The 113,495-nt window shown below is 36.1% G+C and overlaps 9 protein-coding genes across 25 annotated transcripts; 5 read left to right on the forward strand and 4 right to left on the reverse strand.

Annotated features, from left to right (window-relative positions):
* The first annotated feature begins 256 nt into the window (after window positions 1-256).
* On the forward strand, window positions 257-28,889 carry LOC126751544 (protein unc-80 homolog). Of its 16 annotated transcripts, XM_050461894.1 has the most exons (37): window positions 257-309; window positions 1,428-1,702; window positions 3,149-3,175; window positions 6,370-6,390; window positions 8,193-8,519; window positions 8,582-8,792; window positions 8,862-8,953; window positions 9,029-9,166; window positions 9,225-9,535; window positions 9,597-9,790; window positions 9,863-10,035; window positions 10,411-10,523; window positions 12,803-12,916; window positions 14,825-14,842; window positions 16,994-17,135; window positions 17,267-17,705; window positions 17,765-17,962; window positions 19,343-19,685; window positions 19,746-19,851; window positions 19,904-20,521; window positions 20,576-20,800; window positions 20,865-21,276; window positions 21,335-21,433; window positions 21,497-21,634; window positions 21,697-22,004; window positions 22,060-22,244; window positions 22,303-22,665; window positions 22,744-22,954; window positions 23,019-23,351; window positions 23,417-23,936; window positions 24,660-24,964; window positions 25,028-25,453; window positions 25,590-25,808; window positions 25,866-27,323; window positions 27,399-27,567; window positions 27,625-28,286; window positions 28,343-28,889. In XM_050461894.1, exons 2-37 carry the CDS (start codon window positions 1,520-1,522, stop codon window positions 28,565-28,567), a joined length of 10,026 nt encoding a protein of 3,341 aa, XP_050317851.1. In that variant the 5' UTR covers window positions 257-309; window positions 1,428-1,519; the 3' UTR covers window positions 28,568-28,889. The 16 variants fall into 16 exon arrangements, with proteins under 16 accessions (XP_050317851.1, XP_050317855.1, XP_050317853.1 ...); XM_050461898.1 differs by having other exon boundaries at window positions 283-1,702; window positions 21,335-21,424; XM_050461896.1 differs by having other exon boundaries at window positions 283-1,702; window positions 19,746-19,848.
* Window positions 28,759-30,337, reverse strand: LOC126751546 (vacuolar protein sorting-associated protein 72 homolog). Its single transcript, XM_050461911.1, has 5 exons — window positions 30,098-30,337; window positions 29,903-30,035; window positions 29,562-29,847; window positions 29,176-29,449; window positions 28,759-29,112 (listed from the first exon to the last, which is right to left on the reverse strand). The coding sequence occupies exons 1-5, from the start codon at window positions 30,229-30,231 to the stop codon at window positions 28,905-28,907; spliced, it is 1,035 nt and encodes a 344-aa protein (XP_050317868.1). The 5' UTR covers window positions 30,232-30,337; the 3' UTR covers window positions 28,759-28,904.
* Window positions 30,338-30,749: 412 nt separating this feature from the next.
* LOC126759763 (uncharacterized) lies at window positions 30,750-32,096 on the forward strand. The gene is made up of 2 exons (XM_050474869.1): window positions 30,750-31,170; window positions 31,310-32,096. The coding sequence occupies exons 1-2, from the start codon at window positions 31,150-31,152 to the stop codon at window positions 31,763-31,765; spliced, it is 477 nt and encodes a 158-aa protein (XP_050330826.1). The 5' UTR covers window positions 30,750-31,149; the 3' UTR covers window positions 31,766-32,096.
* A 38-nt stretch (window positions 32,097-32,134) lies between these two features.
* On the reverse strand, window positions 32,135-33,843 carry LOC126759749 (E3 ubiquitin-protein ligase RING1). Of its 2 annotated transcripts, none has more exons than XM_050474858.1 (3): window positions 32,706-33,843; window positions 32,475-32,647; window positions 32,135-32,402 (listed from the first exon to the last, which is right to left on the reverse strand). In XM_050474858.1, the coding sequence occupies exons 1-3, from the start codon at window positions 33,727-33,729 to the stop codon at window positions 32,358-32,360; spliced, it is 1,242 nt and encodes a 413-aa protein (XP_050330815.1). In that variant the 5' UTR covers window positions 33,730-33,843; the 3' UTR covers window positions 32,135-32,357. The 2 variants fall into 2 exon arrangements, with proteins under 2 accessions (XP_050330815.1, XP_050330807.1); XM_050474850.1 differs by having other exon boundaries at window positions 32,466-32,647.
* A 542-nt stretch (window positions 33,844-34,385) lies between these two features.
* LOC126766044 (aminopeptidase N) lies at window positions 34,386-71,602 on the forward strand. The gene is made up of 9 exons (XM_050483748.1): window positions 34,386-34,983; window positions 64,815-65,761; window positions 67,591-67,746; window positions 67,809-68,102; window positions 68,165-68,587; window positions 68,646-69,324; window positions 70,167-70,381; window positions 70,449-70,757; window positions 70,821-71,602. The coding sequence occupies exons 2-9, from the start codon at window positions 64,992-64,994 to the stop codon at window positions 71,080-71,082; spliced, it is 3,108 nt and encodes a 1,035-aa protein (XP_050339705.1). The 5' UTR covers window positions 34,386-34,983; window positions 64,815-64,991; the 3' UTR covers window positions 71,083-71,602.
* Window positions 71,603-72,318: 716 nt separating this feature from the next.
* On the forward strand, window positions 72,319-74,233 carry LOC126766092 (eukaryotic translation initiation factor 2D). The gene has a single exon (XM_050483850.1). It carries the CDS (start codon window positions 72,363-72,365, stop codon window positions 74,142-74,144), a length of 1,782 nt encoding a protein of 593 aa, XP_050339807.1. The 5' UTR covers window positions 72,319-72,362; the 3' UTR covers window positions 74,145-74,233.
* A 66-nt stretch (window positions 74,234-74,299) lies between these two features.
* On the reverse strand, window positions 74,300-75,418 carry LOC126766116 (phosphoglycerate mutase 2). Its single transcript, XM_050483957.1, has 2 exons — window positions 74,712-75,418; window positions 74,300-74,651 (listed from the first exon to the last, which is right to left on the reverse strand). The coding sequence occupies exons 1-2, from the start codon at window positions 75,310-75,312 to the stop codon at window positions 74,485-74,487; spliced, it is 768 nt and encodes a 255-aa protein (XP_050339914.1). The 5' UTR covers window positions 75,313-75,418; the 3' UTR covers window positions 74,300-74,484.
* A 183-nt stretch (window positions 75,419-75,601) lies between these two features.
* Window positions 75,602-78,492, reverse strand: LOC126766109 (phosphoglycerate mutase 2-like). The gene is given in 4 exon segments (XM_050483934.1): window positions 75,602-75,879; window positions 75,944-76,603; window positions 76,606-76,739; window positions 78,151-78,492. Coding segments are annotated over 3 exon segments (924 nt in total). The 5' UTR covers window positions 76,703-76,739; window positions 78,151-78,492; the 3' UTR covers window positions 75,602-75,712.
* On the forward strand, window positions 76,967-78,065 carry LOC126766112 (uncharacterized). The gene is made up of 3 exons (XM_050483948.1): window positions 76,967-77,184; window positions 77,238-77,535; window positions 77,597-78,065. Exons 1-3 carry the CDS (start codon window positions 77,075-77,077, stop codon window positions 78,014-78,016), a joined length of 828 nt encoding a protein of 275 aa, XP_050339905.1. The 5' UTR covers window positions 76,967-77,074; the 3' UTR covers window positions 78,017-78,065.
* Window positions 78,493-113,495: the final 35,003 nt, after the last annotated feature.

A 113,495-nucleotide genomic window follows, 5' to 3' on the forward strand; every position in this document is an offset into this window, starting at 1 on the left:
GCAAAATTTTAAGTTTTTAATTTGCATTGCTACCATAAAGAAAAATTAATTTAATTTAATCCTTCATAGGGCAAACCTTATACTTCAATAAGTAATAAATAAATAACATAAAAAGGAGCCAGCAAACTGCTTATCATTCAATGCAAAAACTTTCAGCCGCGCTTACCACGCATTTCACATGCGCATCCTGTATTTTCCTCACAAATGTCCTAAATTCGCGTAAACGCACTCGTCACTTGTCGTACTCTTCCTGATGGAAATAACAGTTAGTCGCATCCGAACCACCAAACTGTCAACATTCAAATCACGGTAAATACAACGGCAACTGTCTTTGTGCTGTGCAAAAACCAAAAAAAAAGTGCAAGTGAAAAATTAGCCCAGCAATTGAAGCATTTAGCGCTGCAATCAACTAGCATTTCGCTAGAAAATTTACACAATTCAAAGAGGCAATTAAGTTAACGCATTTAACGAAGTGCAAATTACAGAAGGCGTGCAAATGAAATAGCAAAAATTCAAGTGAACAAATTGTAGTGAAGCCAAACCCATTTTTCCACGCTGGCGTCTGCCAGCAAGTGCTGGCGTTTTATGTGCTTTGTGGGTGCGCCACGGCACAAGTTCAATTAAATCGACGACAAGCGATAACGGTTTTGTGCGCTACGCGGCTAGATAACGGTGATAAAGTGCGATTTATTTGGAATTTAGTGAAAATTACTTGTGATTATGTAATAAGTGAAAATTTTCACCGAAAAATATATGAGAAAAAATTTTCATCTCACCACAGCGACATCTAGGCAGGGATACTGAATTTTGTCTGTATACGCGGAGCAACCGCCGACGAGATGCGGAGTCTGCGTCCAACTTAAAAGTGGAGCAAACGCAGTGCAACAACAAAACGAACAGCTGATTAACATTAGCACACAGCTGGTCGACGAGTGGTTTTATCAATGAAAGGCAGGCATACATACCCAAATACATAAATGTATACAGTTAGCTTGCATTGGGGGTTGCAATTATAGCTGTCTAGCTGTAAACATAAACAAACACGAAGCGTTTATTGCAAGGGGGGCAAGGAGGCAAGAGTGCCGCCAGACGCTTGCAATTATGAGCGTTTTATTATGAATATTTCTGTGTTGAGTCGGCGCACGCGAACACCTGTTGCCAACCAGTGATTTACGAGCGCTATTCAAACGAAACCCCTCAACCCCAAAGCACAAAAAGCACTAGACTACCCTTTAGGGCATTTTCATTCTTGTGTATATGTGTACGCATGTGTATATGTGTGTGTAGAAGCAACAGTTGCTACAGACTTTGCCCCCTATTTCTAGACTGCTGTGGCGGTGGTGGCAGTAAGGAGACTGGATTTTGCTTCATTTGTCTGCAATTATTTTTAGTCAAGTGCTTTCAATGCATTTCTTGATCATTCACAGCTGCTTGTAATATGCCGCTGAGCGCCCCTAACGCTAGACAACCATAAAAGTCATTGTTGCCGCGAAACAGAGCGTAAAGTGATGCCCGCATAATGGTCACCAAAACGACAACAAACAACAATTTACATATGAATAACAATGAGGAGAATGATATCGATCAGGATGATGGCATGCAGGATCTGGGTTTGCCAGTATCACTGCAGATCTTCCTCTGGCGTCAGATTGCACCTTTCATAAGGCCGAAACTGGGCAAATTGCATGAGGCTAGTTGCATGGTGAGTTTAGCTACAACAAATATCTTTCATTACTAAATTACAAAAACAAAAACAACAAAAAAATTTTAAAATTAAATACGTGTTAAGTGTAAAAGAGGTATATCATATAAACGGTATATAAATGTGACAAAATGAGTGGCAACGCGAAAACATAATTTCACTAAATGTTTAACTAATGGCGCTAACGGTTTAAGCGGCAAAGCTACATAGTTAAAGCAAATGTATATAGAAAAAATAAATAATTATAAAGAAAACCAAAAACAAATATAACAAATAAAAAAATAAAACAAAATAATATAAAATAAAATGAATTAAAATAAAGTAAACTAAATTAAAGTAACTTAAATGAAATAAAATTAAATTAAATTAAAATTAAATTAAATTTAATTTAATTAACTTTAATTAAATTAATTGAATTCAAAACTTAAAATAAATTAAAAAAATTTAATTAAACTAATTAGAAAAATGCAATTAAATTAAACTAAATTAAATTTAATTTAATTAACTTAAATTAAATAAATTAAATTCAAAACTTAAAATAAATTAAAAAATTTTAATTAAACTAAATAAAAAAATTAAATTAAATTAAATTAAACTAAAATTCAATTAAATTAAAATAAAATTACATTAAATAAAATTGAATTAAAGAAATTAAATTAAAATTAAATTAAATTAAACTAAATTAAAATAAATTAAATTAAATTAATATTAAATTAAAATAAAATTAAATTATACTAAATTAAAACTAAATTAAATTAAAATTAAATTAACTTATATTAAATTAAATAAATTAAGTTCAAAACTTAAAATAAATTAAATTAAAGTTAAATTAAACTAAATTAAAGTTAAATTAAACTAAATTAAAATTAAATTAAATTAAACTAAATTAAATTAAATTAAATTTTAAGCTGTAAATAAACGCTATTTATGTTCAACACAACAACAGCAAAAATTTACCACATTCGGCAACAGTCTTTATTCAAAATTCTACGTGTCTTCAAATGATTCATGCAGTTTTCGCTTCAAATATACATACATACAGACATTCTTACACGCATACATAAATTTATGTATGTGTAATATATAAATATATATGTTTTTTCTGCAAATTGTTTCGTATTTTATATAACTTTCTCTCTTTCTACCACTTTACTGTATTCTTCACAATTCTATTAACATCAATTTGCTTACACATTATTAATACATACATATACATATATGAACATACAAACATATTCTTATTTCTTTGAATTGTATAAAATAAATGGTCTACTCGTTTTTTATTTCATTTTTATATTATTTGTTTTTGCTCTTCATTCTGTTCACGAATGACAAAAAAAAATAAATAATTGTATCAAACAAAAACAAAAACAACGCAATTGCAATTCTTTCATAATTGATTGTGATTACTTGTGATGTACGTACATATACTCGTGTTTGATGTAGTTTTGCCAACATGCACCAGGACATCATGTAAGTTAACATACAAACATGCAGTGTTTCAAGAGAAATGTTAATTGTTGAATGTGTGTACTTAGCCAAATCATATGTATACCTTTTCGCCCTTAAAAACCGGTTTTCAATGCCAACTTTAATAAGCATGACTTATTCTAAGTAGAAAGCGCGTCAGCTGTGTGGCATGCAATTTCATTTATAAATACACACCTACATATACACATACATACATATAAGGATAACTTTACATCACTTTGTTTGTTTCCATATTATTTTCCTAACCAAAATTTATAAATTAAAAGCTTCGAATATAAAATCGGATGTCTGTCCGTACATCTATGTATGCGAGCAATAATTTGAGTAAACATTTTGCTATTTTCTTGGAATTTGATACTCAGAGAAAGCAAGCATAATGGAGGAACTAACGCCCATAAAATTTCTTTCATATTGATCAAGTCAAATAAAGACATTGGAAGTGGCACCGCCAACTTTTACCAAAAAACTTCAAACAAATTTGAAAAAAATTGAAGAATTTTGTAATTTTTTTTGCTTACAATGCAAAAACATTGTTTCTATACAATATGTTTTCGAAGACAAATTTCGGTTTAAAAACCATTGTATACGCCAGAAAAGTTGAAATTTATATTAGCATACTTTTTAAACTGTCTGTCAAATATACGTATTATGAATTCAGCTAAATTAAGTTCGATTGAATGCCAAACATCATAAATACGACTGAACTTGACATTAGTTAAAGAATATTTATAATACTCCTTATCTTTTTTCTTCAATGTTATGCTTATTTTACGGTTAAAACTCTAGTAATATAACTAATATGTAATTATAATTATAATTATTGGAAAATACAGTATAGACAGTCAGCGGTTTCATAACTCCGCACAAATGAGAGCGTTGTGATAGTTTTACTGAAGAAAATACCTAAAAAAAACAAATCATATAATAAATATGATCAGAGAAACTACTTTGGTTATCAATTTTTGGATATTCCTAAACTATCCTCTTTGGAAAACCTTAATCTAGATTAATGTCACAAATTTTGGGAATATGGAAAGTTACAGACAAAACCAAGTCTTTAAAGAAGACTCTCTAAAAACTGTCACGTGGCCATATACACGTAGCAGTCTGAAACTAAAACAAGTAAGGAAGGCTAAGTTGGGGTGCAACCGAACATTTTATACTCTTGCAACTTGCAAAACTCAAAGACATGGAAATACCTTAAGATTTAAACCGTCAACCAGATGATCGGGAATCTAAGCAATTATATATACCTCAAATAAAAAATGTTGCTTGGGTTTCATTAAGGTACATCAAATGCAATTACCTATCATATGGACTAAAGTCGGATGTTCGTTAATCCTGATATCAGTTATATAGAGGCTAGGTAAAGTTTTCGCTCAATGTTATATATTTTACTCAACACATTTTTGATACACAGAGTTACTGTTGTCAGGAAATGACTTTCTATGAATTTCAATTGTATACTCCACACATTGACAGATATTTTCGGTTAAAAGTCAGATATAGATACTGGGGTCTACATATTCGGTACCTAGAAGCTTGAACAGTTGTGTTTGGATTTGAACAATTTTTGCCGATAAGGTATGTGATTGCACCAAAAAGTGGGCCGAGCCACGCCGATCGTCTAATTTTCACACTGGCTCCAATAAGGCCTTATCATACCATCTCGGTGGTAAAATTCAATGTCTCTGACGTATTTAGTAGTTGACTTAGACATATGCTTGAATAGCCAAGGGGCTATACCAGTGTGACGCATGAAAAATTAGGGGATTTTCGTGAATTTTTTTAAAAGAACGTACTAGATTGAATATTTCGACGTTCTATGGACGTAATAACGTATGTCTTTAGCTATACTATTTTTTTTTTACAAAAATATTGAAAATAAGGGAGTTATGTGCTGTCTGCGGAAATGCCGAAAAAAAAGTGCCTCCACTGCTGGCAAGATTCCGATCGAATGAGTAGCTGAACCAAAAAAAATTCAAAATGTTTATTAAACTCAAATATATTTTCTATGCAATGAACTGCGATCTTTGAAAAATATCAAAAACTAAGAAAATGGCGTAATTTTGAAAAAAAAAAACGTTTTTTTTACGAAAAAAGTGGTCGTTTTTTAATGCCAAATTGAAAATTTTCAATCAATCAAAAAGATTGTAGTCCATTGTCCAAATTTATTCAACTATACCCAGTTTTAATTTGAAGTCGATAGGTCAATTTCTCTTTGAGTTATGATGTCAGCAATTTTGAAAAATGTCGTTTCGAGAAAAACGCATTAAAGTTTCACTTACTTGTATGTACATATATACATATGTTTACACCTCTGACCGGTCGCTGTTTAGAACGCTGCCATTCAAAAACTATTCAAGATACGACCTTGCCGATTTCACAGGATATTTTTGAATATATTAACTATCGAAAAAGCAAAAAAAAATTTGTTGAAAGTGTCACACTGATATAGCCCCTTAATCTTTGAAAATATAAAAACAAAAACGTTTTTTTATTTCTAGAGCAGAATAGAAAAATTTAAAGATAAATTCCGGGAATTTATAGTTTTAAAATTTTTTCGTTAATTCTTGAAAAATAATAAATATATACATATATAATAATTAAATGACTGCAAGGTGTATAAGCAATATTATCAAATATTAGTTAAGTTCTTTAAATTCTTCTTTTATTCCTCTTCTGTACTGGCTTACGCAGTTATAGCCGAGTTAGTCCTTTAAACTATAAAACATTATTTATTATTTGTTATTAAATACATACATAGATATTTCAAATTGCTAATAATATACTATATATGTACACATATGTACTATATATATATTTTGTTGCTTATGTACATGTCAACTTATACTTAAATATTTACTTATACTTTGGTTGTAAAATTATATTGTGCTTCCTTATAATTCCCATCCATAATGATGCATTATATTTATATATACAACTTATTTTCTAAATATTCTATATTTTTATTGTTTTATTTTTTGTTTTTGTTATGCATGCACCACTGAAATCCTTAGTGTTTTGTGATTGTTTCCTAAATATCGACGCGTACTTCCTTGATTTGAATTAACGCGTTGCATTTTAGCCTTTCTCCACTTATCACAAATAAAACCTTTTTAATTTTTTAATAATAATAAATTACATTCTCCTTTTAACTGCAATTCGCGCACCAGGAATCGAAAGAAGCTTGCAAGGTAATAAATTTGTATACAGGAATTAGAAGCGCCCTTGTTTCTAAAAGATATTCGGTGGTAAAAAAATAACTTTTGAATAGTAGTCCGTAGAATTACATTTATAAACATTTTTACAACTTTACTACTATATACCAAAATTTGAAAAATCTCTGATTTTGAAAATTAACGATCGATATGCCATACGTTTTAAGAGCGGTAGGGAGACAAAAAATTCAATATCTTTGCAATGGTATGAATGAACAAAATTTTTTTTGCAGATTATTAAAGGTGAATATTTTTTGCGTTGTGTCACGATTTTTTCGATTTTTTTTAGCGCGAAGTACACTTTAAAAACTTCAATTGTTTAACAAAAAATTATGTAAAATATTATTATTTAAACAAATAGTTCGTGAATATAATATAGCACGACCATTTTTATTTGACTTCACACAATTTTATCGATTTATCTCTAGTATATGAGAAAAAAATTTTATCATGTCGCACCGGTATGTGTCTGATAAATGAACTGCTAATTTTCAAAATCGTGACGTGGTTTGAAGTAACAGTTTTTAATATACAGCCTCTCAGACAGATGTTTTTGAATAATATACATATATTCAAAACCAAACATCCTTTAAAGCATAATTTTATAAATAATGCTCAATAGTTATATTGTTATAGTCGACTACGACGAAAAGAGTTTCCAAAGCTGTATCCAAAATCATAAAAAGATTATTAATATTGGGTCGCTCCCTAAGTAATTATATTTGATAATAACAGCTGATTTTGTTGAATTTTTTCGCAGCCAACTTCACACTTATCGACTTTACCATTTTATATTTGAACAGCTGTTATAAACTGTAAGGCTTGTTTGTAAAAAAATGTCATAAATTTTTTGGAATAGTTTTTGTTTGGTGCCCTATTGAAGATGGAAGATCGAGAACAGCATTTTCGGCATATTTTTTTGTTTTCCTACCAAAAGGCTAAAAATATAGTTCAAGCGAAAATTATCTGATGGGTTGACCGAACGACAATGCCAGAATTGGTTTCAAAAAATTTCGTTCCATTCGATCTTGAGGATACACCACATCCGGAGCGGAAGGTATCATGAAGATGAAACGTCAAAGAAGCGTATTGTTATTGGCGACGAAAACCGAAAAAGTGCAAGAGACAAGGGTCTAAAAATTTTAAACGAGCTCAAACCCTTTCGAATGTCGATAGTCATCACAGAAAGGTTATATTGTCTGTTTAAAGAGTTTTCAAAAGGATCATTTATTTTAAGTTTTTGCCCGACAATACCACGATTAATTCTGAAGTGTATTGAAATCAGCTGTACAAATTGAGCGATACATTCCATCAGAAGAGGCCTGAATTGATCAATAGAAAATGTGTTGTGTTTCATCACGAGACCTCTTAAAAGTTTGGTCACTCACCTAAATCTTTTGGGTAGTGCTAACACACACACCATGTTCTGCAGAATCAACTTTTGCGCGAATTACTTACCATAGTAAACGACTCAATATAATACTTGAGCTTCGATGAATAAGAATAGAAAACTGAGCTTCTTATTTACAGATTCGCGATATTTGAATCTAATAAAGTTGTTATATTTAGAGAACATTGAACAATTAGGTCTTGAAACGTATACTATAACTATATAATCGAAAAACGGGAGATTTGATTTTCTTCCTGCTTTATGATATAATAAAGTTACTAAAGCAAACAAGGGCTCTTCTAACTTTGCCACAACCTCATTTAATGACTTTCCCAAATATTTATATAACAAAAACACTCTTCCCCCCATTCACTACGATAACCAACAGTCCTTCGAAAAAGTACTCGTACAAAATATACAATTCGGCTTGTCACCGCCGCTCACCAAAGCGCTGGGCGACATACCACGTTGGCGTCTACTGCAAGCAGCGTTGCCACACGTTATGCACTGTGTAGCCGCATTGCTGCACAATCGTGTCAAGGATATGCAGGCGATTGGTCCCGTAGAAACCAAATTGCTCTACACAATGCAATGGATATTGCTATATGCAGCCGAGGAATGTGCCGACGATGAGGGTGGTAATGAGGTTTTAGGCGATGAGACACCGAAACAAAAGTCGATGGAGCAGTATTTGTTTTCGGTGCCCACAATAACGGTATAACTACTCATATTTATTGTAAATTGCATAATTTTAGACGTTCATTTTTCAACATTCAGCTCTTCGTCTACTTGTTTGCGCCCATTATACATCACTTGAAAGAGTCTGATTTCCAGAATTTTCGGTTGGAAAACGGCATTAAGTTGTGGCAGGGTATGTGGGATAATCGTGCACCAGGAGCGCCATGTTTTACGGCACCTGTAAAGCCGAAAGCGCGTAATTTGCTGTGCGCACCGTCACCAAAGGGCTCCACAGATGTCTTTCCGGGACGTAAGTGTAAAATAGAAAAGGAAAGATATACAAGTATAATATAAAGACAATAACTTATAAACAAACTAGGTAAGCAATCATCTAATGTTGATGAAGCCACATCGCCGAAACCCGACTCGCCACAAAGTCAGCAGTCCGAGCATACGAGGCAAGACGAAGATGTAAGCTCTCGTCAAATATTTTTTATAATATACCTTCACTAATTGCAACCCCAACTAATATTGGACATTTCGTAGAATTCATGGGTTTCATCACCAAAAGAATTCGCTTTTCCCGAGACCATACCAGAAGAGGCGTCAAGCGTAGAGGATGAGCGAGTTGTAATATTTCGTTTACCCTCTGCACCGCATCTTATGGATAACTCGTTCTTCACGGTAAGTTTTGCTTCACAACAGTTTTTGGAGTTCTAAAGTTGTCGCATGTCTCTCACAGGCCGACGCGAGCTTGTTGCAGCAACAGCAATCGCAAAGTCGACGCGGCAGCCGACAGTCGGTACACTCACGGGACAAAGATAAACCAGCAACGAAATTCGAATTCGACCAGCAAGAGTTAATGCGTGGCGCTTCAGTTAAGGAGAAACGCAGTCCTTCGATGGAGAAGGAGACCGAGTCGGACAAATCAGACAGCGTGCACGTGGACGTATCGGCGGCCACCTTTCTAGATGTGGCCGTGCTGCGTTGTCTCTTCATTTCACACTGGCAGGAGGAGGGTATTTTCTGGAGCCTGCAGTACATGTATAATCGGTATGTTAATGAGCGTAACGCTTAAATTTCAAGGTAACTAAAACGTTTGTCTACAATGTAGTCTAAGTGAAATCGGCGAAGAGGCCTCTATTACGTTGAATCAACCACGTAAACGCTCTAATTCGCTACCCATACCACAAATCGAGATTTCATTATACCAAGGACCGGGCAGCAATAGTCGTGACAGCCCGAGCAGTTCGGTAGCCAAGGACTATATTGAGATACCAGAACCCTCCATAACAGCGTGCTTAGTTGGTACGTTGAAAAACAAATAATAACTGTACAATTGGCCAATCTATTGTCCGCTTGCGATTTCTTTTATTGCAGAAGAATCCAGCCCAACAGCGGAGCGGCGCGGCAGTGAGAAGAAGAAACGCGTCAAAATGGCGGATTTGCGCGCATTCGTCGAAACGAAAATGTTCTCGAAATCCGAGAAGAATCTTGAAAAAGTAGGCCTAGATACAAGCTCTGCTAATGGCAAGAGACCACTGCAACATGCAGTAAGATTGAACTTTGAAGTTTTTGGTTTTGCTGTTTTGCGTTTTGATTTCAATGTTTCAATGTTAAACGCCCTAGATTTATTTGTTTTTAACCAACAATATTATGGCACAATAATCTTTATTAAATAAGCTGCTTAAAAAATATGCGCACAATTTTTTTGTAATTAAAGATGCTTCCACTGCCTCTTAACTTAAGCTCTACCTACACCTTTTGAAAATTATTACCCAAATGTCTATTTTGCTTATATTATTGTTATATACCATTTACTTAATTACTCGTATATTGAAAGTTCAATTACTGTTGCTAAATACTCATATATAACTACACTCAATGAAATTGTTGTTTACCTAACTGAGTTTTGCGCTTACCGCTAGGAATATCATCGCAGTTTGGACACCGGTGAGAAAAAGCTCTCACGCTCGGCTTCTATGATCACTAGAGAACCGGCGAGTAATCTCATCAAAGGCAAATCGATGCCAAGTTTAAGGTAACCTTCCAGTCACATATGATATGTTGCTAACTCGAAACTCTATTTAAGCTTAAAAGCATTTATTTAAAATAATCAGTAGCTTTAAAACATTATTACCAGAGAAAATATAGTAGGAAACACAAGACATCATACACATTTGTTTATTACAACGCATTATGAATTACTAAATTTAAGCTTTGGTAATGAAGAGTTATCATTTTAATAATCGACTGTTACAGTTGGAAAAGCTTTAGCTGAGCTTTCGCTGGAATGTCGGAATGACGGCATTTATACTATTACTTAATTCTTAGGAACGTAAAGATTACTCTTCCAAATTAGTAACTATCGTTGGAATAAATTCAAAAGCAAATCTATTTGCTTATCAAACATTTTTTCTATATTTCAATTATAAACGGTGATCCATTTCTAGGTTTCGCGCTTTTTAAAAAAAAAACATCACATCAATTTCTAATTTAATGGCGAATGTTCATTATCATTCAAAAGAACATTTTTGGGCATATATTTTTTGAAGATTATCTCTTTGAAATGTTGGCCGCAGCTACGTCTCAGATGGTCCATCCGTTGAGTCCAATTTTCGATGACTCGTTCGAGCATTTCGACTAGTAACTGGCGAATGACACGCGTGATGTTTTGCTGCAAGGCCTGAATCGAAGCGGAGTTGTCTGCAAAGACTTTAAACACACGCTCCTGGCGGCTAATCGATCGGCCCAAAACTTGAAATTATCTGCTCACAGAAGTGTTCTCTTAATAAATCCATTGATTGATGGTATGTGTGGGAAGTAGCACCGTCTTGTTGAAACCAAATGTTGCCGATTTCGCGAGCTTCAATTTCAGGCATCAAATAGTCGGTTATCATAGCGCGATAACGGTCCCCATTGACGCTTACGTTCTCACCGGCATCATTTTTGAAGAACCCGTTGTTTTTTTCTGGATTAAGTTGTATATCTCGGATCTTTTCAGCTTGCTCTTCGTCCCAAATGTGGCAATTTGGCTTGTTTGCATAGCCATCGTCGGATCTTCTTAGAACTTTTCAAGAGACCATAAAGCGAAGCGATGTCGTTTGGGAAAGTCGACGGGTTCAGTTCTTACATAAGCTGTATTTTGTACGCTTTCAATGTAAGATCTCGCCGTAAAATGCGCCAAGTTGTTAATAATGAATTCTGGTTCTCAAGATGAGTAATGGTGTTACGAATAGTACACTCAATAGGCCGATTATTTACACCATAAGTTGAGCGAAACGTGCGAAACACAGTCTTTACAGGACGTGAAATTTCGTAATAAAGTTGAACGATTTGTAAACTTTGTTCAGGCGTAAATCTTTCCATGATGAAATGCCAAACAGTACTGAAAATAACATGACAACTCGGATCAACGTGCGATATGTCAAACAAAGGTCTGCAACTTTTTTTATATATCTTTAAAAAAATAGTTAACATTCTTTTAGTTTTCGATATTTTTCGATAAAATTATTTCTATGGTAGTCGATAGTTTTTCTATCATAGGTAGTATTCTATATTTAAGTTCGTTCATTGATTTTCGAAACATTTCTGTATGTATATGTATATAGTTTAATATCGCATTTTATGAAATACTCCTTCAATTTCTCGCTCGATCCTTTCAATCAAAACTCTCTTGTGAAGTTAAGACATAAAAAGCTTTCTAACTTCAGCAGCATTTGAAAAATTCGATAACATGCTAACATAGATTTCGTAATAAAATTAAATCTATTTTTTATATTCAATATATTAATTTCAAAGTTTGAATGCGAAAATTTTAAACTTCCATAAGCATCTTTAATTTTCAGTCAAAAGTGCTTTCAGAAAATATTTAAAATGTTAATCGATTTTTAAATTTAACGGAACTATAAATATATACATATATTATTTTATAGTTTAAATTTTTAATATTCAAAGCACTTTCTTCTTAGGTATTTTCAACCGAGTTCAATCATAATTTTCGGTACTTAGCAAGGCATTAACTTCCCGCACTGGTGAACTCAGACCAAACAAGCTTCAGAGTTTTTTTGAAGGTTTAACTATCTAGAAAAAAAAATGTATATCATCAAGATCAATCAAACAGTTTAGAACAGAAATACTGAAATTATTCATTGTTTAGTTATCACCTTCCTCAAAACCAGTACCCGTTAAATTTGCATTGCATCCCAAAAGCATTTTGCATATTTACAATTCATCTGCTAAACTATTTGCTTTTATTATTCAATTGTGATACTTTCGCACCTAATCGTTGATTACTTTCCTCTAATTGATTAATTGTAGCTATCAAGCGTCTGAAAAACACGTTCATATCTTATGTGAACGCCGTAAGTCAGAAGGCTCTGCGCTTCTAACACGGATGAAAAACACTTGCAATACCACAACTCTACAAAAACTGTTAGTGCTGATAGTTTCAAGTTGTTTTCGATTAAAATTTACGATTTTTTCAATTATTAACATTAGCACATTTTTTCCTAAACAAATAATTCATAGAATTTTACCCAGTTTTGTCCCGCAATCCTTACCAAAACAAAAGAATAGCGTTTCAACAATTTTACCCACTTATAAACACCCGTAGTTGAGCTTAATAAAACATTATATTCCTATAAATTTATTTTTCAAGACTTTTTGGAATTTAAAACTTTTATATAAAAATATTTTTTAATGAATTTTTAACATTATATTAAGCGAGTATTCACTTTTTTATACTTCGTACAAAAACACTTTTGTATTCACTTGTAAATATTTACAAACATAAATGAATATAGGTTATGTTCGTTTATATATCGTTAAGCTTAATGAAACTTTTTGAACAGCTTTTACACAACTCCAACACAAAAATATACAAGAAATAAGAAAAAATCCAAAATACTACTATGAGCAAAAAATAGTAAGATTTTGTTCAAAAATATAAAATTCTTAATTTATTCTGCCAAATATATGTCGTCCCCTCAAAGTAATCCCCTCTGGCCCCAATACACTTCTGCCAACGTTTTTTCAAATCCTCGAAACAGTAGTTAAGGTCAATTTCAAGAAAAGCCTTCAAAGCGCGTAGCGATTCACGTTTAAAGTCTTTAATTGACTCAAAACGGTTTCCCAGAAGCGGACATTTGAGCCAGAAGTCATAAGTCAGGCGAATACGATGGTTGCGGCACGATATTGATTGAAAATTTGGTGAAAAACTCCCGAAAAATCAAAGCAGTATGCGACGATGCATTATTGTGGTGTAAAATCCAAAAGTTGTCGGCTCATAATTACGGTCTCCTTTTACGAATAGCTTCGCGCAAATGACGCATAACACTGAAATACATAGTATTCCTTGTTGACAGTTTGGTCGATCGGAAGAAACTCTGAGTGCACCACACTTCGATAATCGAAGAAAACTGTCAATATAACCTTGATTTTGGCCTGTTTTGACGTGTTTTTTTCGGCTTCGGCTCACCTTTGCCACGATATTCGGCCGATTGAACGTCTATTTCCAAGTCGTAAGCTTAGCACAGTAATAATACGTTTCATGACATCCTGGTAGTCGGAAAATATTATTTCACAGTGTTTAACGCGACGCATTTTTTTGAAAGAATTGATTGATTTTGGAACCAATCATGCTTTCACTTTTCTTAGGCCCAAATGTTCTTTCAAAATGGTTTTTACTGATCCCTTCGATATTTTAACGATGCCAGTAAGATCTCTGACTGCCAGTTGTCGACTCTCAAGCACCGATTCCTTTATTTTATTGACGTCCTGATAATCAGTTAATCGTTATGGCCGTTCTGGACGTGGTTCGACGTCAAAGTGTTCTCGACACTCTTTGAGTAATTTTTACTAATCAAAAACACTTGCTCGCAAGAAACAATTATCGCCTCAGGCCTTTTCCAACATTCTGAACGTTTCGGCACCAGAAATTTTATTCCACACACAAAATTTAATGGAACTTCTTTGTTGAATAATTTCACTCATCGTAAAAATCGACGAATGCACTTTATATATTTCAGAAAGGCAAGCATATACTAAACACTAATGATTATTTTGATGTGAGATTTGGCACAGATGCCACTCACTGTCATACCAACCTAGAAAAATATTTCGTCGAATGGGTTTTCGAATAAAATTTAAATTGTAGAGTCTTACTATCTTTTGCGCTCAGTAGTATACCCGCAATCGACAAACCACAAGTGGCACTTTCTAAACACAAAACTCACCAAACAACAACAAATAAATACGTAGTTCTATGTAAATCCAAAACCGTTTTATTACTATTTCTTACTAAAACTTTGCACTCTTCTCTCAACCTTAAAATATCCAAAGCTGTCTTCTTGATAGCGGGTGAGTCCTCTCTAAACAGTGACGTTATTTTACATTATGTTTGGGTTTGCTTTTTAAAAGTTCCAAATAATATTACTATTTTCTGAAATTCACTGTAGATTTTTTCTGTAGAACGACATTTCATAAAGCACAAAATGTTCGGAACCTTTCGAATATGTTATACCCAACACTTGAATTAATTTCGAAAATATGCAACCCGAATAACTGTTGGAAAGCGTTACTTTAACTAGGATAAAATTACTGAGCTCCGGATTGGAAGTGAAAATCACATTTATATTAGAACGCTTCGTATAGATGTAATGTCATTATAAATATATCTATAGATCTTAGTTTAAATATTACTGACTTCCGGGTCGGATTACAACCTGGAAATGAGAATTATACTTGTTTTAGAACTATTCATATTGCTGTATATCATTTGTGTGTATGTCTATAAAGATCAGATCAAAAGATGTTTGTCAGAATTTTAGCTTCAATAACCTCTCTCGCTACCCCTAACCTTCATAATCATATCACCTAATGGATCAACCCGGTTCGGAAATATTTTGATATATATATAGGGGTTTGCGGATGGAATTCTTTTATAATAGCTTGCAACCCTTAGCAGGAAATGGCGAATGTATGTTATAAAACTCATTAGTCATTCGGAGTGCGCTTGAGCCTTAACATCCTTTCATTTGTTGGCTAACGGCAAGGTTGTGATCATAAATGAAAGAATCCCTGCATCTTGTGATTTCTAAAGTTCGACTGTAACTACAGTAATATTACAAAGATACCATTTCACATATCGCCTTCACCATAGCCAGTTACTTCACTTGACTTTAGGTCAGTTATAAAATCTTTTCCCCATTAGAGGCTCCTTCTGAGTTGTCAAAGTACCCTTTGTCGAATTATATTCAAGATGTCTATGCAAGATAAAATGATACGCCTTTTTAAATACGTCGAAAGCTTTCATAAGATGAAGTACTTTCAAATTCAGTGAGTGCTCATTAGATGATCCTATTCAAAGAAGACTGAATTCAATTGGATTTCGTAGAGGCTTCTGTGTACGATGTTTTAATACTAAATAAGTAATTTCCCACCATACATTATTACTGTTTCAGCACTATCTTACTACTACTAGACTTTACAACTCAATTGCCTACTCCGTACAAAAACTAGTTGATAAGAGTCATCCTAAGTTGAATTATCGTTTTCATATTCAAAGATATTCTTCACGAGACCCATTCGTCTGGCTGGTTTACCTAACCCGGGGTAGACTGAACTAAAGTCTCGACTTGTGAATTTAATGAGATCGCAGACATTATTCTATGTACATTTTTAGTCTGAACGAAGTGTTTTTTTTATTCCACATTCAGTACTATGAAGTCAAATAGAGTTTAAGAAATCGCATAAAAATTTTTCGTTCCATTCCTTTCCTTATTAAATGACTCATAGAAGTGCTTTCCGCTATTTTCGAGAGTTCAGCATTATTTTAAACCACGGTAAAAGTTTTTCGTGGAGACGGAATTCAAATGTAGCGGCGTAAAGACACAAAACATATGTTGTTGTAGCGGCAGAACTCTGCCGAGTTCCGGGTCCGTTCCGTTTACATAGACCCGACTGTCGTGGGAACGACTCAGAATATATAGTAGGGGTCGGTTATTCTTGACGTGATCTCTCTTTAGGCTCTAAAATATATATTCAATGTTGTTTATTTACTGTTAGAAGTAAAGTATAGAAGATTTTCTTACAAAATTGGCTACCATACTCCGATTAGTGTTGGGTATAAGAACAATGCTCTGTCATCTTTCTAAAACTCAATCAACTAACTCATTAAAAAAAATTCTCAGCACTTTAAGTGTTACTGTTTTTCATATATATTCACCGTTATTTTGCCAACATTCTAAAATAGCTTATATTAATTTTGTTGGCTTTTAGCAATCGTTTACCCTAATTTGCGCTTTAAATCACAGCTTTTTAGCCCGCAAAAAAACTGTAGACCATATTTTAGCCGTTAACCACCTGTTTGCTCACCTTCACTCATACATACCCATAGCCATATTTAGTTCCAAATTGAATGGGCTTTTATGCAGTTATCGCCGCCGCACTGCCGCACATCACGTCATCACAACTAATTGCGCCCATTTTGCATTTGTTCAAAATTACCAGATTTTACAGGTACGTAGAGCCACCGAAAGCGATGCGTCCCTCCCAGTCAACCGGACCACGTACGGCCTTCTATCCGCGCAATCCCATAATCACCGTCACGGAGCACACGCCCACACCGTCGCCAGATTATCTCAAACGCCAGGTGAGTTAACGCCGGAAATTCGTGTAAGAGTATGTTTTCCGCAAACCTAATTGGTTAGCATACATGTACTAAATAAAATATCTACGTTCCCATGCAATCAATCACTTTCAATTTTCTACACTTCCCCCAAGCAGGGCTCCATCGACTCACAGTTGGACGCACTGAGCAATGGTGGCAGCATTAGTGGTGTGGCGGGCGGCACCAGTGGCAGCGGTGGCGGTATTGCTGGCGCTGGTGTCACAACCGGTCGCTTCCGCGGTCAAATGCTACGTTCGCACACCGACTCGCACATCGATTATACTGGCGTAGAGTCGGAAGCGCCTGGCAGCTCGTTCTACATAACACGCGATGGTGGCATAGATTATGAAATTGTTTTGTTGGCGGTTTATAATATCTTCAAGCGTGACATGTCCATTTGTTCGCAGCGTGTACTGGAGGCGGGTCTTAATATTTGCGAATTGCTACTGGAAATGGGCGTGCTGAAGTTGGGCGAGCATGCGCACGAGATATCGATGGGCATTGTAAAGCGTGCGCTACTCATTTTGGGCTGCCACAATGGCTGCAATGATGGTGGGACCAAATATTTTATGAAATACCGCAACATATATATAATATTTTCGTTGTCACAGGGGCACGCGGTCCGCCGGCAGATTTCCTGCGCAGCCAGTGCCAAAAGATACTCTCGCGGATACTACGCCAAGCCAGCCAACGCACCAAGCGTTACCTGCAGCAGATGGTAAAAACGTCCGACTTGCAAGAATTGGTGGACTTTTTTCACGCGTTTGTGGCATTTTGCGTGGACCCGAGCTCATTGTTGTCGCCGCTGAGTGAGTTTTTCTTGATCTTACTAGCTCCTAAAATAGCTTTAGATGCATGTTTTAATTACTCTATATTTAATTACCTTAAGTAGTGGTCAGAAAAGAGCTGTCTTAGAAAATTATTCATATTTTTCGGACGAAATTAAAGCACTGAAATACTTCTATGGTTTTTCCGAATCGGAAGGAGTAAATCATTTTTTTACTGTACATCCCACACCTTTGATCTTTAGTCAGACTAAGCCCATTCCTCCGAAATATTCTTTGCTATATTTTATTTTTTCAAAATCTCAAATGCTCCGAACGAGGGTTCTTAACTTTAACCAAACTTTCATTATTTGCGGAAGACTTTCGATGTCATAAAGGTACGAATACGATGTTCTATTCTCCTTCACTTCACTGAGGAGTCTTGGGAAACTCTTTTCATATCAGAAATGTACTTAAAGAGACTACTCGTCGCTTTGGCTGAGAATTTTTAAGAATACGTATGATATCCGATGTCAAATTATTTCATTCGTCTCAGCCGGGCCTAGAAGTTTTTAGAGAAAACTTAAAGATTTTCTATTCGGTTCCAATTATTTGATGAGCTTTTTATGAAAGCTTTTGATAGCTAATGTAGGATCTGAAGAATTTTACATTCTGTCATTTTATTCGGTTCCGATGATTTGAGGAGCTTTTGAGGAAAACTTTTGAAATCTAATATTGGATCTGAAGAATGTTACATTCTGTCATTTTATTCGGTTCCGATGATATGAGGAGCTTTAAAGAAAAACTTTTGATAGCTGATGTAGGATCTGAAGAATTTTCCATTCTGTCATTTTATTCGGTTCCGATGAACTTTTACATTCTCCTCGGCTTAGATGAGTTTTAGCGAACCATTAGTCTCATTACTGTAAATGTACTGATGCGCTCGGAGATTTTCCGCAAACATCGAAAGATGCATTAGATATAAGAAACACAGCTCTTTCTTAACCACATTAATATATCTCAATAAGTGAAGTTTTTCTCAAATATACATTCCGCTTTTGGATGATCTAAAACTCAAATATTTAAAGATTTTATCAACACAACAACATTTCGTAGAAAAAAGTAAAGCAAAACAACACATACATACTCTTACTATAACATTTACTTATACCCTTCGTGCAAGCGTGCTCGATATCTCTCCCCCGACGAATTTGCATGGCCAGTAGAATGTTGAATGATGTTGTTGCTTTTTTCCTTAACGTTTTCTATGACTTCCTTTTTGTTGTGACTTTTTGTGGATAATGCCATCCAATCCCTTGTTGTTGTTGCTGTTTTTTGTTCATCACGCTCCCTCTGTGAGAAATATGTACACACACCAAATCTCTTCGTTGTATACTCGTATGTATGTATAAATGAATATAATAGCACATAAGCGCACGGGTGGATTTAAAAATGTTAACACCGATACGTCCCCATCAGGCGGCCAAGGTGGCTACTCGACCAATTTCAGTGGCGGCTTGAGTGGCGGTCCGGAATCACAAGTGATTGCAGCTGTCTTCAATCCGCTCGTGACACGTTTCGTAGAAGCAACTAAGGATCTCAAGTCCACGGAAAGCTCGCCACTCTACAGCGATATACGACAGTTGGTGACTTATGTGAAGGGTGCACATGGTGGACCATTCCGTTTGGTGGCGCTAAGTGGCATATTAGCTGTGACGCCGCGACCACATAAGAAGGGCCCAGTGGCACAAACAACACGTGTTATAAGGTAGTAAAGTGGCAGTGTTGACTTGGAAATTTTATTAAATATATAACATTTTCCTTACAGACACATACCGCAGGCGGAAGTGGCTCAGAGTATACCAAACGATGATAATCGCTCACAGCGTCGTCTCTTACTTAAGAAGCGCAGTACATCATCAGCTTGTGCTGTGGTAAGCTTTATGTGGATCTAAGAACATGACTCAATATTGTGTTCCCTTACAGAGCCTATTGGAAACGGAGCCGTGTGAGGAGCATTACAAGAGCAGTCAATCGCCATTGAGTAATTTCCGCCGTCGCACCACAGGTGTGCGACCCACGCTCACACCGCGTCACAGCGAGCGTGCATTGCTCTCTGACTCCACTTCGAGCTCGGAGCGCAATTCGCTTGGTCGCTTGAGTGGTTTGGTGCGTTGGTTTCGCAGCACACCGAAGGAGGCTTCATCTATCGATTTGGAAATTGGTTCACTTAATCCGGAAATTACTTCTACATTCATACGCCACGCCTCGTTGAAGATACAACGTGGGCGCACCAGTGACGGCATTGGACGCTCAATACAGCGCGCTAAGCGGCGTGTAGAACGGCGTTTAAATCGTTTTGGTGGTATCGTTAAGGGTAAGAAGAAGGCGGGCGGTATTGAGGAAACCGCCGACTATAGTCGACGTAGCTCTTCGGATATGTGTGATGGGCCGCGTGAGTCGGAAGTGGTAGTTTTGAAGGAGAGAAAATTAATTCCGCTAGAACCCGTACGTATGGGTATGCTGCGTTTATCGTTTTTGCTTGAGACCTGCGCGCCGGGTTCGTTTCCCGATCCACAGCTTATTGCCGCCGTTTTGGATTTGGTGAGTGTTTGAAACCATATAAAATTATTAATATTTAACCATTTGTCTCTTTAGCCACAAGCGCCGCTTGTTGCACGTGCCACCTTTCTGCTGGAATGTGCGCATTTCGTACATCAATGCAACAAAGGACAATGGCCGCCTTGGATGAAACACAATATTAGCGGCTACAGACCATCGGGCACCAACCTCAATCTGAATCAGACCAAACATCAGACCACAGCGACTAGCACGCGGCGTACACATATTTTACAGCGCACAGCGGGCAAAATGTTTCATCAGGTAAGGCGATATAAATTGAAAAAACCAGCACTACAAGAGAATCAAAAAATTTTCTTTGAAAAAGTGGGCCGAGATGCTCGGCGCACGTCTTGAGGAGATCATCTTCACAGAACGTTTACAATTCGAAGCGGTAAATGCAACGCTGACCGATCCAGAACGGCAGCGTGAATTGCTGCAACAGGACGAAGAAGAGGACTTCCTTGACGAGGCCTCTGTAAATCCGCATGGCAACGATTGTCCACACGCTTTAAAATTAATTGCGTGCGTGTTGCTCTTCGAAATCACTTCATTCCTGCGCGATACTTATGTAACGCTGCCAAAAGCGTCGAAGTTACTGCATCGTGAGAAACATGCTCCCTGGGAAAAGGTTTATCGCGAGGCCAACCGTCGTTGGTCGATGGCATTGAGCTCCATGGGTCACTCACAAACGTCAGCGCAGAGCTTACAATCCATAGCCGCCGGTAATGATGCGGCTGGTAAGTGCCACACATTCCAAATACATATTAATCCTTTCTTATTAATCTTACTTTTCAGGTGGTCAAACGGAGCGCAAGATATCTTTTGTACTGCACGAACCGGACAATGAGTCTGAAAATAGTAGCAACACCACACTCACAAAAGAAGGTGAAGAAGGTAGCAACGTTACGTAGTTCAAGCTTTGATATTACATTCACCTTTTATAATTGCTATTTTCAGCTCGACGCCCCGCTGCTTCGGCGGTCCGACCTTTCCTTTTGCGTCGTGGCACTGCGACTACCACCGGCGGCTCATTCAAGCGGAGGTCATTGAAATTGCGGCGTAACACGAAGGATGGCAAGGATTTGGAAACCGATTGTAAGTATTGGATCTCGAGAGTGATAAGCCTGACTACTGAAATTCTTCAAATTTTTTTTTAGTCAAACGCGTCGATTCCATACAGTCTCGTCGCAAAGTTTCATCGCTCTCTGATCGCAGCGACACTTCAGAACAGGGTATAGTCAGCGGAGAGGAATCTCCTGGCATACTGAGTGATGATCAACAACCCGAATCGCCAACAGACTCAAACGAGACCGATGACACGGCCAAAAATATGCCTTGGCTGAAGGCAGTCATAGACCTAATCACCAGCTACAACTACTATTGTTCGCATAAGGGCTATTGTCATCCCTATTGTTATAAGCGGCACATGCGCTCCTGCACGCGCTTGATGAAGGCAACACGCAAAGTAAATAAATACTCCAATACATACTTTTAATAAATATAATAAATTTTCAATTCAGATCTATGGCGAGGAGTTCGGTTTCACTTTCGATTTCGAACATCCAACTGTGGAACCGACTGCGCCCGTAAGCGCCACTAGTAAGTCCCATCAAGCACGACCGCGTTCTACACGCAAAGTATCCGAGCAGAGTTCAACACATACGTCTCCTTCGAAACGTAAGGACAGTATCTCACGCCGCGATCGGTAAATAGCAAAACAAAAGGATGAATGAAAATTTTGTAATTACTACATTTACTTGCAGCATAAGCGACGATCCCGACATAGAGATCGCCGAGAAGCTAGCTGACGCCTTCCATCAGGAGAAAGAGAAGAAGGAGCAAGATGAACCGGCCATACTGAAGTATCAACGCTTCTATATACGCACATTATTCCATTATCCGTTCGCAACCATGCTCAAGGGTGCTGTCATACTCACCGAGGAAATGGTTATTGAAGCAATGCCTGCCGCTTGGGAGCTCTTGCTCGATTCAAATCAAGATACTGCTTCAGCGAGCGCTGCTGTCTTTTTAATGGGTTCAGTGAAGGCGCAAAATTTCGCCTTTGACATAATGCAACGTGCTCTCAAGAGCAAGGATCCCGATGTGCGCATTGGCGCTGTACAACGGTAAACACTACTTTACCATGTGCTAAAGATATAAAGATATAGCTATAGAGATATTTATATCATCTGTTTGATTTATAGATATCTGGTGCTATGGAAGAGTCGTTTTCACGTTTGGCCGCGCATGGAGGAGAATGCACATGATCTTACTTTCAAAGTACCGCCGGGCGGCATTGAGTTCACGCTACCTTCACCAAAAATAGGCATCGAAAGCTTGCCAGTCGTCGATCCACCTTGGATGCCTGTCCAGCAAACCAAAGACATGGATGTCACACTCAACCAGGACCGACACGTAAGTAAAGAAATTTCTTTTCAGTCACATTATAACCTATCTATGGTGTGAATGTATTTGTTAGCGTTCGCTGGTCACGGCAACGAAGAGTCGCAAAATGCAACAGACGGAAGCTATACGCAACGCTTTGCGCCAACAACGCGACAAGCAACGCGCAGAGCGTCATAGCTTCCTCATCACAACCATACCGATCAGTCAGCAGGCTTCGCATGAACCCGGCATGGAACATGAGGATCACGAGGGTGAAGAGGATTTGGATGGCACGCGCATACATTTACATCATGCCCATTCACTATTTCCATCGGTTCTGTGCTCCTCGGTTATGCAGATTGTGGGTTGTTTGGATGATGCCGCCATTGGCACAGATGGCAACGCCGTTTATGAAATCGCCTATCAGGTTTGAGTGAAAATCTAACTTACTACGTGAATAGATAACGATTGCTTTCTCTTATGTCACATTAGGCCATTTGGGTTTGTCTCGTCGAAGAGTCCGCGCTCTTTTTGCGCTATGTATTTGAGCGTCTAACACGCGATCGTCAAGACCAAATGTTTAAATTGCTGCGACATTTAATACGTTTCGTGCCACGGTTGCCGCAACAGGCCGCCTTCGCTTTGTATAACTCCATCATTGGTTATATAATGTTCTATGTACGTTCATCGAATGAGCACAAGCAGGAGCTTGTCGGTTCGGCCCTCTCGGTACTTTGGATGGTGGTTCACAGCGTGCATGGCATTATGTTTAAGGATCTCAAGCAAATTCTACGCAAGGAGCAGTGTGATGCATCCATTTTACTCACGGCAAATGTACCGGCTGCTAAGAAAATTGTCGTGCATGGACCGACTGATGATGATTGCAATATACCATCCCAATTCCCAGTGCAGGAGGACACACTGTTCTGTCAATTGCTGAAGGAGGCTTTGGACTACTATCCCGTGGATGAGAAGAATTTAAATCATTACTGTCTGGTAGATTACAAAAGTAGTAAGTTCATGACTCGCTATTATTTCGGCTGGCTCTTCAGAACGTCATGAGTTGAGTTTCATTTCGGTGGTAGGCGGTTTTACGTAACCTTCAGGTCGCAGAGGTATCTAAATTGTGGAAAATGCTTAAATATTTTATCTTTGATATCCCATTTTCGGGCTAATTAGAGCCTCCGAAGTTATTTATGTATATCTCATACATCTAAATCCTTCCGGAGTTTGGAGTACAGAGTCAACTACAGCCGAGTCTTGTTGACTGACTACTCTAAAGAAGAAGGTTGCATCTAAAAAGAATCTTCCCGAAACCTTTCTGCGTTAAACTATTCAAGTTAGACCTTAGATTTTTTGTAATAAGTCATTGGGTTGTCTATACTCAACCTCGGAATCCAATGAGGAACAGTGAAGTATTATCCCTGTAAAGTTGGTTCGATTTGACTCACCTTTCCCCAACGACAAACATGTTAAACTAGGTAGGTTTCAGAAAGGCCTTTTTAGACTTCGATAGTTAAATCGTCTAAGAACCAATATTTTTAAGAATACTTCTATTACTATCGAGAACTTAGTGGAAGATATCCTTGTTATTACGATTAATACCAAGGGACTCCAGAACTCAATTTTCCTAAAATTGGATTATGATCTCTGAAGCATACAAGTAGAACCCAGAACTATTTCTTCTATGATTACCTTATTACCTCCACATACATTAAAAATCTTGACTTTACAGACAAAATTCTCAACCCCAACTGGTACATACGCGACTTGTACTTCTTCAAGCGTTCTCAATATCCCGAAGTTCGTTTGATACTCATGAAACCAGAGGATTCCTTCTTGGCATTGCAGAAGCAAGAGCTCACTAAGAAATTTGTCGAAATTGGTAAAGTGCATTTAACATGGGCCATTTTAAAGAACGTCGATATGGTGGTACAACGTGTCGTCTTTCTACACGAGGAGCTCATGAAGCTACCATCATTTCCACGCAAAGCGCTCGAAGTGGATCTGGACTTACATCAGGGTGGCGAATATGGCGAGGTATGCGCAATATATGGCATAATAATTAAGAAGAGTTGTTTCTAATGTTTTCCCGATATTAAGGTGCTGCTGGGTCTGGACGTGTTGCACAAATTCATGTGGGTGCGCTTGATAGCGCGCATGTTCGAAGCGATGGCCGGCAATTTCGCCTACTCTGCCGACATACAACTATTCTTGAATGTACTTTCCGGGGCAGCTATACTGCATGCGGAGGATTCCTGCATTATGCGTTACGTCATGGCCACCTACATCAATGCCGCTTTCAATTTTAAGAATATATTTTCGACGAATGGCTATTTTATGATCATGCCAACTTTGTTGCAAGTTTATTCGTTGCATCAGACTAATAAGTTGATCACCACTACCATCGAGTATGCGGTAAAACAGTTCTATTTGCTTAACCGGAAACCATTCATTTTGCAAATGTTCGGTTCGGTATCGGCAATACTCGACACAGACGAGGACGGTACCTACGGCGAGGCGCACAAGGTAAGCTTGCGAGTTCGAAACTCAAACCTCATGGTATTTGAATAGTACTACCGAACATGTAGACCTAAAAAAGTTCAACTTTTCCCCTCTAAAAATTGGATTGACCCAAACATGCACTCACTTTTTTCTTTCACAGGTACAATCAAGTTGCTTGTTTAATTTGCTGCTGAGTTTAGAGGATCCTTCACCTGATCCATTAAATATAGCTGAGCTGGTTAAGGAGCCCAAACCGTTGAAAGCCATTGACTTTTGCTATCACGATGAGGATGGTGATGTCACCGTACTGGATTGCATTACATTATGTGTCATGGTGGTTTCCTACTCGGCTGAGAGCACACGTGGCTATCAAATGCTGGTTTGAGATCTCTATTTTACTATAACTCTACATATTACAAATAAATCATCATTTCAGATCATTTTGGAGGCTATACTACCATGCTATTTACAACAAATACAGTCTCCCAGCTACATACCGCTACAGGGTAAATCGGAACGTGACATTATTCTACAGCTGGCCGTCGCCATACGAACTATGGTGCATAATTGTGAGGGTTTAGCAAAGAGCTATAATGGTCCGTATCGCAATAGCCCAGAGCACAAGGGTTCGTCGCAACGCAATTGCAGTCGCGGTCCACCCTGCTCACCCGGTCTGGACTTTGAGGAAGAGTCACACTCGAAATATGTAAATGATCCACGCACAAAGAACGTCGCCGACTCGGGTGAAGACTCCGAAATGATACGCACGGAGTATCGACGTCCACGTGACGTGCTGCTGTCAGTGGTTGGCGATTTCCTTAGCAAGTCCAGCACACGTTTGGTGGAATTGTCCAAAAAGTTGCCGAACGACAACAAAGCGACCGAAGTGCTGGACGCCAAGTGTCACATGCGTCTGGCGGAGATTGCGCATTCGCTGTTGAAAGTCTCACCTTACGACCCCGAATCGATGGCATGTCGTGGTCTACAGCGTTATATGCAAGCCATATTGCCGCGCGCCGAGTGGTCGAATGATGCACTGCGCAACTCATTGATCACGATACTGCGACGCGTGGACAAGGTATTTTTGAAAATCTCCAAGAAACCTTCGATTCGACGTAATACGGATTGGGAGGCGGCAGCCGGTTTGCTTAAGGGTATACATGAGACCATCGTGCGGCATCCGTATGTGTTGCATTGGCAGCAAATGAAGACGCTCATAAGCACGGTGCAAAATCTGATCGTAAACGAGGGTACGAGCGCTGGTGAGGGTGTATCAAGCGCAGGTGCTGCTCTTATGTCTCAGAATCCTCCAGCCTTCTTTTGTTCGACAGTGGTGCGTTTGGTAGCGCTACAAGTGGTCAGCCCCGTGGATTGTTTCTCGTTAGTGCAGATATGTGGTGGCAGCGAATTTGCTACGCAAGAGAAGGCCGAAGGTTTTCTAATGCATCTGATTATGCCACTGTGCTTGAAGGTGTGCTCCGGACGCGGCGTCTCCGATATTGGCGAACTAAAGATGACCGATGTCTCATTTCTGCTGACCGTTGTACTGAATGCAATGAGCCCGCCGGCCGGCCGCACTGGGCAAGCAGTTATACAAACCAATCGTGTGGGTGGCGATTTGCGTGCTGGTTCGTTGACATTTACTGGCAGTCGTGACGCCAAGCGACCGGCACGTATCTCCGGATCACTCTATCAGGCGGCCTTTTTAGCGTTACGTATTGTATGCATTTGCTTCGAGAATCGCTTGTCGAATGAGTGGCCGCGCATTGTGCGTGTAATGCGCGATCTGGGACGACGAAATGAAGCGGCGCCGGATTTGTGGAGTTTCCTCGAATTTGTAGTCACACACCGGACTCCCTTGTACATCGCATTGATGTCTTTCATTTTGCATAAAGTAAGTTCAGTTCTAAAAACTCTCATTGATATCTTGCCATTACTGCTACTAACTTCCCATGCTCTAAAAATATAGATTTCACAACCACCAATTGGCGATCACGAACGACATATGCAATTCTTAATAAGAGAACGCCTACGCGGCACACCACCTCCAGGCGGTATCAAGTCAAAGGGTGCACTTTTGCTGGAACTTGCCCGAGAGCTGAAAGATCTGAGAGATGAACTCGAGGAAAAGCGTTATGGTAAGCATATGTTTATGATACGAGTGATCACAACTTGAAGTGTCGCTTATTTTGCAGATCGCGAGTGCTCGGATCAAAAGAAAACAGATACACCCGCCGCAACTAGCGCTGGCGAGACGCATAGAGGGCAGCAACGTCCTTCACTGATATCCATATTTACCGGTACCACCACCGGTCAGGCCACACACTCACATGTCTCTGCCGTGCCGATTGACTCCCGCAGTGGCTCCGGTGGCATTTGTACACCCAGTGACACGCTCTCCCAACAAACACTACATCCGCCCAGAGAATCTTTGTCGAGCAGCTCCACAGGACGCGAACATCACACCAGCGAAAGTCAGAGCGGTGAGAATGCCGCCGGTTCTGCGCCAACACTGGTGGGCGCAACTGGCACCGTAACCACAGGCTCTAATCATGGCACCAGCTCTGCAACCATTGCTTCTGCGCTGCCACCAAATGTCGTTTCCCAACTCTCGCACTCGCAATCACTGCAACAGGCGCCATTTAAAGCACAACCACCCAAATTACGTTTCGTATCATCGGTGGAGTTCAGACATTCCTCTGGTGAAACTTCCACTACACCGCTATCGCCAGAGAGCCCAGCCGAAGATAGTTCCGGTGATCATACGCGTTCACGTTTGCAACGCTCAAAAGCGTCTAGTCGTAAAACGTTTAGGTTGCGGCGTAGCCGTCTAACGCCAATGGAACCGCCAAGTATTGTAAGTAAAGCTCTTTAGAGATATGTTTTTGTGAGTTTAACACCTTTAAACATTAGGTAACGCAAATATCACAGGAAGAGCACCCGAAGACAATTGGCGAGATATCGTGGGACTCAGTATCGCAAACTTCATCCACATCCGGTTATCGCGATAACAATAGCTTGCAGACCGGCTTGCTATCGCCCGATGGTTCGCTTGGTGGCATGACATTGGGTCGCTCACCATCGCAGCACTCTTTGCTAATGGTATTCGAGGGACACGATGAGGACACGCTTATTTAACAATCACAGTCCAGCCCGACGCAGACTGAGGAGTGATGCGTGCTTTCGAGCAGTTACACTGCTAAGCCATAAAATGTATTGTCTTCGATAGTAAATACGAAATTGTTGCAGTTCTTCGTCGGATGCGTTGAGATCATACTCACAATTATACACAATTTGTTAACAGTACTCTCAAGTACAATGCAAGCAAATATAATTTATATAAATTGAACTTTTTTAATAGATTTTAGTAGATAAAAATTGTATTAATGTATTGTAATGTTGACATAATAACCAAACTAAAATTATTGCCATTAAAATGTGCCAACTAAATGAAGTAAAACTGCTCCTTTTTCTATTACGTGCTCGGATTCAATTTGTTAGCAGCCGCTTTGGCGCGATTTTCTTTCACAATCTTGCGCCATTCCAACCATTTGGCCACATCGGGGTTATCTGCATTACCGCGCTCTTCCAGTTGCAAATAATAGGCTTCACGTAAAATCTTAAAAACTTGCATGCTGTAATACGGTTGTTGGGTGACGGGGTCAAAGTAGCGCGCTGGTAATCTATGTATAAAAATATTTTTTTTTAGTACAACAAAATATTTTGCAATTCTGAATTGTACGCACTTAGTGATCGGGCACAAATAACCGGAATTATTATTCAAACGTTTCGGTTTGAAAACGGACTGAAACACCTTGTCATTAAGATCGTTTTCGAGTGTTATAAAAGTGCGTTCACACTTCGCAGATGTATCTGCGACATCGCCAACGCCAGTTGCGAGCCTAGTAGGCTTACGCACTACGGGCATGGTCATGGAGTGATAGCGTATCATTGGACCAGTGTATACACGTTTTGTGGGGCGTGTCTTTTTCTTCTCTAGCTCCATTTTTTGAAACTTCTCTGTAATAATTAATGCGTTGTTTAATAAAATGCAATTTATATAAATTAAGAAATGAGAGATCTACTTCAAAGTTTAGTATTTGTATTTAACTTGGTTTTGCTTATATCTTACCCAGTGATTTTTTATTTTCCTCTTCAGTTATTTTTGCTTCTTCAAGCAATTCCTCCTGTGTAGGCATGTAATCGTCTACCCTTCTCACACGTCGCTTTTTCTTGCGTGCATCATCCATTTCCTTCAAACGTATTTTGGTTGCTTGTGTTTTAATAGCAGTTGAAGCGCGTATAGATTTTCGACCCGAATCTATAACAGTGAACTTAGGTCGCGGTCTTCTAACTATTTTTCCTGGTTTTCTTTTCGGCGTTGGAGCCACATCTTTTTTAACCGCTGGTTTGGGTTCCTAAAATTGAAAAGGACTAAAAGTTTGCACAAATAAAATCTTTTAATATATTTACTTTGTAAGCTTTTGTGTTAACACCGCCGCGTTTGCGCTTCTTCTCCGGGGCATCTTCTGTATCAGATACGGGTTCATCATTTTCATCAATACTAAAATCGGAGTCCACCACATCTTCCTCCTCTTCTTTTTGACTAAGAAGCAAATGTTTTATAAATATTAATTGTTAAATTAATATTAATTATATCAAACTAACACATATTCTTTGTCTTCCTCTTCATCCTGAAAGCCACCGTAGGATGTCTTATAGAATTCATCTTCCTCCTCCTCGTTCAAAAGTTTCGCTATTTTATTGCCGGCATTGGATCGGCGTGAACGAGTTGCAGCCATAGCAATCAATAGATTCTTTAATTATCTTAAATTTGCACTATTTTTTTTAACTTATTAAAGACAATCTACTATTTCCCAAAGTAGCCAAGAATTTTTGTTTACAAACAGCTGCTTTTGAGTAGCGTTGCCATAAATTAGTTTAAAGGGATGGATTAAAAATTTATCGATATCACTTATTTATCGGCTTTTGCAATGGAACAATCAATTATTGTTAACAAATAAAAAATTCTCCTTCGTTAGTTACTTTCTTATATTTTTTCTATATTTTATGAACGGAATAGTAAAAGAACGAAAAAATCTTAATATTAAATTTTAATACTTGTTGACCAAGCCCAGAGAACGTATAACATTTAATATTATTTTTTACGTTCTCTCCCAAGCCTCATTAAAGTCATCTGGTGGGTGGCAGCACCGTTGTTAGATTAAACAAATATCAAAGCCGGTAGGAAAATATTAATTTTTATTTTATTATTTATAGCCAAGAATTGAAATTATCTTGTATTATATATGAAATATACAAACAAAATCCATATTAGGACAAACTCAGTTTACCGCCGTCACCGTTTGTTATGATTTGTTGTTGTTATTTATATTTGAATGTCATATGTTTGCATTTGCAAATAAAAGCTAGAGTTGTCAAAATAAAAAGTTGATGATGTTCATCAATTGTAATTTGAAGCAAAGCACGTTGTAATTGTTTATTTCTGTAAATTGTGTTATTTAGCAATCAATTGCGAACTTTTAAAAATTGTTTTGAAAGAAAATTCAAATAATAAAATGTATATGGTTCACAATACAAGGTGCATAAACGTTTGAGGTGGTCAATAATTCTATATTTGCATTGGACAGCGCAGAGTGAGACACATTGGATTTTGCTAAAAGTTCCTTAAGAAGTATTACAATATATTCCATTTTAACATGGCAACTGGTACACAGAAGGTTAGTGCACAAATGCGTTTTAATATGTGCGTAAAAAGTACTATATCGGCCCTTTAAGCTCACGTCATCGCTATAAAAATATTGAGAAAAAATCAAAACAAATGGTTTAATCTATTGTTTTATAAATATTTTCCCATAGGCTGTACGGCTGCTGAAATGCTTTTGTGGTTGCTCGGAAATGACGGAGGATGAAGTCCGACGTATTTATCGCTTAAGTACACAAGATACTTTAAATGATCCCCGGGCCGCAAAGATTTTCCGCAAGTTCTTAGAACAGGATCGTTGTGGAGATAAAGGAGAAATCGAAAATTACTTGGACATTTATGAATTATGCAATAACTATTTAAAGGAGACTTGTCTAACATATGATCAATTAACTGCCCTCGTCGAAATGGAATTAAAGTACTATTTAGAGAAGAAATTAAATTTGTACATAATGATGCTGGAAGAAAAACAAAAGCCTGATATACACATACATGAAGTAGAACGTGATTTGAAGCGCATTCAAGCAGATTATCGTAGCGAAATCGAAGCCAGCGATGAGTATAAAAATTACAAACAAGCGATATTAAATAAATTGAAGCGATGGACTTGAAACACGGGGACGAGGCGGAAGCGAAAACAACGAAAGTTTTAGAAAATCTCAACTGCCTCAAACATTTGCTTTCTTACATCCTAACATTTGTAATTATTATAAAATATTTATTTGCCTCAAGTAGTGTACCAAAAACATCACGTTTTATAGTTGCGATTCCTATTAAATGTTGTTGATTGAAGACAAAACACAAATTTTTTGTTACAGTTAGATATTTTTAAAACGTGTCCATTATATAGCGCACTATATAGGTATTATGTGTATTGTATTTTTTGCCATATTCTGCCTTATTTGTGAAATGTTAAGCAGGTAATATGGTGTTCAATGTGCTTAATTTTACACTTAGATATTTAAAATAAAATAAATTAATTTTTTTTGCACACAACTCACGCCGGTTATATAATTTATTTAGTTTTACATCATACATTTAGTATTAAATTAGTAAACAAGGCTCATGCTTTAGGCACGCACTTGTTATATTTATTTCCAAAAATACACTCAATATGCTGAAATGAATAAAATCGGATATGATGCCGCTTTTTCCAAAAGCCTTTGTCCTAGCATAAGTGCAAGCTTTTGAATATGCAGCAACTTAGGATTTCTTCCATGAGTAGTACATCTCCATTGGTTTATTAACCTGAAATTTTATGCAAAAAATAAGTACTTTTGTTAAGATTTAGCGTTGCAATTTAATAACTACTTTCGATACCTTCCAGAACTTGTCATTTACTTGATGTAACGTCTGATTACCATTCAATATGACCAGTTGCTGGGGTTGCGGAGCTATGTAAATACAAAAATTCAGCATACGATAGGCTTCTGGAAGTTCTGCGCCCAAGTCCAGAGTCAGACGCATGGCTAAATACTGGCTCAAATGATCCACTGCAGAATTTAGATTTTTCAATTAAAGTACATTGAACAAATATTTTGTATTTCTTACCTGTAGCGTTGGCTGTGGTTTTTATATAGCGTATGCAGTTTTCTTTTAAAGCTTTCATTAGCTGATTATCACCAGCCATTTCAGTCGGATGTGGTTTAAATACCAATTCTATTTCATCATTTATGCCAAGCTCAGCGGTACCTTCACCCTCTGTATCAATATTGGAGTCGCCCTCGGTGCGACAATCCATCTGTGAATCAGATTCCGACTCCTCAGATCTTTCCGATGTCAGTACAGACATTGCTCGTTTCGGTTTCGAACTGCTCGAGTTCGACGGTACCGGTGATGGTGTACTACGCATAGACGGTGGATTAGAGCCACCGTCATCATGTTGCATTCGACTAGTGCTGGCACTACTGCCAGACGCTGATGCGGCTGCCGCCGAAGTGCTGGAATGTGTTGAAGGTGCAGCTGCTGTAGGTTGTGGTGCATTTCCACTTTCCCTGTTATCACTATCATTGCCATTTGTAGCACTTTCATTATTCGAGTTATTCGCATTGGCAGAATTATGATTTCCATTGCCATTACCGCCGCCATTACGGCCACCACAGCCTTTGGCACGAAAACGTTGTGGTCGATTTTGCGATTGCAATTTAATGCCTTCATTTATGGAGTTAACTAATGCTTGCTGAGATTGAGTTTGGTTAAATTTCGCCATGACCTTTTCTTGTATGGCTTCATACTCTTCACGACTGGGATAAATTTTCGATATTAGAAGATCGAAATTTGGGTCTGGCCGCAGTGAACGCTTTGAGACAAGTTTTTTGCGGCAAGTGGGACATTCTTTGTTGCCCGACCGCAAAGCGGTGATAATACAATCTGAACAGAAACGATGTAAACACTCCTTTGTTGTCATTGTCTTTTTTAGCATATCCAAACAAATAGGACACATCAATTCGCTGTGCAGACTTCTAGGAGAGACTGCAATCTCAGTGTTGTCAGTGATGATTTCCTGCGGATTGCGTTGCAGTTCGTACAAAGATAAATCCCATGTTTTATTCTGTGCTGGTTCCATTGATGTCATAACAATATCTACTTTAATACTTTCTAAACATTTATTTCAATGAAAAATTGTAAAAAATATTAAATGCTTTTCACTATTTTAACCAAACACAACAATGCAAAAGTAATTATGATTCGAAGTACGGCGAATAAGGTTGCCACTTTTTCTAACATGATTTCGAAATCTGAATTAATACAGCTGTACATAAATAGGATATTTTTAAATTTTTTCTAAAGTGTTTAAATAAATAAAAAACTTAATAAATATAAAACGTAGTTATTGGCATCATAGTAACAATTACATTTCAGCACTCTTTTCGACATTTTTTGTGGCAATATTTATAGATAAAAAGAAAGATAATAAAAAAAGTTAAAATTTCCAAAAAGGTTTATTTGATATTTAATAGATAAATTAAAATTTTATATTAAATTTTATATAATAAAAAAGAAATGCGATTATTTTATCGTTAAATGCAATTATTTATTTACTACATGTAAATTTTCCACTCTAACGGCAACTCTAACACTACTGTTCATTGCTATTGCACTGCCATGTCTACAGCAGCAACAATAGCTGCCGAAACAAGCAAAACAACAATGCCAGCGCTCCGTCGATAACGCTGTTCGCATTCGTTCCGGCCAAGCGAGATCAAAAGTGACGGTTATCGCAGCCACTCCGACTCAGTACACATTCTGTTGTTTACGTTTGCATACGTTGTTCGGACGCACAGCATCGTGGTAGTATTCTCGCGCGTAATCGCCTATTTGCCGGTGGCTAGTCACAAAGTGTTGTGTTTTGCTTATTTTATGTGGGCACTTGCACCCGCATGCAATTGCAGTATAAAATAAAATAAATTCGCTCATAGTGAAAATGTGCTAAAAATACGCACACATCATTTTACATTTCTTGTTTTACAACGCATTTCCAGTGTGTAAATTTGGAAGAGAATAAAAAAAATTCTGTTACACATCAAATACAAAATTGGCAACAATATAAAAGAAACTGAAAGTAAAATAAAATAAAAAAAACCGTTTTTCTATTACAACTCATTGTTGTTTTTTTGTGTAATTGCATAGCCTGATTGCACATGAAATATTATTTTTCATTTTATTTATTGAGCAACGGGTTTTAAGTATCACATGCAATTTGAGTTCGTATTTTGAACTAACGGGTTGCGTGCGCATACATATATGTACATATATTCGCCTATGTAAATACATACAAATTTACAAACAAACATTTGCGAAAGGTGCCGACGACAAGTTGGAATAAATTGTAAGTGGAAAAGTGTTTTGGTACATAGATTAATTGGCGTTATAGCGATAAATAAATATTGTGTTACCGGTTATTTTGAATAAAATATATTTCAAGCTTATTAGCGTCAGTTATATTTAACTATACATTTTTATGGCGATTGTGATTTAATGTGCAGGCGTTTAATTATTTACAACACAAATTGTTTTTATTATTTATTGCACATGTGCGTGTATAAATTTTTTTACATAAAGATAATTTACTTTGAGTGGAAATAATGTATGTAGAAAAGACTATAATTCTTAAAACTTTGCAATTTATTAACTTATTTTTACGTGTTAACTAGTGAAACGTACATTGGTTTGGTAATTATGAAAAAATAAATGAACTCAGTTGTATTGCAGTCTAAAAAAATATATTTGAATTAAACTAAATTGTACTGCAGTCTAAAAAAAAATATTTTAGAGCTCCTTCATTGTTTGAATTTACTAAATTATTAACAAAAAAATTAAAAAAAAAATTATAATTTGGTTGGAAAAATATTGAAATTAGTATTTTTTAATACTCTTTTTGATAATTTTTATTATAACGGAGAATTGTAATACTTGTATAAACAAAATTATTCATCAATAATCAAAAAGAAAAATATTGAATTATGTACATATGTATATTCAGAATTATTAACCAAAAAATTAAAAAAATACAGGATAGTTCGCATATTTGGAAATTTTCGTCGTATTCTTGTCTTTTTTGATCGCTTACAAAAAATAGTGATTTTTTACCACCGAGTTAGAACATACATACATATGTACATATATGTATGTATGTATGTATGCACACTAACTATAGTACATTCATTGTGAAAAATAAATACATTTCATGCTGGTTCCAGCATAACTTCAGAAAACAAATATTTTGTGTAATGCAATTGCCATTTAATTATCTCGGATACATCATACTTATAAAGAAATTCAAAAAATTGTTATTTTCATTTAAATATTCTATATGCATATGTACATAAGTATATACATACTTCTTTAACAATTCTGTTAGAGATTAAAATGTCTAAAAAATTTTCAAGAAGATCCAAGTGTAATTCTATGTTGCAATAGTATTGTGAACTTAAAATCACAGCTTGTCTTATTTGAAGATTTTTAAGAATAAATCATCGCTCTCAAGACAACAACATCCGTTTATGAACCAAGCTAAAGTTTGTTTAAAAAAATTAATTTCAATTTTTTTAAATGACATGAAATGTAAATTATGGCTGCGGTTTGAACTCGCACATGTTGTAGAGATAAGAAATTTTTAGAAAATAAACGTATTTATTTTCTTAAGTGCGTATTAACGTAATTTATAATTTTTTATAATTTTGTAAACAGTAGCAATACTTGACTTCACTTTATCAACGATTTATTTCATTTCTATACACTGAAATATCCTGTTCAATACATATTATATTCAATTTACCTTGCAGCGAAGTTTCTAACAGCCCGAAGCGTTGGAGGTCCTATTAAGGGAATATATAAAAGAACAGCGTGACGAACTGAGTCGATTTAACCATGTCCGTCTGTGTGTATATAAGTGAACTAATCCTGCAGTTTTTGAGATATCAGTCTGAAAATTTTCAAACGTTCCGACCGATATCGAATCACTATAGTGTATAAACTGAACGATAATAATCAAATTTTTGTATGGAAAATTCTTCTATTTCGCAATGTATGTTCCCAACATTCGGTATGGATTGTTTCCCAAGAGAATGGTACAATTTGTGAGCAAATTGCTTAGTTCGGAACTCCATAGCATATAGCTGCCACTCAAACCGGACGATAAAAATCCATTCGTTAAATTACTGATGGTGTATCATTCATAATATTTCTAGTTTTGCAGAAAAATGTAGTAAATTGTATTAATTTCATCTAAACTTTGCCTGCCAATTTCTACTTTTACTTTTTAATGACTTCTAGTTCGTTGGTAAGTAATTTACCTTATTATCTTAAAAAAGCTCTGTTGTCAAACCAAACTTAATTTTTGGGATTTTTGAAGTTTTAGATAAAATTCAGAGATATGAGAACGAGAGAACGAATCCAATAAACTTTACGAATATATCTATAAAATATCCATAGAGGATAATTTACGTTCAGAGTTCTAAATATTTTTAATTTTTTAATAGTACTAAGCTTTACATCTGTTATTTATAATACTTTCAATTCATAATTGCATTAAGTTGGCATTAAAGTGAGGATAAGTTCCGGCTCTATTGTATAATCCTATATCATATGGTCAAAGATTCTAAAACCATTATTTCGGCCCTCAAAAAGTCTTTTAAAATCCGAATAAGTACTTGTATTTATATACAGATCCGTGCAAACCAACAAATTTAAACATATTTAGGGAATTTTAAATTTAAGTCAATTAGTTTATAGTTTGTTGTTGCATTCTCTTAACAGTTTCAGTTTCACAATTTTCCTGCCCATCAATCTTTATGACAAACAAAAATTATCAAGTGCGTCATAAATTACATTTGAGAATGCAAAGAGGAGCGTTATTATTGTTTTTTCTTTTGTTATTTTTACTTAAACGAACTTGTTTCTGCCGGCTAATTTTAAAGAAATTTAAATTATCATGCGTCATATTTAAATTAAATGCGAGCATGTAAGAACCCCTAACGGTTATTACTTATTGAAAAGTGGAGGTAGGGTCTTATAACTGCGCTTTCCAGTATTGCGAAAGTCATAACCGGTCCATTATTTTTAGAATCCCATAACTGTACACAATATAAATTAGTAAATTACGAGTTGTCAAACTTGTATTAACATATATACAAGTATAACGGAGAGTTAAACAATATTTTGGGGCTAAAGTCCAAAAGTTGTAGGCTTTCTTAACTTTAGCTTTATAAGGTGTAAGAGAGTGTTCATTTATAGCGGTGAGACATCGGCAGTTCCGAAAAGTAAACAGCTGCTTGGGAAGAAAAAGCAAAATTTCAGAACGGTATCTCAAAAACTAAGGGACTAGATGAAGCATGGTATGTTTAGACGAACAGAACGATGGACATGGCTAAATCAACTTAGCTTGTCGCGCTAGTCGTTATAAAAGGGTCTCGACGTTTTCTTCTGGGTGTTAGAAATTTCGTGACAAACTTAATATACACTATTTAGGTTATAAAAATAAAAAGGGTGAATGCTAAAAGTGATATAAAAACACAGTCAAAAAGTTTACTCTATGTGAGTGCTGAAACTCTGGTACATATATTTAAAAAAAACTAGCTAATAGATCTATTACCAACTCATAAATATAGGGTGTTGTTTTTGGAGTTATAGAATTTTAGTGATGGATAACTTTGTCAGCTTTCAAAGTACATATATACATTTTTTTGACATTGATGCTCAAAGTAATTTGGTAAATTACTATACCCAAATTTAAGTTAAATCCTCTAGAAACTTTCCCAAAAAATCTTTGGTGCCAGAATGTTATTAAGCTATGAGCCTATTCATTTGCCATTTGGATCATGTGCGAGTATGCATGTACAGCATGACGTCGAACCTGTCCAACAATCTGGCGCTTGATGCACCAAAAATGAGCCGAAATGAAAATCAAAAATTCGGTGAACGCACTGAAGGCGGCTATCCCTGCCTAGGCTTAATAGATATTTGCATCAAAATACATGAAAATTAATTTTTTTTGTCGACACTTTGGGTCAAATTGGATAAAATTCCATTTGTCACAGTATGCTCTGTATTAATAAACCAAATACGAGTATTACCGAGGAACAAATACTAACATTATTGGCAAAATAAGGTAATAAGGCAAAATAGATTCGATCGATTATAACAATACGTACAAATTTTTTTTATTAATTAATTAAAAATTTTGAATTTTTTATTAATCTTTCTAAGCTATAATAGCCTCTCTAAAACAAAAAAAAATCTTACAAGAACTTGAATCCGATCGTTCAATTTATATGGCAGCTATATGCTATAGTGGTTCGATCTGATTTTAAATGTTCTCCGATGGCTGTTCAAAGTACAAAAAGTTCGATATTTCTAAAATCATACCCTTTATATAAATTTATAGAATAGTGCTAACATCCATGTGGTGTCATTAATTGATGCCAGATGTCCGGAAAGCCTAAAAAAAATGTGCTAAGAAATTTACCAAAAGCCGCAATTAATTATTGTTTTTATTGTTGTTTAGTTGAGTTTGAATATTTCGAACTTAATTGCTCAGAGGGTAATTATTTATTAGCACAATTAATTATTTGCAACAACATAAAACATCTCCAAGTGCTAACAATTAATAAAAAAGAACTTTTGTTATAAAAAGTGTGTAAATTCATACATACTTGTATGTACATACATATGTACATATGTTTAGGAAACAGTTATATAAAAATATGAATTTTGGCGCCCGAGTGCCTTAAGCGCATGACCATCAAGCTATTGGCCGTAGGTTCGACATCCCTCTGAGGTAAAATTTAATTTGATATGAAAAAGTTACTTAAGAATGGCTTAAGACCATTAAACTAGCTTCACAAAAAAGCGGCTATTACAAATTGGAGGCAAAGTTGGGTCAGTAATATCCGTACATATCTGGCTGGGAGGGTAAAACCTGGCAAGGTTTAAGGAAATGATCAACATCCCCTGATACAAATTCCGCCTCCTTGCCGCTCACTATGCAGGGCACTGAAAGCTCAGGAAGCACTTGTCCATGGAAGAGGAAATCCCAGAATACCTAATTGTGAATTGCCTAGCAATTTGCAGAATTTTTCAGGATGCTGGACCTTGGTGGCCATATATGATATAGGGGAAGGCACAATAGACCATAGGTCGCAGTGCAAAACCTCAAATTTACTATCTATCTATCTAAAAGATAATTTCGAAGCAAATGAGCTCCAGTGATAGACCCAATTTCACTTAGTTCTTTTTATACGCTGAACAGAAAATATTCAGTATCAATATACTTGTATGTAAATGATCAGCGCGATTTGGTCTTTTCCGCTAACTTTTGCAAACTGATCTATCCAACTCAAGTCTTACATGGAAACTTACATGGAACCCTTTTATATTTAACGAGATATCTTCCCGCATAGAATATTATCCAAGGCAGCGCTACAATCTTCGAAGAAATTGTTCAGATCGGACCACTATAGCATACAGCTGCCATAAAACTGATCGATCAAAATCTAGGAGAAGATTTTTTATACCCTTTTATGCCATTGCGAGTGCAGCTATAAAGGGTATTGCTGCCGAAGCTAACGTTTTTTTTCGTTTTAATTTATATCTCGTATGTTATATTATATGTTAGTATGGACGAGTATCGACTAAGTGTTAGACATAGAATTACTCTTACTTGTCGAAATGCGCGAATCGACTTTTTAGCGCTTTAAACTGGCAATAAATAACGAATTTTACGATTTCCCAGCTGCTGGCAGACATTCGATTTGTTTAATATATACTAATTGTAAATACAATTACTAATTATATGCAGCTTTCGTTGCTTGATTGTTTGGAGAGCACACAATGTATTTGACCAGTCAACAAAAGCGAAGAAAGAAAGCTTTAACCGAATCTCGGATGTGTATATACATATGTATATACATGTATATATGTATACGAGTACATATGTATATATGTATATATATTCGGTTATAGAAAACGTTAATTGCATGCACTATGTGAGCGTCAAATAAGCAGTTAGCGTTAAAACTGTTAATTTACAGCACCTTTTCTGTCGCTTGTTTACAGTTTGGTGAATAAATTACAAAAAAAAATTGCACTTTGATCATTATAACGAAACAATGGAGCTTCCTAATTAAAGCGGCTGCCTTCATTACCTAAAGTACTTTCTGTCCTAAGACTTTTTCATTCTCCCACATTGTAATTCGAAAGGTTATTAATTAAAGAAATGCGCTAGGTCTCTAGCTGAGATCACTTTTAGAAGACGATCAGGTTTTTGAGAACATTCAAATGTTGTAACCGGACTGCTAAGAGTTGTAGAATTGCAAAGATAATAATGATAAGCACATATTAACGGGTTGACAGTAGACTATGACCTTCATGTACCATAAGTTCTAGTAAAAAGAAGATCATTACATATTTACTAGCCAGCTTTAGTTATCTATACTACGCATTGTATAGCTATTTAGCCTTAGAAAGATAAAGCTTGTTACCAAGAAGACTTCTCAGACAGTTTTCTGATTGCTTGACTTAGTATTACTAGAGCATGCATCAAAAATGCACACGAACAAACACATCATACGTCAAACAGCGACAATATTCATGATTCACGCTCTGAAAGACCAATTGTTAGAAGTGTTAATAAAATAATGGAAATCGTCTAGACCGACCGTCTATGTTTCAAATGCCCATGAGCTAAAAATTAGATACGAAGGTAGCTCGATGTATAGGTGTCACACGAGTTAAGTTGCCTCATGAACCGAGTTTTCATCTGCGAATTGCTGTTGAATCACAACAAAATCTATCCATTCCGTTAGCAGACGGATACTGGTGATGAAATGTGGGTTATTTACTACAATGTCAAAAGAAAACGGTTGCGGTTGTATTGCGGTGAACCAGCGCAACCGATGGCCAAGCCAGGATTTACCCTCAAGAAAGTTTTTTTATGCTAAATAAAGCCAAAACTTAATTCGGGCTGTTGAAAATTTGACTGTCTAAAAGAAGCAATCACCCAGCGACGACCAGCTTTGACCAATAAGACCTCTCCAAAACGTACAACGTCACGCCGCACACCTCGATAGTAACGCGCCAGGAGCTCGGGAGCTTGGTTGAGAGATTGTTATAGCGGATTTTTCAATAGGGACGCTACAATAGTAGACCGACAGGGACAGCAAACGACGCCATATTTTTTCCTGCTCTTTTGACATTTCTCTTTAGTAAGGATTGCCATTTCATCATAGAAAGATATACGATCCAACAACGAGTCGAAATTATTAACATTTACACCAAAATTCGAAGTCAATTGACTCAACTTTAAGAACGCTACGTCCAATTTATGGTCATCATAATCGTCCTGGTCATCATAATAATTTATGGTCATCATAATCGTCCTGTCACATCAACAATTAAGCGTCTAGTGAAAAATTGGAATCCACAAAAACAGCACAAAATGTTCCCGTATCACTAAGGCAAAGAAGTGCCCGTAGTGTCGAGAATATGACTGCCGCTAGCGCATCAATTGAGGAAGACCCAAATCAGTCTCTCATACATCGAAAAGGTTTTGGCCAACATCCTTACAAGATCAAATTGATGCAAGAACTGAAGCCACCAGAATCGCCGTATGTTCGTGAATTGGGCTGAGCAACAACTTGAAAATTATCCGAATTTTCATCGAAAAATTATCTTCCGCGATGAGGCTAATTTCTGGCTGAATGGCTTCGTCTTCCCCTTATTGGTCAGGCAGCAATCTACACGTACTCCATGAGTCACCATTGCATCTAGAAGAAATTACGGTTTGGTGCGCGGCCGGCAGCTACCGCTCCATGATAACCGAATATTTTTGGCCCAATTCTGATGATGTGGATTTGAACAATATGTGTTTCCAACATGACGATGCAAAAAGCAACACAACGATTTTCGAAAATCGATTTATTGAAAACCAAGTTTGGTGAACGTATTATCTCATGAAATGGCCCAGCCAATTGGCCGCCTCGGTCGTACGATTTTACGCCATTAGACTGCTTCCTGTGGAGCTACGTCAATTCCATAGTCTATGTATACCAATAAGCCAGCGACGATTGATGAACTTCTTACGTATATCGAACGTGAAATTGCATCAGTATCGGCCGATTTATGCGTTGAAAATTGGGTTCAACGTTTGGACTTGTGCAAGCGTGCTCACTGCGTAAATCCGACTATTATAACCACGCTAGAAGAAACCTGCCACTTAATAGATTTCATTTTACTGGACCTAATATATATAGCATTATTATTTAATCAAAATTTCAAAAAATTAGCTCACTGGGTAATTAAACTATGTAATTTATGCGAATCTTAATAAATTAACATTTCCAAAAATACCTTTTTAGCACCAATTGCGGTTTAATAAACAATTAAGTAAACAAATCGAAAAAATTGAGATAGAATATTCAAATTGTACAAACAAAACAACAAGAAGTTAAGAAAAAACATTGCTTGATAACTTACTGAACGATTTGGTAATTTACATCTAATATAGGTAAATGATTGTATATATGTACATACAAAATATTATATATTCTATCTATAATATACATAGATTTCCATTTAGTACGCGTTAAGCTCTCAGTCAACACTCCAACCTACCCAAATACCCACCTTCAGTTGTGTGTAAGCAGATTTGTATGTGAGTTGTTCCGATTTGCAAGCATGGCTTCTCTGCGGGTCCACCAAAGTAAATGAAACAAAACGCCCCAAACTACACCGAAAACTCAATTAGAACATATGTGTGAATTAAAATGACAAATTTATGAACAGCGGTGCTCTGTATCTAACCGTCGGCCGCCAACGCGGTGCATTGCGCCAAGGCAAGAAACTCGTCGGAGAAGAAGAAAAAATATATAAATTAAATACAAAAAAAATTAAATGAAATAAAATCAAAACATTACAGGCGTGGCGGTGTCAACGAATTCGTGGAAGAAAATATCCGCATACAAGTGGCGCACATACATCTCTACACAGCGCTCTAGCTACCATATTATGACTGGATATACTGTGCGGTGTTTTGACTTGTCAGTGCTGTGCCAAATAATATTTTGACAATGCAAATTCGCATAATATTTTGTCGTATTTAAATATTTTCGTACTTCACGAGTCGGTTGCTCATTGGTGTCGGTGTTCTTCAGTAGTTAGCAGTTTCCATTTTAACTGGTTTAACCCCTAGCTATATGCAATACTTTTTTGCTTTACTCGTACAACTGATATTTATAGGTGGCATAAAACTTGTCAGATCCTTAAGGGGTTACATATGTAGATTTCCTCGGATAAAAAACAGCATGTTTTCAACAATTTTCTTTTTTCATATAAAACATTAAATATTTTATTAGAATTTTTTATTGTTACAAGCATACACTATTAATAAGGAAATTCTGAAATTTGTGGAAAAAAATATTTTTTCGGCCTTTGCGATGCCACTTCCCGACCCGTGACCCGTCGGAAAAAAGATGCGACTTCGTTGGCAGGTTAACTCCCTACATGATCATCTAAAGTGAAAAATACACGTGTTTTAAAACCTTAACTTAGAACTTGGACGAAGGAAAAAACTGAAAATTTTATTTTTGGCAGACATTTTTACAAATAAATTAAAATTTCAGTGAAAAAAATCTTTTGTCTAAGTCTTTAAGAATTGTATCTCAAAGATCTGTGTAAAATTTTATGTAGACTGTTTGAGTAGTTCTCGAGAAATCTTGCCAACCGACTTCAAAACCACAGTTTCGAGAAAAATTCGTTTAAAGGCGGCGTACTTACCCTAGCTAGCCTCGAGGGCACAAGTTCTCAAGGCCGTATCACCGAAAGTATTATTCGGATCAACTTGAAATTTTAGGACAATATTTTAGAGGTGTTGTAGAATTTAATAAGATAATAAAAAATTGATTTTTTGAAAGACATTAATTTCTAAACGGCTGAATAATTTCTATTTGTAACAAGTCTTCTAGCTCATCCGGAGCTCACCAAAATTAGGCGAGCTAGCACACAGCGAGATTTTTGACTAAGAAAAAAATTTAACTGATTTTGCTTTTGCCGCAAAAGCTCATTTACTATCGATTTACATAGTTTTCTCACCTCAGAGCAAGCCAAAATTATGAGCTTCCAGAAGTTCCAAAAGAATCGGTCAATGCTTTCGGAAAGCATAGCGTTAAGTTGCTACAATCAAGCTAAACATAATTTTTTGCAAATTTTTCCAAAAGACGATCAAATTAAATTTAATATTTTAAAATACAATTTAAGAATTTCCGTCATTAGATTACGAAATTAAAAAAAAAACGATATTTTTATTACATTCTCCATCATTAGATTAGGAAAATGAATGAAAAGCAAAAAAATATGAATATTTATCTACGAGTCTTCCCAAAAAACACCAATATGGATTACGTCACTTTTATTATAGAGGATCTCAATATCATGGACTCTCGATTCGGTAGTCCAAATTTAAGTAAAAAATTTAGTGTACATTAAAGCTCAAATCTTTTATTAAAAATTCCATTTAAATAATTTCTCTCCAGTTCAAAGTTAAAAAACTGAACAAAAAACTGCAAAATCGATTTGTGTTCTTTTCAAAAAAGATTCCTTCGAAATTCGTGCAAGCAAATCACGAAATACAAAAAATTTTGGCATTACTCATAATACAAAGATTTCATTATTCTTCTTTTGTCGTCTGCTTATGAATACTCTGTATAGCTGTAGCTGTGTATGTGTGCGCGTGTGTGCGTACTCACAAATAATTCACACTCTGGTCGTAATAAAACTGATAATTTAATCTTGCAAATCAATGTGTTCACCGCGGTGTGGGGGTAGCTGGGCGTAGCTGTGAATGAAATCGGCAGACAGACAAGAAGATAAAAGAACACACGCTAAATGACACAATTACTTGACCATTTGCTTTTTCACATGCGGTCCATTAGCCCACCGCACATTTACGGTTAGTGTGGCTGTGCAAAATTAAAGCATTACATAGTTTGAATTCCAGAAATATTTCATGCAGGCATAAATTTGGGTAAACAAGTTTTGTTCATAGCGCTGAGATTGGCGCGTAATTTCTTTTATAGCAAATTATGCGGGAAAAAATGTCACTAAAATGTGACATCTTGAATTTGAAGTAGCGAGGCGATTTTGGGCACTTTTGCTAATTTTATCTTAGACCGCAGCGATCTTCCTCCATTATTCAAAGGGAGGTAAGGGTAATTTTCCTATTTAAATTCTGCTTTCTTTTCAGCATACATTGTTTTCAGAATAGGATAGGATAGAGTTAGCAATTGATTACATGCTTATTCTATACCAAATTATTTCTTTTTGCAAAGTCCGCTTTACAAGTGGCCAACGACTTGAAACACTAAGTGGAACTTAATCTGAACTTGAAGTCGCTCCTGCAGCTATCATAAGCCACTACCAGAATAAGAATTTTCAATTCTAAATAGTTTTTATAAATGTGGGCGGGATGTCTTAACCGCTGTATGTGGTTTACTGAATTTTGAATCTACGAGAACTCAAAAATGATGCTCCGGCTTTTTCTTTACAACAACATAAGTTTAGCCTTAGGGTGCCCGCAGGTGGAGGCTCAAAACCGAGCTGATCGTAAATGCGGGAATGTCTGACCCAGTGTGGAGGACACTTAGTAAAATGCTATTGTTATACTATATGTTAAAGCAAGACTAACCCAATATTCTCAGTACTCGATAACTCTTTTTTGAAGCCGGAATGTATTTTACCTTGTCCTTTCTCAGCACTAGATCCATTTACTAGTATGGGAAGTAGAAATAAATGAAATTATAGCTTATACGAGTATACTGATGTGATTGATACTGCTTTCTACCGGCACCAGAATTATATGTTTGGTTTCCGTTTAGTAGGTAATGGCAAACCCCTGACCATGTTTCCACCAAGAACAAGCTTCTCGTAAAAACCACAAGCTATTCGGAATGGAAGAAAATAAATATTTGGCACTTACTTTTTGAAGATTATCTCTTTCAAATGTTGTCTCAGATGGTCCATCTGTTGAGTCCAATTTTCGATGACTCGCTGGAGTATTTCGACTAGTAACTGGCGAATGAGACGCGTGTTGTTTTCCTTCAAGGCCATAATCGGAACGGGATTGTCCGCATGGACTTTAGACTTTACATATCCCCACAGGAAAAAGTCTAACGGTGTGATATTACACGATCTCAGTGGTCAATCGACAGGCCAAAAACGTTAAATTAGCTGCTCACCAAAGTGTACTCTCTATAAATCTATTGGTTACGTTCTCACCTTCATCATTTTTGAATATATATGGACCGTAGATTCTACCGGACTACAAATCGCACCAAATTGTTGTTTTTTCTCAAAATGGCAGCTCTTGAATTTCTTCATTCCAAATGCGGCAAATTTTGCTTGTTTACATACCCATTGAGTAAAGAAAAGGGCCTCATCGCTGAACAAAATTTGGCTTTAAAATGTCGGATCTTCTAGGAACTTTACATTCGCTTTGGAAGGTAGAGCGGCTTCAGTTATTACACGTCAGTCGAAGATGCTGCGAACGGCGACTTTGCACGATGAAATGTCAAACAATACTGAACAAAAACAACATGTCAGCTTGACACGACTCACACGTGATCTGTCAAAAAAAGGGTATTGAAAAAAATACCTGTACTTGGATCACCCGTTATATACGGGGATGCTAAGTTCCGACATGTTGGTACGAAGGTAAGACATTTTCATTGAAAATCTTTGATCTTTGATTTTTGATTTGATTTTTACCAACATTTGGTGAATACTATCTATTCAATCGTAGACTTTCTAGGTTTGAAGTTACCTTGACAAGATCCAATATGCTTTGATGGTCGGTTTTAATTGTTCATAGAACACATTTCTAAGAACTTTTCATGGATATTTAGTAGTGATTCCACAATAACTGGCGCAGTTTTAGGCCTACAGTTTTCTTCCAGTATGAACTACAATTCATCTATCATTGATTTTGGAGAATGCTCAGATGTCTCAGTTTCGCAGGTTAGAAAAAAGATTTCTCCCCAATTTAGCTACGTGGATCATTCCTTTTAAGAATTTCGAGGCTCGCTTGTAATACTAGCTTCTTGAGACGTTTTTTAGTATTGGACATTGCCTTTTTAAGCACTTTATTAACAACACTACAAATCAGAAATACCGTTAAATAGCTGAGGTTATCAGTCACATTAACTATATGAAGTAAATCAAAAAGCTGTTTGAGTAATGAAAATCTATTAACAAAGCGGCAAAGCATGTGTCCAAAGGTGACAAGTGTATCCAAGCGGCATATGCTTGTAAACGTACGGTATGTGCATACATATGTAGGCAAATTCCAAAAACTGTTTTAATTGAAATCATTTCACTATGCCAATTTTAATTGCTTGTTTGCGAACACAGAAACACATGTCCGTTTTAATACACATATACATATGTATACATATATGTATACAAATGTACATATATCGTTCAGGTACTTTGACTTCTGCTTAATGCACGCTTTTTGAGCAGTTTTTGCTGCCAAGCGTTTTAAGTAGCCTGAGTAGCTGTCTGCTAGCCGAGTAATCACTGCTCAAGCGCCGGGAAGCCGGCGCTCATCAGCTCGTGCTAGTGACGCAAATCGCCACACCAAATACAGCAGAAAAAACAATATATTGCCCATATTAATGGATTCAAAAGTGTATTATTAATTACAGTACATATAAACATACAAACATACATTTGATTTTCCATATTTTTTATGCATCTGAAATGCCGGCTGTGATTGCTTACTGAAAAAACACATTTCGTTCTTTAATCAACAAAAAATCAAATGTGTAAATAAAAAAATAAATCAAGTCAAAAGTGATTACTTGTATTTGTATATACAAATCTGTGGCGTTGCCGTATAGCAGGATTTAATGCCTATGCATTTGTTTATTTGCATGTAGTTTAAATACTTGCACAGCTGTTAATCGTTAACAAGAAGTGGAATGTATTTGAAATGGATCGTTTTCACTAATTGCTCTTAGAAAGCTTATCGTGTCAATATTTATTTATTTTGTACAAGTGTACTTAAGTGTACAATTTAAGGCCTAAGTAATACAAATGTTAAACATTTTTCAATCTACTTAAAGTTTATTGCTTTTAATTTCTTAAATTTTTATTTAATTTTAAATCAATTAAAATTTTCATTTAATTTCGTAAAAGATGAGGCTTTTGTATTTTATTTAATTTTTTTCGACCATACACTATATAAGTACATACATTCATATGTATGGTATATTAGAGCAAGTGGATTTTTTTCTATAAAATCCCGTATGTTGGCAATGCTCTACAAATCATTCTGAACAACTTTGCCTAAGAGACTATGGGTCTAAAACTGGTTTCGGCCCAGTTATTTTTAAGGCGAAGTTTGCCATCTCCTGGTGTTATACTTTCACTGCCCTTCAGCAGGCTGGAGATGTGTTCCTTCCATAATTTTAGTATATTCTGGCCATCAGTCATTAGATCACCTCGTGCCACAGTTCCTTTATACCGAGTTACTGATGTGTGCTCACAGAGAGCAGAAGTGCAAATCGAGCAAAAATCGTTCAGCTGTCTGTTGTGATTGCATTTAGTATTGCTGCACAGAGGCGGCTGCGTATCTTCGCTGCAAGAAGATAGTGGTCCAAGTCATTGCTAGGACCTCGGAGCGTACGCATGTGTAAAACACTGGAGACGTTTCTTCCGTCTATCACAACATGATCGATTTGGTTGATGGCTTTTCGATCCAGAGACAGCCAGGTAGCTTGATGAAATTTTCTATGCTGGAATCTAGTACTACAGATAATCATATTACGAGTTTCGGGAAGTCGATGAGCATCAACGCATTTGGGGATGCTTCATCATGGAGGCTGAATTTACCGACCGTTGTGTGGAAAGATACCTTCTTTGCTCATCCTGGCGTTAAAGTCGCCTAGCCCGATATTGATATCCTGGCGGGGGCAGCTTGCATAGGTGCACTCCAAGTGCTTATAGAATAATTCATTGGGCACATCGTCCTTCTCTTACGTCGGTGCGTGGGTGCAGATCAGATATGTTGAAGAACTTTGCTTTGATGCGAATTATAGCTAGACGCTCATTTACCGGGGTGAATGCCAGGACTCGACGACGGAGTTTCTCTTGAATCCCACACCGAATGTTCGCTCCTTTATATGACCACTGTAGTAAATGCACAAGGACCTACTCGTATCAATCTTTATCCCGTCCATCGCACTTCTTGAACGGCGATGACGTAAGCTTTTACTCTTACGAGGACGTCAACCAGCTGGGCAGTGGCACTTTCCAAATTAAAAGACGGGACATTCAAGGTGCATGCCCTTAAATAGCAATCCTTAATACGTTCACAGTGGTCGTCAACAAAAGAGGGGTATCTCACCCGAGCTCAAAAGAGATCCTTGAGAGAGGAAGGTGATTCTAAGACCTCATGCTATCTAAAATTAAATAAAGAGCGGTGGCATAAACTAAATAAGTCTTGTTAATAAACTATTCACGATTTTAGCTTTATATCACTTTATCAAAAGTTCCGAGTAGCATCGTCAAAGTTAGCCATACGCACTGGAGTTCACATATTGGCTATGTGAATTATGGTTAGTTAAGATATTTCACGATTTTTGGACGCATGGGTGCTTGATTTGTGTACTGAAGAGGAACAAAATGATGTGAAATTTTAACTGTCTAAAAAATACGATTTTAGCGAACTACTGTATTAATTGTTTTACAATTTAAGTTTATATTTATACCAAAAAACATTTTTGAAAACAAAAATATAATTTAATAAAGACGCTAAAGAAGGTCCACCACTGCTGCAGTGATACCGAATTATATATTATATTTTTTCATTTAATACAAAGAGTGCACAAAAATATTAAAATTTTTGAAAACCCTTGACCTAATCTCTTCAGACTGGTTCTGACTTGGAAAATCGTTTTTAAGTGAGCAGCTCGAATAATTAGCTTATCTCAAAGCCAGAGTAAATCTGTCCGAAATTCAACTGAGGTGCCTCTACTCTCCTTCATTTGATTGCATTTATGGTTGCTCCCATGTTTGCAAACCACATTTGAGTAGACATAAACGCGTACTCGTACATACATATTTATGTACATATGTACATATCTATATATGAATGTATTCATAATTCGAAACGTGCGCCATCCACTTTAACGAGCGTCTCTACTAAATGCGTTGGAATAAATATTTGCAGCGTCAAGCAACCGCATACACCACCGCACATACATTGGAATGTACACACATTCAAGCATGCGTTTTAATACAAACTGTCAACGTTGCGAACAAATTGAAGTGATGCGCTGCGTTCATCACAGTGTTGTGATGCGATGCGTGTGCCAATGTCATGAAATTGGTGGGAAACTTTACAATTCAATCGAGGGTGCTGTGGAATTTAGCTGCCCATTATTCGGATTATTCATCGATGTTTTATAACCATAAACGATAATGGCCACTATGTGATGTGAACTAATAATCAGGGACACACGCACACATACATACATTCTTGCACCAACTTTGTGTGATTTTGAACGTTGACATTGTGTCTATGTACCCAGCGTGTGTGTATGTGTGTAATACGTGTTTGTGGAAGTGTGTCTGGTGCAAACAGTGCCGTGCAACTTCAGCATCCAAATGTTGTACAAGTGAATGTATGTACATATGTATGTGTGTGATTTCGTGCCCGAGATGCTGACCTACGGCTAAAACTTGTCTAGTGTCCGCTGCAGCAATCGCTATCAAAACAATAACAATTGTCAATATGTGTGTATGTGCTCTTTGCTATGCAAGCAGCGTTAATCGCGCAAACACACACATACATACACACATTTCGCATTCACATACATACATACATATGCATTTTGAATTCTGTATCAAAATTCTCAATGAGGCATCAATGAATGGAAATGGAGCAATTCACTGTTGTTTTCGATCGTTTTTCAAATCGCTTACACACATTCATGCCGCATTTGTTTTTAGCAATTTATGCAGTGCGAGATGCATTATAAAATAATTATTATAATATTTTCAAGTTTATGCAAATTTTCTTTAATTATTATAAGTTTGGGAAATATTATTTTCACAACCAAAGGTTTGAACTCTAATGCTGCAAGAGGACCGTAATGCCTCAGAAAGACTAGACTTTTCAGAACCAGTTGGTTCGGTTGTTCCACTGAACACGGCGTATACGCAACTTCAAATGTGTTTATACCCTGAACAGTGTAATTTGCCAAAAAGTTTGTAATACCCAGCAGGAAACGTGGGGAATGCTATGTCATTTATATACTTACATACATTTAAATAAACAACCTCCAACGCAACTATCGCAATGAACGTATAATTATACTCAGCGACAGTCAATCGGCAATTAAAGCGTTCTCTGCGTAAGAGATCAAATCGCTATTGGTGCAGGAGTGTATAGAACGGCTGAACAGTATATCAGATCGTAATCAAGTGCACCTTATCTGGATGCCCGGTCACAAAGGTATAACTTAGTCTTTCATTGCGGTTAGTCCTCATATCTTAAAGGTAGGTGAATCAGTAAATTTTTTTGAAATACAGCCTCGCGTTAACGTCTATGAAACAATGCTTCCGACTAACATGATGTCATAAAGCGTATTATTACTGGCGATGAGTCTTGTATCTATGCTTACGACCCGAAAACAGACGATCAATCGGCTGAATATCGCGCCAAAGGTGGACCGAAGCCGAAAACATCACGTCAAAGCAGGTCAGACAGTTTTCTTCGATTATGGAGGTGTGGTGCACTCCGGATTCCTTCCGACCAGGCAAACTGCCAACAAGGAATACTATTTGAGTGTTATGCGTCGTTCGCGCGAAGCTATTCGTAAAAAGAGGCCGCAATTACGGGTCGACAACTCTTGGTTTTTGTGTCATGAGTTTTTCGCCAAATTTTCAACCAATATCGTGCCGCCAGCACCGTATTTCCCTCATTTAGCTCCATGTGACTTTTGACTATTCAGCAAAGTCAAAAAATCGCTCTGAGAAAATCATGTTTAGTCAACGGAAGACATTAAACCTGAATCGTTGCACGCATTGAAGGTTTTTCCGGAAATTGACTTTAACAACTCTTTCGAGTATTGATAAAAACTTTTGTAAGAGTGCGTTGGAGCCAAGTGGGAATTTTTTTAAGAGGGACAACATAGATTTTAAAGAATAAATTCAGAATTTTTAAGGGGGTACTCTTGACTAGGATTTTGAAAAAAAAAATCGATTTTTTTTTGGATATCTTGAAAGTTTGGACTTTCAAAAATATGACCTTGGAAGGATTTTTCAAAATTCGACTTATTTTCGGAGATACAGCCGATTTTGTGACGTGGCGTCCGTGTTCACTAGAATTGTCTCCTAAACTTTAAACGCGTTTTTCTCAAAACTGACTTTTTCGGAACGATACCCACGATTTCTCAGGTTCTACTGGACCGATTTACTTGAAATTTTTATAGAGTCTTCTTTATAAGCTTGTCTATGGTTGGAACTAGCCCCATCCCCAAAGTTTTATTTTTTTCGTGATCCAAAAAAACTTTTTTTTCAGGCAGTCGCCATTCTGTGAAAAAAATTTTTTCCCACTTTTCCGTAGTTCCGGCCATTGCGAGATTATTCTAGATTAATAATCTTTTTTTTTGTTTTGGTTTCAGGTAACTAGGAGGGTGGGTATGGTCACGTGGAAATTTTTAGAGACCCCCCACTTCGTCAGCTCATAATTTTTGAAATTTTTACTTTTTTAAGTTTTTAAGTTTTTAATTTTTTTCTGTACTCTTCTAAAATTAACAAATAACTAATAAAAAAATGGATAGTAAAATATTAATTGCCTTTTTTTACGACACTTTAAAAATTACCTGAAATTCATGCTTCTAGACCAGAATACCCCCTTATGTCATGCACGAAGTCTAACTATTTTTATACTCTCGCAACAATGTTGCTAAGGAGAGTATTATAGTTTTGTTCACATAACGGTTGTTTGTAAGTCCTAAAACTAAAAGAGTCAGATATAGGGTTATATATACCAAAGTGATCAGGGTGACGAGTAGAGTCGAAATCCGGATGTCTGTCTGTCCGTCTGTCCGTCCGTCTGTCCGTGCAAGCTATAACTTGAGTAAAAATTGAGATATCATGATGAAACTTGGTACACGTATTTCTTGGCTCCATAAGAAGGTTAAGTTCGAAGATGGGCAAAATTGGCCCACTGCCACGCCCACAAAATGGCAAAACCCGAAAACCTATAAAGTGTCGTAACTAAGCCATAAATAAAGATATTAAAGTGAAATTTGGCACAAAGGATCGCATTAGGGAGGGGCATATTTGGACGTAATTTTTTTGGAAAAGTGGGCATGGCCCCGCCCCCTACTAAGTTTTTTGTACATATCTCGGAAACTACTATAGCTATGTCAACCAAACTCTATAGAGTCGTTCAGGCATTTCCATATACAGTTCAAAAATGGAAGAAATCGGATAATAACCACGCCCACCTCCCATACAAAGGTTATGTTGAAAATCACTAAAAGTGCGTTAATCGACTAACAAAAAACGTCAGAAACACTAAATTTTACGGAAGAAATGGCAGAAGGAAGCTGCACCCAGGCTTTTTTTAAAAATTGAAAATGGGCGTGGCCTCGCCCACTTATGGACCAAAAACCATATCTCAGGAACTACTAGACCGATTTCAATGAAATTCGGTATATAATATTTTCTTAACACCCTGATGACATGTACGAAATATGGGTGAAATCGGTTCACAACCACGCCTTCTTCCAACATAACGCTATTTTGAATTCCATTTGATGCCTTCTCTGTATAATATATACATTAGGAACCAATGATGATAGCGGAATAAAACTTTACACAAATACGGTATTTGAAAAATATGTAAATGACGGATAATGAAATCTCGATTATCACTTTATCATGCGAGAGTATAAAATGTTTGGTGACACCCGAACTTAGCCCTTCCTTACTTGTTTTCTCATAGTCGTACTTAGAAAGATTTTCTTTGAGCTGTATATCAATCAATTCACCAAGCGAAAAAAATTTTCGATTTTTCACCCACTCTAATATATTCCAAATAAATATCTGCATCATATCAACGCAACTTTTTTTTTGTAAAAATAATTTTTTTTAATTTTGTCTTTTGTAATCCACTTCAAATTATAAAGCGCTGTACGATTTGAAAAATGCTCTGCTATTGGGAGACGTTTAATACAAATTGTATGACCATGAGAATTTTTGACAGTTCTTTGACGCACGATGCTTCAATTCAGGGTTAAAATTATTTGTAGATATGAGCAATGAATGAAACCATAACACCAGTAGATACAAAATACTTTTTATATTACTCTTGATGGACAGAAGACTTAATAAAAGCTATCCACTTGACATTTGTAATACATTAGATTTAAGGAATACCATATTCCAGCAGCATTTAGAGAGTGTGGAATTTAGTTAACTACAAAAATTGTGGCTTCTGCAAAAATATTTGTTGTTTGGCGAAGTTGTTGACCGATTGCGACTTCAGTGCCACAGTCATATCTACGCAATCGGAACGAATCCCAATTTCTATAAAGCCAAGATGTGACAACTTGACAGCATAATATGTCAGTTCCTAAGGTATAAAGTTAACTTGAAAGACGGGGATCCTACTATAAAAAGTAAAGTTATTTGAAATGAAAATACATGGAAAGTAGGGGAATTGCGATTCATGTTTGACCATTTGTAAATTGATTGAAATATGTCAGGTTTGAAATTTCTTTTAAAAATGGCCATTGCACTTGAAAGACGGGGATCCTACTATAAAAAGTGTTTTTATAAAATTTTAAAAAGGAGTTGCCAAAAAACTGTAATTTTTTGTAAACGAAGCTTTATTTCGACATACTATATATGTAAGTATATGTATTCAATTAGTAATTTAGCTAAGCTGATATGATTTGAAATGAAAATACATGGAAAGTAGGGCAAGTTGCGATTCGTTTTTGACCATTTGTAAATTGATTGAAATATGTCAGGTTTGAAATTTCTTTTAAAAATGGCCATTGCATGTCTGAAAAATGTAAAAATGCTACATCGTACACCACTGGCACTAGCAACAGTTCTTAAAATGAATTTATTAATTAAATTAAGTAAAAAACTCACAAATATATACATAGATAAAAAAAAACAAACAAATCCGAAAAATAAATTTAAAGAAAAAAAATATAATTCTTTGGGAGCAAGACGCCTGCCGAAGCCGGCAATATTTTATTAACAAAAAAAAATATTTTGGGACAAAAGGTTTAAGATTCATACCAGGCAAAATATTGATACCGGCAAAATAAAACAAAAAAATAATGGAAAAATATATAAAATAAATATAAATATATATATGTAAATCAAAATATAAAAATTCAAAATTTATATTACTTTGAACAAAAAAGTCTTAAGGCACCAGCCGAAGAAAGTACCAGCAATACTAAAAATAAAAAATACTTTAAAATTGTGGAACAAAAAGTTCTTTTATAACATTTGAATATTTGAAACTACATTGTAGAAACGTTTGTTTTTCATTCAAACAATCGATTATTTGAACATACATAGTTATGTATGTACATATGTATGTATGTATGTACATATGTATGTATGTATGCATATATATTTACCTAACCTATGCATAAATGTTGACCCGTATACCATATATGGTAGACTAGAAAAAAACTTGCAACCCACATTACTTTCCAACCATATGGTGACCTATTTTCAGTTAAATGTAAACAAACCCGACCTTGAACACTCGTACTTCTTTGAATGCCAACAAAATCGTTCTAATGGAGTTGATGTGAAATATGTTTGTATGGCGAAGCAAACGACAGAGGTCCCACGTAACAAAAAGTTTAAAATTTTGTGAAATAACGGTGCAGTTATTTTAATTTTAATTTTTAATTAAGAATTTAAAATTGTCGATTTAAACCCAATATATTTATAATAAGTTTGCTACACATACATATGTACGTTCGCTTATATGTGTTTGTATGTATGTATGTATGTGCTTCTGTTTACAACAATGTACACAGAATTTAACGCATAAAACGCTTTCACTACAACAAACTTCGCCGTAAGCTCATGTGTCACCGAATACTTCCGTTCGCAGTGAAAATCACATCACAAGGATATATGTAGTTATATGTATGTATATCAATGCTTATACGTACACATGTATGTGTGTGTGTTTGAGTGTAGTTCACATTTAACATTGGTGACATTCGATTCATTGCTGCGGGCGGTCTGGTGAATTGTCAAAGGGATTATTTCAACGCTTTACACAAACAAATGGGTGTATATGTGTGGCATATGTACATACGTATGTATGTGTACACTATGTTGATATTAAGGATTTGCTGACTAAATATTCAAACTTTTTCATAATTTTTTTTTTTTTTTTGATGATTTCAAAATTCAAATTCAAACGCAGAGCAGAAGTTTAAATTTAAAGTTTTCCGAATCTTTTTCAAACAGACAGTCAAAACAATTTAGAATGTTGAAAATTTAATAAAAATAAAAGTTTAATAAAATTTAATATACATTAGGGTGGTCCAAAAAAACGATTTTTTTTCGCTTCGTGTTCTGAAAAATTGGTTGATAGACACCTCTGAAAAATGCTCTTCAAGTATGAGCTCTAAGTGTTCTCCACCTACCGGGATTCTATTTTTTTTCTTTTTTCTTCTTGTTATGAGTTAGAAAAATTTGTATGTCGCTTCCAAATACTTCAAAAAATATTTGGTTTTGTGGATTTTGTAGGAAATTAAATGCTCTTCAAAGAAAATCTATGATTTGATTTGTTCATAAACCTAACCATTTAAAAAATATTAACGGTGAAAAATTTATTATTTTAAAGAAAAGGGTTATAACCTTATTTAAATTTATTATTTATTAAAATTATTTTCTTATGAACTTTATAACTAAATGTGAAAAAGTCCTTTTAAATTGCTAAGCTCAAAGTCTTGTAGGGAACTCTTCATAGTATCAAGCAAAAATAAAAGAAAACATTCGGTTTTTTTACCCACCCTAATATGCATAATTATAAAATATTTTATTAGGTATACAACGAAATTAACGCTGATACAAAAAAATAAATACTCATGCACTTATACATATGTATGTACATACATACATATCAAGTAAACTTATCCACTTGCACTAATACGCCATCAACATAAAAAAAATTGTGGCAAATGAAATCGATATTCACATATAAATACCCTTAGTTCTTTAAGACGTTTAGATTTACCCATATTCAGCTTTACATGTGGAAAAGAACACTCTTATGTTTAATATTTGCATGCCACACAAGTTCAATGAAAGTTCCTGCAGGAAGAGCATGAAGAAACTTAATACGCTCATTTAGTTTTGTGAGTAAAGTAATTGAAAATTGAATTTCACATCCTTTGGTTTTGTCACGCACTGCGGTTGAAGCGGTGTGCCAATAAAAATACTTCTTCCTGCACTTAATTAGAAGAACAAATATGCTTTAGGGTTACATTACAGTCATACGAAGGCAGTACGATGATTCAGCTTGTGTTTTTGATTTTGCGTTGTATTCTTGGTCACTGTTTGTGGCAGTAATCGTCCTTCAAATCAGTGCGTATGTTATGATTATGATACGATGAGTAATCATTATATTTAAAGGATTTTATCTACTTTTGAATTTCAATAATTCGTTTTTTTTTTATTTGCATCGAATTTACATAGGTATGTATGTATATAGTATGTCAGAATATTTTCTGAAAATTTGAAGTTGATCAATAATCGATATATATTGACAGGCTAATAGTTTTGGAGATATGAGCTATAAGTTTGATTGGGATGAGGTCATGAATAATCGCACTTGGACTGCTAGAGATGTTTGTACGTTGTTATGCCCAGAAGTCCTTAGGGCTGCCACAAATTTATTGAAATTCGTAAAACGTATGGCAATCGAGGTGCATCAACCTTAGTCTGGCGAAAGCTAGACTGTGCAGGAGAAAGAATTTATGTGAACTTTGTATAAGCAAACATAAATAACGCATATGCATAAACGTTTCCACCTCAACTTCCTTATTGACAAGTTGCGTCCTCTAAAAGCTTGCCGCGGTGGTACCAAGGGAACAGTGTCCAATACGCCTACATATCATCTCTGCTATGTGAGCTTTGCTAAGAGCTAGCAGTTCAATGGATCTTTTATGTTCCACACTGAACCAGATAGTTTTCTCGGGCGAAACTCATAAATCCAGCGCCCGAATGCATAAGGGCAGGGCAATCCCTGCTGGTTCCCAACCTGATGAAGTTTGGATATACATAAGTGCCTTTTCTTGCCACTCAACTCCGAAAGGCACCCATTCAAGTTAAATATGGAAGCAGTTTGATGTTACTGCTGTGAGGTCTGCTAGTGAGCTAATGAGATACTAGCGTATTTGTAAGAATTTTTAAGCCTAATGTAATCGACAATCGACTTGAAAAGTTTACGTGATCTTCTTAGACATATTTGTCAGGTATTAATCGAAGGAATAAGATTGTTATAACGGGCGATTCAAGTTGAGCGTTAGTCGTGTCAAACTGTCATGTTATATTGGTTCAGCATTGCTTGGCAGTTTACAAATTGTTCAACTTTATTACTAAAATTCACGTACTATAAAGAATGTTTTTCGCGCGCTACGCTCAACTGAAGCCGCTCGGCCTCGCTTCGCTCTATGGCCTCTTGAAATGTTCCAAGAAGATCTAACATTTGCGAGGAAAATTTTTTTCCGCGCTGAATCGCATTTCTGGCTCAATGAATATGTAAACAAAAAATTGTCGAATTTGGAAAGAAGAGCAACCTGAAGAGATACAAGATCTGTCATTTCATTAAGAAAAAACAACGGTTTGGTGTGGTTTGTGGGGCGGTGGAATCATCGTTTCATATTTCTTCAAAAATGATGCCGTTGAGAACGTAACCGTCAATGGCGACCGTTATGATAACCGACTATTTGAAGTTATGAAATTGAAGCTCGTGATCTCGGTGACATTTGGTTTCAACAGTCAATGGATTTATTGAAAGACGACTTCGGTAAGCAGATAATTTCACCTTTTGGGCCGGTCGATTGGCTACGAAGATCGTAGGATATCACACCGTTAGACTTTTCCTGTGGGGATATGTAAAGACTAAAGTCTATGCGGACAATCCCGCTTTGATTCAGATCTTGAAGCAAAACATCACGCGTGTCGTTCGCCAGTTACCACTGGAAATGCTCGAACGAGTCATCGAAAATTTGACACAATGGATGGACAATCTGCGTCGTGGCCGCAGATTTGAAAAAGATAATCTTCAAAAAGTAAATGCCAAAGAATGTTATTTCGAATGTTAATAAACATTCCCCATTAAATTTGAAGCTTTTGATTTTTTTCTTTAAAAAAGTAGGGAACCTCCAAATGAATCACCCTTTAAATGTCTGGGTCAATCTCGTTTTCGAAAAGCACTGAGTAATTCTTTTAACAATTGAAAAATGACATTTGAAATGATATTATGATATAAAACCTACCTTTCACCTAAACTTGAAAGGACTAAAAATCATGTACCTGAAATTGCCCATCTGGGTTTGAATCATCGCACGTGCTCAGCGATTACTCACGAACAGTTGGCATGAGAGAGTGCACGCACGTTCGAGCGTTAAGTGTATTTAGTGACTTGAAGTGTGAACTGTCGTGCGTCAATTTCACATCTTCGAACAAATATTTAATCGATTGCATCTATTATTGTAGTTAAAGTAAATAACAAACAATAACTGTGCCTAATTATACTATCTCATGAATATTCATTATTTAGTCAAAACTATTTAGAATAGAATTTAAAATGTCAACTGCGACAGAGTGATGACTAGACGAGTAATTTAATTTTTGAACTAAATGTCAGGGCTGTTAATTAGATCAATTAATCTAGTATAAGGTACATGGTACACATATGTATGTACATATATGCATAAGTATGTATTCGCTTAAATATGACGTCTTTGTCGACATTCAATGGGATATGTCCAATTAAGCGTTGGGTCAGAGTCGTGCCATTGATGTCGATTAATAATGCCAGAAATTGCTCAAATACACACATGCTTGTATGTATGTATGTGTAATTCATTCTAAATGTGACAATATTCATTCATAATTTTCGGTAGCAATAAAAATGTATATACATACATATGTAGGTGTGTATATATACATATTTATTTTATGACATGCTGATTAAAATGCATTAACAAGTATAAATTTAAATTTATGCCTACACATACATACAAACATTGTATGTGCTAAAGTACGTGCGTCCGAATAACTTATTTTGTAATATTTACAATTTGCATAAATATTTTTGTTTATGACATAACATCGAGTCAAGTGCATTGATAAGAAAATAGGATCCCTAGGGGTTCATCTCTTATATATGAGCACTGACGAAAACATCGAAAAAGTCTACAGAACAATTTTGGATAACCGTAAAGGAAAGTTGTTCGAGTGTCTGCTAGGACATTATGAGGGCCGATTTCTCAATATCTAGTTTGCAGCGATCTGTCAATTAAGTTCTGGTTAAAAAAGTGCTTTACCGAAGGAAGTAGACTTGGTGTCAAAAATTAGTCAAAGCGATGGAAAAATCCAGCAAATTGCTTTCGCATCCAGCGTATTCTCTGGGTCTGGCCCCGAACGACTATTTTCTGTTCTCAGATTTTAAAAGAATGCTTGCTGCGAAGAAATTTTCGTCGTATGAAAAGGTGGTGATCGCCGAAACTGAGGCATATTTTTAAGCAAAGGACTACTAGAAAAATGGTACAGAAAAGTTGGAGGACCGCTATAATCGGTGTATCACGGGGTATCAAGAAAACGAATTTTTCCAGAAAAATGTGTTTCACTATAGTAGGTTGGGGACTTTTCAATTAACCTTTTACAATCATAAAAGGAACACTTGGAAATTCCAGGTGTAAATATTCAAGTGTAGCCAGGTCCTTTTCCATCTAGTCTGTCCAACGGATCGGACGTCTTCCACTTCCTCAGCTTCCCCCGGCGGGTACTGCGTCTAATACCCGTAGAGCTGGAGTGTTTCCATCAATTCGGATGACATGACCTTGCCAACCTAGCCTCGTTGAACTATGTATATCAATGTCGTCGTATATCTTGTACAGCTCATTGTTCGCATAGGCCTATAAATCTTCCGCAGAACCTTTCTCTCGAAATCTCATTGTCCATGCGACAGCACCATATAGCAGGACGGGGATGATAAGTGACTTGTAGAGTTTGGTTTTTGTTCGCCGAAAGAACACTTTACTTCTCAATTGCCTATGTACTCAGTCCGAGGTAGCACCTGTTGGCAAAAGTTATTCTGCGTTAAATTTCAAGGCTAACGCCAACAATATTAATGCTGGTTGCAAGATAGACGAAGTTATCTACGACTTCGACCTTATGACTGTCAGCAGTGACGTTGGAGCCAAGTCGCGAGTGCGATGACAGTTTACTGACAGGAGATATTTCGTCTCGCCCTCATTCACTACCAGACCCATGTGTTCTTATTTAGCATATTTCCACAAATAATTTTTTCTTTACTTATATTTAAGTAAAATCTTTTAATTATAGTGAATAAATTCTAACAGCTGTCAAACTACTCGTTTTGACTTTCAATACGCTATTCAAAGAAAAAAGGCGTAGCCGCCTAACATTTCACATATCTACGCGAAAATCAGAGGGTAAATATGTGAGTCATGATCAAGGTCGCTTAAATGATCATACACATTTTAAAATACAGTTTACAGAGTTAGAGTTTTCATGCATATACAAGTAATACCTGTAGGGGCTTGAAAGCGCTTAACCTATGTAATTATAATTCAAATTCCGAACACTTTCACACACACGATAATGCAAATTTGTTGAGTGCATGCCATGTGACAAAGGCATTATGTGCTCGTATACTAAATAAGAATAATGGCAATTAAGCCTAATTTTTTGATAGAATTACAATGCTTGTTAGTATTTTTTTAATATTCGTTGCAATAATTTACTGCGACATTAATAGGTGTAATTATTTGTATATACATACATATAAATATACTCAGTTGTAATTAAAAGAAAATCCCATTTTACTAATTTTACTTTTCTGTTAATATTTTGCAAAAAAAAAATTAACTAATAATAATAATTTTGTGATTCTATCTCAGCGCCATAGCCTGGCGTGTCGCCTACCTTCAGTAATTTTAGTAATTCGTGCTACAAAACTGTGAAATAATTTGTCGGAAATATGAAACACATACGCTTGTGCTATTTTTAGTATGAACCGTTAGATCTCCAACAATTTATATAGCATATTTCTCATAAACCGCTAAAAAACTTTCGAAAACCATATCGATGTTGATGAGATACGTATAAAGGTTAAGCAGGTTAATGCGATCCGTAAGAACAGGAGAGAATAAAGAATAAAAATTTAGTGAAAAATAATCTCTACTGTCCCGAAATTATACTTACCAAGTGGGGAACTTCATTGTTAGTTGTAGATGTCATAACCTCCAACTTTGGTAACAGATGCCTTTAGGTAAAAGTAACCTCAGATAACCGAAACTACGAAAATTAGTTTTATATTGAAGAAACTCTGAACTTAGTTTAAATTTTAGTGAAGCGAAACTTTACAATATTTTTAGTGAGAAGAGGTGTTATATCATCATAAGTAATAAAAAAAAGCTTTTGAGCCGAGCTATAGGAAAATCTGTATATATTAAACTCTGTATTTTGAATGCTGAACATCTAAATGCGCAATTAACAAGAGTTTAAGTTGTTCTATCAAACATATTTTTCTAAACTCTGTAAACTCTCATCAAACACAGAAATTCTAAATTCTAAATACCATTTGAGACATTCGGTAAGTCCAATTTCCGATGACTCATTCGAGCATTTCGACTGGTAACTGGCGAATGACACGCGTGATATTTTGCTGCAAGGCCTGAATCGAAGCGGAATTGTCCGCATAGACTTTAGACAGGAAAAAGTTTAACGGTGTGATATCATATGATATTGGTGGCCAATTGCCAGGCCCAAAACGTGAAATTATCTAGCGCCGTCTTGTTGAAACCAAATGTCACCGAGATCACTAGCTTCAATTTCAGGCAGCATATAGTCGGTTATCTTGGCGCGATAACGGTCGCCATTTATCTCACTGTCATACTTTCTGAGGAAATATGGACAAACCCACAAAACCTTTTTTTTTCTGGACGAAATGACGGCTCTTGAATCTCTTCAAGTTGATCTTCGTTTCAAATGTGGCAATTTTTCTTCTTTACATACCAATTGAGCCACAAATGGGCCTAATCGCTGAACCAAATTCTCTCTTGGAACTTTTCAAGAGCTTATATAGCGTGTATAAGTGCTGTCGCTTGGGAAGGTCGAGCGGCTTCAGTTCTTCAAGCTGTATTTTGTAAGTTTTCAATTGAAGATCTTAACGTAAATGCGTCACGTCGTGCCATACGTCAGACCAAGCCGCTGCGAACGCCTCCAAATCGACTCTCCACGGTCTTCGTGTACACTCTCAGCTACGGCTGCTATAATTACTTCACTGCGTGCTGGACCTAATGACTCGAAAATTATTCAAAAATGAATGTTAGGTCTCAAAATGGGTGATGATGTTGCGAACAGTACGCTCAGGAGGCCGATTATGTAGACCATAAGTTGAGCGAAGCGCGCCAAAAACATTCTTTACAAAACGTGAATTGTTTGTAATAAAGTTGAACGATTTTTAAACGTTGTTCAGGTGTAAGTCTTTCCATGATGAAATGCCAAACAATACTGAACAAGAATAACATGACATCTTGACAAGACTCAAGCGTGATCTGTCAAAAAATGCTATTGAAACATATAGATCTTCTTGGATCAGCCGTTACATTGGAATATATATAATTATAATTAATTATTTATGAAAAAGTTTCAACTATTCACAAACAAAAAAATATTCTGTCATTCAAATGACGACTACCTCAATAATATCAATAAATTATAAAATATGTCCCGTTTTCAAATGAAAGCAATTTTTTTAAATAAATTTGATTTAACAAACCAAAAATTTCAAAAACTTTCGCATGAATCTTATCATTGATCAAACTTTTTATTACTTTACAGGTTGACAATTTTCTCTCATGGCCAGCACTTTATGATAATATAATAATGGCGAATAGATGAACCACAGAATACGCACCGCTCATTCGCAACGTTGTACAATTTTATATAAACAAATAAATTATTGAAAAAAAAACGATCAACCTAAACCACAAATCTACGAGAAAAGTAGTACAAAGCATGGTACTTAAGGACATACACGTCCGTGAAAACATCAATATGGATAATCATCGTACGACCACAACACTTACCAATACGCCGCCGACCACAACCTTTACGACGCGTCGCGGTTACACCTTTTCGGGTACAACACTCTTTCTGATCGCCGCATGTTTTGTGTGCACGCTACTGGCGGTCAGCTTTATTATTTACAATGTGGCTACGTGTGAACAGCAGCTTACACCGTTGCCGGATGAGGAAGTCATTTGTACGACGGTAAAGAAGCATATACTGAAGGCGAGCAGCACCAGCGATGAAGCTAAAGAGCGAACACACTACGAACGTGACGTACGTCTGCCAAATTCGATGAAGCCGCAGAAATATAATATCACCCTTGTGCCATACCTACTCAATAATAATTTCACATTCGAAGGGGAGGTACGTATCCAAGTGATTGTACTGGAGGACTGCCATAACATTACCATGCATGCCGTCGAGTTGAATATCACCAAAAACGATGTATCCGTACGGCATATTGGCAGGTCAACGGCGACGTCGGCATTGCAGCCGGCTTTGGCAGAGCATGCTCGGTATGTGCCGGAAATTGACGGCGTCGAACTGAGGATACGAAAACAATACATGCTCGAGAGCAAGCAATTCTTCATCATCGAACTGTATGACAAACTAATAAAGGGTGGCGTGTACGAGATAAGCATCCGGTTCAGCGGTCTAATACAGGACTATCTGCAGGGGTTCTATCGCAGTTCGTATCAAGTGGGCAACGAAAAGCGGTAAGTCGGCCATTTTTGTTAATTATGCACATGGTACAAGTGCGTATGTCAGCCAAATTAGTGTGACTGAAGTGAGTGACAGGTAAGGCGCAATTAAAAATTACACATACATGTGCGTTTGTATGTTTAGATGATTGTATTTCGCCGAAATTGGGACATATGGCGTATTTAAGAAACTTAAAAAGTGTTTGGTCGACAAAAAACAAGAGCTTTTCTTTAGTCCAGTTTTAAAAATAAATATTTGAGGTTAAATTGGCATGGTTGACAAACTCCAATCTTATCTTTTAATCCAAAAAAGGTACATCAATTATTATAAAAAGTAGAAGAAGAATTAGAAAGCGTGAAGAAGATTACAGGGTTTGTCCGGAAAGTAATAGGACTGATTTTCTTTCGCCGAGACTGTACTTCGGAGCGTGCGCGCACCGACTGGATTCGGTAGACGATGTTCCTAGCTAATGAACGAGCGGTTCGGCAGTTGTTTCCGAGCACCTGGAGAGTCAGGACAAACCTTTTCGCGCGACGTGTTCCTGTGTGTGGTGCAAGGCGAAAATGCAGCGTTCGTTAGAGCAGGGGTACGCTCTACGATTAAATTCTGTGTAAAACTCCGTAAATCTTGCTTAGAGACTTTAGATATGATCAAGCATGCTTACTCAGATGTTGTTTTAACAGGAATTGGTGTGTTTCGGTAGCACCAGGCCTTTTTGGAGGGCCGGGAAGCGGTCGCTGATGAAGACCGTACTGGAAGACCTGCGACTTCTACAAGCACCGACAATGTGACTCTTGTGCGCAAAGTTTAGAACTTAGACCGTCGACTAAGTATTCCTTTAATTGCCCAGATGGTAAATTTATCAAAATCTGTGGTTCATGACATTATGACGGAGTTGCACCACGACAACGTCCCGGTTCACACCGCCCTTCTTATGAACAGCTACCTAATCAAGGCCGGCATCCCAACGCTTCCGCAGCCGCCCTACAGCCCAGATGTGGCCCCCGGACTTTTTTTCTTTCCTTGCCTGAAAAGGCCGATGAAAGGCAAGCATTTTGAGACTACAGATTGGATCCAAGCAGTATGCACCTCGGCTCTCAAGGCTATTCCAGAGAATGCCTTCCAAGCTTGGAAATCGTGCTGGCAGCGGTCCATCACACAGAAGGAGCCTATTTTGAAAGATTTTAAAGAATTGTAACGATTGGTGCAATAATTTTTTTTTAATCCACTCAATCCTATTACTTTTCGGACAAACCCTGTATAACGAGCTTTTCCGTCTCCCCTTATTTCAATGCGCGAATGATCCAAGAGTAGAACTTAGAAGTTATGACTACACATAGAGAGAAGACATTCGTCTCCAGAAAACAGGTGTACCCTTACCGGAAGGAGCCGGACTTACATTTGTTTAGCTTGGCAGCATTCTCCAAAGTTATTTTAGAAATATTTTCTATCAGTATCACTACAGCACAGAGTCCGATATGCCAATTGTCGCAACCGTTTATGTAACCTAAGGAAGAGGATCCTAAAATACTATGGTTTAAGCTGAGATCACTATATTCAAACAGAATACTTTAGAAGCTTTTGTTGTTCATGCTATGAATAGCGGTTCATTTCTTTAAGGTATTTCCGTTGAAATAAAAAGAGTTGAAAACTTAAACTCAGCCATATCTAACCCTCACGAAGCTCCAAACTCAGGATAGTAAAACAATTTTTTAGATTATAGAGTACACTGAAAATGTTTTTGAGAGAACGTAGGCCAAAGAAAGATACATTCCCTCTCTTTGTGCCTTTTCGTGTTGCGTCATATTTCAATTAAAAATCAAACTTTATTTTTGTTTTACAGTTGGCTGGCCTCTACGCAGTTTCAAGCCACGGATGCCAGGCGAGCGTTTCCCTGCTTCGATGAGCCATCGTTGAAAGCAAATTTCTCACTGAAAATAGCGCGACCACGTAACATGACCACGGTGTCTAATATGCCCATCCTTTGGACGAAACCACAGTAAGTATTGCATAACATGAAATAATTTCAATTTTAAAACATAATTTTCATTAAACTTCTAGCGAGTCTCTCTCGAACTATGTATGGGATCAATTCGCTGAAAGCCTACCCATGTCTACATATTTGGTAGCTTACGCTATTTCCGACTTTGATCACATTTCCGATGGCAACTTCTCTGCGTGGGCGCGTAAGGACGCCATCCAATCGGCGCGGTACGCGCTAAGCGTTGGTCCGAAAATTTTAAAATTCCTAGAAGAATATTTCGATTTGCCATTCCCACTGCCAAAGCTCGATATGATAGCGCTACCCGATTTCCAAGCTGGCGGAATGGAGAATTGGGGTCTGATCACTTACAGGTACATTATGGTAGATAATAATAATATTTATGTAAAAGTCACTCACCGCTCCACTCTTAAAGGGAGACGACAATGCTCTTTGAGGAAGGAGTCTCCGCTACAACTAATAAGCAACGCATTGCCAGTGTTGTTGGACACGAATTGGCGCATCAATGGTTTGGCAATCTGGTAACACCCAGTTGGTGGTCGGATATTTGGCTAAATGAGGGATTCGCAAGTTATATGGAGTACATAACAGTGGATGCTATTCATCCGGATTGGAAGACCCAAGATCAATTTGTGGTTAGCGAACTGCAAAATGTTTTCCATTTGGATGCGCTCTCATCATCGCATAAAATTTCGGTGGAGGTCTTTAATCCCGATGAAATTTCAGAAATTTTCGATCGTATTTCTTATGGCAAAGGTTCGACCATTATACGCATGATGAGTCATTTCTTAACTTCAAAAGTCTTTCGACGAGGTCTGAGCAAGTATCTCAAGGAAATGTAGGTTGCTGACAATATTTAGTAAGCGTATAACTTCAATAACTCTCATCTCTTATAGGTCTTATCATGCCGCAGAACAGGACGACTTATGGCGTTTCTTAACAACAGAAGCCATTTCCGCCGGTTTGCTTGACCGCAATACCACCGTCAAAGAAATCATGGATACGTGGACTTTACAAGTCGGTTATCCTGTACTCACCGTAACACGCTCTTCAAACGCACACTCCATACGTATGGAACAACAACGTTTCGTATTTTCAAATCAGTCAGATGATGGCGACTCGGCCAATGATGAAAATCCACTCTGGTGGATACCGATCACATACACCAGTTCAAAGGAATTGAATTTCGAAAACACACGTCCGATGACGTGGGTGCCGCGCACTGAAACTTACGAAATTGATGATCGTAATCTTTCGACGGCCGAATGGTTCATTTTCAATATCCAACAAACCGGTTACTATCGCGTTAACTATGATGTCGACAATTGGAAAGCAATTACAACACATCTAATGCAGCCGCAAAAGTATAGAAGTATTAGTCCTGCGAATCGTGCGCAATTAATAGATGACGCTATGAATTTGGCGCGCGGTGCATACCTGAGTTACGAAACGGCATTGAATCTTACGCGTTACCTCAAACATGAAATGGATCATGTGCCCTGGAAGGCGGCCATGACGGCATTCAACTTCATCGACTCGATGTTGGTGAATCAGGGAGACTACGATATATTGAAGGTGAGTTGATTTGAGAATGAGTCGGCGTTCGAGGTTTTCGACAGAAAATTTCTGCGGAAGATTTATTTTTCTTTGCGCATTTGCAACGCCGAATACCGCAATCGATGGAGCTATGAGCCGTATGAGTTGTACGACGACATTGACAGAGTTCAGCGAATTAAGAGACAGCGGCTACGCTGGCTAGGTCATGTCGTCCGAATGGATGAAAACACTACAGCTCTGAGAGTATTCCACGCAGTACCCGCAGGGTGAAGCAGAAGAAGAGCAAGACCTTCATTCCGTTGGAACGACCAGGTGGAGAAGGACCTGGCTACACTTGGAATCACATCTTCTCTTTGTGGGTTGCATCCGAAAGTTATACGGATAATGGAAAACCCCTTCGGATATAAATATCCTAAGTATGGATTATAGTTTCCATGAACCAAGTCATATGATATTTTTGTTGATTTAACGAACTAGAAAATCATCCGAATGGTGTAGGAACGTGTTGTCGAGGTGATAGTTCATGGTGAAATAAAGATCCAGGTCCATACTGATTTCGCGGACTGGACTTAGTGTGAGCGATGGTTTTAGTAGGTTAATCGGATGATATTATCCGTTCTCAGCACGGTTGGGTCTATGTAAGTGGAAAGAATTTGCGTTTAAAATGAACTAGGGCTAAATAACAGGAAATAACATTATTAAGGAAACGCCTTCCTACTGGAGTTATAATGTTATTACTGAGATAAATAAATTGTAGTGAGTCGAAAACTAAAAAAAGATCAACACCATGCCATCGGAATACGAAAGAACTCTCACTAACTTTCTCAACCAGTATTCAAATTATTACGCTTTTGTTGCAGAACTATCTTTTGGATCTGCTGGAAAATGTGTACAAAGACGTTTCGCCGAATAATTTCACCGACGATGCTGATAAGGGCGAAGATATGCTCAAGCTATTCAAACGTGTGGAAATATTGAATATGGCCTGCCATTTGGGGCACCGAGACTGCATTTTAGAGAGCGCACGTCACTTCCAGAATTGGATTGAGGTGCCCAACCCGGACACAAATAATCCGTAAGTAGCGTGAATTTTTTTTCAAGAAATACTTTTTATTAATTTAAAATTTTTGGAAACTCTTTAGTATACCGCCAAACCTACGCGGCATCGTTTATTGCACGGCAATACAATATGGCAACGAGTTTGAGTGGGACTTTGCATTCCAGCGCTATCGCAGCACGTCGGTCTCAACGGAGAAGGAATTGCTGCTCAGCGCACTTGGCTGCTCGCTCGAGCCCTGGATCTTATCGCGCTATCTGCGACGCTCAATTAGTGGCGACGACATACGCAAACAGGACGTTTACAGGGTGTTCGCGGCGGTATCAAGCAATGTTGTGGGCCAGCAGATCGCTTTCGACTTCATGCGCAACAATTGGAATGAAATCAAAAATTAGTAATATTCGATTTTTTTAAATAATTTTTTTTTGTAATTTTCATAACGGTTTCTATTGTGCAGCTTGGGTTCAACGATGTCCAATATAAATGCGATACTGAAGTTCGCCACCAAACGCATGAATTCGAAATTTTTCCTCGCCGAGTTGGAGTCGTTCGTTAAAACCGATGTTAAGGATAACGGCCGTTCCATTCAACAAATTCTTGAACAAGTGCGTGTCAATGTGGACTGGATGGCACGCAACTACCAGGATATCATACAGTGGCTACAACGTGAGGCAATCACAAGGCAACAACAACACGGTGCTTCACTAGCGACTCATTAGGTCAGCAGCGATTTTTTAACGAGATTTTGTGTATTTTTTATTGTTGTGAAATACATGCAAAATGTCATATTCGTGTGCTCTTTGTTGTTGCGCGCCGATGATGTCGTACATTTTCAAGTATTCTATGTATGTTGTAAGAAATTTTTGTAAAATCTGCTGTGTGTGTGAGCGCCAGTTGAATCAGCCCAATGTAAACAGAAACAGTTTTTTTAACATATTTACATATTTTTAAGTAAATCGTGCATATCTTTACCCACACACACTCACACACATGTATGTGTGTATGCAAAAATATTTATAAAAAAATATTAAACTTTGTCATAATTAATCAAGTTAGACTTCTAACATACACACATACTATACATACACACACATACATATATTTTATATGGTTAGTCTTTAAATACATATATATTATAAGCAGCAAATTATGAATAATATCTTTTAGGTGTATTTTTATTTAACTTATGTATAATGTGAATGTGTAAAGTGTGTACTTAATACAAATGAAAAACATTTACTTATTTTGCATTTTCATTTCATGGGCTACTACTAGGGGCTAGGGCTACCACTAGGGAGATCCTAATAGTAAATAACGACAAAAATTATAAATTATTTATACATGATGCGGATTATATAGTGTGTAAAAATTTAAAAAAAAATCCTTTTCCGTAACAGTGTTAAATCAACATAAGATTTTTTTTATTTTACAAAATTCGTTTGTTAATTCAGAAACTCGCATGCGTATAACACAGCATTTCATAAACAGATAAACAGAAAATAGTTCATCATTTATGACCACCACTGTAGAATTCAACGTATAAAAAATTTAAAACAGTTACATATAACAAAATGGAGATACCCGAATGTAACCACCGATGCGAGGATTACAAATACATATTACACTACATATTTGCATTTATTTGAACTTTGATTATTTAAGTTTCAATTTAAAACAGAACTGGAAAACATTTATAAGATTTCAAAAATTTTTGCAACGCTGCAAGGCGTTCATGAAATAGGGTCTTCGTGATGTCAACAACAACTTTTTCTATTTCACAATATTGGCAAAAACAAAAATGGTATAATAATTAGAAAATTAAAAGCAGCAACACGTTCAAATATAAGTGTATGTATATAAAAGTTGATTATTATTAAAAAGAATCAGTTTTTAATAATAACAATTAATATAGCATAAATCGATATAAATTTTGAATCCAAATATCGATACATACCTACTGTTATCGCAACTCATCAGGTATTTGTTGACTGTGTAGGAGATGTTTCTTAAACCATATAAATTACGGAGTAATGCTCCATTAAAAGGATCTGAATCAAAACGTTTGCGACAACGTGTAGAAAAGGCATTTCCGGATGCAACGGCCGAACAACTCAGTTTAGTGATACCAGCAAAGAGCGCCGTAACGCAGCTAAAATTGACAACGCATGGCGGCACACAAACGAACGTTTTCTGTGTAGACAAATTGCCTATGTTCTTCGAACTTGAGTCAGGCGAGTTGGCACCGACCTTGTACGCTTTGTGGCTCGTGCCGTCCTTGCTGCCCTATTTCACCACACACCGTGAAGTATTGCCGAAACTCTCAAATGGCGCTGAACTAATGTTGCCCGGTGTAGTGCCAAAAGGTACCGGTATGAATATGTATGGACGCTATCGGCAAGGACAGTTGATGGGTGTTAATTTGGTTTCCAATGAGTCTGCTGTAGCAGTTGGTTATTTACCTCGATCTTCAGATGATTTGTATATGTGCGGTCGTCAAGGTGTAGCCGTGAAGATGTTGCATATATTCGGTGATAAATTATGGGGCCATGAGCCTACATTAATACAACAAGTACCATTAAAAAAGGCGGCGCCATTAACAAAAGACGATTTTCCAGAACTGGGTGCTAAGCAGGACAAACAGAAAAAGGATGGAAATGATAAGTTAACGTTGGCAGATATTGTAGCCAGTACACAAACGCTTGAAACAACTAATCGAGAGGCAATATTCCCGGAACTAGAGAAATTGGAAATATCTTCTAGTGAAATAGACGCGGAAAGAAATAAGAATATATCCATAGAGAATGGTGAAAACGTTGGCGTTGAAGATTCTGAAGCGGAAAGTGAAACAACGCCTGAAATGATACTAAAAAATGCTTTCTTAGCTGCACTGAAAAATCATGGCAAAAATTTGCAATTGCCACTCTTGACCAGCAATTTCTATCGTTTATATGTTGTGCCTGAAGCTCCTCAGCCAATTGACTTGAAGAAAACTAAATATAAGAAACTTTCGAATTTCCTCAACGAAATGATCGATCAGGGCTTTATTGTTGTACGCGAAGAGTCAAAGGGCGTGGATAAAATTACCTCCATAGATCTTGATCATCCAGAAGTGGTTAATTTTATAACCGATTTCAAACCTCCAAAACAAGCCGCAGATGGTGAACTACAAGATCAGCCACTATTTCGTTCAGAATTGACAGAAACTTATATTGTTTCGGATGAAACAGCGCCTTTCTTTGCTAAAATGAATTTTAAGCGCGGCGAAGGTGTACCAACCGCACAAATCAAAAAGGTTATACGTGAATATATAAGCAAACATAATCTGCCTAAAGCTGATCCGACAGGTGGTACTATACAGTTAGACGAAACGCTTGAAAAAATTTGTAACAGCAAGTCTGCAACCGTCAGTCAAATTTGCAGTGCCATCACCAGCAAAATGGAATACAGCTACCAAATGTGTGAGCTCAAGAATGTAGCGTCCAACAAGCCACTCATACAAATGTCACTTGCAACTCGTTCGGGTAACAAGAAGGTTACGCTGATCAGCAACGTGGAGTGTTATGGCATTATCGTTCCAGAGTTTATTAAACTGTGTAAGCAGGGGGCGGCGGCTAGTACCACAGTTGTCAAATTGCCACATCAAAAGGCCGAACAACTGCAGATTCAAGGTAATCAAGTGCGGTTTGTTTATAACTTATTGACCGAAACTTACAAAGTACCACCAAAATGCATATTAGGATTAGAACTGGCTAAAGATGGTAAAAAACACAAGAAAAAATAAATCAACAGCACAAAATTAATTAAACTCCTAACTAGAACGTGGTTCAACCAAGTTGGATTGTAACAAAATAAACAAGAATCTAAAGCGAACATATATTTGTTTAAATTTTAATACTTGTAGTAAAAATATTTTGGGTCATTATGAAACACAGCAGCTAATGTTTAACAATAATTTATTAAAGTTTCATAAATTTGAATATGAATTTTCCACAACAATAATATTTGCATTCTTACGGAATTTCTACTATTTCTAATAGCCGTTGTATTGCCTTGTGCAATTATGGATGTCCGTATTTTTAAAATCCCCAACAGATTAATGTCTTATGTATGTTTATATTATTTTACTTGGCTTTGCCTTGAGCTGCAACAGCCTCAATGGCTTTTCGTACAGTTTCTTCGTCACCAAGGAATTTCATGGAAACAACGGGTTTGAAGTTCTCATCCAATTCGTAAACGAATGGAATGCCAGTGGGCAAATTCAATGCCATAATCTGATCCTCAGAAAGATCTACAAAAAAATGTGTAAATAAGTTGCATGCCTTTAAGCTTTTCAGATTATTTAACTTACTATCCAAATGCTTAACAATGCCACGCAGACTGTTACCATGAGCAGCGATAATAATTTGCTTGCCTTCCTTCAATTGTGGTATGATAACATCATTCCAGTAGGGCAGTGTACGTTGAATAGTTAATTTAAGGGATTCGAATTTGGGGAACTCTTCTTGAGATGGGCCATTAGCATAGCGGGGATCCTTAACGATGACATCATAGTAAGGATGGTCGGGTTCCATTGGTGGTGGTGGAGTATCAAAGCTGCGGCGCCAGATTTTGACTTGCTCCTCACCGTATTTGGCGGCGGTTTCAGCTTTGTTCAAGCCGGTTAGTCCACCGTAGTGACGTTCATTTAAACGCCATGACTTATTAACCGGAATGCCCGATTGACCGCTTTCGTTCAGAATTGTTTCCAAAGTGATAATTGCACGATTTAAAACCGATGTGTGTGCAACATCAAATTTCAAGCCAGCATCTTTTACGGCTTTTCCGGCAGCTTGCGCTTCAGATTTTCCCTTATCACTTAAAGCTGAATCAAACCAACCGCAGAATTGATTCTTCTGGTTCCACTCAGATTCACCATGGCGAACCATAACAATTCTGTATTTTCCTGACATTTTTATTTAAAATATACGTACAACCGGATCTGACAAACTTGATGTATACCGTTTTAGATAACACCAATGGATACGAATTCCTGAAAGGAAAATTTTATTTGACCTATAAATGACAGCCACAAGGTCATTTGTTGAAAATGACATTAAAAAGCCGATATTCAGCAATTCAGCATGAGGGAATTCGAAGAGTTGCATTTCACTAGATGAAAAATTTATAAAGTATTTTTACCAAAGACAATTTTCAATATCAGAAATAATCATTAATAATGCGAATTTAGAATAAAATAAATTTCAAATTTTACTTTTTTTATTTGATTTAGACTTGGTCATAATTTTTATTTTTTTCCAGTTAATTTATATTACTATTTTGCGTATGTATATAATTTTCATCTCGTTGAATCTATTTGGCTTTTCCTTGTGCAGCAACTGCTTCCATTGCTTTTCGGACAGTTTCTTCGTCGCCCAAAAATTTCATAGACACAACTGGTCGCATGCATTCATCCAATTCATAAATAAATGGTATACCAGTGGGTAAGTTCAGTGCCATTATCTGATCTTCGGATAGATCTGCATATATATATAAGTATATAGATTAGTGTTTGTTTGTAGTCACGATTTAGCAAATACTTACTATCTAAATGCTTAACTATGCCTCTCAGGCTATTTCCATGTGCCGAAATAATAATCAGTTTGCCTTCTTTTATTTGCGGTACTATTGTTTCATTCCAATAGGGTAGCGTACGCTCTATTGTCAGTTTCAGTGATTCAAACATGGGAAACTCTTCTTTTTTAGGACCATCTTTATAACGTTCATCGTTAACAATAGTATCGTAGTACGGATGATCCTTTTCCATGGGCGGAGGAGGCGTAGCAAAACTTCTGCGCCATATTTGTACTTGCTTTTCACCATATTTTGCAGCTGTTTCGGCTTTGTTTAACCCAATGAGATTACCATAATGACGTTCATTTAGACGCCATGTTTTACAAATGGGTATATCCGTTTGTCCAATTTCCTTCAATATTATGTCTAATGTGATGATAGCTCTACAAAGTAACGAGGTGTGAGCAATATCAAATTTATAGCCCGCTTCCTTTAGAGCTTTCGCTGCTGCTTTTGCCTCTGCTAAGCCCTTTTCGCTAAGCGCACTGTCATACCAACCACAAAATTGATTGCTTTTGTTCCATTCAGATTCTCCATGACGAACCATCACAATTTTATACTTTCCACACTTTTTACTCGGTTCATGTGATTGACGCACATTTGTTGGCGTTTGTGTGGGGTAGTTGCGGTCCATGGCTTATAGGCATAGGAGAAACCAACGGCAGTGCTAAATTGCTTCTTGAAAGTTATTCCAAATTTACCAAAGACGGTAGATATCCGTAATGCCATATTGCTAAACTAATGCCAAATTAATTCAGCGGATCAGCTGATTCGTAACAAACAATTTTGTGTTGCAAGATGTAGTTTATTTATAAGTAAATATATATCCGAAGTCAAAAATGTTTATGTTGAAAATTAATTTTTTTTTTTAATTTTCATAACTTTCAAAGTAATTTTAACATTAAAATGTTAATTAATTTTTTCCTTTTTCTGACAATGCTTATTAACATGAATTTGACAATTTCCACTATTTCGCATATACAATGTTGAGCTTGGCAACACTTTGTTTCCAATTTTTTTTTTTTTTGATTTTGTATACACAACAAAAAGAGGAAACCAGCCACCAGTTTGATGAACCAATCGTGAACAAAGGACTATGCAATGGAATCTTCAATAACTGCTCTGGCAGAAAGTAATTGGAAAAGGGTTGGAGGTTGTGAACTATTACAAACCCTACAAACTAGAATAACGCATGAGGACATTTTCATAAGGTAAACAATTTTATTCTTGTTCTTGAAAACTTTTACTTGACGATATTTTACAGGCCTTCTTTGCATGAAATTATAAGAGATGAAAACGCAGTTCTCCTTAAGAAAGGGGAATCCAATGATGCATGCGAACTTCTGGTTCGTTTGAAGCGGCCTTTTTATAAAATTGACTCCTTATCTTTGGTGTGTACAACTCCAAAACTGGAACTCTTTCTGGGACCACTTAAAGAATATGCAGAGACTTTGTACGGAGAAATTGCTGACGATGAGGATGATAATGACGATGGTGAAGTATTCTCCTACAGATATGATATTGAAGTGCAGAAATCAGGCATTACTGAATTATTACTTAAGGTAAATAGTGATTCTTAATTATAAACCATTATTTAATTATGATTTTATTATATGCACCCAGTTGCTTACACCATCCGACGATATCTGTATATTTGGTATTTTAATACAAATGGCACCCAATCCCAATGGCATAACAACGGGAACAGAAATTAATATGGAAAATGTTCAGAAGATGCTGAACACAGGACAGAAAATATCACCAAATGCTGAGAAGTGCATGCTATTTATGCAAACGGCCAAACAAATGCAAGGTATGGGAAACGTTCAAACTAACTCAACACTTTTAGAACACATGAAACAGGCACTGGCCAACCGAGAGACGCCTTCATCGGAACTGGAAGCTGCATTAAAGACTCACATAGATAATAAGTTTGAACAATTAGAGCGTAAGATTACTACACATTTAAATACGGTGCTATCGGAGCAAAACGAAAAACTCGATAAAATTTTGCAAATTATGGAAAATGGAAAACTTAATTAACACATATAATTTTTTTAAGTTCAATTTTAATAAAGTGACAATGAAAGTATTTTGTGAGCATCTTGTTTTGATGCATTTACATATGTATGTAATATTAATTGTAGAATTTTTCAATCAATGCTAATTGTGCTTACAAAGTATTTGTTTAGAGGCTGAGTTTGTATCCGGTTAAACATTCTCAATTTGGTAGAGTTCTTCAACATTATTTGGGATATAGATTTTCTAGCTTCAACTCTTCTCTTGTTCCGATTATCTCAGAAGTTTGGGCGTACACGTTTTCTCTCGCTTTCAGACGCTTACCTCAAAACGTGTCACTTTTTTAGTTTTTATGGTCAATTCATTATCATTCGCTTAATTTAGTTGTGTCTTTGCTGAAAGTTATATGAATATGGCAAAATCAACTTTGCTTATATTTTTTTATCGAACATTAAAAATCATAGTATAAAGCTACATTTATACATTGTTAGAAATGCAAGTAAACAGTGCACAGCTGATTGAACGAGCTTCCCAACGCTTGGAGAGTTTCTGAATGACAGTCGCGGGCAATAAATAGTTCTACTTTTATAAATTAATTTTTGATATGATATTTTTAGCTTTAATTATATAAGTATTTAAAAATAAGTAAATAAAATTAATGCAAAAATGTATTTATTACTAATATTTAACTTTTTATTTGCTTGTAAATAAAAGCGTTGACTACTGGTCCACTAAAACTAAAAAAATAAAATTTTTTTCTGAATAATTTATTAAAAATGTCAAGGTTTTCATTTTGAGAAAAAAAAATCATACATATTTTGACGAATTTCACTATTACCAGTTTTGCTTTAATTGAAAAATTGTAAGCCGTTAACAAGGGTAGCGAATTTTTTAATTCCAATATTTTGGAATAAAAATTAAATTATTATATTTATAATTTTTAATTTATGATTTTACGAATTAATGATTTTTTAATTTAATTTAGTGTTTGGGATTAAAAATGAAAATTTAATTTATAAAACCAACATTTATGTATATGAAAGTTATAATTGAAATTTTTTTTTTAAATTTTATAAAAAAATTGAAAATTAAATTTTAATCCCAAAATCAGAATTAAAAATTGATAAAATATAAATCGTTTGGATGTGTGAGTTTTTACACTGAAATGACAATGGAGCGCAATCAAGTAAATTTCCTGCTGGGTTGTTGCCGAATTCAAAATACTATCGTCGTATGTTATGCAATGAATTATTCAAGTTCTTTGCATCTCATTAGCTGCAAAAAGAGGATATTATTTAAAGCTGTTATATACTAGCATTTATATAATTGACAGACGAAAACGAAAGAAGCAATGTGTATGTATGTATGTATGTACGCATATGCAAATACTGAATTGAAACAAATATTTAGATTATGATTAAATAAAAAAGTTGCTCACCTTTGATTATAAAAGACATACTTTGCAAAAAAAAGCAGAACAAGCAATGCACATGCGCAGCACATTCAAATGGAGACGCGTCGGTTTGCGCCGAACGACAATCTAACACGAGAAGCTGCGCGTAAAATTAGAAACATTTCTCAATTAATTCAATTTAACAACATAATTGCCGAAAAAAAAGTTCTAGGCTTGCCGAAAGAACGCACGACATTGAGTGCTTGATTGATATATTTTTCATAGGCCTTATCGGCGTGAATCAATCAGAAGCTGGTCCAATGGTATTAAGCTTTTTAACTTAGCGGTTTTGTAGAAATTTGCACACCTAAATTAGTATAATTGTACGAGGAAGATTTTAGTGGCATTGATGAAATTTTGTTATTATTATTTTATGAAACATATTGTTTTATTATTTTTTATAGCACTAGAGATGACGTAATTGCCAAATTAGTTAACAGCAGCGTTAAATATGATTTTTGCATTCGTTTTAAAAGCGATCGCCTCTCAGTTCGTTCAGTTTCCCCCAAAATTTATTTTTGTGACAAATAAGTACCCGAAAATTGTCGCCTTTAAAGTAATTCTACCTGATCTAATACACTTATGCCAACGATTTTTCCAGTCCTCGAAACATTTTTCTTAAGCACTTCAGCTACTTCAGCGAATTTTCTTGTATCTCTTCGATTGACGGAAAACGAGTTCCACGAACCTTCAATTTATGTTTGGGAAACTAGAAAACATCACACAGCGCCAAATCTGGTGACTGATGGTATTCATTGCGTTTTTGACTTTAAATTTGGTCACAATTATTATCGTGTAAAATCGATGAATTGTTCCTCCACAATTCCCTGCCGTTTTCGACGGATGTTCTCACGCAAACGCCTCAATACGGCCAAATAGAACTCCTTATTGACCGTCTGTCCCTCCGGAACAAATACATGAAGCACCAAACCACGAATATTGAAAAAACAATGAGCATCATCTTGATTTTTGTACGGCTTTGGGTGTTTTTTAGGTTTCAGCTCCTTTTTCCCCTCCATTCTGATGATTGTTGACTTGTTTGCATGTCAAACTCATAAACTCATGTCTCATCGGCAGTTATAATGCTCTCCCTGAATGTGAGATCGGAATTCGCACGATCAAGCATGTCCAAAGAGAACTGTTTACGGGGCCCTCTTTGAAAAAAAAATCAGCTTTAGCGGGACGCGTCGAGCAAGACCTTCTTTCATATCTAAAATATCCCCCAAAATCATTCGATGAACTCGATGTCGAGTTCGCTTGCCATCTCTCTTAAACTTGCCTGATGATTTTCAAGCACCATGGTTGACAGATCGCGCTCAGGCATAGTTACATATTAAGAACAAGTTCTATCAACTTAGCAAAATATATTTTTTGAAATGTCATTTACCCGGTAATAGAATCGAAAAAATTTGAACAGCGCATTTAGTAGATTTAGCTTGAAACATATTATATGTGAAAAAATAAAAATTATTGCTAGGTCTCTAGGTTCTATTTCTGCTGAATCGAACATGAACTGGTATAATAAAATAAAAATAGAATTTCGAGCAGTTCCAGAAATTTAATGAGATCTACATAAGTACTATATACCCACTATCTGCATTTCTTTTAGGTGACATTTTTTGATGAGAGATTCACAAGTTCTAAAAGAGAAAGCAATCGAACAATCAATTGGTATAAATCAAATATGGATATTATAACTAGAGGTTATACCGCTTGAATGAGTTATCTACTTACGCTCTGGCTTTTTAATCAACTTCACTGGTTGGAACTGGTTAATACGAGTCTTAAATCTTAAAGCATTTTTTGTGTACATTGAAACTGGTTTCCACCATTTTAAGGTGAAGGCAAATGCAAACATTTTAGACAGTGTTCGGAAGTTTGCGAAATAAAGAGTGGCGCTGAAAGAGAAAGGGCAAAGAGCAATGATTGTATTACACCAAAAATTAAGTTGCCGAAAATCAACGATGAAAGCTTTAGTAGGAACCTATCTAGATATCGAAGAAGTGTTCAATAATATTTTGTTGGAAGCGGTCATAACAGATTTTTTATAGATTTGAGGCTGAATCAAGTCTCAAACACGCCATTTTCAGCGAAAGAATAATCATGGCGGAGTGGAATGGCACTCACGCTGATCGAGACGTGAGTAAGGGCACGCCACATGAACTAGTTAATTCACACTCTCAGAATTAAGGTCTTCAACGAACTGCTTGATAAAATCGAGGTACACGTCTTCTCCTTTGCGGATGGATCACAGCTTTTGGGGAAGTTTGTTAGGGGTGTATATAAGCCAGGAGCTAGCTTTCAATACCAGTTTTAGGGTTCCTTATCTACATAGTCACCTTTAGGTAAGCGACTTTTCACTTCAATAGTAGAGCAGTAATATTAACCTTGACCGTGCACTCGAGACTGGTTATGAAATGCCTAACCTCACTATCAATGATATCCGGTTGCTTTTGGATAAGTCTAGTTTGGAACTAGTCAAGAGCTTTTTGGCTCAAAGTATATCCCAAGAGAAGCAGCGAGCGTTTCGCCCTAAGTAATGTTAGAATTTTCCTAATTGTAGGGGTCGTAGTGTTAGAAATTTACCGGAAGGCAGTCGTAGAAGCTGCTTGAAAGATACTTTATTCTTGACATCCACTTAAGCTGGCGGCAATATAAATAATACGCCTAAGAAAATGCAAGGCGCTCAACGACACATAAAAACTAATTAGTGGAGCTCTTTTTTTGGCATCATAAAGAACTGTCCATAATCAGTCAAAGGTTGTTTCTCTCTTGGAAATAGTCTTATAACCTAATCTAAGCTGTCTGAACATAGTTTTATGTTACAACATTGTACATATTTTCATGGAACTATCGATAAATATTATAGAGGAAACGGAATCGCTATTAATATATTATTGGTTAATGGTAAAACTACCCTATAACTCTCGGTCTAGTATACGCTAATCGACCGATTCGATCATAGTATCCTTTGACGTCACGTCACAGAACTGAACATCACACAGCACTAGATATACCAAAATTGACAAGCAAACGCATCAAAATAGTTAATTTGTTTATCAATTCGGAACTAAGCAACGAGGAAGTGAAGATCAGCAACAACAACAAGCAGTTAAAACTAAAAAGAAACGAACATTTTGTTAACAATAAAGCTGAGATACTCGCAACTGGTTGAAGAACACATAGCTCGCCTTGTGATATCATCGCTTCTACAAAAACAACAACTTGTTGGTATCTTTTTCATTTTCATTTTCGTTTACGAACTACCGTGTCTTCGGCGCTGTATTAAGATTAATCGAAAATATGCAATCTATAATTTTGCATTTCTGAAGGTATCTCTTGAAGACGGTCAATGCCGTTCTTTGGTCTAAACTTTGATCTTGCTCAAAGTTTTCCTATGACATTTACTTTTTTTACTGTTCAAATTATACGTTTTTGTTTTTGCTTTTTTGCCTCTCTAACAGTTTACGCGTAGTTTTCGACCGCTATTCAACCGTTGTGTTTTTGACCCAGTGACGCTTGAAATTATTATAGCGTTTGGCAAGTGTTTTTTGAGTTTTGTTGCGTCGGGGAATTTCTTTGTTAATTTTGAACTTTTTATTGAATATTTTGTTTTGGTAAGCTTAATAATCTTGATCGAAAATAACACTGTGCAACATTGTACAGTGCCATGAACCTTTTAGTTTTATTGGTACAATGCTAGTTTTGAGCAAAAAAATTAAAAAAGAGAAATTAAAGCTCATAATATTTACCCCTAGAATTTAACCTGATCACCGGCCAAAAATGTTATTATTTGCTCACCGAAGTGTTCTCACAATAAATCTATTTATTAATGCGATAGATGGGAAGTGACGTTGTCTTGTTGAAATTAAATGCCAACCGAGATCACGAGCTTCAATTTCAGGCATCAAGTAATACTGTGGAACATTTTTGGGATTATTTTCGGGGGGGTGAGAAATTCCAAGTCAGGGTGATGGTACCAAGTCAGTATAGTAAAACACTCAAAGGGTTTGCCGTTCGTATGTGTCAGTTTTTTTTTATGACCTTTTCAATTTTTTCCTTATCTTGATGTTTTTTCGCTTAGTTGTAACATTTTGGCAAAAACGTAGTTTAACATAACTCGCGAACCACTATTATCTGTTTTTCCAATCCATTAGACGGTTGTAGCAGCGTTTACACACTATATTTGGTACCCAATTTTCGTTCTTCCACAAGGTGCATTTTGTACGCTTCAATTTAAGAACTCAATTCGTTCTATACGTCAGTCCGACTTGTTCCACAATTTTCATCAGCTACGGCTGCTAAGGTATATTCGGTCGAATAATCCAATAAAGAATGCTGGGTCTCAAGATAGGTGATGGTGGGCCGATTATGTTGACCATAAGTTGTTCAGGCGTTAGTCTTTCCATGATGAAATGCCTAAAACATTTTTACAAAAATGACATGAGAGCTTGATAGGACTCACGCGTGATCTGTCAGAAAAAGGATATTGGCCTCCTCTACTTGGATCACCCAAATCAAAAACGTCATAAACAAAATCTTGCTCTACTCATTCATGATGTCATTAATCAATTTATTTTTTTTTCTATCAAACGCTCGCCAAATAAACTAACGGGTCGAAACTGTCGCCTTGATGATAAAGTTTGTCAAATTTCTTTCATTTCGTATCTTTTCTCTCACATCCTGATTCATGCGTATAACTTCCAGATATAAATTCGAGTCATTTATAAAAATATTAATTGTCTTTCCTTAAAAAAAAAGAATAATGCAGCACAGTGTATTTAGTGAGCAAAGATTGGCCAAGGTGAAAGTGCTTGCCTTAGGTTTAGCAAATTCTTAGTTATATATTTTTGCATATTTTGATAAATTTCATAATATTTTGGAACTGGTTCTTAACGCTCGGCAATGAAGTAAAATATGACCATTGCCGTGCCGTGCAAAGTTACGCAATAATACTATAAATTAAGAAGCGCTTTGAGGCGGTTTGTTCCGTCCAAGTTTTTTTTTGGCATAATTTTGTATACAATTTATTATAAACAATAAACAAGCTTTGTTTGGAAAGTTTTGAAAATGAGAACTTAAATGTTAATATACTATATACATATAATTATAATAATAAGAAAATGTGCACTGAACTCTGACGTCATTAGTTGCTAATGAATTGTAGCGATTCTTATACAATAAGGATAATGAAGTCGCAACAAGAAAATGTTGTTAAGAGGTGTATAAAGGGGATAACCGAGGAGTGTGGCTTGAAAAGCTAAAAAAAAACTAAGATAGAGAGCCTGTAAAGCTGTCTTTATGATCTTTAAGAGTTTTAAGTTGAAACAAAAGGCTAGGAGAAACTTCGCTACAAAATGGGTATTAGGGAGTGTCTAAAAACCCAATGTATTTTTTTGCTTCGTACTCTGTAAAATTGGTTGATAGACGACTTTATGAAAGACTCACCAAGTATGAGCTCTTAATTGTAACGGGAAGGTCCTAACGGTTTTCTTTTTTTTTGTAATTATCAGATAGAAAAAATTGTATCTCGCTTCCAAATGCTTGAAAAAATATTTCCTTTTGTGGATTTTGTGGAAAATTGAATGTTCTTCAAAAAGGATCTACAACGATTATTTTTTCTTATAATCACCCTCCTCTTCTGCAAGAACGAATTGGATTAAACAAATTTTCGAGTTCTTTTTTTACTAAATCAAGGCGTACAAATTAGTATATCATGAAGAGCACGTTCAATATTGACTTCTAAAGCTTGAAGTGAATCCGGTTCATTGGTAAAGGCCAATGGCTTCAAACAACACCTTCCAATGGCTTTTGTTCTTGAGTGAAAACAATGCCCAAGTCCTTTCTCAAAATCCGCCAGTTTGTGGTTTGAGACAGTCCCAATTTTTATAACGGCTTGGAATTGGCAAATTGCGGTCTTCACGAACACTTGCCTGAACGGCAGCTTGGCATTTGAATACAATGTAAGGAAAATATACGCTCGAAATTTTTAACAAACCGACGAATAGCGAGCACAGGAGGACAATTATTACGACCATAAAATAGCAAAAGCGTACGAAAAGCAATTGGAGAACGATTATTTTGACATTCTTCTCTTTTATTGACGTAGACACCGCTTAAGAGGTTATAGCCGAATTTACAAAAGCGCGCCAGTTATTCTCCTTTTCGGTGTTTTGGCTAATTGGAATTCCAAGTGTCGTCAGGTTCTTCTCCACCTGATCTTTCTAACGGAGTGAAATTTTCCTCTTCCCCAGCTTCCCCCCGGCAGGTACTACGTCGAAAACTCCCGGAGTTGTAGTGTTTTCATCCATTCGGAAAACATGACCTAGCCAGCGTAGCCGTGGTTTCTTAATTCGCTGAACTATGACATTGTCGTATATCTCGTACAGCTTATCGTTCCATCGACTGCGCTATTTGCCCTTGCCAATGCGCAAAGGATCATAAATTTTCCGCAGAACTTTTCTCTCGAAAACTCGTAAGGCCGACTCATCAGATGTTGTCATCGTCCATGCCTCTGCACCATATAGCAGGACGGGGATGATGAGTGACTTGTAGAGTTTGGTCTTTGTTCGTCGAGAGAGGACTTTACTTCTTAATTGCTTACTCAGTCCGAAAGTCCTGTTGGCAAGTGTTACGTGATGTTGCTGTTAATACTAGTTTCAAGATAGACGAAATCGAAGTTAGGATTACCAACAGTGATGTGAAAGCCAAGTCGCAAGTGCGACAACTGTTTCTTTGATGACCCATTTGCGTCGTTTCCCTATCCAGTCTGGAGAAAGCAAAACTAACGTTGCGGTTTTAAGGCCAATGAAATCGATGTTATCAGCATACGATCGCAGTTGTACACAATTGTAGAAGATTGTCCTTTTCCATTGAGATCAGCGGCTCGAATTGTTTTCTCCAGGAGTAGATTGAAGAAGGAGTTGCCTTATTTGAAACCTCGTTTGATATCAAACGGCTCGGAGAGGTCCTTTCCGATCCTGTCGGAGCTTTTGGTATTGCTCAACGTCAGTTTACGCAGCCATATTAGTTTTGCGCGGATACCAAATTCAGACATAGCGGAATAAAGGCAGTTCCTTTTCGTGCTGTCAAAAGCAGCTTTAAAATCGACGAAGAGGTGGTGTGTGTCGATTCTCTCTTCACGAGTATTTTCCAAAATTTGCCGCATGGTAAATATTTGGTCGGTTGTTGATATTCCAGGCCTGAAGCCACACTGATAAAGTCCAACCAGTTTTTTAACAGTGAACTTAAATCTCCCACGCAGTACGCTCGATAGAACCTTATATTCGATGTTGAGGAGGCTTATCCCACGATAGTCGGCAATGATAGTGGGGTCTCCCTTTTTGCGGACTGGGCAGCGCACACTTAAATTCCAATCGTCGGGTATGTTCTGGAAATGATGACTTAGAAATAATATCCATATGCAAAGTGCTGAAAAGTTATTTTTGAAATAACCAATGTAACTTTTTCGCAGTGGATCCATTGTCAAATGTTATAAAAAATGTGTGATTTGACAGCTCTATTTAGAATCAAAGAGTTTCGAATCGTGTGATCCTTGGTGAAGAGCCGCGCCCAAAAACTCTGAAATTATAGGATTTTTCTACCGCGCAATGGCTTTTAAGCATGCGATAACAAACCTCTTAGGGTTTTTGGGAAGAGAATAGTTACGATAGAGGGCGAAACATGTTCAGGTATCTAGCGAATTTATTGTTAAAGAAAGCCTTACTTTTACGGTTAATATTCAGAATATTATTTGATACTTGAAATACCTTTTGGAAAAATATTTAACGGTATTTTTTTCACACCTAATTAAAGCTCACAGCTGATCGCCACGCGGCTTCCCCAATACGGCTACCGGCTACTCAACAACCCATGACACATACTTACATACACAACAGTATTTATGTACATACAACTGTAAATTATGTAAATTTATGGCTTTACAAGAAGTTGCATTTTGTTTTGGTTTCGGCATTCGTTGCCATTGCTAAGCGCAATAGTTGTTCCCTGAGCTTTGAATTTTCGCTGCTTTTTATTTAATTTGTTTTTTGGTTTCAAATTTATTTCGACGAGCAGCGCGTTTTAGGCGAGCTGGTAGCTAAACTGCAGCGGACGAACGAACAGCAGCTTGTCAAGTGGTCAGCAGTGGAGCGATTTCGAATACAATAACAACAAGAAAAGCAACAACAAAAATTGCACAGCATAGTGCGCACGTTTTGCCGGTTTCACCCATGAATGCAAACAAATTAACATACCCACTTCAACATTCATACATATTAATGCCACCAAGTATTTGTACATATGTATGTATGTATATGCATTTATATGTTATAAATGTGTATGCGTGTGTGTGAGCATGCATAAGTGAATAATTTATTAAACTTTGTCGTCTGCAGACGCTGGTTGGTTAAGAGCTGCTACGGCTGAATGGCTGCAAATCCGTGTTTTGTTGTTGTTATTGATAAATTTTTGTTTTTGTTGTTGTGGTAGCGTTTCATGATTTTTCGGTTATTGAATTTTCGGTCAAAGTCAATGTCAATGTAACCACGGCGAAGGTTCTTCGCCATACCCTCAAATTCGGCAAAGCGCTTGCGGACCCCGCTGTTGGCTAAGGTTGAAATTTAATAAAGCATAAAATGATAATGATATGTTTGCTGCCAAACGGTTTCCGAAATGGCTGAAGCGTATAGGCGATTATCAGCGAGGGCCATTGTTTATATTTACATTTAATAAAGAGCCGGCACGTTAATTTGGACCAAACGTTTTATTGGTGTCAGTGAGAAACGACGCGTTTAATGGACGAAAACTAACTGATTTAACTGTTTGTATGTATGTATATATGTATGTACAAACTCAAATTTTGCATACCTGAATATTTCCTGAACTTTAGTCAATGAATATAATGTAGTAGAGAGCGAAAACAAGACAACTCCACGAACCCTCAAAGTGGTCCATGTGTGTGTGTGTGTATTTGTGTTGCTGCCTTGCTCGCGATTTCGCGCACAAAATTTACATGCATATAGACTTCCGATACATGAGCCATACATACATACATACATACATATATACATACCGACTATTGTCTGTATTTACACGCAAAATATGTGAGGCCGAACCAGCAATAATCGAAGATCACAATCCAGTTGGGCTAGACTTGGCTGTATTTTGATTTCCGAGTTCGCTGTGATCAAGGTCAATGAAACACACAAAAAAATCATAACAAACCCATAGATATGTATAAGATATGTATAAAAAAAGGGTCAAGAAACCTCGTTCGAGTTAGTGAGTCACGTGCCAAGTGTTGATTGAGTGATGCGAGGCATAGATATGCTAATAAATCCAAACGTTGGAAACAGGTTATGGTTCTTGATATTTACAATAGGCCGTATGGAAGAAATTAAGCGTGTCTTGGCAGAAAAAATCCGTTTCGATTAATAGTTCAAGTAATTAAGTAATGTTTAAAGAACATTTAATTATTTATATTTTGTTTTGGAATCTGGTTAAACAGGCTATGATTGCAAGTATTAAATAATAGCTATTCAATAAATAGATAAGGCTTCAAAGCAAATAATAATAAGAAAAAAGGAAGAAATTTTTAGGTTATGACGACGTTCACTCAACCTACAATAAGTTTTAAGTGAGAGAGGTTTGTCTATGGCTGGTTGATGAGGCTTTTTGAAAGTATTAAAAGCATATGTATATACTATTTTATATAATAATATTTAGCAAAATTGTGTCCTTTAACGGCATACATTGAGGCAGATCTCAACTAAATTTTCATATTTTTTTACTTGAATGCCATTATTGGCGATTACGATGTCGAACAGGCCTGTTTAGGTGAGGAAAGAATGTCTTTTGGCAAAAGAGTGGAAAAATATCTACGAAAAAAGAAAAATTTATGCAAAGTCGATTCAAAAAAAAGTTGCGTCACCCGAAAAGATATACATTTAACAATAAATAAAAATAAATATGACACTTGAAAGTAAACTCTTTATGGTTTTGGAATGTTTTCTCTTTTGAAGTGGGTCATTTATAAAGTACTTCTGGTAAATTGCAATACTTATTTATAGTTCGTCGTGTTGAGGGGATAACTAGCCTTTTCACGATGATGAACCAAGTTACATATAGCGGGTGATTATTAAGAAGATTCAACATTTACGAGCCAAATTTTGTTCGGCGATGAGGTTCGTTTCTGGCTAAATTTGTTCGTAAACGAGCAAAATTGCCGCATTCGGGATGAAGAGCAACCTGAAGAGATTCAAGAGTTGCCATTTCATCCAGAACAAATAACATCAATGGATTTATTGATAAAACACTTCAGTTTCACGTTTTGGGCCGGTCGATTGGCCATCAAGATCGTGTCGAACGAGTTATCGAAAATTGGACTCAACAGATAAATCTGAGACGTAGCCGCGGCCAACATTTAGAAGATATAATCTCCAAAATTTAAATGCCAAGAGAATATATTTTCAAATGATAATAAATATTTCTAATTAAATTTGAAGTTTCAGTGCTTTTTTTAAGTAGGAAACCTCGAAATGGATAACCCTTTACTTCCAAATCTTTTGAGCTTAAGCTGAATATTTAAGAAGTTATATACAGTTAGAATTTTCAAAAAATTTCATATCGTTCCGGTGAAAGGGTTGAAAAGCCGTTGCGCTTGGAAATTTTAACATGAGCTTCTTAATATATATTGTTTTTTAATTAATCGAAGATGTTGTACCACCGATAAATTTTTTTATGAATAATTTGAAGCCGAAATTTTAGTAGACAATCTATTTTTTTTTTTTGAGAAATCGCCATTTGGTCAAAAAATTTTAGTTTGCTTATTCTTTCGATTTGGTTTACTAGATATTTTTATAATACTAAGTATTTTAAATACAGTTGGAAGATACCATAATATTTGTAAGCATTTTTGTATCAATAAATTTAAAAATTGGCCCAAAATCGTGCCACCAGTTATGGAAGCGTATTCAGAAAAAGTTATAAATATGAAATACCATATTAACTAAATACCATATAATATAAAACAGTAAATTTTTAATTTCATTATTTGCCATATTATTAATGCCTTATACTGAGTACAATTATTATTCTATGTAATTTATATATCGAGATTAAACGCAGTTAATGATTACTGAAATTGCTTTCATTTACTTCTGAAATGTCGTAGGCCATAACCCTGCACAATATGTTAATAATCTGTAATTTTATACATAGTATGTTAAGTATGTAATTCCAGATTACCAAGCACAGTGGTTTTATTTATAATTATCTAGATTCTTTCATATTTTACATAACTTGACAAGATATGCCAAACCAGGCACCAATCAAAATATCGGATTAAAAGTTTGCACAAATTGTGGCTTTATATATTGCACCACTTTTATAAAAATGGTCGGAACTGAAGAATATCTTTTCAAGACTTCAGTTATCGAATATGAGAACCAATGGGCTTATGATTGATGCTTACGATTGACTCTTTACCGAAAATATCAGTTAGCCTATGAGATATCTTAATAAATCTTAGATGGTATTTTTCTTGGTAAAAATATGCCCGAGATCTCGTTCTATAGACAAGGTGTGTTCCAAAGTAAACAGGGCTTTAAAAAAAAAAACAGAACAAATGGTTTTTTCGGCAAAATCAATTTATTTTATTCAAAATAGGCTCCTTCTGCTTCAATATAGCTTTTTGCACAGTCCAAAAGCTTGTTTTAGCTCGTTGGCCGGTATAGCCGCCAGTATGCCGGTGCAAGCCTTTTAAATGGCCTCTACGTCTGCAAAACGCTTTCCTTTCATGGGCAAATGCATTTTTCTGAAAAGGAAGAAGTCACACGGTGCCATATCAGGTGAATACGGGGGTGGTTATTGTTTAAAATTTGAGTTTTGGTCAAATAATCGGTCACAAGCGTCGATCGATCTGAGCAATTTTTGGTCGTCAGTCAATTTATGCGGAACAAACCGTGCACACACCTTTCGTAAGCCCAAATGTTCAGTCAAAATGCGATAAATCGATGTTTTGGAGATGTGCAATTCCATTTCCATGAATTTTAATGCTGATTTCGGCTGATTTTTGATGAATTCACGCACAGTTTCGATGGAATTTCCGGTGATCACGGATTTTGATTGGCCCACATGTTGATCGTCATTTATGTCCTCACGACCACTTTGAAAACATTGAAACCACTCGTGCACTCTGCTGCGGGATAGGCAATCATCGCCATAAACTTGTTTCATCAATTGAAACGTTTCGGTAAGAGTTTTATCAATTTTAAAACAAAATTTAATGTTGGATCTTTGTTCGAAGCTCATTTTCGCACCGATAACACAAACATACTGACACTTAAAACGCAATAACTTCACTTCCAATCCATGAAATTTCATCTCACTGGACAATCGATAAAGATAGCAGATTCTAACGCACCAGTCGACATATAGATGGCGTCACCAGGGGGCGCTAGATTCAAAACGTCCTGTTTACTTTGGAATGCACCTTGTAGGCTAGTAAAAATATATGAAATCGGTCAACGAATTATCCCATCTCTTCCATACTACATATTACAACTATTTTCGTTATTCTTGCAAACTGTAAGTGTGATAAAATGGTGGCAGGAAACTTAGTCCTACCTTACTTGTTTCATGAAATAATTAATAATAAGTCTGTTGCGTCGCACGTATAGCATTATTGTGTAACTATTATTATGTACAGTTGTTCTGACTTCAGTTCTGACTTAATTTTATATAATTACATATTGTTTACTGAATTAATACGAAAACCAGTTATTGATCATAAAAATACTTCCGAAGGGTCATGGGCTATGACCCAAGTTAATGATCTCTTATTATATGCTTTATGTATTTAATTCGATATTTAATTCTTGATTATCAAGCTGTTTTTTGAAATTAATCTTCAGTTGAGACCACTAGCCCACGTACTGCAGCCAATACATCAATTATCGTGTGTAAAAGATAAACCAGAACAACAGTAATTGTTATGTATTGGTGTTTAGAACTTTGAAACGTATTTATGCCATAAGTATAACTTCCGCAATTTATGTAAAACACTTTGGCTGGTATTTATAGAACCAAAAGCACAAAGTATGAAAAGTGGTAGAAAATATAATTCCTGTTTATATATAAGTTGGTTACAAGTTTTTGTTCCGAAAAACATTTTAGCAGCGATTTCCAACAAGTTGTGACGAATGTTCAATACAAAGATTATAAGTTTTAGGCTATAATTAGTTGTAAGAATTCTTTTAGGCAAGAGCGTGTTTCCGCATCTAAACTGGTTATAAATCAGCAATGGAAATGTAATTTAATTATGGTAGAGATGATGATAAATTAATAAATTTTCAGTAACTAGAATTGAAGAAGTTATAGGTTCTAAGCATTTTTGCTTGCAGGAAAGACAATAAACAATTTAGAATATTACGCTTATATGTGCAGTTTTGCTGAATTAATTACTAATTTTTAACATACATACATATATTTAGTAGAGACTCACTCTAATACTGAGTGAGTTCGCAAACTGAACTGAAACAAAAAATATTAAGACCTTGCCCATAATTTTAAAAATCTTAATTTATTATTTAAAATCCATGTCGTTTTTCTCAAAGTAATCCTCCTTGACCACAATGCACTTGACTCAAAACGGTTTCTCTGGAGCGGTCGTTTAAGTTTTCTGAATAGCCAGAAATCACACGGAGCTAAATCAGGAGAATACGGTAGTTGCTGCACGAAGACTCAACGCCAGTAATAATACGTCTCATGACATCCTCGTAGTCGGAAAGCATTGTTTCACAAACGTTAACGCGAGGCTGTTTTTTATACCCTGAACAGGGTATATTTAGTTTGTCACGAAGTTTGTAACACCCAGAAGGAAGACTCGGAGACCCTATAAAGTATATATACAAGTATAAATGATCAGTATGCCGAGCTGAGTCGATTTAGCCATGTCGGTCTGTGTTTAAGATATCGTTTTGAAATTTTGCACACGTCATTTTCTCTTCAAGAAGCTGCTCATTTGTCGGAGCTGCTGATATCGGACCACTATAACATATAGCTGCCATACAAGTTCTTGTGTGGAAAACTTTCACATTTGACTAGATACATTCACGAAATTTGGCATAGATTATTTTCTAAAGCAACAATGTAATCTCCGAAGAAATTGTTCAGATCGGTTAACTATAGCATATAGCTTCCATACAAACTGAACACATAATTACTAACAGAAATGCACTTGTGAAGGGTATTTAGCTTCGTTGCAACCGAAGTTAACGTGTTTTTTTTTAATTTTTTTAAATTGAGTGACTTTTCAACCAAAAATCCCCCCACTTCCATATATATAGATATTAAATAAGAAATCATAAAATTTTATTATTATAAATTAATCATACGCCCTGTAGAACCTTTTAATTAAGGAGTTTCAGTTTCCAATAAACGCTTTCTTTAAAATTTCCTATAAATATTGAATATTATTTAGGAGAAAAACTCCTAACACATTAAAAAGTTATTAAAGCTGTAGTAATGGAGCTTTCGATTCCGCGTTAGGAAGAATTTTACTCTAACTTATGAGAAGATGATTTTGTATGAAGAATTAGTATATATACATTATGAATATAAGAACCTTACTAATTGTCTTTAAAAAGTATCAATATTAATAAAATTATTTGTATATATTTATATTTTTTTTTAATTGATAAAAGAAGAATTCAATTTTCTCCCATTAGTTATGTAAAACAAAAGCTTTTAGCTAATTTTTTACATTACTTACACTTGTCTCTAATACACAAGTTCATATGGGAATCTTTCATATGCACACACAAACAATATTTGCTTCCTAAAAACGCAAATAGTCTACAATTAACCAAGTCAAAAATATACAAAATAACATTACTCAACGGAGGCCCTTTGCGTTTGGGTTAAAAGAATATACAAAATTCGCCTCGAGTGAGGCTCATAAATCTTAAATTGTACGTGTTGTAAACAGCTTAATTGCGATTTGGTGTTAAATGGTCATTTTATTTATTTATTTACCTTTCGCAATTTCAGCCTAACCTCTGAGGCGGTTCAAATTATGAGCGTGTAATTGAAGACTCCATTAAATGGCAGATGTTACGAATAGACAGTAAAGAGAACATGAGTAGACTTACTTGTCCATGAAATATACGTAGAAGTGTACATACGTTAAAGTGTGCACACAAGCATTTGCTGAAAAGACACATTCAAGAAAAATATGAATGAAAATTGTTGAAACAGTAAATTGTGCAAAAATATCTTGAAATTTAGATTATTTATTAGAATAACAAAAATTTAATTGGTTAGTCCTTCTCAATAACTTGTGTCACTTTGGAGTCAAAAAATGGAATTTGAAAGTAAGTTTAGGTAATTTATAAAAATAGATAAACTCGGAGATAAGAACAATCTTCCAAAATTGGACGGAATCAAGCCAGACTCTCACCTAGCATCGACCTATCATCATCGGTGGGGTGTGATAAAGCCATAGGACATAAAGCCATAATGCCTTTATGTCTCAATTCAAACGGACATAAAGCCATAATTTTGATATGACCTTAAGTCTCATATCAATTTTAGTGGAATGGGACATAAAGCCATGGTTTTATGTCCCATGTGATGTTTTGCGTTACAAATGGTTTATTTCACTTAATTTCTAGGCTTCAGGAATTAAAGCTCCAAACATTTTGTAAAAGGAAAAATTAATAGTTTACCACTATAATTATCCCTTTTACAGAATGTCTACTTCTGTAAAATAAAATATAAAGAGCAATATACACAAGCTTTTGACATAAAACAGGGCGACATGAAACAAAAAATGAATTTTTTACATGAAATAGGGTGACATGCGATCATTGTCAAAAATATGGCTTTATGTCTCATTTTTGGGAAATAAATTATGGCGGTAAGTCCCATTCCATTGAGACATAAGGGCATATGGGACTTGACGCCATATGGCTTTATGTCCTATGGCTTTGTGACACCCCACCATCATCATCTGCTAACAGATGAAATTTGATTTTTGGGCGATGCCTCCGGAAACCAGCTCTTTGATACGCTCAAAAGTTTTAATAAATTAATGCATTTATTATATGAAAAAAATTGGCGAAAATAAGCATTTTTAGGCCGTCAAAACCCACCCAACCCATGTAAAGAAGAGCAACAAACACATATCTTTGAGTTCGAAATCGAGTCGTATGGTTAGTGTAGCTTATCTGCCATTAATATTCATATCGAAGTGTCTGTGAGTAAACAATATATACATATATATACATATATTATTATACATATGTATATTCATATGAGTTTAAAAGCATATCTGTTTAAACGGTCTTATATGTATGTACACAAGTGTACATAGATTCTCGGAAGTACTCACGCATTAAAAAGAAAAACACAACCGCAAAGATAATCCAAAATATTTTGCTCGCGATTTTTCCAAAAATTGTTTGTTAAACAAATTAGTAAAACTAAACACATACGACTATATGAGAAATACAAAAGAGATTAAAATGCGGAAGTAACTATTTTTGTTTAGAATTTAACGCCTCAGGAGGACATGTAAATATTATACCGAAAATAATGTGATTAGGAAGTTTATCGGCAGATGACCATAATTACGCTATGAACAGGGTATGTTAAGTTTGCCACGAAGTTTGTAAGGAAACATCGGAGACACTATAGAGTACGTAGTATATAACAGATAAGTGTGGTAAGCTTAGTCACTTTAGCCATGTACGTCTGTCTGACCCTCCGTCTGGAGATAAGCACACAAGTTCTTGAGTTTTTGAGATACCAAGCTGATCATGCCAACTTTTGGAAAACTTTTTGATTGACAAGCATTTATTTTTGACCAATGTAACGCTACAATCTCCGGAGAAATTGTTCAGATCAAACCACTATAGCATACAGTTGCCATAATAACAGATCAACCGAAATCAAGATGAATATCTTTTTATACCCTTTTATTATAGACCAAATAGGAGAGGATGGAGCCATGTGTCGAAGTGCACGCAAGTGAAGAAAGAAAGACTTACTTGGGATTCTTTTAAGAGAGACCCTATAAGGTAAATTTATAAATAATCAGCGAGATCCGCCCGACTGTCTGTATATACATACTTATACGAACTAGTCCCTTAGTTTTTGAGATGTCGATATGAAATTTTGCATCCGTCCGTTTTTCAGCAAGAAGCTGCTCATTTTTTGGAACGGTCGATATCGGACCACTATAGCATAGAGCTGCCATTCAAACTGAACGATCGGAATCAAGTTCTTCAATGGGTAGCATTTTCATTTGACGAGGCATTTTCACGAAATTTTGCACAGGTTAGTTTATAAAACCATGATGCAATCTCCAAAGAAATTCTTCAGATCGTATCACAATAGCATATAGCTGGCATACAAACTAACCGATGAAGGTTCTTGTGAGAAGTTTTTTGTATTCGTAAAGGGTATTATAGCGTCGGTGCAGCCTAAGTTAACGTGTTTTTTTATTTACAATAGAATCTTTATAATTTATTTTGCGAACTTGTCAGATTTTTTAACAATCATGGTAGGGCTCTTTTTCTTTGGAAAAGGTGGTAAATAGTTAATCTCAGTATTCTGAAAAAAAGAAAGTAAATCTCATATTATAATTCGAGGTCAGAAGTTTCAAAATATTCTCAAAAGGAAACAGTGAATCTCACAACATTTTCGAAGTCAAAAGTTTCTGCCATTCTTAGGCTTACACAGCTGTATTAGCTTTGCGGGAATACCAAGTTCAGACATACATAGCTGCCGCTTGTTTCATGACCGACGCCCGCTCGCAGCGGCATCTCTGGTGAACAGAACTTCGAACTTTTCTTAAACCGAATAGATGATGATTCCGCTGCAGCTTCCTCTTTTTAGTGTAAGAATTGTGTATAGTCCTATACGTGTAACTGTTTACCCAAAAGCATACAGGTAACTATACCCCATTGCACCTCTTTCTTCCAATCACAGATAAATAATATGAAAATCTAATTACTTCTAATGAATATTATTATTACATTATACAATATATTCCTGAGCAACGTACCTATTTACATGCTTATATATAATAAAAATCAGTACACGTAATTCAAAGTCAGGATCTGTATTATATTCTAAACCAATGTGGAAGTAATTAAGAATTCATTGACATGCCTCAACCTATGCTCAAAAAAGGTTTGCATTGAATAATGAAGAAAACAATGCGTCTGATTTAATAAATAATAAACAAATATAATGAGCAATGATAAATAGAAAATCATGATATGGCAATACTATGTATGTGTGGGCATTTATATACAGAGAAATATACATAAATAAATTATAAGAATTACAAACGCAGTAATAAATGTTATGTGTTTGTATGTAAGTAAGCCTTTCAGCCTTTTATGTGTATTACCTTCGGATTGTTCTTAACAATGAACTGTCTCTTATAGTGTGAATATACTACATATCTAACTAGCAGGGATGTTTTCATTTCCAAATACGAAAGCCATACTCGTATAAGTCGTTTGAAGGCATCGCTGGTTTTACTTAAAATGTTAATGAAAATTTTTATATGCATATTTTTAAGTAGTTAAATAGTATATATGTATATGAATTCTTGAGAAATATTTAAAACCTTTTATTTTTAATTTTTCCATTTTTTAACCGAATCTAATAAGTATGAAGTCTCACAAATGAATGAAATGACACAACCCATTTAACAGCTGGCTATAAACTAAGCTTTTAATGCTTTTTACCGCAACATTAATTACAAGGTAGAGGTAATCTATTTTGTTGTGGAATATTTTTGCTAGCGAGGGTGAGTAATGAAATCTACTTATTTTAAATAGTGATTTTAGAGTAGCTTTTAAATTCGTTGATATTGTTTGCTGATTAGTAAAATAATGAAAATTCTTCTTCTTTACTGGGGTAATGAAAATTACATAATCTAAATATTTACTTAATTAAGCAAGGTTTTGTAAAAGGTGATATTAGTTAAAAGCTGAATCATAATTCTAAAATTAAACCAATTATCAGAGGTCTTTTTAAAATAAGTAGAAGTGTTGAGATATTGAACAGACTTGCTTAGAGATTTGTGTCATATATCATGTCAATGAGTCCAGTAGAGTTTGTAATTTCAATATGTCACTTTTCACTTTAGAACACCACTTGGAAATTGTCCAAGATTATTACACAAATTCACGTTCTCGAAAAAAACGTTGAAACATTTTTCTAATCTACTCAGTTTAGGCTCATATCTGGCTTTACGGTTTTCTCAAACGACCAGCAATGCTCGAGTAGCTCGAAGACAACATTGCACACACTATAGCCGAAACTCCAGCCAAAATGCAAATCCAAAATTGGCATAAGCGGGCGGAGATATGAAAACGGAGCCGTGGTGGCTATTTTACCGCTATTTCTTTCACATCATAAATGGCTTCAAATTATTCGCATATCAAACAGGAAAAAAAGTTAACTTCGGCTGCACCGAAGCTAACATGCCCTTCACAGGTGCATTTCTTTTAGTAACTACGTGTTCAGTTTATATGGAATCTATATGCTATAGTAATCCGATCTGAATAATTTTTTGTGAGATTACAATGTTGCCTTAGAAAATAATCTATACCAAATTTTGTGAATATATCTTGTCAAATGCAAAAGTTTTCCATACAAGAACTTGATTCCGATCGTTCAGTTTGTATGGCAGCTATATGTTATATTGGTCCGATATCGACAAATGAGCAGCTTCTTAAAGAGATATCTTCAAACGATATCTTAACAACAGGACACACTAAGTTCGGGTGTCAAACATTTTATACCTCGCCAAAATGATAATCGAGATTTCATTATACGTCATTTATATATTTTTCAAATACCGTATTTTTGTAAAGTTTTATTCCGCTATACAGCAGAGGACCCATATTTCGACAGACGTTCCAGAGATATGGCTAAATGGGCGAGGCCACGCCCATTTTCGTGGTAAAATTTAGTGCTGACGTTTTTTGTTAGTCGGTTAACATACTGATCATTTAGATACTACATCATAGGGTCTAAGATGGCTTCCTTATCTCTATTTATGGCTTAGTTATGACAAACGGTTTCCGCCATTTTGTGGGCGTGGCAGTAAAACTTAATCTTCTTATGGATATACCCTGTTCAATTTTTACTCAAGTTACAGCTTGCACGGACTCAAAAAAGGCAGACCCCATTTTGACCAAGTTTGAGCGTTTTATTTTACTTTAACATCAACCCGTTCTTATTGGTAGGCTTTATACAAATAAATATGTATGTATGTGCAAAACTATTTTGTTTCTGTATAATATTAGTATATTGCCTTAACCTTGATCTTGACAGAAATGAAAACGGGCTATGAAGCTTATTTAAGCCCACTATTGGTTATTTTCACTATGTGGTGACTTCATCCTAGTTCCATTGAAAATTAAACTCTGGTTCAGAAAAAGAATATCATAACGATCTAAAATTTAGTTGAAATACGAACGGTTTATGTAGATCGAAACAGCTTAACGAACATTATTCGTGCAATTAATAATGCAAGAAAGCCGCTATATCTCTAAAAAGCTTTACAATAAAAACTCCAACAAAAATTCGAAAGCTACATAAGCTGTTTTGTATTTGAGAAGTTTCAGTATTTCAAACCCTTTGCGAGCTTTATTTAGACCTTTCAGAGGGTAAAAGCTCTTATAATGGTTCAATTTTCACAAGAAGTATATATTTGCGATCATTTCTATCGATATACATTGTGACAAAAAGCCACCCGTAAGTTGTTAATAGATCCCCGGGGTAAATGATGTTACAAAAAAATATATTTTGCTAAGTTGGTAGAACTGTCCTTAATTACTATGCCAACAGTTGTTCGTTGCGATTTTTACAATGGATAAAAAATCGAAAAATAATTTTTTTCAAAGTTTGTATTACTAACCAATTTTCGCTTACGGTGATTCAGTTTTATCAAACACATAAGCCTACGTGTGGTACAAAACCTTCAAAGGTGTTCGACTGATCGTTGAATACATGTCTCGTTCTAGACGACTTTCGATCTCTTCAACTGATGAAAATATTAAAACTGTTAAGGATGTGGTGTCGACATCTCTCGCGAGTCCGTTCGAATGATTTTGGTGGATATTTTGGGTAAGAAAGCGTTCTTGCTCGACTCGTCCCGATAAAGCTGAATTTTTTTTTAAAAAAATTATCGGAAACAGGTCTCTTTGGACAAGTTTGATAGTACGAATTCCGATCCCGCATTCATGGAGAGCTGCCGATGCGACATGAGCTTATATGTTTGACATACAAATAAGTCAAGAATCAGCGGAATGGAGGGGAAAAAGGCAAGGTGATGCTAATTGTTTTTTTCAATATTCGTGGTTTGGTGCATCACTAATTTGTTCCGGAAGGGCAAATGACCAATAAGGAGTTCTTTTTGTCCTTATGAAGGCGTTTAGGTAAGAACATCCGTCGAAAACGGCCTGAATTGTGAAAGAATGGTGATAATGTACCATCGCAACGAGCCACGATTATGACCGAATTTAAAGCCAAAAACGCAATGAATACCATCGACTAACCACCGTATTCATCAGGTTTAGCTCCGTGTTATTTTTTCTTGTTCCCCAAACTGAAATTGTCGCTCCGTGGAACCCGTTTTCAGTTGATAACAAACGAAAATTCGCTGCAGTAGCTGAAGGCCATCCCAAAAAGTGCTTACGAAAAGTGCTTCTAGAACTGGAAAAATCGTGTATTACATCTGGTGGGGAATACTGTTAAGCGGACAAAATAAATATTGATGAATAATTACATATTTTGGCTTTTATTTACAAGTCTCGGGTACTTTTTTATCATGGGTATGTTATAAATATAATTGGAGATGAGGTTTCAATTATGGGACCTGGGGATTTATTCTATTTATGAGACAACTACTTGTAGCTGATTCACAAAAAATGTTTTTTCAATTTGGAATTGATTCGGATTTTTGCATTCATGTTTACCTTGCAAAACCGATCCATGCGGCGGTAAAACAAACGTTTTTTTTTGAAATACTTTTTCAAAAATCATTTTTTAATAATAATTTTTTAAGAATTCATTCATTATGTATTCGTACAAAGTTCAGTTTTGAGTATTTGTTGCAATGCTTGAGATCTTAAAAAAGGCTATGTATCTTTGGTGTCTTAAGCATTTTAATTAAATGCGAGCTAAAAAAGTTAACTTCATGAACTTGAGAAAAAATTGAAGCTATATTGATAGCTTTAAAAATTTTAGCGAATTTGTAATAAATTTCTGAAAACTAGCTAACGGTGTGTCAGCAGCGGTGTTTTTCAGACTTCACCTTTGCGAAATAAACAAAAGACGGCAAGTAACGGTGCAAAGGTCACGAATTTTGCATAAGCTATTGCTATTGTTGTTGTCTGCTATGTTTTTGTTTTTAAGACAATTAAAATTTGTCATTTCAGTAGATCTTAGGGTCTAGTAAGCCATCAAATCATAACTATAAACTAACACTAGTGATATAAACATATGTGTATGTATTTACTATATGTATGCCGTAATATGTGACATCCTCGATTTGTAAACAGTAAAATTAGTCCAAAGGGCCGCCTTACCAACTTGAACTGTGCAGTCAACGACCTATGAAAGCGAATTTTAACACAAATGTCAACTATGTGCTGTTGTTTTTGTTAGTGTCTTCGCATGCGCTAGCGCTTAGTTGTTATTTGCTTTTTCGGTGTTAGCCAAGTGGGTAAACAAATTTACAGGTCTATTAAGTAATTAATGAGTTAGAGCACATTTTCACAACGATGAGTAATTACAACTAAGGTTAAGAGGGTATTGTGGCAAACGAAGCGCACAAAATCAACAAAAAAAAACAACAACAATAACAAAGTAAAGCCGACATTTAGCCCGGCCTGGTTGCTTCAGCAACATTGGGGCACAGCTAGCACACTCAGGGCGACATAAAATATGTATATATGTATATGGCTTCTAAGTACATACATATATACCTTGAAATTTTTTTATATATAATATAATATACATATATGGCATATATTTATATAAATGTTAGTGTAAATGTAGGTATATGAATATTTATGTTCACTGTGTTTTTATTCAAATCGTGCTGGAAGTTGGTGTCAGAGCGTTTACTATATTTGACAGACTGTTAGTCTGTCAAAGTGCCAATCTGTCAGTCACTTGAATTGTTCACTTTGTAAGCATGAATTTCTAAGCTTCTAAGCTGATAGAGGCGCTTACATACCGACACGCATATAAATATCTTATCCCTGTGCATAGCTGAACACTATTCTATGACTAAGTGGCTCCTTTAGACTCGCACTAAGCAGTTCTCTTTGCTCATTTGAAATTATTATTTATGTGACTTGGTTTCATTTCGCTTCAGCGTGATCGACATTGTCGCTTTCCTGTAGAGCTGCATCACTACATTACTTGTGTGAATATTTCGGTGTAGTGGTGTGTGGTGTTTATTGGCGTGTCTCCGTCAAAGTCCTCATTTGCATAAATATTTGGCCAAAGCAGTGAAGTCTGAAAATTTGTCGCGCATGCGCGCTAATTTACTTGTAGTTATGTGTCTGCCGACGAAGCATTACTTTGCTTCGTCCAAATTTCGCACGAAGTTATGCTTAATGTACGTTGACGAAAGCACGTTGCTAAAATATTGGGGTGTTGTTTGCGCCACCGATCTAAGTAAGACACGTAATCTGTTAGGAATCGGAAAAACTCTCTTAACAACTTTTATTTATTCCTCAATTGACTTCTTTCCTCTCGATACAGTTTTTTTATCTTTTGGCTACAAGCGGCTTATCTTCCTTTCGTAAGTTGTTGAAAATTCCTCATTCACTTTGTTCTTTTGAATGCTGAGCATGTTCTTTGTTTTTACTGTTACTACTAGTCGTTTCCTAGAATCATCTCAGATGATGCGCAATGTTCGATCATAATATGCTTTTCAAGGTCCATAAGATTTTTCCAAAATTCTTGTGTGCCATATCTTTTGTCGAACGAGCGTGACGAGACACTTCAATCCTTTTTTGTTTTTTATCGAATCATTATTTATAAAATTTGAGATTAGCAATGTCTAGGATCACTCTGTGATTAAAACAAGGGCTCTTGCCGTGGCATATTTGATATTTATCATGTTGTTCGTTTTCATTCCAAAACAATTCATCTATGCATTCGATAAACTCGATCGCTGTGATATTTTGGATCTATTGCAGAAGCTCCCTTTTCATGCGAGTCGTCTATGATAAACATTTTTGAAATCTTTTGTTCCAACGCTTTTTTATTCCTCTCTTTATTTCTTCTAATAAATTAATACAATTTTTAAGCCTCAACTCTGAGAACTATTTAAGTTTATTGAAACATTAACTTCAAATTTATTCGTTTATCAAATAGAACAGACTAGTTATATTAGAAATAGAGTTATCTTAACCTTGTGACAGCTTAAAAAGGAAAAATTACAATCTCCGATACAGCGCTAGGAACGACCTGTACTGCTACAGTCCTTCCGATCTTCTCCGTGGTTGTTGAAAAAACCCAAGAATTGACGAAAAGGCGACGCTTTTAAAAAAATTTTGCATTTATTCCAGATTTTTGATCGTTTATGGCCTGCAAAGATTTTTGATCAGATCAATAAACTGGTAGGTCATTGCATGGAGAACTATATAGAGAACTTGAAGAACTCGATAATGATTGGATGATTTTTCTCCGAGAAAACACTGCAGCAAATTCGAAAAGCAGTTTTGAGAAAAACGTGTTTGAAGGTAAACTGATGGATCCGATTGAACGGATGTAACTCGAAAACTATTTGATATATAGATTTATGATAGATTTTATGCTACCCATAGCCTATCGAAATAGGTAAGGTTAGAAATTGAGATTTCGTTGTTATTCCAAATTGTATTATTTGGATTTGTTTTCGATGGTACGGGCTATGAAAATGTAAGGCAAACAAATAGTTTTTCGGAGAACTAATTCTTTGAAAGGAAAATTTGGTATAATTAGTCTAATAAGTATAGTAAATAGTAGTATAGTTCGTATTTCAATAAAGTGGGTATTGCCGCTAACTTCAATGCCACCAAGTTTTGTTGTAAAGGGTGATTCATTTCGAGGTTCGCTACTCTTTTAAAGTAAAAACACAGAAACTGCAAATTTAATGGTGAATGTTTATTACGTATATATCATTGGAAAGAACATTCTTTGGCATTTATTTTTTGAAGATTAATCTTTCAAATGTTGAACGCGGCTCCAGCTCAGACTTTAGGCCCTCTCCTTTTTCTTACCAAAAACTCTGGATGGACTGGTATATAAAGAGGCGCGTTCCGAGGGACCGCAACATGTTTATTGTAAAGGCAAGCCCGTGGAAACTGCCCTGCATACTATCATGTCATGGTTTGAGAAAGCAATTAGGAATAAGGAACTCGCTGTTGTTCCTTGATATAGAGAAAGCGTTCTATAACGTCTTTCTGGAGGCAGTCGTAGCTGCTCTAGACGATCTTGGGATTGAATCCAACCTCAAACACCCCATTTTCAGTCTTCTGTGCGACAGAGTGATTGAAACGGAATGGGGAAACACATGTGCGCGACGAAATGTGAGTAGGTTAGCCCCACAAAGTGGATTTCTCTCTCCTCTTATATGGATCCTGCTCATTAACGACCTGTTTTAAAAACTTGAAGATCGTGGCTGCCGGTTGCCGACGATGTCGCGCTTATGGTCGAAGGAAAGTTCCTGAGTACCATTTACGAATTGACGCAAGGGTATCTCAGTGTCGTGTACGGTTTCGCTATCAACCCAAGTAAGACCGAGATGGTTTTATTCACTACAAGGTACAAGATACCGATGGCAATGTGTCAGTTTTCCTTTTAGTGCAGGGTTGCACCAAAAATGCTGCCCGCTGGCTTTGCAATTTGGTTCAGACGATTCTCAGGAGAGTAAAGCGCTTGCCGAATCGAAGAAAGCTAGTCTATTACGAAGATCGGGTCCATTTCTTGATTATTGTTCTCCGAAGTTTTCCCTCAAACCATAGAATCGCGAGCTGTAAACGCCATCTTGTTGAAACAATTTTAGGTTAAGTTTTATTTTTGGCAACAAAAAGTTTGTTAGTCGAACGATAGTATGTTGCGAAAAGCATAATAAATACTTATAATTCCATTTCCACTTTTTTCGACACATTATAAAATGCGGCAATTTTGCTATTTAGTAGCTTCATAGAAATGAAATATCGCTGAAAAAAATAAATCGGACGTAAAGGCGAGAACTATTTTAACCGAACACTGATTTTGAATATTAATGATTAATTGCGTGGAGAGAAAGCTAGTAAGAATATTCATGATGAAATGTCAAAGCATAAAACTTTCTCTTTGACAATATAAAGTGTAAAAAGTTAAAATATACATTAGAGCAGGTCGGTTTTTTCAAAAAATTACGAAGATCGGGTCAAATTAAACGTGTTAAACCACAACTTTACTCTTAAAAACTTTTATAAAAGTCGGGTATGTTAGGAAATTATAATAAGTTATAATTCCATTTCACTTTTGACACATTATAGAATTTTATCAGGCATTTTTAAGTACTTCATCAAAAGTAAGGCTATAGGGAAATATGTAAAGCGGGAGAACTATTTAACAATTAAAAAAATCTGAATAATCGGTTGTATGGGATATATGTGATATAGTTGTCCGATCCAACCGATTCCAACAAATGATCAAAGGAATATCAAAATGTATCTCCTTATTAAGTTTCATTCGGATATCTCAAAAACGGACGAACAAATTTGTGTGAACATTAAACAAATTTTTACACTTCGCCTTAAATATTTTAGTCAAAGTTGTTAAAATGATCCCTAGAACATTTCCTATATAGGCGATTTTTCCTTTTTTGGCACTCTAATGTAGATATATATTTCTTAAGAGCCTGGCAATTGTAATAAATACTTGTAACAATAAAATAATAGCGACATTTGTAAATATAATTTAAATGGACGTTAATGCAGCAATGCTTTTGAAGAACTCAAATAATTTGTGTTTAATTGAGCTTGTTCAATAGCTCATGAAATTTAATTATGAATAAACAAAATAACTATTATGTATGTAAGAAGTATATGTATGTAAGTATGTATGCTCAATGTTGGAGTTGGAATCTTCAATGTTGCCAGCGACGGAGATCAACCAAGCTTAAAATTCTGTCAACGCTTAACAATGGGAAGCGGGTAAGTATGCGCTATTTTCCGTCACATGTGAACTTGCATACATACATATATGTAATTTTTATGAGTATCTGCACAGACAAACATATGTACATATGTATATAAGTAGGTGTTTCTACAAATTGGCCTTTTATTTAGAAGGACTCCACAACATCATAATTTAAGACATTATTAAAAGGTTTTCAGAAACACACTCAAAGTATTTGTGTATAAATAATAAGTATATATTATGTCATATATGATACATGAAAGCATGTATGAATGTATGTGCACACTGTGTGCTATTATAAATTTCGGCGAGCACATATCGCAGAACATGGGCTGGTTGGTTCACCTCAGTAGCTAATGACATGTAATTTAAACATAATATTATATTTGCTTAATACGCAATATAAACATACCATATATACATAATTATATATATGTAAATATTTACATGTATATACATAATTTTTAGTATTTTTTCACTTTTGAAATAAAATTATTATGTAGTTATATTCAATTAAGATTTTTATGACACAATCGCCAACTCGCACCATACTCGGCTGCGGCTGCAATTGTCACTCTGCTGGCGGTTGTACTGGTATTGGTAGTGCTGAAGGTACTATATGGGAATTTAATGACTTTTTGGATTCGGTGTCGAACTGCAGTTCTCTGCCACTGTGACTCTAGTAATTATTTTATGTATTTATGCCCGCTTGCCGGGACCTTGAAGAAAATTGTGGCTCGAATGCATCATTGCAACAGCAACAGCATCAGCGTTGGCAGCAAAAGTGGCGATTAAGTTTTGAAAAAAAAAATGCAGAGAAGCAGCCACAATAACCACAGCGGCAGAGGCGACGGTAACCGTGCGCATGCAAAATTTGAAAATGCATTCATGGCATTGCGATAAAAGTAACAACAATGCAGGCAGTTGCTTTCATAGTGTTGCCAGTGTGTATGGTTTCCATGGGAATTTTTATGGAAATGTTTTTGGACTTTATTTTTATATTGTACACAAGTATTTCGAAATATTAAAATATCCATTATTGACTTACTTCTTTTAAGAATAAGTTTTTTTAGTTTGTTTCTGCGATATATGTACATATGTATGTATGTAAGAATGGATGGCCTTATGTAAAAGTTCACGATAGTAAACACGTTCCTGTTAGAAATATAGCTGAAGGCGCGAGATTTTTTGTCGACTAAATTTGTTTTTGAAATGGAACATTTATATACCATCTGATCTAATTTGACCCGGACTGACAGTAAAATAATATTTTAATACTAATTTTTATTATCGTTTTTGAAACAGGTTCCTGAGCCTATACAATCACATCAAATACCAAATCAATCCATTTACTTGTTATACTTATGGGCCTCATATGGGATGATTTTAAGGGGGTTTTGAGTTTTTTCGGTTTTCGGTTATTTTGGTGTTCCATTGTTGAACATCATATTCATAATATTACATCTCACGATCAATGCGAGATGTTTAGATCCCTTGCCCTCCCTCTGATGCCAACCAACGATGTTATCATCGTTAACAACGGTGGATGGACGACTGTGTGTTGTTTTCGATGGCTTCAAGGCCCTCACTGAATGTTTTGTACCACTGAAATGCTGTGTTTTTGATAAAATAAGCTGCTTCCAACATTTTCAATTATCAATCAGCCGGGATTCCATTGGAAGTATATTATTTAACAGTGATTCAAAAATATATTTTCTTCCAAATAACAATTTGTAATCGGAATGGAATCGCATACTCGCAGTACAAAGAGTCTCTGTTCCGTATTCAACTAATGCAATATTAGAAAGATCTCTTCCAAGCCTTCAATAACTGAAGGACTATTATGTTGAAAATAACGGCAGTATCAATTCAGGAGGTATTTCAAAATTATAAAATTGAGTAGAATGAAAAGGTGGAAATGAGAATTTGAAGTAATGCAACACATTTTTCAGTTTCGGAAATCAAATCGATATCTCTTGGAGAACCATTGGTTAGTCGTTTTGATAATCGATATCTCTTAGAGTACCGTTGGTTTATTGGTTTTATTTACCGGAAGATACAAGATCGAGGTGGCACCGCTGTCGCAAATGGAAGAGGTTCGTCTGCAATCGGCGGATACAGTGAAATATCTAGGGCTCATCCTGGATAGGAAGCTTTCATGGAAGACGAATATCAAAGAGAGAGCAAAAAAGGCATCGATTGCCCTATACTGCTATATAGGATCCATTGGAAAAAGGTGGGGTCCCTCAGCGAAAGAAGTCCTCTGGATCTATGTCACCACAGTTAAGCCCATTATGCATTATTGAGTCTCTTTGTGATAATACTGGAATGTGTGCCAGAGCCCAGCGGAATCACAGGAAATTGTAAAGCTGATAAGCTAGCAAGGAAAGGCACCATAGAAGCGCTATAAGAAGAATGAGAGCGGGTGCTATTGAGTTCTACTACTAAAGAGTTGGTCTTCGCGGGAGCTTGGTTAGCGTTGGGCCACCATCGGTATATGCGCTGTCACAAAAGCCTTTTGGCCCAAGATCTATCGCAAGAGATCCAGTGAAAGTAGTTAAATTAATAGCAAAGCAATTTTTTGTACTCTTTCAAACCTATTAATAGGATACAAATATCAAAAGTCTGGCAACTCTTACAGCTCTTTTTACGTAATTTATGGTAGAAGTGCAATTGCAATACAAACATACATACATACATATCTAGATATGTACATATACATATGTATGATCATCATCGTGCAAGGAGTTCTCAAGGTCCTCTCGATTGTTTTTTACCAGTGTTCCGCATTACATATACATACATACATATGTACATATGTATGTGCGCATGTATGCATATTTTCCATGCCTACAATTTTCGCGAAGTTTACGACCAATAATTTTTCAAATTGTGACTTGGGATATTTTCCGTAAGCCATTCAAATGTGTTAACACCAGATAACAGCAAAAAATATCTGCAATTTTGACAAATTTACTTTGTCATAAAGTTAAATTTTGCTAATATCCGCTCTTAGCACTGCGACAAAGAGCGTGTTGATCAAAGAAACACACGCATGCATACAAAAAACTCTAAAGCTATTAAACAATTGACCATAGTTAGGTGTCTCACTAGGCAAGTACAACAGCTTAACGACAAGCACTTGATCCATGGAAACCACACTTCGGCGATATTGACATTCTACATACAGGTGTTTGTGTTATATATCTGTTTATATGTGTGTGTGGTATGTATGTTTGTTTGTTGTAGTATATGGCAACTTATGCTTTTGTGGCGGCTTATCAATTGCAACAGCTTTGTTTAGATAAATATGTATGCATAAAAAGCACAGCACTCATTGTCAAATATACACATATCCATATGTATGTAAATGCACATTTATACATACATACATATGTTAAGTATATACATACATACATATGTACAGTGCAAATATACAAATAGCCTGTTTGACGCCGCAATTAAATGAGCCGCGAAAGCAATTAAGTGCTCACTTTTAGAACTGTAACAGTTCGAAAATATTTACCAACATACATATTGGCTATTCCCAGCGCCAAGCCATTGCTGCTTTTTCGCAGTGCAAACACAACATAAGTGCGCAACCACACAAACATATGCACACTCATAGTATTTGCTTTGCTGATGCTCGGCGCTTTGGCTTTTATCCCTGACATTCTTTTGCACACTCAGCGACACTCGCATACACACACAAATAAACACACGCGATGGCTTCACAGCACGCATCTCTGCACTTAATTTTTCACCTTCTTGGCTTAATCTTTTCTATTTCTACTTCTTCTAATTTGTATGTACATATTTTTTGCCTCTTTTACTTTTCAAACTCTCGGTTCAAGCAAAGTAAAACTGTTAAAAAATAAATAAAAGATATAACAACCGACTTTATTGTATCTTAAATGCAAATTAATTAAAGTTATGGCTGAGAACTTGACTTGATTTTTTATGCCAAATATTAGCAGACGATTGAGTTTGACCAGTTAACCTAAAGCCACAATTAAAGAATTATAAATATTTGTTACTTAACTTTGGATATTTAAACTTCATATTTATAAATATACACATAAGCGTACATACTACATATTATGTGTGTATGGATGTATATATTTACGTGAAATTGAATATAAGTATTCACCTAAGTACGTTTAACAAAATACAAATAGTTTGATAATACTAACCGAAACAAAATCCTTCTTTAGATGGCAGATGCTGATTTATTTTGGTTGTGAACGACATTTTTTGTAATATACAAGTATATAGATTTTTGTAATATGTAATGTATGTACGATATAAAGAGATAAGAGCTCCAAGTAATTGTTGTCCTAGGCCCTACCAACCTCTCATCGGCATTTAAAACAGTCTTCTGAAAGGGAGCAAACTTAACCTTTATTCAGATCAACCCAAATAGTTACTTGTCAAATACAAAAAAAAGCAAGAAAAAACGGTAACCTCGAACACACCGCAGCAATAATACTCTTGACGGTTGTATTTCTTATATGTAGCATAACAGGGTATAAAAAGATCTTATTCTGATTTTGATCGTTCAATTTGTATGGCAGCTATATGCTATAGTAGTCCGATCTGAACAATTTTTCCAAAATTGCACCGTTGCTTCTAAACAATACTCCATGCCGAAATTCGTGAAGTTATCTTGTCAAATAAAAAAGTTTCTCATACAAGCACTTTATTCCGATCATTCAGTTTGTATGGCATGCTATGGCGGTTCGATATCAGCGGCTCCGACAAAAGCCGCTTCTTCAGGACAAATGAACGTGTGCAAAATTTCAGATCGATATCTCAAAAAGTGAGGGACTAACTCGCTTATATACAGATAGCCAAATAGAGAGACGGACATGGCTAAATCGACTCAGCTGACTAGGTGATATCTTATACAAATGAAAATATTTTATAGGGTCTCTGATGTTTCTTACGGGTATCACAAACCTCGTTGCAATCTGTTCCGTTCAGGGTATAAATATTCAAAAAAATCCCCGCAATATTCAAACTACTACGCTACTAATATTTAAAAAAAAATATTCAAATAATATCAATGGATTAAATTATATTTTATAAAGAGCGTCAAATTAATTGACAAAAATTTCCGCAGCAAAATTTGACAGTTTTTGTCTAGCGACAATGAGAAGAATACATACAAATATACTATATATTTCAACCATTTCCTAACAAACCGGTTACAGTTTTATAGGATCTTTAAAGCTATGATGTCACTATTTTAGCATAAAATATACATATTATATTTCATTTCATTATTACATTACTTTATACATATATATTATAAGAACCATTAGCAAAAAGATAATAATTCTTTTTCATATTGAAAAGCATTCAAAATCATGTTTAAAATCGAAAAAGTCCGTTGATGTATTTGCATATAGATATAGTATATAGGAAATATATTCCTCACACTAGCACCCTCATCGATTCTTTTCCATCACTTCTGTTTACTGCACTTTCTGGCAAAAAATTATACTAAAAACTAAAAAAAAGAGTTACATTTTTGTGAAGAAAATTGATGATCCACACTCGTATAAAATTTTCAGATTCTTCCCTGATTGGGCAGCTGTCGTAACACATTGCTCAGTCAACAAATTTGATAAGAACTCCAAAAGAATAACTGTCTTGAGTGGATAAGCACGAGAGGTTGCTGATCTGAAGAAAGTGATGGGTACTTATCATAATATTCCGATGCAAAATACCTTCAGTATACTTAAAATGTAGAGGATATTAGTAATAGTCAGCTTCTCATCCTCGCCCCATATTTAACCCAAACGAGATCAGACGAAACTAAAAACAGACACATATTTTCGATAGATTTTTAACAGTAAGTTTTTAGTAAGCTAGGGCTGAAAGCATATTGCACTAATTTTAATTCAGTCGTAGAGTTGAGTTATATGACTAGAAATGAAATATAAACGTAATGGACTATGACAGCATCACTTAGCACTTCATTGAAATTACCTATGTGCAACCTCCCGACCGACATTTAGGGTGCAGTAGATTTATTGCTCCGGAGTGCAGCCAGCTTCAGAGAAGTGACCATCCACTTAGATAGCAGGGTGGCGATACTAGCTTTGAACTCATTAACGGTGCGTTCCGAGTTGGTCAAGGAGTACCTAACCACGTTATTAATAGCATTGAATCTCTTTGTGATAAGACTGGTATGGGTGCCAGGCCACAGCGGAATCGCAAGAAATTTTAAAACTGATGAGCTAGCAAGGAAAGGCACCTAAACAGCTATCAGTAGAATGGGAGTGAGTCCTCTTGAGTTCTGCTACTAGATAGCTGGGCTTCGCGGGAGCTTGGCCAGCGCTGGGCTAACAACGGTACATGCGCTGTCGAAAAAGCCTTTTGGCCCAAGTTCGATCGAAAGAGATCTAGTAATCTCTATGCCCACAGTAAGGGTAGCCTTTCCCTAGTTGTGGAGCTTTTAACAAGGCACTGCCATATTGGTGTTCTTTCTGTAAGGCTGGGGATCTTACCAGATGCCAATGCAGAAGCTGAATGGAAGAAGATGAGGTGGAAACAACTCAAAACTTCCTTCTTGACTGTTTCTCGTTTGAGAGGTAAAGATTTAAACACTTGTGAGCGCATACCAACAGACATCCCACCGAACTGGCGGGAATGGAAATTAAATACCTTTGTAAATTTGTATTAGCTACTAAACGTTTTCCTAATTTATAAGTTCGAACACAGGATTTATTCTTTTCTATGGCTTCACAAAGGACTAGATATAGCCGTCCACGTGTGATCTCTCTAGATCAGCCATTTAATCTCACAATAATCGAACCCTGC

This window comes from Bactrocera neohumeralis, chromosome 2 (assembly GCF_024586455.1).
Source record: "Bactrocera neohumeralis isolate Rockhampton chromosome 2, APGP_CSIRO_Bneo_wtdbg2-racon-allhic-juicebox.fasta_v2, whole genome shotgun sequence".
Classification (NCBI taxonomy): Eukaryota; Metazoa; Arthropoda; class Insecta; order Diptera; family Tephritidae; genus Bactrocera; species Bactrocera neohumeralis.

Coding starts and splice junctions, on each gene's coding strand:
- LOC126751544 (XM_050461894.1), top strand. CDS start 1,520: ATGGTCACCAAAACGACAACAAACAACAATTTACATATGAATAACAAT. Junction 22,666..22,743: donor CGCATTGGCGCTGTACAACG/GTAAACACTACT, acceptor TTTGATTTATAG/ATATCTGGTGCTATGGAAGA. Junction 27,324..27,398: donor TGTCTTTCATTTTGCATAAA/GTAAGTTCAGTT, acceptor CTAAAAATATAG/ATTTCACAACCACCAATTGG.
- LOC126751546 (XM_050461911.1), bottom strand. CDS start 30,231: ATGGCTGCAACTCGTTCACGCCGATCCAATGCCGGCAATAAAATAGCG. Junction 29,848..29,902: donor TTAACACAAAAGCTTACAAA/GTAAATATATTA, acceptor TTTCAATTTTAG/GAACCCAAACCAGCGGTTAA. Junction 29,113..29,175: donor TATTTGTGCCCGATCACTAA/GTGCGTACAATT, acceptor TTTTATACATAG/ATTACCAGCGCGCTACTTTG.
- LOC126759763 (XM_050474869.1), top strand. CDS start 31,150: ATGGCAACTGGTACACAGAAG. Junction 31,171..31,309: donor TGGCAACTGGTACACAGAAG/GTTAGTGCACAA, acceptor ATTTTCCCATAG/GCTGTACGGCTGCTGAAATG.
- LOC126759749 (XM_050474850.1), bottom strand. CDS start 33,729: ATGACATCAATGGAACCAGCACAGAATAAAACATGGGATTTATCTTTG. Junction 32,648..32,705: donor AACCACAGCCAACGCTACAG/GTAAGAAATACA, acceptor TAAATTCTGCAG/TGGATCATTTGAGCCAGTAT. Junction 32,403..32,465: donor AGTTCTGGAAGGTATCGAAA/GTAGTTATTAAA, acceptor ATAAAATTTCAG/GTTAATAAACCAATGGAGAT.
- LOC126766044 (XM_050483748.1), top strand. CDS start 64,992: ATGGTACTTAAGGACATACACGTCCGTGAAAACATCAATATGGATAAT. Junction 65,762..67,590: donor CAAGTGGGCAACGAAAAGCG/GTAAGTCGGCCA, acceptor TTTGTTTTACAG/TTGGCTGGCCTCTACGCAGT. Junction 70,382..70,448: donor AACCCGGACACAAATAATCC/GTAAGTAGCGTG, acceptor GAAACTCTTTAG/TATACCGCCAAACCTACGCG.
- LOC126766092 (XM_050483850.1), top strand. CDS start 72,363: ATGTTTCTTAAACCATATAAATTACGGAGTAATGCTCCATTAAAAGGA.
- LOC126766116 (XM_050483957.1), bottom strand. CDS start 75,312: ATGTCAGGAAAATACAGAATTGTTATGGTTCGCCATGGTGAATCTGAG. Junction 74,652..74,711: donor CATTGTTAAGCATTTGGATA/GTAAGTTAAATA, acceptor ATTTTTTTGTAG/ATCTTTCTGAGGATCAGATT.
- LOC126766112 (XM_050483948.1), top strand. CDS start 77,075: ATGGAATCTTCAATAACTGCTCTGGCAGAAAGTAATTGGAAAAGGGTT. Junction 77,185..77,237: donor CATGAGGACATTTTCATAAG/GTAAACAATTTT, acceptor GATATTTTACAG/GCCTTCTTTGCATGAAATTA. Junction 77,536..77,596: donor TTACTGAATTATTACTTAAG/GTAAATAGTGAT, acceptor ATATGCACCCAG/TTGCTTACACCATCCGACGA.